At 38.5% G+C, this 144,179-nt stretch overlaps 1 pseudogene; it reads left to right on the forward strand.

The window, feature by feature from the left end:
• Positions 1-38,269: 38,269 nt before the first annotated feature.
• LOC140532278 (non-histone chromosomal protein HMG-14 pseudogene) lies at positions 38,270-97,564 on the forward strand (annotated as a pseudogene).
• The last annotated feature ends 46,615 nt before the right edge of the window (positions 97,565-144,179 follow it).

The raw sequence follows: 144,179 nt of genomic DNA on the forward strand, positions 1-144,179 counted from the left end.
ACTGATGCAAAGTAAAGCAAACAGAACTAGGAGAAGATTGTATACAGTAACAGCAACATTGTGTGATGATCAACTATGAATGACTCAGCTCTTCTCAGCAACACAATGATCCAAGACAGTTACAAGAAAGAACTTATAGAGTCTGAATGAAGATCTAAGCATACTATTTTCACTTTATTTTTTGTATTATTTTTTCTTTTTGTTCTGTTTCTTTTTTCACAATATGACTAATATGGAAATGTTTTACATGATTATACATCTACAACCTAGATCAAATTGCTTACCATTTTAGGGAGGGTGGAGAAAGGAAAAGAAAAAATTTGAAAGTCAGCATTTTATATAAAAATGAATGTTAAAAATTGTTTTCATGTAATTGGAAAAATAAAATACTGTTTAAAATGGGAAAAATAATAACGGATCTAGTTTCGCTTGTTCTCACAAAGTTTAAAGTGTCAATATAGTTAAAGAACTAACAATTCTATGAAATCATAAACGAGGTTGAGGCATGGGAGATTTCCAAAGGGCTACTACTGAATTTCAAGAAGAGAAGAGAAAAAGACATAGTTTCTAACTGGCAAATTCTGGTGCTTGTCACCCTCCTAAAAGTTAGGACTGAGATAGTCAGACAGTTTCGTTCCTGGGGGGAAACTCCCTTAACCACTGCCATGGCTACTACAGAGACAAAGATGCAAATACTGTAGTCACTTGAGAGAGCCAGAGACTGGGATCACCCTATTCCCCTCAGTAGAGACCAACAGAGAGCTCCTCCCTCTTGAGTCATATCAAAGATCTGGACACTGATCTACCACAGAGATTTTACCCTGAGTAAACAGTCCTGGATAAACAGTTTTGCTACCTCCACCAGAAGCTCAGAGGAAATGACCTCTCTGTGTGTGTCTCTGTCTTTGTCTCTCTTCCCCCTATCTCTCTGTCTCTGTATCTCCCCTTTCCTCTGTCTCTGCCTCTCTCTGTCTGTTTCTCTGTATATGTGTGTCTGTCTGTCTATATGTGTCTGTGTGTTTGTATACATGCACATACATGTGTATGGGTATATGTATGTTGGGGATGCAAAGATTAAAAATGATTGGGCAGACTGAAGAATAGGAATGCTATACCCTTCATATTATTTGCTTTTATTCATTTTTAATTGTTTGACTAAAGAGCTATATGTAAATATGCCTCTATAAGAACTTTAAGGGAAACACAACTGAGTTAAGCAATGAAAGTCAGGAATTTATCTTAAAAGAGAAGGAGACCAAGCTAAAGTTTGTCAGAACAATTCATACCAACTCTTAGCACAGTTATAAAAAAGCAACACCACCTGAGGTGGGGATGGAAGGAGCAGTAAGTAGTAGATAGCAGTCACCTTGCTGAGAGCTGGAGGGAAACATCAGAAATTGGCTGATATCCCAGAAACCTTTGGGAGAATAGGCAGTATGCACAGTAGGTAGAGACTGAACTCGAATGATGGTTCCTGCTGCAGTCCTGACTACTGAATAGGACCAAGCATAGCTACATCACTCATCGATGTCGCCATGATATTTACTGAATAGAGTATTTCAGCATTTGCAAGATACTTGGCATCCAATATCTCATTTGAACTTCATGACAACCCTATGAAGTGAGTGCTCTAGGTATCCTATGTTCCACTGCAAGAGTACAACTAAACTACACAACAATACAATCTTTAAAGACACCATAAACAGGCTATGGTCTTAGTTCTGCTACTATCAAGCTATGCAACTGTGGGCAAGTCAATTTACCACTCTTCATTGATTCTTCCCAACAGGAACACCACCACTCCCATTACCAACAGTTAGTGACCCCAAACATGGTACTCTATATACCGTGCCACCTAGATGACCCTCAACTCACGGCTAAAGGAGAAACAAGTCTGTTAATGATATCATCACCCTAGAGACGATGCTTAAGAGAAAAAAGCCAGACAATGAATGACATATTGGGCACCTACATGGTCTAGTAGACAGAGAACTGGACTTGGAAGTAGGAAGACCTGAGTTCTAATCTGGTTTTGTTACTCTGGGCAAGGCAATTATCCTGTCTCTCTATTAGTTTCCTTAAAGCACTATGGTGTGTGTGTGTGTGTGTGTGTGTGTGTGTGTGTGTATGGTTTTATATGCCTTTATTTTTGGAGAATATCATTCAACCCAAAAGTATTTATTAAGCACTATTTGTCAGGCAGTATATTATGTGCCAGGGATATAAAGTAAAAGCAAAAAACAATCTCCTTCCTCAAGAAAATTACTTTCTAATAGGGAAAATGACAACTATATTCACAGGAGATCCTAAATATAATTAATTTCAGGAGAAGGATAAGGGGAAGTTGGCATTTCCCTCCTTACATCAATTGATGCAGTCATGGTAAACACAGAATTTAATCACAAGAGTAAGATAGATGTTAAGGAATTGTCCTACAACTCACATGAATATATGAAAAAGTTCTTCATCAACTTGAAAAGATTACAAAGCCTTGGATTTTCTTCTCCTTCCTACCTCAGCTTCCAATCTTCTGAGACATCACTACCATAGCTCAATTGCTTTCTTACCCTGGATCACCCTTCCCTTAGGCCCACCCCATTATACCAGCCCCCTGGTGCTATGGGCTAGTTTCTTCTGGGAAGACCAGCCCTTACAAGCCACACTTCATGACCCTGCCAGCTATGCTTCTGGCTCTCTGGGTTTCACCACCATGGCCCCACACTGGTACCATCTTGTTTTCAGCCTGCCCCACCAGACTTGGCTCATACAAACTGACACTACTCATGTAGGAGCATGCCACATTTCTCTGCACATTCTCTGTTACCATCCAGTGCCACTATCTTCTGTAAAAAAAAAAAAATTAATCTAATTTGACTGGTTCCTTGTGCATCTATCTCAATAGTCTCAGAAAACTATGATTTTGATCTTTTTTGGATTATTTTCCCCTTGGAGGTCCCCTTTGAGATTCTAGAATTCTGTTCTTATGTATCACCACCCTCTTTTTCTCTATTTTCAGTAACCATTTCTTTAAATGATCCGTATTAGAATTTTTTCAGGATTTAAACTAAGGTTCTCTGGTTTATAGTGTAGAAATTCTGTTTTCCTTTTCTTAAAAATCACATTTAACTTTCTGTAGTCCTGCAAAACCTCTCCATTGTCTATGATCATTCATATGTCATTGAGAGTGGTTCTCATCATTCTGCCATTTTCCCTCCTCCAAGCGATGTAATTCTTCTGGCCTTAGTGATTTAAATTCATCCAGGACTCCATTTTGCACTTTCTCTCTCTCATTACTTATCTTGGCTATCAACTAGCTACTGGACATTTTTGTTTCATCCTTTTCCATGTCAAAGGTTGTTCCCGCTAACAGAAGAATTGGAACCAAAGTAAGAAAGAAGTTATGTTGCCTTCTCTCTTTTGTCAGGTATCTCTGAATAAGGGCCCTGCTATGTCTTCTTTTGTTCTCTTATTTTCCCCAATATAGTTTTTTTTAAATAAACCTAGCTCTTTTTGTTGTCTGTAGCTATTATCATGCTGTGCTTTGGCATCCCTGATGTTATTCTGATTGCATCATCCAGTGTTTTTTGCATTCATCCTCTGCTGTCTTTGCTTTGATCATCTGTAGACAGATTTTAAAAATCTAAGTTGACTGGGAATTGCTCCATGTAGCCACACTGGTCTTTTTAGACAGTTCCCATTTTTCCTCTTCAATGGAATTATTTCTCACTGCATCTTCAGAATTTTGTTATTAGAATTTCCCATCCTTCCTGAATTTCCAGTGGCATCTTACTTATGAGTTAAGGGATAAATTAATCTCAAAAACATCTGTAATTTCATGCATCCCATGAATCCCAATACCAGAACTTAGAGGAAGTCAATCCATGGAATGTCAGAACTTCCTCTCCCTATTCAGGGGTTATATCACATTTCTTTCCTCCAATCAAAACACCTAAATATGGGTTAGACAGGGCCACTGGCTTCTTCTTGGAATAATTTTCTCTGTTTTGTGGTCTATTTTTGGTACTTAATATGATTCTGGGAAATGAAAATCAAATTTCTATGCAAAGTAGCCATAGAAAAGAACTAATACTTCTAAAAGTTTTCCTTCCTCCCTTTCTCCTTTCTTTCCCTCCTTCTCTTCTTTCTTCCTCACTTCTTTCTCTCCCTTTATCCTTCCTTTTCCTTTCTTCTTTACTCCCTTCTTCCCTTTCTTCCTCTTTCCCCTTCCTTCACCCGTTCCTCTTCCTGTCTTATTTCCTTCTTCTCCCTCTCTTCCTTCCTCCCCTATTTCCATTCTTCTCCCTTCCATGTTCTTCCTTTTTCCTTTCCTTCCTTCCTCCTTCCTTCCTTTCATCCCCCTTTTCTCCCTCTTTTACCTTCTTCCTTTCTCCTTTTCACTCTTTTTAGCTATTTTTTCTCCATCCTCTTTCCTCTTTCTTCTTTTCTGTCTGTGAGAATCAAAGGACATGGGGCAGAACCAAGATGGTGAAGTAGAAAGATGGATCTGTAGAAGCTCCTCCACATAGCCCATAAAATACCTGTAAGATGACTCTAAACAAATTCTAGAGCAGCAAGAGTCACAAAACAACAGTGTGAAAGAGATTTCTAGCCCAAGACAGCCTGGAAGGCCAACAGAAAAGATCTATCAAACCAGCAAGGACAGGACCTAGAACAAGCTTCAGGGAGCCACCAGCAAAAGCATTTCCCAGATTGCTCAACCCACAAACGCCACAGACAGTTTCAAAGGTCAGTGAGAAAGCTTTTTCATGTGAGTGAGAAGGGAACTTGGAGTGGCCCTACCAACAGCAGCCACTGTAGCTGCAGCATCCATCTTTGAAGTCCTCTGCCTAAGTCCCTGGGGGAATTGAGCAGCTGATCTGAATCTCAGCCCTTAGCCTAGCCCTGGGGTGAGGAGGAGGACTGCAATTGAACTAGGCAAGAAATTAAAAAACAAAGCCAAAAGAATGAAAAACTAGAAGATAATGTAAAATATCTCATTGGAAAAACAACTGACCTTGAAAATAAATTCAGGAGAGACAATTTTAAAAATATGGGACTACCTGAAAGCCATGATCAAAAAAAAGAGCCTAGACATCATCTTTCATGAAATTATCAAGGAAAACCACCCTGATATTCTAGAATCACAGGGCAAAATAAATATTGAAAGAATCCACTGATCACCTCCTGAAAGAGATCCGAAAAGAGAAACTCCTAGGAATATTGTAGCCAAATTCCAGAGTTCCCAGGTCAAGGAGAAAATATTGTAAGCAGTCAGAAAGAAGCAATTTGAGTATTGTGGAAATACAATCAGGATAGCCCACGATCTAGCAGTTTCTACATTAAGGTATGAAAGGGCTTGGAATATGATATTCCAGAAGTCAAAGGAACTAGGATTAAAACCAAGAATCACCTACCCAGTAAATCTGAGTATAATACTTCAGGGGGAAAATGGTCATTCAGTGAAATAGAGGACTTTCAAGTACTCTTGATGAAAAGACCAGAACTGGATAGAAAATTTGACTTTGAAGCACAAGAATCAAGAGAAGCATGAAAAGGTAAACAGGAAAGAGAAATCATAAGACACTTACTAAAACTGAACTGTTTACATTCCTACACAGAAAGATAATATTTGTAGCTCTTGAGAATTCTCTCAGTATTTGGGTGGTTGAAGGGATTACACACACACACACACACACACACACACATTATATATTATATATGTATGTGTGTATATACACACACACAGAGAGCACAGGGTGACTTGAATAAGAAGGGATGATATCTAAAAAAATAAAATTAAGGGATGAGAGAGGAATATATTGGAGAAGAAAAGGAGAAATGGATTTTATCTCTCATAAAAGAGGCAAGTGAAAGCTTTTTCAATGGAGGAGAAAAGGGAGGAGGTGAGAGGGAAAAAAGCGAAGCTTATTGTCTTCACATTTTATTTAAGGAGGGAATAAGACGCTCACTCAATTTGGTGTGAAAATCTATCTTACATTACAGGAAAGTAGGAGAAAAGGGGACAAATGGAATGGGGGAGGGATGATAGAAGGGAGGGCAAATGTGAGGAGGGAGTAATTAGAAGAAAACACTTTTGAGGAGGGACAAGGTCAAAAGAGAGAATACATGGGGGGCAGGATAAGATGGAGGGAGACATACTTAGTCTTACACAACATGGAAGTTGTGTATTTTAGAAGTCTTTTGCAAAACTACACATATATAGCCTTTATTTAATTGCTTACCTTCTCAGTAGGGAGGAAGGGAGGGAGAGAAGTTGGAACTCAAAGTTTTAAGAATGAATGTTGAGAATTGTTTTTGCATACAACTGGGAAATAAGAAATACAGGTAATGGGGTATAGAAACCAATCTTGCCCTACAAGAAAAGAGAGAAGATGGGAATAAGGGATAGAAGAGGTGTGATAGAAGGGAGGGCAGATTGAGGGAAAGGGTATTCAGAATGGAAGGTGTTATGAGGTAAGGAGAGGGGAGAGATGAGGAGAAAATTTAGAACTCAATTTTGTGGAAATGAATGTTGAAAACCCAAAATAAATAAATATACATTAAAAAAGAATCAAATGACACAATCTTTTAAAAAACAATGAACACATGAATTTTTTTTAAATTAAATTTGGGGATTAATGGGAATTTCCTCAATGGTGCATATATGAATGGACTGGATTGGAAGTGACTGTAATGCTATTTATTCTCTTTACTTCTGAAGGCAGCATCCTGCATATTTAATTGGAGGTCTATGTAAATAAGTAAGAGTAATCTGCCTCAAAGAAGAAATATAACCAATAACCTCAAAGTAAAATTTCCAAAGATTAATTGTACATGAATAATAATTCCCATCATTCCTTAATTCTCTACTATATTTTAAAACCATTTTGTTCTAATCTTCTCTACAATTTATAATTCCTTTCTTCTCTTTCCATACTCACCAAGAACTGGTGGGGCACTGGTGGGTATAAGGAATTAATAGAAATTTTTTTTGTATGGGAAGGATGCTGCCACTATAGAATGTCATTGGGCCAGCATCAAGTGGTGGTCATGAATATATTTTCCATGTGGAATGGGGACCCAAAGGCAAGACCACAGAACTGAGGATGTAGCTTTAATAAGAGATAATGTGACTAATGATTTCTGACTTGGAAATAAAAATTCATTAATTTCAGAATTCCAATATGTTCTGATGTCAGGTCACTCAATCTTTTCAGCCCTATTTAATAATTTGCTTCTGTACATAAGCCAGCTTAGTAAGAAAGAATATCTGATTGGGAGAAAGAAAAAGCCCAGCTGAATCTGAAAGCTAAGGGCAATCTCTGGAGTAGGGCAGCAGGATTTTGATTTCTACTCAACTTAATTCAATGAGAATCAATTAAGCTCACACTATGCAATAGATCTTCTTCCAGGAACTGGGCATATGAAGCTAAGCATTAATTATCCCAGCCCTCAAGAAACTCATGTTCTATTTGGGGAGGAAAAAAAATATACAGATAAGTAAATATAGAATATGTGCAAAGTGATTTTATGGGGGGGTTGATACTAACAATGAGGGAGGTCAGAAAAGGCTTATGAAAAGCTGTCTCTTGAGCTAGGTCTTGAAGGAAGCTAGAGATTCAAAGATATGTAAATGATGAAGGAGGATGCTCAAGGCATGAGAGTTGCCTAATATAGAGAACATGAGGGGCAGTAATGGGAAATTAGCAGAATGGGAAAATAGAAGCTACTGATTGGGTGTACTTCTCTCTCTCATCTCCTCTTCATCTCAAAACCCCTTGACATTATCCCCCCACTCTAGTCTATAATAATGAGGTTGCTCTTTTCAAGATCCATCCCTCTACATGTCAAGTTGATCCATCTCCTCTGTCTTCTTCAGTGATGATGTCAGAAACCATATTGCAAAAGGGTTAAGAAGAGAATTGAGAAGAGGATGAGGAGGCAATGAATATAGAGAACTTTAAGTTTTCTAGGAATTTGACTGATAAAGAGTAAAGAAACACAGTGCAATAACTTGAGAGGATGGTAGCATCTAATGATGTTTTTTAGGATGAAGAAGATTTGGACGTGTGTCAAAGCAACAAGTGTGGAACAATTAGACAGAGAATCCGAAGAAAACAGGGGTTAATGGGGGCATTCTGATGAAAAAGACCGAGGAGATAGATCAACATTACATGTAGAAGGATAGATTGTGAAAAGAGCTACCTCAAAAAGATTCTGTTTGAGCACCACAGTTTTCATGAAGTTTTTCCCAGTTCCCAAGTCATAGTGCCTTCCTTCCCTAAATCCCTTGCATTTATCTATTTATCTGTGTTTACTTATTCATGTTCAAACTTATTCATTCATTCATTCAATTTGTTTATTTGTTCATTTATCAACACATTCATTTATTGATGTTTATTCATCTGTGCTTATGTATCAACTTATTCATGCTATATATACTTATGTGTACATGTCACCCAAACAGACTGTAAGCTCTGTGAGATCAGGGAGCTCTTTTTTTTTTCTCTTTGTACCCTCAGTACCTAGAACAATTCCTGGTACTTAATAGACATATTATGTCTACATATTATGTTTAGCCTGGTACATAATAAATGCTTATTCATTGATTATACTTAATGTTTTATAAACTTCAAATCATTGTGTAATATGTTGCACATACATATTTTTCTTTTGTTTGTGTGTGCGCGCATGTGTGTGTGTGTGTGTGCGTGTGTGTGTGTGTGGGTGTGTGTGCACATTTTGTTTTCATTGATGCAAGGAATAACTGAAGTGGAAACTCCCTCCCCAAAGGTTGGTTACAAGCCATTCTGCAGTTTAATCCTGGGTGACCTTAGCTGAGTCACTTAATCACTTTGTACCTCATTTTCCTCATTTGTAAAATGAGAGGTTGAATTAGATGAATTCTAAGGTCCCTTCCAACCCTAAAGCTATGATCCTGTGCATTACCAAGGGTTGCACATTCACAATGTCTCAGCAGCAGAACATGAATTCAAGTCTTTCCAACTCTGAACAATCTCTCTCTCTCTCTCTCTCTCTCTCTCTCTCTCTCTCTCTCTCTCTCTCTCTCTCTCTCTCTCTCTCTCTCTCTCTCTTTCTCTCTCTCTGTCTCTCTCTGTCTCTGTCTCTTTCTCTCTCTCTTTGTCTCTCTCTCTTTCTCTCTGTCTCTGTCTCTCTGTCTCTCTCTGTCTCTCTCTCATGACACCTGCCTCTCACATACAATGCTAATTTAAAGTTTCCTAAGTATTTTGCATATATCGTCTTATTTGATCCTTATAATAAGCCAGTGAACAGACACTGCAAATATAATTATCTCCATTTTACAAATGAAAGACTCTAAGAGAATAAGTGACTCGATCCTGTGAATGGAGTAATTATCAACTTTTTGTTTTATAATAATTAGCAAGTGTGGCCTTGCCCTGCTCCCTGACTGTCACTGCAACTGACCTAGCTTTTCCAGAATGCTTAATAGCAGATCCAGCAACTATTATGCAATATAGTTGGCACCCCTGGCCAGTCGCCCCAACTGGCCCCGTGGTATTGCCAATAGAATGTGTGACACCAAGTAAATAATTTAAGATTTTAGATATTATCAACTACTCCTGGATGCTTATTTTAAAAAAAAAACCCAGATGGAGAGTAGGCAAGATCTCTCTCAGTGAAAGAGGAATGCATAAGGCTTAGAGAATGTGAAATGGAGGCTTCAGTCACTGGGGAAATAAACCATAATTCAGTTTTTAAAAAATCAAATGACAAACAGAACCTGTGAGTATTGTATACAGTCAAGTACTTAGAGATAGATTCATGAGCTCAGGGACTGCATGTGGGCACTCTCTGGAAGAGTTTCAGGGAAGCAAACCAGATTCATTTTTTTAAACTCAATAAAGTATGTGAGGAAAACTGTGGCTTGCTGTGGAAAGGGCATGATCCTTAGAGTCAGAGGACCTGAGTTCAAATATTGCCTGTACTCCATGTTGCCTTGGGCAAATCACTTCTCCTCTGTAGCCTCAGTTTCTTTCTCTGTAAAAAAAGGGCACTAGATGACCTTAAAGCTTCTTCCATTTCTAAATCCATGACCCAACAAAATGTATTTTAATATGTTAATATATGGGCATAACAAACTAAATACATATGTACACATGGATGAATATGAATATGCGTGTGTGTGTATGTGTGTACAGTATTGTGGCAAAATTACTGGAGACAGCTGATCTCAGAGCCAGGAAGACATGTTTTTCAAATTCTACCTCTGACACATACTGGCTAAGTGACCTTGGCCAAGTCAATTGCCATCTAAGGATTTCAGATAGCTCTCTAAGACTATAAGCTGCAAGATAGATGCTAACCTGTGTTGGCAATGTGAATCCCTGATACTCTAGCAGGTCTAAGTGCCAAAGAGAGATCCCTACCCCATGGTCACATTCAAACTTTCTCATGGTCCTAAGAGTTAACCTTGCTGAGGGTTAATATACATCTCCTACTCATCATTCTTGCTTTTCTGCCCTTATCCAATGTATTTTCTATCAAAACAATCAACTTTGTAAATCATAATGACACTTATAGATTTTAAGCAAAAGACCAAAATTATAGATATTAATATATTAATATAAATATTATATACACACATGTACATATATACATATATTTGTGTATATGTGTATGTATGTATGTATGTATATATGTATACAAAAAGAGAGAGACAGAGATATATATGCCTTATCTTGCCATTTCTACCCCATCTAGGTATCTTATTTTCTATGCTCATAGACTTTGAGCAAGAAGAGACCTCATAGACTAACTCCCTAATTTTTATGTGTAAACACAGTTCACACTCTCCCACCAATGTACTCAATAGTTACGGTGAAAAGTGTGCACACATTTATAGGAACCTAGCATGGAAGCAGGTGAAGGAGGAAGAAGCATGTGCTTTGGGTAACTCATAAGTCTAGATGGTAAGCTTCAAGGCTATTGGTCCATTCAGTAACACCTGTATCATGTATAACTGCTTCTCTGTACCTTGTTTAGCAAACATGAGTTGTCATCTCTCTTTAGGGAAATTTTTCTCTACTTGAAAACAGTCTTTGTAAGTGGTTTTTTCCTCTCAATTAGCCATCCTCTTTAGAAGGAAATTTAGAATGTATTAGCTCATAATATGCATAAATAACAATTCTCTTTAAGCCAGAAGACTGCCAAATTCATCAGTCTATCTCTTGGCTATATGGAGCAATTATTTCCTCATTGGATGCTGTGACATCCAATCAGAATAGCGTTCTCTTTAAGATCCTCAGCAGGATAACAAAGGAGTGCCAAATCCCTCTCTGCTATTCCTTCTTATGCCAGTGGTGGCAGCAGAGAGCTTCACCTTTCTCTAATTCTAGGTGGCCCTGGAAAGCAATAAACTGTCACTGGAACTCTTAGACAATGAAGTTAATTTTTTTCTCTGACCAATTAGGAAACATACAGCTGAAGACTTTTTTCATCTGACTGCTTCTATCTGCCACAGGAGGAATAGGGCAGATTTCCATTCCCCTTTTTTTCCTCCCCACTCTGTTTCTTTACTTCTCAGGTTCCACTTGTCTTGATGCTGGGGCCAGGATGAGACCTACCCTCCTCCTCTCCCTGTGGTTTTCAGTGTCTGATGCTGAATGACTTACTTTTTACTTAAAAAGTCATGACTCCTCAAATTTCTATCAATCAAGGGTTCTTCTAAAATTGTACCTCACTCTCCATATATCAATATAATTTCTCATTTTCTTACTTGAAGCATCTTTAGTCAAATGAGAGAATTATTCATTATATTTCAGCCCTGAAATATCCAAAAAGGCTGTTGTCTGTCTCTTTACTGCTCTTGACACTGTTTCTTCACATTTCTCTAGTTTTAATAAATAGATCTTTCCTTGCCTTTTGGGGGGGAAGGGGTTGAGAAGGGAATAAGCATTTGTTAAGTGTCTACTATGTGCTAAGCACTTTATAAATATCTCTTTTGATCCCTTACAATAGTAAACTGTTCCTACATAAGCAAAGCATTCTTCTACCTGTTTAATAAAGGGATCCAAGGCCTCAAATCTATACTTCAGCTTGCTTTCTCTCCAAAACTATCCAAATACTCTCTGAAAGCTATATTTTTATACACATGTTTATGTCATTTTTTCCATTTGTATTATGCATCAAAATGTTCATCCATAACAATAGCAATATCCTACATCCCTTGACAATTAAAATAAATCTCTTCCTTTATTCAAAAACACTTTTTATTCTCTTTTCATCATTAGCTACTCCTTGTGAAAAGGGTCAAAGAGAGACAATATGCCATTCAAATGCTTTCTTCAAGAGAACATTCTTCCACAGACTTAGTAAATCACTCTGTATATGTGTAGACATACAGAGATGTATGTATATTACATATATACACACACATGTATACTGTCCATATACACACAAATTGTATGTGTCGTGTATGTTATATACATATACATAAGTATATATCTAGACACAGAGTATTCTAAAAGTATTAATATGGTCTAAAGTTATTAAAGATATATATTTATACATACATATTTTATATGTAATATAACATACATATTAAGATATATACATATCTTTATTAATACTTCTACATTAATTTAGATTAATTGATTGATTTAGATTAATACATATATACATATACACATATGTGTGAAAACCTATAAATACTTTCTTCAATAAAATAATTTTCATTGAGTGAATAAATTAGAATATACATATAGAAACACACACGTGTGTGTTTATGTGGTTGTCCTTCACAGGACCAAAATGACATCATTATGTCACAGTCAAGGTACAATGTGTCTGACTATGACTGACCAGATCTGTATAAGCTCAGAAGATCTACCACAAGGCAGGCACAAATAGTCTAGTTGAGCATTTGGAATGGAGATGTCTCTAAATTTGCTCATCTCACATTTCTTTTGAGCTACTGCAATTATTTTATGAATAAAGCACAGTGCCCTCTTTGATGTGAGCAAACTATGATGGGTGATCCTGTGCCAACATCTCCTATATCTCACAACTGATACTAAAGTTCTTCAGAGAGACCTTGAGAGTGTCCTTGTATTGCTTCTTCTGACCACCAAGTAAGTATCTTCCTTATGTGAGATCTTTGTAAAATAATCTTGCAGGAAAACATACATTTAGCATTTGAACAACATGGCCAGTCCATCAGAGTTGCACTCTGTTGTAGCGTTTGAGTACCTGGCAGTCCAGTTCAGGAAAGGACTTCAGTGTTCAGTATCCTGTCTTATCAGGTGGTCTTCAGAATCTTCCTTAGACAGTTCACATGGAAGTGATTCAGTTTCCTGGCTTGGCACTGGTTTACTGTCCAGGTTTCATAGACATGCAACAATGAGGTCAGCACAATGGCTGTGTAGCCCTTCAGTTTGGTAGGCAGCCTAGTATCCCTTCCCCTTCAGAGCTCCCCAAACAGTGAGCTAGCTCTGGAAATGCATGTGTGTAATGTTAATGGGAGTTGAAGATCTTCCCTGCCCATTCATAGGCCTCACTTAGAACCCATTAAGGAAAGCTTGGTTAGGGAGATTTGCTTACTTGAAGGCTTTCAGACCTTTGTGTTAATTAGGCACTGAAGCTTGGGTTATGATGCCTTCTGGCTCTCTCTCTATTCTAAGATTAGCATTTTGCTTCAGGGCTCACTTATTGGAAGAGTGGTCCCATGATTTGCCAGATGAGATTTTGTACCCAGTTAAGGAGCCCCCTCAGCTTGGAAAACTCCGATGTTGGTGCTTCTGTCTCTGGTAACTATGTATGTATGTAAATGGTCAGACAGTTGGGTCTCTCTGTTCATCTGTGATGTATGTATTGCTTATGGTCAGGCACATATGGTGGTCTGTATGCTACTTTCTCTGTAATTTCTGCTTCTAATTTCTGTTTCCATTTTGTGTGTATGTTATATTTTGTATTTCTGTTTGTATTTTCTGTGAAGGTCAGGGTGTTGACTTTTCCCCTGAACTAAGTGAGTGATAAATATGTTTAATTAAAGTGATTACTGACCCCTTTAAAGTTGCTTTCCTTTAAGAAAAACAGATCCAAGAACTTGTACTAGCAGGTCATCCTGGGTATGCCAGGATGCTTGCTGTTACAATGTGTCAATCTCATCATCTATGTGTACATTCCTGGAAAATATATGGCCAAGGTAAGTGAACTGATCCACAACATTCAGAATTTCTCCTTTTGCTGTATATAACCAATGCTTCCACATATGGATGGTGGAGTGCTGGCTAGTAGGGAACCTCTGTTTTTATGGTATTAATTGTCAGACCAAAATTAGCACAAGCAGCTGAGAATCAATCCATGTTGCACCTCTGCTTCAGAGGTTGCATTGAGTGCACAATCATCTGCAAATAAAAAATCGCACACCAACTCTCTCTCCTCTTCAGTCTTGACCTTTTCAAGTTAAATAACTTACTTTCAGTGTGGTAACTGACGTTGAAGCCATTTTTGTCTTTGTTCAAGGCATCTGACAACATTGCTGAAAACATCATGCTAAAAAGCATGGGAGCAAGCACACAGCTGTGCTTCAGTCCTTTGGTGACTGGGAAAGTGCAAGAGCATCATCCATTATCCAGAACTAGTGCATGCATAGCATAATGGATCTAGTACATAATACCGATGAATTTCTCTGAGCAACAAAATTTTGCCATGATCTTCCATTATGTATTTATAAATATATAATATATGTGTATAATCATTTTTATGAAAATCAGTGGGAGCCAAAGTTGAATGGGAAGAAAATGCTATAGTGAATTCCATTGGGTAAGTTAAACAGTTCTTTTAAACTCACCACCAAGCTGTTCTCTAATGGAAAAAATATCATAAATATTTACCTACTAATGACATATGATTATAAATCTTGAAACATACAATTTCTGAAGACTCACAGTTGAGTCTTTTCCAAAAGTCAATGGAGAGACAAAAGATGGGTGCAAACGGAGGACATCATCTTTCTAAAGATGACCTAAATTCAAGCAGTCACATAAGGGATATCACTGAGGAAATATACGATTACACTGGTCACATGGCAAGAATGAAGTATAAAAAATGGATGGTTCCACTTGTCCCCAGGAATTGTATAAAGTACTAAGGAAAGACCTTCACATGTCTTGTGTCCTAGTTCCCCAGCTGCTGGTGGCTTAACCTCCAAGATTACTTTCTATCTGGAAGGTATACATTTATTTACATGAATTACCCTACGGTAAAATGGGAGGTTTTTGAAGACAACATATTTTTGTCCTTTGTTTTGTATGCCTAGTACTTATCAGAGTAGCCAGCAAATAGAAAGTACGTAAAAACTGGTTACTGACTGACTGACTGTTGATTTATCTATGACTGACATGAACAGGTACAACATAGAATGAGAAGGCATGCATAGATGGGTTGAGATATGTACCAAAACAGGACGTAGCCAGTATTGATGAACTTAGCAGAGGAATTAAAACACTATTGCAGGCATCTTTATTGTCCATCTCCTCTCTTATCTCCCTGATTCATGGGACCAGATTGGCAATAGCAACGTATGCCTTTTTCCACCTTCCCCAACCCTCACTGAGGTGTATAGGGTGTTCAGGGAGGATCAGCCCCTCTGATGCGGGAGGTTGCTGAGGCCTTTTCAGAGCTGCTCAACCACCTTTGGTGTCTACCTTCACCCAACTCTCTTCTGTGTCTACAAAATGCACAATGGCCACATCTCAGTAAAATTGTCTCTGCAGATAGGCTAAACCAGGTTGAAGGAAACAGATGGGCCTCAAAACTGTCAGTGAATTAGAAGGATGTCTAACCCAAATACGTGAAGACTTTCCCTAATGGAATGGGTACATGAGAACAATTTGCTTCAGCGGCCTTGAAGATGGCTGAAGTAGGTTCTGTGGAGCGCTTTGAGATTGGTCAGACAATGAAGAAGCCAAGGTCATCTACTGCATCCTAAAATCACCAGTCATCTGGACTTTTGTCTTGCCATTGGACTTAGATGACTCTGGCAGAGAGAATGAGGTTGGTGACTTCATACAATTCTACCTCACTTAAATTCAATTCATGTAAAAGTCAAGACATCACTCCATGATGTCATTGCTTCTCTTTGAAAATGAAGGGTGAACCACAACCCTCACTGAAATTCACTCATGGAAAACATTGGATTTGGAATCCAGAGGACCTGGGTTTAAGTCCTGGGCCTGATATCAATTGACCCTTGGCAGGTTATTTAACCTCTCTATAAGATCTGCATCATCTCTAAGGTAATATAATTAGTACCAAAGGTGATTTTTAACAATGCTTTCACTACATATGAGGGGCTATTGTGGGAAAGGTGCTTTGCAAATTTTAAAACACTAGATGAACATGTTAAACTTATTTACGCTTGAGGCAGGAGAGTACAAGGTGCGTATTACACAGATTTGCATGTGTGTAAAATCTTTCTTTTCAGTTGTATTTAGAGATTTATCTTCTTTATTGCTTGCCAAGCTTAGAATTAAAAGTAAAAAATAAACAGGATATGACTGAATTATTATCATTCCCTTTTCGATCATTTTCATTTCCTCTCCTTTAGTCTACACACTCCTGCTTCTCATGATGAGCAGCAGGGAGAGAGCTAGAGTAGTCAAGGCCACCCCTTCCAGAAAGAAGTTAGCATCTCCTCCTCCCTAACTCACTGGTTACTCAACCAAAATGAGCCAAGCTTTTAAAAGCACCTACTATATGCAGATTATTCTGTTAGACAATGGGAACACAAAGGTAAAAATGAAAGTTTCTGCCTTCAAGGAACTTCTCTTCTACCATCTCTTGTGCTGTATAGGATAGAGGTTTCTAGGTTGCACAGTGGATAGAGTGCCAGGACCTGGAGTCAGAAAGACCCATTTTCCTGAGTTCAAATCTGTTTTCAGACACTTACTAGCTGTATGACCCTGGGCAAGTCACTCCATCCTGTTTGCCTCAGTCTCCTCATGTATAAAATGAGCCAGAGAAGAAAATGGCAAACCATTCCAGTATCTTTGCCAAAAAGGACCTCAGGGGGATCACAAAGAATTAGACACAATTGAAAGACAACACTGCATAGAATGCTTCAGAAAACTGATGTTCTCTAAAAGTTCTTTCTTGATCATGCTTGATTCTCTGCTTCTTGAAAATCTTCACCTGTTGAATTCCCACCCCATCTTTAAAACCCATATTCTCAGTCCTCCATGACCCTTCCTTGTTTTTCTTCCCTCTCATCCCCGCATTCACTGCCCTAGAACTTACCTAACACTTTGTACTCATGCCAAAAATTACTGTGTATTATTTCCCCTTGGGCAGTTGGGTAGCACAGCAGATAGAGCACTGGGCTTGGAATCAGGAAGACTCATCTTCATGAGCTCGAATTTAGCCTCAGACGCTCACTAGCTCTGTGACCTTGGGCAAATCACTTAACTTTGCCTCAGTTTCCTCATCTGTAAAATGGACTGGAGAAGGAAATGGCAAACCACTCTAGTGTCTTTGCCAAAAACAAAACAAAACAAAAAAGCAAAAAATAGAGTCACAAAGAGTTAGACACAATTGAACCAAATCAACAAGAACAAAAAATAGTTGTCACCTGTGTTGTGTGCTTTATTACCCTGAAATTCTACAAGTTTCATCAAGGCCAGGCCACATCTAAACACTGTCTTCCTAGCTCCTAGCAGAATGTTCTGTCCATAGTAGGTGGTTAATAAATTTTCCTTGAACTGACCTGTTCTTCCATTCCACTTTTTATTTCTGAAGTGGAATGTTTTCCCCTAAACTCACACAAATCTTCCTTGCTCTCCAGCAGCTTCTCTTTTGAGATCCATTACCAATAAGACTTTCCTCTTCTTCTTCAAGTCAAAATATCCTTTAAACCCATCTGTGAAGCAACTGGTTCCAATTAAATTTTGAGATAAGTGCAAATGAAGTATAATTGAGAAACGACAAGATAAGCTTGCCATAAGAAAAGAATGATAAGGGATTCTTGGTGACAATGGAACTGTATGCATTCTAAATGGGCATACTATCTGTGACTCAAATGATCCTGTGCCAGTTTTTTAATATTATTGTCACCATGAAGAGGGTGATTTCTCCCATCTCTATGCATGAGCCACTCTTTGGAATAGTTAATGGGACTTTCATATGTTCACTGATTGGAGAAAAGCTTAGGAAGAAATTAAGGAGAAATTCCTAAATGTGTCTCATTAAGAGAATTTGAATAAAATCAAATGTAAGCCAACATGAGCCAAAGACTTCTTTTTTTCCAGAAGCTGATAGAATATCCTCATCACTTAAAGGTCAGTTATAGATCGTCCAGGTTAATGTCAGTCAGTCATCAAGCATTTATTGTTTACTATTTGATAACACAAAGAAAAGCAAAACAGTCTCCATCCTTCAAGTGTCATCTACTTTGTGTTTTGTCCATGGGAATTTTAAAATCCTTGGATGCTTTCTCATTTATGTCCAATACTCTATTAGACTGATGGCATTAAAAACTAGGAAAACAAACTTATGGTTTATGCTAATACTCCAGCAATTCAGTGGACTTTTTTTGGTATTCCTTTAACAAAATATACACCTCACAACCAATCTTGTGTAGCTGTTGTTCATGTCCTCTCAAAAATTCAAACAAGCTGCTCCTCCAATGTTCCTGGGGCCTTCCTCGCATTCTTTTGACCTAGTGTGGCTACCAAGGAAACAGTGTTTAGGCTATGCTAAGCCAAGAAAACCAATTATGCAGTTACATTTCTGCTGAAAAAATAGCCTTGAGCATCACTGAATCTCACAGTTTAAAAGAACCTCAATGATCATATAGCCCAATTTATTCATGCAAAAAGCACAGAGGCCAAAGGGAAATATCAAAAACCTTGGCATCACCTATTACTTGGAATATCAATTACACACATATTCAAGTCAGATATATTCATGATAGCTGATATTTTATGGTTTTTACTTATGTTAAATCATTTGAGACTCATAAGAGCCACGTGAGATAATAGTAGCTAATAGCTAGCACAGAAAGATACTTGTATTATCCCAATTGATAAAGCAACTGGGGCTTAGAAAGGTTAAACAATTTCCCCAGGACCACATAGCTAGTAACTGTCTTAGGGAAGAATCCATGGGTCTTCCTGTATACAAATCAAGGACTCTGTCTACTATATCATCAAGCCACTTCAACTAGGACCTGAGGCTGTATCAAATCTTATCTATTATATTAATTGCCCTCTACATAAAAATTAGGAGTTAGAAATAGGGCATGGGGCAGCTAGGTGGTGCAGTGCTGGACCTGGAATCAGAAAGACTCATCTTCATGAGTTCAATTCCAGCCTCAGACACTTATTACCTATGCAACTCTGAGCAAGGCACTTTACCCTGTTTGCCTTAGTTTCCCCATCTGTAAAATGAGCTGGAGAAGAAAATGGCAAATCACTCCAGTATCTTTGCCAAGAAAACCCCAAAAGGGGTCATGAAAAATAGAACTTGACTGAACAACAATGAATGGGGACCTCAAGAAGGCAACGGGAACTACTTCATTTAATGACTTGAAGAAGTTGCTAATATCCAAGAAATTGAATTTCAGACTTGAATCTGACCTTAGAAATCATTGACTCTAATTTCTTTAATTTATAGAAAAGATAACTGAGATCCAAAGTGGTTATGTGGCTTCCCCATGGTCACAGCTATGAAAAGTAGCAAAGTGAAGACCTAACTCCTGGATCAGAACTTTCTTCATGATACCAGACTAGTCTGCCTGGTTTATGTACCAACCAGCAGAATTGTACAGTAGAAAGAACATTGTGTACAGAATCAGGACACACCTGATTTAAAATTCTACCTCCAACACATATTGGCCTTTTGACCCTGAGCAAATCACTTAACCTCTCTGAACCAGTGTTCTGACCACTAAAGTGGTGATATCTCTGACATCAAAGCATTGTAAGGTTCAAATAAAATCCTGTATGTAAATCTTTGCCGACCTTAATGACCAATTTAAATGGCTCCCACTGCTGCTAGTATTAATGGCATCATAACCTTTATCCATATTTGCAACCTACAACTCAACTCTATTTCAGGAAGAGAAAAACATCCCATGTAAATAACGAATGGACTTTAAAAGATGTTCTTATGTTTTAGGCTATGAATCATCTGCTGTTTAACCTAATGCCTTCCTTGAAGTTTCAGATATTAAAAGAGAAACACCAGTGTACAAACAAACTAAAGAGGGAAACTCAAATAAAATTTTTAGAGATGAAATTTCAGCACTAGCTCTATTTTTAGGCACTTACACTTAAACTACATTAACAAACTCGCAAAAGAGGTGTTATATGTTAATTCTGTAACTGGCCATTCTCATCAAGTAAAAATTGTTAATGGCCAGCAGTACCTTGGGAGCTTCTATTGAGACAAATCTCTAACACAGTTAGGAACAAGTGCTGTTTTACTCATCATTTCTCAAACACGATATGCCACCATCATTGCAAATCTGTACTTTATCTCACTATTTCCTTTGCTTGGCACATGGCTTCCCATATGCAGTATGCTGGTCACACCTTTCATGTGGCTATTTGGAATGAAAATATTAGCAGAAGCAATTTCTTCAATAAAGAAAGAGGATGGAGTGAGGGGTGGAAAGGGTGATTAAACAACGTAGACTATAACAAATAGCAGAGGCTATTTCTGTATCTCCTTGTATCCCTGTATCTTATTATAATATCTGACTCATGGTAGGTATTTAGCAAATGTGGTTGAGTTTTACTTGGCATATACCCTAAGGAAGTTAGAGGCAGAAAGTTTCTATCAATATCAAGTGCCCACAACTGTGATTTTTATGGTAGCAAAGAACTGGATTCAAAGTGGGTACCAATCCATTCAGATGGGGATAGATAAGCAAACTGTGGTAAATGAACACTGTTTGGTTATAAGAAATGATGAATGGGATGAATTTAGAATGAAAAATTCTGTTATGGATGAAGTTAAGAGAGCCAGGAAATATTACATTCGACACAAATAATATTGATGTAAAGAACACAAATAAATTGAACTGAGTAAATGCAATAACAAATCTAGATCTTTGGGAACAGAGAGTGAAATCTGCCTCTCCTGCTAGCTCACACCAGGCATAGAATACTGCATACTTTGCTGGATGCTATGACTGTATTATTTGCTTTTCCTTAACCTTGAGAGTTTCATTTCTCAAATTCAGAAATGACTCTCATGTAAAAACAAAAGGCATTACTGAAATGTTTATTAGATAAATGAGTGAATACGTGATTGAATGAATGAAACAAAACTAAGCAGGGGAAGCCTTCTCCTAGCACAATGTCTGGCTCAAAGTAGATACTTAATAAATGTGAATGAGTTGAGATTTACTGGGTATATACCACAAGGAGGTCAAAGGCAGACAATTTCTATGGGTACCATACACCCATAATGATACTGAAGACAGAGAAAGCATTACAACATAAAGTAATGACTGCCGAGTAATTGACTGCCACTAATGAGATATTTTGATTCTTTTACACATGAGATTAGTGAGGAAGTAGTCCAGTAGAGCAAAGAAGGGATTTTCTTGGTTTTGGCCAACATAAGAAGTAAATGTATCATTTTAATAAGATGAATTATGAAGTCCCATCCTTATTTTGAATAGTATTCACATGATATACCATATATACCATAGGCCCCTGGAGAGTTGGGACCACATCTATATGATTGACTCAGTGAGTGGTTTTGGGAGATCACAGTCCTGGTGATAGGGTGCTTGACTACAAGTGCTTGGGCTCCAATTCTAAAATCACTTTTCTCCCTAGCCTCAAAATACTATCTCAGTTTCTCCCTAAGCCAAGGACACAGCTTGTCCCAACAACAACCATTATCTCCCTTCCTGCTACAGCAGCCAGCTGTACCTATAGAACTTATTAGTCTGAACCAGCTGCATACTGGCTGAACTGGCTGTGCACTAGGTCATAATGACATTTACTACTCACTGACCAATCATATGTACTCTAGACTTAGACATAAGTATACTTCCTTACATTTATCTTGTCTAACAAGACATTGATGAGAGCAACCTGGTATGTCTAAGCCAGCCCTGACCATTGGTTGACTTAGTGACATTTCATTCCTAAAACCACACCTCCAGGTAGCTCCACCTTGGGCTATTTCCAGATGAATTTTGGGTAAAATACCTGTGCAGTAGATACCAAAAGTGTATGTTCTTTCCAGAACTAACCACTTCCTAATCCCACCCTAAAACACCTATTTAGCAAATCTGGCACATGCTTTACTGTGGAATATCCTATATAAACTTTACCTATACCCCTCTAACGTTCAGGTTCCCCAAGAACTCTTGCCCACTGAAAAGCATAGTAAAACTTCACCTTGACCTCAGTTTCAATCCATGAATTCTTCTCCAGATGACCTACCCCTGGTACTCTGGTCCTTGTGGGGTTCTCACACCCACCTTCCAGCCTTCATCACTAGGAGACAGCCTCATTCGCATTTATCAGGTTAAAAGCTACAAGTTTAAGGACAGAAAATCTATGGCCTGTATGCCACCACAAAATGTCAAAATCAGCCCAATTATAATAATAGCAATCATTGGCATCTATACAGCACTTTAGAGTTTACAGAGCATTTGTTATCTATTCTTCCTTTCTACCACAATCTGTGAAAGAAAGTAATAACCTCCATTTGACACAGGGCAAAAATGAGTCTCAAAGAAGTTAAGTAACTTGCCTGTGGTCACACAACTTGTGAGTGTCAAAGTCAGGATGGAAACCCAGAGTTCTCTGGAAACTAAGTACAGTTTCCTTTTCACCACACTAGAGTGTCTCTCTAAAGCAAAGAAAATGCTTGTTTTAGCAGTACTGAAACACTGACCTTATATCATGTGTATGCTCCAATCCAATTGAAACACAGCAATAGAAAATATCAAAGGAAAGCTATGCAGTGACACTTTTTCATCTGAAATTTTCAAGACATTTGTCCTCTGTCCCAGCTGTCTTAAGAGTCTATATTTGTCCATGTTTACAGGTCATGTAAGAGAGACCTGCCATCAAAAGTTCTCCCACCTAGAGATAACCTCAGTGGATCAAAAAATAATCAGCTACATGTCATCAAACAGACAGAACCTTTGAAATTTATCAAGTCTTTGTGACATGGCAATATCCATAACTCCACGCAGTCCATGGTCCAAGAACAGGAAAACAAGGCAAAAGGGAATGCAATAGAAACTAGTCTGAAGTCTATCATAGTCACATCTGGCTTAGGCAGCTTGACCCCTGTGTGCCTAGCTGACCATGCATGCTGATCAATCTCCGTCCCTCCCCCATACTCTGAGAAATCCGCAGATTTATTGAGTACCTATCATATACACACATATATAATATATATACATATTATATGTGTGTGTATAAATATATATATATACATATCCTAGGTACTGTGGTTGAGTATAAGCGAAATATGAGACATTTCGTCTATGACTAAGGATCTTGTGTTCATGCTAGAGAGACATGAAGCAGTAAGAATAAACAAATGCTAAACTGGGTTCAGAGAAGAAAGAGGTCACCAAGGGGTGGAGTAGTATTGCCTACATCTTAATGTTATTTTGAAGAAAATTCTTTGTATGCAGCATTTTAATGAGGGTAAATTAACTGGCACTGTGCTGCAGCAACTCAGGATAAACAACAGAACTAGCTAGCAAGATTTGTTTAAAAAAAGAAAAAGGAAACTGCTTACAAGGTACTCTATGTAATTCCCTCCCTGTCTACCCTGCTTCCCTATGCTTTAACTCCTCAGAAAAATTATTATTTCTTCCTTATATTAATAACCAATTAATATGAGGGTGGGGGAATCCAGATATTTTTTTTCTATATCCTCATTCAAAGACTAGCTTCTCAAGGGCATTTCTGACCTGACCAAAGAATTCACTCTATCCAAACTATCTTATCTAGGTGGAATTCTTACAGCACCATTCTTCATTGACTGGGTAGAGGATAGGACTTTTAGTAACAAGAGTGGTCTGGCTTGAGATGAGTCTCCCTTTGTCCATGAGTCAATTTCCACCCTCAGGTATACCCCCTTTTCCAAGGTTTTGTAAGCATTCAATGTCCCCCAAGTTTCTCTATGGTCACTGAGATTGCTGCCGAACTTTTTAAATTAATTATTCACTAGCCATAATTAATAAAATGATTGTTAATTACCCAGAAATTTTGTCTCTTCAACTTTTCATAGGTGACACTTAAGAGCAGTGGCCACATGTCAAAGTCTTAAGAATTTCCAATCCCCCTCCACTAATGTAATTTCATGCTTTTTATACCAGTAACAATTTAAAGAATCTCCCTGCACCCAAACTCCAAGTTATCATTCTACATGAAGCAATAAAGCATGGCATTGGTATTGCCATGGGGGAGAAGGGGGGAGAGAGATTCTTTCTGAAGTATCTAGCACCAGAGGTGAATTTTGAGGGATGGATGACATTTAGGCCTTCCAATCAGGGAGGAATATATTATCAAAGGTGGTAATGAGCATGGTGTATCAGTAGAAAGTAATGGGCAAATACATTTAACTAGAGCAGAGAGTTGATATTGAAGAAGACAACAGTGGCAAGCCAAGAATGGTCAGTAAAAAAGGTCTTGGTGATTAGTCAGTGTAGCGCTAATGCAATATTCACAGTGCCTACAGAGGTTTTGAACATACCAGCACAGTTCTGAATCACAAAACATAACAGACTCTCCACATGGAAGACAGAACTAAAACATTTATTCAAACACCAGAAAGCCAAATCCATCATAGTAACAAAGAAATCTATACACAATAACAATGCAGAGGGCACCTTCTTCCTTCTATCAGGTTTCCCACAAACTACTCCCTTAAACAAAATCACAGACAAGCTCTCCCACTCATGCTAGATGCTGCCCACTCTCTCTCTATTTCAGTTCTGGCTGCTCTGACCAACTTCCTCCCAGCTCTGCTCCACTCTGCCTGTTCCACTCATTCAGCAAGTTCCTCCCACCACATGTGACTTAGGCTTCTGGGCCTATTAACAGGTGAGAAAGATCTTCAAATTAAAAAAAATACATTAACAATACAGTCAGAGACACTTGGGCTTGATGCCAGGGATACTGGGGACCAATAGGAGTTTTTGAGCAGAGCAGTGACATGAGATGGCATTTTGGAAAGATTGATTTTTCCCAAAGTACCAGAACAGATCAGAACAAGAGAATGGAGGCAGAGAAACTATGTTTATGTTTAATTGGTTTATTGTCAAACACTTTTATCTCTTTGGGACTTAATAGTATAATACTCAAGTGTTCTGTGATAGGGTCTCAATTGCTACCCCAGGAAATATCCCTAGGTTTCAAACACCTCAAAATAATGGTCATGTGTCCTCACTCACTAAATCTACCTTTTTCTACCAGCCAGAATTTATTATATGATCTTGTACCATAGTGAAAACAAGAGCAATTTTCTTCAACATGGTGATATCCAAAGAAATCACAAACACTTGCTGCACACAAATAATCTTCATGATACACATGTCTTTTGGGAAGTTTCAGTCTCATATTCATTGCACCTAGAGCCACTTACAGTAGAATGATGACATCAGAATTGGAGATCCATATAGAGGAGAGCCCTAGGAACAGGACAAAGGGGATGTCAGGGCCAGTTGCCCTTGGCTCCCTTTTCCTCATTTCACTTTATGTCACTCTTTCTTGAGGTTCATATCTTCTTCTTTAGAACCAGACCTTCTGCTCCTTTCTGGAAGGTCCAAGCAAACTTTTACAGCATCAGAACAGCAGAGTTTCCCAAAGTTAAGAGTACAAGTGCATCAGAATCCAAACCCTGGTAAGGTAGAAAACGAGTGAGGAAGCTGACCTTTTGGCACCAAGGCAGAATGACTCCATCATAGCCTCTTTCAAGATCCATTTCCTTCTCCTCATGTCTTCTTACTCTGTTTCTTTAACTTGGAATTTCCAACTTTTGAATGAATTCCTTCAAATTTGTGGCAGCTAAAGTATCCAATCTCATGACAAATGAGGCAATAAAGCAGGGTCAGAAGCATCCCCTAATGGAAACTTTTGGAAAACACAGTTCAAACAAAAGTAAGGCCTTGTCTACTTGAGTAAAGTCCTTACATTTCAATACTTATTTTTATTTGTTTCTTATGTCATAACGGCATTGAATCGTTGCTGCATAGTCTCTCCACCAGCGTAGATTGCAACCAATCTCTGTTTTATAGATGAGTTATTCTAACTGAGAAACAAAATCTCCAGTTAGTGGCCAACTTTCTAGTGCTGATCATCCACAAGACTAGCTAGATTGTTCTTTTGATCACACACACACACACACCAAAAGAATTCCAGGCCCATAATGGAGCCCTTTTTTTCCTCTTTATGCGACCAACCAGAGTCTGTGATCCACTGTCAAAGTTTTTGAAAACCCTAAATCTTATTCATGTTATGGTCAACGTCAGTGTTAGTGAAGGGAAATATTTATCTGAATAAATCACATAAAAAATACTTTGATAAGGAACAAAAAGAAGAGAAGAAGGAGGAGGAGGAAGTAAGATCAGAAGAAGAAAAGAAAGAAACCAAATGTGATCAATTAATACTTATTATTCCATGTACATTCTGACAGGCAACATGGCATAGTGAGAGAAGGCTACACCTGGGTTCAAGTCTTTCTTCTGACATCTACTAGATTTGGGATATTAAAGGACACTCCCAAAATTGCACAACTAGACAACTTTCTAAAACTCTAACAGACAAGTTATTGATTTGCATAGTGGAAGGGACTAGACATGTTGACGAAAGCACTAGACCAGATCCCATGGACATATATCCTTCACTGAAGTCTTCCGGATAGCTCTCTGTGTTGTGGAGTTGAGCCTGAATTCACAAAGGTTGTACCAGTGTAGCACGTGGTCTCCTACCAAACTGCAAAACTTTACAGTAAGGGCTAGTGATGGGTTAAATGTATTTTCTTTGGGTACCATGCTAGCCAAAATCTAATAGGCTCAGCTAAACCAAGAGGTGATGGATTTTCAATCCCAGCCCCCTCCAAAGGTGGACTATATTATCCCTAAAGGTCCCTTTCATCTCTTAGATTCTGATTCTTTTGTATTCAGAATTCAGGCTGATTATACTAATCAAGTCTCCTTGAGTTGATCTGTTCAAACACTGCCTATCCCATCCCCCCAAACACCACCATCACCATCATAAGGCTAACATTTTTTTAATATCCCTTTCCTACTCATGATGTTAGACAGGAAATCTAGGCTCTGGGTCTTTTCATAATCAGGTGAATTACAGCTCACTTGTTTCAGAATGGGGTCTAATGGCTGATTGCAGTCTCTGACAGGTCAGACCACATGAATGCAAAGCCTAAAGTTTTCTCACTAACTGCCTGCTGCTGGAAAAAATGGAAAATCTCACCATTTGTCTCAAAAATTTTGTTTCGGTGGGAAGGAATAGGAAAAAGTGATGGAATAGGGAGAGAGAAAAAGAGACATGCAAATGTCTCATCCGTTCTCCTAGGGAGAAAAATGTTTTTTTTAAAAAGTATCGTTTCCAAAGTCAGTTTCATCTTTATAGGTAACCAGTCATTCTACAACATTCCCAACATTTTCCCCCATCTCAATTTTTTCCCACCTCATCTAGCTTGATTCCCTGTCCCACTATTTTGCAGACAGCCTAGCTTTCTGTAAGGAGTGAACTAAAGTCAAAAGAAAAGTTCACAATTCAGCTATGTGAAGTTTAGGATGTCAGTTAATTTCTCAGATCTTCAGTTTTCTCATCTGCATAATGGGCGAACTAGATGATAACTAATTTCCCTTTCCAGCTAGAAAATCCTTATGATGCTTGGCTCCTTCTGAATCGCTGGATTCAGATTAATTTGAGTATAGTTAATCATTGTGTGGAAAGAACGAAATTGCAGATACTAAATACCTCTGATATGTTGGTAAATGTGTGAAACTGCTCTGGTAGGTGCGAGTGAAAGCATCAATTAAAAATTAGCAAAGCTGCATATTTATAGATAGTGCTGTTGACTTCAGCATTTTATTCTTGTGTATTACAGCAGCTGGTTAACAGGTAAATATCTGTGCCTGATTTGGGGTCAGAAAACAGCTATACCCAGCTTGCAGAGCCTGACCAAACTATTTAATGAAAGGCTTCTATTTAATGAATTCTTCTTCACTTTCAGAAGCCATCATTAAAGCTTCTGATTTTTTTAAACCTATCATTAAAAGCAAAGTAACAATATTGCTTTTTGGCTAATTCTGATTATGAAAACAATAGAACCTGCCTTACTTGAGAGATAAAATTTTGGTCAATTTTGGACAGGTGTCTTCAAACAGCAGTTATAATTTTAGTAATGGAAGGGATCTGGAGTGGGGAGATGGTTTTCCTTTTTTCGTAAGAGTAATGAGCCTCCATTCAGTGTTAACAGAAAGGCATCTCTTCTAAACTCTATGATTTGCTTTTCGCTCCCTCAGATTTTACAAGCCAACCAAAAGGTAGAGTTTGCCTTGTCTGAAATCCTAAGGCCAAAGTGAGACTAACAGATTAGGAAGTCAGAAGACCATTTTACCCATGAAGACCTTCTTTTTCAGGCCAAACCATGGCTTGTAGCTAGAGATGAAACAAAGCTCTTTCATGACTTGAAAACCGAACTATGAGCAGCAGATATTCTTTCTGCAACAGAATCCATCTAGTATAGCCCTCTCATTTTACAAATGAAGAAAGTTAAGGTTCAGAGAGGTTAATTTACCCATGGTCACGCAACTAACATCAGAAGCAGGATTTCAACCAGGTCTTCTTGACTCTAGGACCAGCATTAATCCAACATACCACACTGCCTCTCTTAATAGTCTGGAGCCTTATTTCATTGACCTCCAAAATTGTTGCCACAACCATACACTCTACTTTGTTTCCCCCTGGGGTATACTGAGATTTGTAGCCAGGAGGGAAACATAGCCTAGAATAGAGCCCCTACTCAAAAGTTACTTAGGAATTGTCCCCACTCTTTTTATACAGCCATCTCAAGCCTTCAGGAGAAATGAATCATGTAGTCATAAAATTTCTGAGATTGAAGGTATCGAACCTGCTTTCTTTAAAGAGAGAGAAACTGAGGATCAAAGTGACGGGCCCAAGATCATATAGTTGTTGAGTGACAGAGGTCTAGCTTTATTATTAAAAAAAAAAGTTAGTGTCAGTGACTTAGGGAAAAAAAAACTAGTATTTTTATTCTGGATAGGAACTGATAATATACATTCTATTTTCCTCCTTTAGCAATAAAACCTTCCAATGATCTGACACAAAAAAATGAATACATGACCGTTTACATAGAAGTCATGGAGGCTTACTCAAAACCAGGAAGGTGCTTGGTAATGTCTCTGAGGTTTCGGGAACTGCATATTAACCTCTCAAGGACAAAAATCTTTTAATACAGGATGTGTGGGTCAAAGTTCGACTGTTCTGACGTCAAACAGTTTTTCTTTTCTCAGTAAACTTCAGGATAACTTCTCTTCTTGATGAACTAAAATAGAGTTTCTAGCCTCTGATCAAAATCTGTACACACAGAATCACTCTTATGGAAAGTGAACATCCTATTCACAAAGGCATATAGTTGGTCTGCTGTTTTGTTATTTTGTCCTAATTCTCAATGTATATGACTAGCAGACAGGACAAAGATACTTTGGCATATTACAGTCAGTTCATAATAACCATCCATTTACTTTCTACAGATTTTATAAGTAATTTAAAAGCAATGAGTATAGAAGCACCGTAATATATAAGAGATTATATGTTTTATTATCTGTGGCAAATGTGCAGACCCCATCAGCTTTATCAGCTCCTGTAACATCTCTCCATGGAAGATGCTGAGTATATTTCCAAAAGAATTGTGACGACATGTAAGACAGGTGCCTCAGACAGACTGTTGAACACATATAGACATTGTATAACTAGTTCCAATTGGTTAGTCACATGGTTAAGAGGAGACTTTTTCAAAAAGGGTTATTCCCCTGATTACTTTTTAAAGAGGTTTATTAACTGAATGGGCATTACCTCACTTGAAGTGAGTTCCTGAAAAGGCCTTAGCCAAGGCTAAGCTTAGGCCAAGGTCTCCCTTGCATCCTGAGTCATCTCCAGTCATCCTGATGAATGTCTGGTCACTGGATCCAGACGGCTCTGGAGGAGAAGTGAGGCTGGTGACCTGCACAGCCCTTGCTCACTCAAAGCAAAGCCAAGGGCAGGTCATGTCATCATTTTTCTGATGTCATGTTCCTCTTCAAAAACAAAGGATGAACACAACCCTGTGAGCAGACAGAGCTGCCTAAATGGGGACCCAGCTAGCTAGATAACTCAGATCATCCTCTCTCTCAACCTAGCCCTCCCTGTTCCTTCTCCTCTCAAAAAGAAGGTAAATTTTGATGGCTAGAAGCTGCCCGGTTAAATTGGGGTACATTGGCTAGATTCCTTCCCTTCCCTGCTCTTTCCCTTCCCTTTCCCTGCTCTTCCCTTTCCCTGCTCTTCCCTTCTCTTTCCTTCTTCTCTCCCCTAAAACTTTAGACCCCATACTCTCCGAAGCCCATGGATTAAACAAGGAAGGGTCCCTGCTCAACCTCCACTCAATGGCTGTTTTTGGATACTCCTGGCTTAGAGTGAATGTCAATAGTAACAGTTTCTTTTCTACGCAACAACCCTGAGGCTCCTTCCCCTTCCATTTTATTTTTTTCTTTTCTGTTAAAGGGGCCATCCCCCTGACTGCTTTTTAAAGAGGCCTATTCACTGAATGGGCATTACTTCACTTTAAGAGAGTTTCTGAAAAGGCCTTAGCCTAAAAGGTCAAGGTCTCCCAGTGCATCCTGGGCCTCCTCCAGTCATCCTTATGAATATCTGGTCACTGGATCCAGATGGCTCAGGAGGAGAAAGTGAAGCTGGTGACCTTGCACATCCCTCCCTCACTCAAAACAAAGTCCAGCGCAAGTCATGTCATCATTTCTCTGATGTCATGGTCCTCTTCAAAAATGAAGGATGATCACAAAATATCTAGAAGAAACCATCAATATCTTCAAAAGGATTTGGGTCAGCTTTAGCTATTGCTTTGCTTTCTTCATCTTGGCAAGATCAGTGACCCCCTGCTCTGAGATCACTGAGAAATAAGCTTTGGTCACTGGCCATTTTGTTCATTTGTTTTTCCCAAACCAAGAGGATTGTCAACATGACAGATCCAGAATTGTAATACCTGGGAGAATCATCAAAAAAATGATCATGATGAGTACTCCCAAACTTCAGTAGTGTTCTCTGAGTGGGTGGAAATTTCTTTGGGTTTGAAGACTGTGTGTGTGTTCATTCTTCGATGCAGAAGACCACTCCATCAGAGAAATGATGACATGGCTTGCACTTGACTTTGTTTTGAGTGAGGGAGGGCTGTGTAGGTCACTAGCCTCACTTCTCCTCCAGAGCCATCTGAATCCAGTGACAAGATATTCATCAGAATGACTGGAGATGACCCAGGATGAGGCAACTGGGGTTAAGTGACTTGCCCAAGGTCACACACACAGCTAGTAAGTGTCAAGTGTCTGAGATGAGATTTGAACTCAGGTCCTCCTGACTCCTGCTCTGCTCTATCCACTGCACCACCTAGCTGTCCTGGCTTTGAAGACTACACCAGAACTAAATATGCTTCCCAATAATAAATTGTCCCTTGATTCAGTCTAACATAACACAATATCTTTTCCTCTCTTATCCCATAGCACGTGGATGCTTCCTGTTCCATAGAACATAAGTGCAGTCAGAACAGCATTTGACAAATTGTGTACCCCACAAATTCTTATTTATTTTTATGGAAATTGCTTCAGAGGGGAATGAAGAAGGGAGCTGGGCAGAAAAAGGGAAAGCATGCTATCTATTCTGGGTACATATGTATATTGATTCTACATGAACTGCAACTTAACTGCTCTAAGTGGGACTGCAGTCCTGTGAACCTCATTAGGATATCTCCATGTATAAAACAGTTGAAACTCAGTCCCAGCACAACTTGGGCATCTGAACTGAAAATTTCATCTCTGACTCCACTGAGTCGCAAATTTAGCTTCCACACCCCTCCCCCCTTTTAAAAAAATTTCCAAAACCATAAGAAAATGAGAATGAATAGGATAAATCACCCTTACACACACACTCACATACTCACATACACTCACACCCACACCCACACATACTCACACACACACACTCACATACACACACTCACACACACACACTCACACACACACACACACACACACACTACTTCCTTAATGTGACTTTCTGAAAATTAGGGACTAGCTATTTCATCCTGTCTTCCAACAGGTCTAAGGTCATTTATATGTAGACGACCTCAAGAATGCAAAGTTCTGACACTTTCACTCCTTCTTCACTACACAAATATATAAAACAGTGAGTCAACTTTTGAAGTTTCTCCATATTAGGATAAAGATAATGATGGCTCTTCTATGCTTCTGTGGAAGGGGTAAGCCCTGGGAGATTTCTCCCCGCAATCTTGTCTTCATTTTCACTTTGCTTGAAGCAGAATCTCAAGTCCTTGGGAGAATGGAGTAAGTGAGATGTAGCCTCAACTTCCAACTGGTCCCTGTTCCATCCTATTCTCTGTGCTAGCTCCAATCCCTGAGCCAACCTGGCTGTGTGGTACAGGGCAATTCCTACCTCTTAGTTGGGCCAAGGAGCTGACTTACTATCCCAAGCTATTTTCTTTACAATGGAATCGTACTATTTTATCTCTGTCTGGTGATCTTCTCCCTCAGCAATATCATGACCTATGCCAGGGTCTCCCACAATCCTGCCAACTGTACCAAAGTCTAGGTTTTGAGACTGTAGAGAACACCATAACAATTAGAACCATAGCATGATGTCAATCATCATTTTAAATAATAAAAAAAATTAAGGGAGAATGTATCCTCCTATCCACAAGGAGATGCCCCATAACATCCCTATAGAGTGGACTGGCTAGATGGGGAGTCACCAGCAGTGTGGGATTCCATTTAGTTAGGAGCCTCACTGAAATTGTCGAGAACGATCACTTAATAAACAGTCAATAAACATTTATTAAGCACTTACTAGTGCTTAATGGATGTGGCACTGGGCTAAATGCAAAGGATGGAAAGAAAGAAGAAAACCATTCCTTGACCTGAAGGAGACAACATGTACAACTATATCTATACAAGATGTATTTAGAGAGTAGGTAAAAGTTAATCTGAAAAGGGAGGCCCCAGCAGTGGTTAGAACAGAAACGATCCCATGGAGAAATGAGGCATTCAGTTGAGTCTTGAAGGAAGCCTAGGGAACTAAGAAGCCTGGGTAAGGAGGGGCATTACTCCAGGCATTATAAAAGCACGGAGACAGGACATGGAGTGTTGTGTTCAAGGAACCATAAGTAGGACAACGTAACTAGATTGTAGACAGTTTGTCAGGGAGTATGCTGTGAGAAACTTGGAAAGGTAAGAAAGGGGCAGATTATAAAGAGCTTTGAGTGCCAAACAAGGGAGTCAGGGGTTAGAAAGAACAGTGGTTTGTTTATTTTGTATGAAATTCAGTTCTTTGTGAATCAGCTCAACAACTGTTTCCTGCACAAATGGTATCACAGAATAGTTGAGCACTTGGATGTTCTGGCAAAAAAAAAAAAAAATAAGAGAATGCCAGTGGGCTGAGATCAGGCAGAAATCATTGTATTTCTGTAACTGAAAGAAGCTTAGTGTTTAAGTTGTCTTTATCCAAATCAGCTGTTCAGTAGAATCCATGGTGGGTACGGCCGTTTCTGAAACTGTGTGACTGAATAGGTCATTTATCCTCAGAGAGGCTGAGAAAGAGCTTAAAACTAGATATCTAGAGTACTGAGTTCTGATTTGGCCTCTTCTATTAACTTGTTTGGATTTGAGTAAGACAGATTATCTGGGCCTCAGTTTCCTCATAAGGAGAGAATTGGCCTAGATCAGTGGTTCTTAATTGTGTGTGTGTGTGTCCTGCACATGCAAGGGACACCTTTGGCACTCTGAAAAAGCCTGCAGACCTTACATTAATACAATTTGTTGCCAACATCTATAATTGAAAGAAATGTAAAGTTTAGTGAAAGATCAAGGAAAATAAAGAGATATACATATTTTTCCCTCATCTAGTTCACAAACATCCTTCCTTCTTTAAATCTATACAGTGATCTCAAAGGCCATGATCCTCAAGTTAAGAACCCTGGCCAAGGTTATCTCCAGGAATTCCCACTCCAACATTTTATGCATCTATCTGCTAATATCCTCATTTGCAAAATGAGAAAATTCAACCAAATGATCTGAGTTATATCTAAATTCTCGATTACAAAGATTGGACTATGTATCTATTCCTATATGAATTAAGGAGAGGTATTTCTTTGTTTTCTTTTGATCTGTTTTCTATTTCTGTTTGGTCTTTTGCCAACAATAATGTCATGGCTAAAAGCTGTTGACTGACTCTAAGTAGAATCCAAGTTGGTCGTTCAGGGAATCTGTTATGATTTTATTGAATTCTTAAGTTAATATCTCTTCACTTCCAGATATCTAGAAAAAGTGGTTGATTCTGGCCAGCCCTATAAAGAGGGACTTGGCATTTATGATGCTATTTAGAAATACTCTAGAGTTGGATTACCTTAGAGAGAAAGTATTTGTTTAGATTACCTTAGAGAAAAGGTATTTGTTTAATACCTTGTAGAATAATAATAATTAATATTGCATCTAAGTGCTTTAGAAATATTGTCTCCTTTAATACTCATAGCAATCCTGAGAAGTAGGTGAGATTATTGTTCCCGTGAAACCGAGGCAAGCAAAGATCAAGTAACTTACCGAAGGTCACACAGCTAGTAGGCATCTAGATTGGATGTGAACTCAGGTCTTCCTGACTCCAGGCTCAGCACTCTCTCTAATGTGTCCCTCATCACAATTCTAAAGATTGGACCTGAAGCAGGATTAGCCAGCTCTTGACCTCCATTTCTATTCTTGTCTCTTACCAATGCCCTAGTGCTTTTAGCCTAGCTTTCACCAAGAAGTTCACCTCCAGAAATTCCACCCTATGAAAATTATACCCAGTAGCCTTGCATGGAAGGAATTTACCCTTCCCCCTGGACTGAGATAATCTGCTATGGTACATTGGGAAAGGCAATGGATTTTGAATCAAGAGACTTGCATTCAAACCCCAGTGGCGCCACTCATTATCTCGATGACCATGGGCAAGTTATTTAACCTCTCTGAGCCTCAGTTTTTTCATCTGTAAAATAAAGATACTGGACCCTATGGCCTTCCAGCTTTAGATTCTCTAACTTCTATGTGTCTGAGGCAAAAAACAAAACAAAACAAAACAAAATCTCCATTGAGTAAATCACAGATCCATGAATAAATTTGAATCTGTTGTCTTTATATATATATATATATATATATATATATATATATATATATATATATATATATATATATATATATATATATATATATATATATATATACTCATATATGTGCATGTATTTCAGTCTTCCAATGGATCTGTGCTCTCCTTACTGGGAGTACTTCCTTTAACAGTGTCTATCACATCTGAACCAGGCCTTCTTATCTCTGCTTTCCCATTTTCCAGGAACATCCACTTAATGGGTTGGTGTGTGTGTGTGTGTGTGTGTGTGTAAACAAATTTAGTATTTGTTCTTTCAAGATTAGTTCTCCAGAAGTGTGTGTGGATCAATCAAAATTTCCTGCCCCTGATCTCCCTACATTTCAGGAAGATAAAACCTAGGTCATCTTTAAAACCCTGAATGCAGTCTAATAGCAATTTTGCAGCAATTAACAATACATCTTTTAATGGATTCACAGTCTAAGTCTACTCAATAGATAATTACAACAATTAACTTCCCAAACCCATTTGTAGTTCTGAACCAGGGTCATGTTGCTTTTTATCAGTACCAAGTCCAGAGAGAGAGGAGATCTGGAACAGAGACAGATCTCCAGAGCTCACCAAGTTTCTGATGACAACCTGAAAATTACCATTTGCTAAAACACATCTGTAATTGCTCAAATGAAGGAATGACCCATATTTCCATCCTGTATGGATAAATGACTAAACAGGATTGGATGACATCATTCTATGGTAGATGATACATTGGTAAATTGATAGATAGATAGATAGATAGATAGATAGATAGATAGATAGATAGATAGATAGATAGACAGACAGATTAAGAGATAAAGAGAAAGACAAAACTTACTATGCATACTATGTTACTTACTGTGCTTACTATGTTACAGGAAGGCAGCCACAAGTCACAGCAAATACAGTGCCTGTCCTGGAGTCAGGAAGATTCATCTTCCTGAGTTCAAATCTGGCCTCAGGCACTTACTAGCTGTGAGACTCCAGGCAAATCACTTTACACTGTTTGTCTCAGTTTCCTTATCTGTAAAATGAGCTGGAGAAGGAAATGGCAAACCATTCCAGCATCTTTGCCAAGAAAACCCCAAATGGGGCCATGAAGAGTTGGACACAACTGGAAACAACTGAACCACATTAACAACACTTTCAGGCACTGTGCTGAGTGCTGGCCATGCAAGTACAAGAAAGCAAGATGGCCTCTACTCTCAAGGAGCTTACACTCTAACAGGGGAAGTCAATATATAAACATAGAAATGAGAGGTCCTGTTCTGGCCAGAAACTCTGAGGGTCTTCCCTTCCCAGACTGAATCTTTTATGAAGGCAAACTAGGCCATCTTTGCTTCAATTCTTAACTACTCTTTAATTACTGATTAAGCATTGCCTCAGACAAACGGAGACCTGGGAAAAACCTTAGCTTAAAAAGGTCAAGATCTCTCTCTGTATCCAGTCCTCTTGACCTATGCCTTGCCACTGGACTCCTGATGACTCTGGAAGAGAAGAGTGCAGTTGATGACTTTGCACAGCTCTGCCTCACTTAAATCTACTTCACTTGCAAGTCAAGACATCACTTTCATGAGGTCACTGGTCGCCTTCAAGAAGGAAGGATAAAGGCAAACAAAACAACCACAATAATTCATGTGACAACCCTTAAAATACTTGAAGTTCACTCATGTATTAACCACCTGAGACCCAAACTTTCTCCAGTTTTTCCAGCTAGTTACTATTTGATACGATATCTGGTCCCTACTTGCGATGCCATTGGTCCTCTTCTTAAAGAATGAAGGATATATAACAAAGGAGAAGTAAACAAAAAAAAAGCAGTATGTGAGGTAGGAGGAGGCAGAGGTCAGAAAGGGACAAGGAGGAGGAAATGAAATCTTGAAAACTAAGTCATGAATGAGGGGAGCCATACTGAAATGGTAGTCTGGGCAAAAAGTTGCCAATCAAGAGAGTGGGGCCACAAGAGAGAGGTTATTTCAGGGTGGCAGGGTCCTTGTTGAGGAGAAGAATTCCAGAGTTGATTTGTGAGTGAAGTGAAACATGAGCGAATGCTTTGGATTAGACTAGAGGTCTCTGAGGTCCTTTCTAATATAAGATTCTACAAAGCAGTTTAAAGCAGTACATGAGATGGGGTGAAGTAGTAAAGACAACTAACATTTCTCTCCCACTTCAACGTTTAGAAAGCAATTTACACTTATCTCATTTGATTCTCACAACTACTTGATGAGGTAGCTGCTGTTATCATCCCCAGATGAAGGAGACTGGGACACGTTAATTGGCTTAACTTAACTCAGTGGCATAGTGGATAGAGCTTTGGGTTCAGACTCAGGAAGACCCAAGTTAGAATCCTGCCTTAGACACTTAGTATGTATCTCTGAACCCCTGTTGTCCTCAGCCAGCAAGATGAAGGAGGTAAACTCAAAAGCCTCTGAAATCCCTTCCTTATGAGCTTGTGAACCTCTAACTCACCCAGGATCATGCAGCTAGTAGGTGTTTGAGACAGGATTTGAACTCAGATCAACTTGACTTACAATTCATTGCTCTATCCACTGTATCACCTGGCTGCTTCAGGTTCAATCAGTCTTTGAATGATTGATAAATTGATCAAATATTCATTGATAAAATAAGTGGTAGACAACTTAGACCACGGAAAATTAGTCAGCTGGCAGCCCAGTGGTGGGAGGAGGAGCATTGAGGCCAGGAGCCCTGTTGGAGAAGAAGCTTCTGCCCCTGCGGCCCTTTCCCTCTGACCTGCCAATGCTCACCCATGTGTGGGGAGAGAGAGCCAATCCACCCTCGCAGCTAAGATGCCCAAGAGGAAGGTCAACCCTGCAGAAGGGGAAGAAAAGGAGGAGGCCAAGAGAAGGTCAGCTAGATTGTCAGCTACACCAGACCTTGCAAAAGTTGAACCTAAACCTAAAAAGACAGCTGGAAAGAATAAATCTGAGGACAAAAAAAGTTCACACAAAAGGAATAAAAGGAGAAAAAGGAAAACAAGCAGAAGCTACTAACCATGAAGACAGTAAAGACGACTTGCTTGCAGAAAATGAAGAAACTAAAAATGAAGAGGTTCCAGTCTCTGATTCAGCAGGAGAGAAAGAAACCAAATCCGAACAACATCTTATACCAAGTGTTTTAACAATTTTCCCTACCTCCCTTCTTGTGCAATTCAGAGGAATATTTTTTTCAACTATTTTGTAAATGCCAGTTTTTTAGTAGCTCTAGAAACACATTTTTAAGAAGGAGGCAATCCCATCTCATCACATTAATTTTTTAAAAGATTTAGATAAATGTAAGCTAATCTAAAGTGACTTTATTTAGATTCCTGTTTAAAGAGGTGAAATCATGTGCTGGTTGTGGGTTTGTTGTTTGTTTTAATACAACCAGAAATTATTAGCATGTTGACTAGTATGATTTTGTGTCTTGTGCATAGACTTAACATTCCATAGGCAGTTTTGATACATTAAATGAAGCATAGATAGCAATTTGGAGTTGTGACCATGACTTTTAAAGCTTTTATTTTAATCTGTATCCATCTGGTCTTTTGGAACAATTGTTTCCTAAATAAAACTGCTCCCTGGTATTGGATCTCCCTTTCAAAATTGTGTGCTATCTATGACATATTATCTTTGGTAATGGTGGTACATTCTTTTTCCAGTAACTTCATTAATGTGCTTTAAAAGACTGGAAAAATCTGTATAATGAGTATAGTTTTATCAAATACAGAATTAGTGGAACTTTGCTTTGTTAAAGACCAAATATCTTATCCATATTCAGGACACTGGTATTTGATAACCTCTTTTTAGGGAGAGTTGCCTCCAAACTTAAAGTAAGAAAGTCACTGGAATAATAGTTCAGAAAAGGATTGCAACTACATAATTTTTAGACTTTTCTAGAATTTTTTAAATATATGATTTATTCATAGTGTCTATGTGCTGATTACTAAATGAACTCATAAAATCTTGATTATTAAAGAAAGAAAATTAGTCAAGAAGTATTTATTATTCACTTACTATATGCCAGTCACTGCTCTAAGTGAAAAAACAAAAAAAAGGCAAAAAATATAATCTCTACCCTCAAGGTACACACACATTATGATGGAGGAAACAACACACAAATCACTTGGGTGTGGAATGATCTGAGAAGGCTTCATAGAGGAGGTGGATTTGAGCTGGGTCTTAAGGAGGTAGGACACCAGGGAGGACATTACCTGGATGTACAATGGAATAAGTGGTGGGCACAGGGGACAGAAAGTGACCAGAAACAAACAGGCTGTTTTCATCCCGGAAATTGCCCAGAAGGCACTCTTTTTTGTTTAACAAATACATCATTCCCTTGCAACGGAGTGCAAAGGGATTAAGCCACACTCCAATATTCCTGGCTCACATCAACGCTGTGCCTTCTCTTGGATCTGGATGCCACCTGGGCCCCTTCAAGTAAATTAAATCCAGTCTTGACATTTTCTCATTAAGCACATGAGCAACCTGTTCCCATAAGGGCGGCATGAGGACCACGCTAGAAAGAGCAGGTGATTAACAGTCTTTAGAACAATCAGAGAGACTCACATAGTACATGACTTTTAATTAATACCTGTGATTTGCACTTGCCATCCCTTTTATCTGAGGATCTCCAAGCAGTTTATAAGTATTTATCACAACATAACATCCCAAAGGGAAAGCTAAAAAACACTCCACATTCTCACCACTTTACAAAGGGTAAAATGGAAAGGTTATCCATATTCTCCAAGGATCATTGGCCAGCTGGATGAATTCCCATGATGCCAGTTTCTAGGATAGGAAGCAAAATAGGAAGCAGTTCAGAGAAGCAGAAAGAGTGGAACTTGAAATCAATTGATCTGTGTTTCAATCCCAGCTCTGCCACGTACTATCTATGTGACCTTGGGGAAGTCATTTGACTTTTCTCGGCCTTGGTTTCCTCATTTGTAAAACTAGAGAATTGAACTCCATGACCTTTAAAGTTTGTTGTCACTCTAGATATAGATATAATAGATATAGATATAATTTATAAAATTAGAATTAAGATTTAAATTAGATTTGTAATTAAATTAGAATAAGAATTAGAATTCCATGGAATTTATGTGGTCATTAAGAAAGAAAGAAAACCTTTGTTTAAGAAGTAAAAATGGGGCTGATATGTTGGAGTGGATAGGGTTTAGAGCCAAGAGATGTGGTTTAGCCTATCCCTGCTGAGCACAGGGCAATGAAGGTAGAACATATTGAGGGAACCAGCCTGGAAATTATACGGCTTTTTGATCTCAAGCTGTTTTCTGGTCCTTTTAAAGGCTTCTGGTTTCCTTGCTCCTGCTGGAATATTTGGGTTCTACTGGTTGCCTAGCAACTAAGAGGGGTGGTCTCAGTAGAAGGCTCCTTCACTGTAAGGAAACCTTGACCAGTAATTTGTTTTGTGGTTATTGAATCCTTTCTAAAAATTCAATAATGATGACAGCCAAAGGCATAAGCTTCATTTTGCAGACATCAACTAAATAAGGAACTGGGATTTCTAGAGGGGAAGATTTGGGGTATTCCTTTTAGCTCTGGGATCTCCATGGGCTTTTGGAATAGGGATCATCACTTGAACGCCACAAAAAAGCAATAAAAATTTCTTGTGCAGAAATGTTAAGTTTGTCATGATGTGTCAATAAGCACAGGCTCCTGGTGTGTGGATAGGCAATGTGGTATACTAGAGAGAGTACTTGATTTGGGACCAGGATGGACATTTACTGGTTGTATGACCCTAGGTGAGCCACTGGATCCTTCTGATTCTCAGTTTCTTTATCTGTAAAATGAACTCTTTAAAGTCCTTTCCAACACTAAATTGAGGATGCTATGATACTGAAAGAAAAGAATCTCACACTCAAAGACATTTTGCTCTCCATCACACACACACACACACACACACACACACACACACACACACACACTTATCAAAAAGGAATTGAGAGGCTACTTCTATTATTGTCTGCATCATTGTTATGGCCCTGGTAATGGAGAGGGAAAAATATATTTTTTTTCTTCTCAGTGGTGGGTTTGATCCAAAACTGTTCTTGAATTTCCTTGAATTAGCTTTAAGAGATTGTCAGGTTTTCAGTATATGAATTTACACCACAGAAAACAGCACACCAGGACTTGATTTCATATTTTGTTGACTGTCTAAACTTAAGATAATGCAGTAGAAAATGTTAATAATTCAGATTAATTTGAAAGTGTGTCAAGGGGACCAGGAAGTTGACATTTACCAGCACAACTCTGGTTTACCGTCTTCCTGTTCTCCAAGAAAAATCATTCTATATTTTTGGACAAAGCTTCCAGGATCAATGAAAGTTTTCCATGTTCTCTCTTCCTTCCCCTATCCCAATATCCATCTCTCTCCCTCCTGTTTGAAATTCTACCATGTGCAATTCATCCTTAGATCTACATGGCACTAACTCAATAAGGGACCTTGAGAACATCTAGTCCAGCCCCCTCATTGTTTTTAATTGGTGCAGAAATTCAGACCAGTGAAGGTTTAGATGACTTGCCTCTTAGATTGGTGCTCTTTCTACTTTCCCACACTATCTCCTTTCCTTTGTGTTTGTCATCAAATGAGATATTTATAAATCACTTAGCATGGTGTCTGGCATATGCAGGTACTCAAGAAATGCTTGCCTTCTTTCTACTCTTCCATTACATTCTCCTTGTGCATCTTAGTTTGAATAAATGTGTTTGATTCTTCATCTATCCAAAAAAAATGAGAGGACCTGTGATTTTATTAGCATAGAGACCTTTCAGATGAAGAATTGATTTCCACTAATGAAGTTTGGCACTTTCTCTACAATGCAGAAAATCACCCAGAACACTCAGAGGTGAGTTGACTTGGCCAGGGTCATACAGTCTTCTGGGACCTGTATGCAGGTTTTTTGGATTTGTTGTCAGCTCTCTATTCACTAAGCCATTATACCTCTTGAGAGATGATAGGTGAAAATGGAATGAAGACTGGCAGTAGCATTTTATTGTGTTAGACCAAAAAAGAAAAAATGTGAGTGCCCTTAGGGAAGGGTTGAACAAGTATTACTTTGACAAGGATGTGAATATGATAGAAGATTATTGCACCTTTAAAAAGTAATGATTATCAAGAATTCAGAGAAGTATAGGAAAATTTGAAAGAGCTGATGGACCATAAAGTTAACAGAACCAGGAAGAAAAGATCCACAGTGACTACAGTAATATAAAAGAAAACACTGTAGTGAAGTGAAAGTCCAGAATAAATCAATAACCCTGGCACTAAGGGAGAGAAGAGGAACAAAATGTGCCTTCTTTCTTTCCTTTGAGAGGTGCTGGACTATGAGTGCAGAATGTTGTAAATACCCCTTATTATGGTCACTGTGTTGTTGGTCTTTGCTATTTTTTGTCAGTCAATCAACAAATAAGCAAACAATATGCCTACTATGGCAGCTAGGTAATGCAGCAGCTAGAGTGATGAGGCTGAAATCTGGAAGCCTCATGTTTCTGAGTTCAAATCTTGTTTCAGATTAACTGTGTGACTCTGGGCAAGTCACTTAACTCTGTTTGCCTCAGTTCCTCATCTGTAAAATGAGCTAGAGAAGCAAATGGCAAATCTCTCCTGTATCTTTGCCCAGAAAACCCCAAAAGAGGTCATGAAGAGTCAGACACAACTGAAAACAACTGAACTATAATAATAACACTTTGTGCCAGGCACTGTTAAGCACTGCGTACACAATGCGAGGCAAAAGATGATCCCTGCCCTCAAGGAGCTTATAATCTAATAGAGTAGGTGACATGCAATAAGTGTATACAAAGCAAGTTATATATTATAACAAGGATAAATAGGAGATAATTAACAGAGGAAAGAAAAGCACTAGTTGCAGGGAAAATCTCACTAGGAAAGGAATAATTCCCTGAAGATTAGATAGGTAGAAAGATAGATAGATAGATAGATAGATAGATAGATAGATAGATAGATAGATAGATAGATAGATACACAGACAGACACAGACAGACACAGACAGACACAGACAGACAGACAGATAGATACACAGACAGACACAGACAGACACAGACAGACAGACAGACAGACAGATAGATAGATAGATAGATAGATAGATAGATAGATAGATAGATATTTAGATAAATGAGAGAAAAGACATCAATAAAACTTTAAATTAAAAAAAATAGCAAGGAACATGAAGGAGAGAAGAGTAGGAGCATTGAGAGGAGGTGAAGTAGGAAATTCAGAAAGAGGGAAAGGTAGAAACTGGACCAATCCTTCCATAGAAGTCTTGGGGACCTCCAATGACTTCAAGGAGGTATAGGCAGAGAGAACAGAAATCTGCAGCTCTAACCAGTGGTGAGAGTTCTTCCAACTTGTCAGTCACTGCCATGTTGTCCCATGACTTGGATCCTGAAGTTAGCTTGATCTCTCTCCTCAGCTCAGGCTTTTAGAAGCAGAACAATTAGAAGTGCCTCCTGCTACAGCTCAGTTCCCGTTACTGCTTGGCAGTACTTAAAACCATTTGTCATGCAGCTAAACAGTGTGCTCTAAGACTTAGAACAGTGGTAATTATTATTTTTTAAGTGCATCTTCATTTTCCCCAGTGGAATTCCTTGTTCTTGACAATTTGTGAAATAGCAATGTGTTAAGTAAAAATACCACTGGAATGTTCTTAGCTTATTTGAAAACCCGTTAACTAGAAAATAATGAAGTGAATTCATACACCTAAATGGTGTTGACAGTATCATACAATGACTTATTTTTATCCCTTTACCTCTATCTTGTTGGATTCTCTCTGAAATTCTGCAGGTTTGTGTGATATCTGGGGCTTTCAAACACTCTCCCAGGTCATTAGTACAATCTCTTCAAATGGTATGCAACCAAATCTGCACCCTAATTCCCATATGAACCCCACCTTGCATTTCCAGCAAACTGATCCTTTGTTCTAAACAAGGGACTAAGCATAACTGTGATACGTGGAATTTCTTTAGAGATAAAACACAGACACATCCCAGCTGTATGCTTCACTCCCACCCCCACCCCATTACTGCTTTCCTGGTGATTCAGAACACAGACACCAATAAAAGAAAAGAACTCATATTTCAAGTTATGCAAAAGCTTACTTGGGTTGATTCTCTTTCCTTGTTAAACCAATTCTAACCAAAGAGAAAAGTCACAACCATTCTAAGATCCATGCGCATCAGTTATTACTCTTTCTTATGTGTAAATATCATTGCCCATTACAATGGCAAGACAGTTGCTGACAAAATCCTTTACCTGTTCACTGTCTGTCCACTGGATGCCCCTAGTTAACATATTAACACTGTTGTATCCCTTGCTCCTTCACCCAGCAACCATCCCTCCTATTCTATACATGATCTTTTTTATTTACCTCTGCTAAGATCTCTTAATCAGAGAATGGATATAGGCATTTTCTGTTCATTCTTACATGAAGTCCTTTGAACTGTTGGTCTTCCAATCAATCAGATAGTACCATCCCTTTTGCTTCTGGCCACAGCACAAAATCTTATACTTCACATTCCTCTGGATCCTACCCACACATAGAAATAGTTAATTCCCCATATTATCATGTAAATTAAGAACATATTGATTTAGGGTATAAGAATTATAGGTCACAGAATTCAACAACAAAATGGTGAATCAGTTCAACTCAACTATTAACTAAAACCTATGATCTAACTAACTAAATTCAGATTTCCAGGGGAAGTCAAATAACTGTATGGGGAAATAGATCACTTGCATAACAAACACATTATATAAATCATTAATTTTCCCCTTAGGCATTTTAATCAATCAGAAAATATTTTTTAAGAACCTACTATGTGCCAGGATCTGTGTTAAGCACTAGGGATCGTAACAAAAGTGAATGAAATTATCCCTATTCACAAGAAGTTTCTAATTAACAGGGGAGACAACAAGGAAAAGATATATGTGTATGTATGTATGCTTACACACACATGCTCACATGCACACATATGAATATATATACATATGTACATGTATACATAATATTTACATAATCATACTTTGTGTATTATGTATATGTATGTATATACACCCGTACACAGTGTTTGTATACATTTGTGTATATACTTACAGATATACACATATGTATGTGTGTCTATATACACATACATATTATAGACATGTATGCATCATATGTACATAGATATGTGTGTGTATTATATATGTATTATACACATACATACCCATACACAGTGTGTGTGTGTGTGTGTGTGTGTGTGTGTGTATGCATGTATCCTCCAGAGGAGGATAACTAGAATGATGGTGGGGCTAAAGAAACTGGGCATATGTAGCCTAGAAAAAAAGATCTGAGGAAGATATGTGTGCATATTCTAATACGCTATACATATATATATATATATATGATAAACTAATAGAAGAAATATTAGATTTGTTCTACTTAGCCCCAGGGCAGAACTAGAAACAATTCTAGGAAGTTACAAAGAGACACTTTTCAAGTTAACTAAAAGAAAGCCATCCTACAACCAGAGCTGTGTAAAAGCAGAATTAGCTTTATTTGAAAGGGAATGGTTTCCACCTCACTTGAAGTCTTTCATCAAAAGCTACATGTTCACTTGTCAGATACACTGTAGTGAAGATTCTCCTTCACATACATGATGGACAAGATATTCTTTGGTCTTTTCCATCTCTGAGGCCCTGCGATTCTGCTTGAGCCACCTGGTGCATTTGTGACAATGTGCATTGATCACTGAGAGAGTGAAACAGAATGATAGGCAAAGCAGAGGCAGAATGGAATGTTTATTGAGTATATGAATGAATCCTGGGAAGTGAATGCAAGAAGTAGTCAAATCAAAAGATCTTATAGCCTCATTTGGGTTTTTCTCAGCAAAGATACTGGAGTGGTTTGCCATTTCCTTCTGCAACTCATTTTACAGATGAGGAAAGTGAGGCAGACAGAGTTTTCTTAGAGTCACACAACTAGAAAGTGTCTGAGGCAGAGTTCAAACTCACGTCTACTGGACCCCTGTGATGGCAATTAAAATACGATCTTTTGCTGTTTTTATTTTAGTATAATCAAATGCCTCTGACTGAATCTTGCCTTTATCAATCAAGAGTCTTTATCAGGAGTAAAGTACAAAAACAAGAGTTTCTTTAACTAGAAACAGTATATGTACTTGTATTGTTCATTATTTTAATGTGATTAAAGATCTTCCCCGCCCATTAATGGGCCTGACCATTAAAGGGAGTTTGATTAGGGAAGATTTATGGGAAGGACCAAGACTTTTGTTAATGAGGCACTGGTTTTCAAGAGCTGTGATGGCTTCTGGCTAAAAGAAAAAGGTATAAATACTCTGAATTGAGATTTTATTTTGGAGCTTAGTTTTGTTATAAGGTTTGAGTGCCAGACTAGGACTCTGGGAAGCTGCTAAGGAACCCCCTGGCTTTGAAAACCCAGATGTTATGTTTCCCTTTCTGGTAACTATGATCAGACAACTGTACCTGTCTGATGAATTATGATCGGGTAGAGGAAGGCATGTCTGTTGATTATTTTGGGGCTTACTGACTAAAAGTGATTGTTTGCCTGGATGAGGACTCTGGGAAGCCATTAAGGAGCCCTCCACCCTTGCTTGAGAACCCAGATATTGTGCTTCCCTTTCAGGTAACTATGGTCAGACAGTGGAGGTCCAACTGTCTCTTGAATTCAGGCAAAGGAAGCAATGTCTGTTGACTTTTAATTTCTCCATATTTTCTTTGAAGTTCAGGGTGCTGACTTCCCTGAATTAGGTGAATGATATATGTACTGGGTTAAAGGAATGATACATGTGCTTGATTAAAGTGATTGTTAACACCTTAAAAGTTGCTTTCCTTTTATGAATGTAGGTCTAAGAACCTGTGATAGCAGGTCCCCCTGTATGTTGAGATGCTTACTGATACAACTCCAAGCCCAGGTTTTCCTTTAAATGACTTGCTAAACATTAAATAGATAATAAGCATCAGAGACAGGATTTAAACCCAGGAGTCCTAGCTCCAGAGGCAGGATTCCTTCTCCTACAGGATGCTGCCTCCCTGATCTTGGGTAACCTTTCTTCAATGAAATAAAAATGTCATTCAGACTAAATAAATATAAAATTCTTAACATATATTAAGGAAAAATAATGACTGAAGGCCTCAGTCTGAAATCTAGAGGTCAAGATGAACCAATGGCCAAAAATAATACATGTAAATACCTTGGTTTCCCCTAGGCAAGACAAATAAAACATAAAAAAATCAAGGAGAAAATTGTCGCATAATACATTCAGGGATTTATTGGTATTCTGAAATCAAAGCTAAATGGAAGAACACACTTAAAGCAATTAGAATTTATGTAATACCACTCAGTGTACACTTCCTGAATTATAAAATAGCTTATAACAAATTTGGAAAGTGCCCTAACAAAAACTGTACAATATTAACAAGATATAGGGACTATCTTCCTATGGCCACTTTAGATAGACTAACACTTCCATGACAAAAAGGAAGAAGATTCACAGACATTCTTAGAACACATCACAATTACATAAGAAACCTACAGAAATTAGAATAGGCAGACATCATTTCACTGAGCACTAGTAAAAGTTTTTACTATTTGCCTAACATAACTTCAATGTATTTACTTCTAGATGGAGCCTATACAACAGCTAAGATCCAAAACTGGAATCAAAATGCCCCCAATGGGTGACATCTGATTGAATTCATCCAACAATCTGTAGATAAAAAGCCCTCAGATGTGGATTTGTATGTGTGGAAATGGAGGGGTTTCTGATGCTAATTCAGGCCCAGGTCATTGTCACCAAAGGTTATTATAGAGATATCCCTGAAGATCCCTGATTTGATTAATGTAGATGAGACAAGGAAATGGTAGAGACAATGCAAATAACATCTTTGCAGGCTATAAAAAAAAGCACCTACTAATAGTACCTACCAAGACAGGGCTTTATGGTTGGAGTTATGTATCAGAAACTTTCTATCTACCTTGTAGGATTGTTGTAAAGATCAAATTGAGATAATTCTTGTAAAGTACTTGGCACATAGTAGGCACTTAAAAAAATACTGTTCTTTCCCTTGCCCTTTTCCTTTTCTGTTTTTCATGGAATGAGAGTTGACAAATATCCATACTAGCATACTACAGATTTGGAATTCATAATTTCCTGGAGACCTCAACCAATACTGTACTGAAACTAAACCATTATCACAGATTAAGTCATTGCTAACAATTGCCTTTTGATTCATAAAATCTCAAGAACATTTTTCATAGATATTTAGCTAGATCCTGTAGGTGGTACAGTAGATAGATTACTGGACCTAGAATCAGGAAGACTTGAATTCAAATCCATTATCAGATATTTATTAGCTCTGTGACTCTGGGAAGGTCACTTAACTTCCTCAGTTTCCATCTGTAAAATGGAGATAATAGTAATAGCACCCACCTCTCAGGATTGTTATGAGGATAAATGAGATAACATTTGCACAGTGCTTTGCAAACCCTAAAGTCCTATGCAAATGTTCACTCTTAGTATTATTACATTATTTTGCCATCTCAAATATTCATATGTTCAAGGTACTTAGAATGAAAAGTTCTCAATGTATAGAGACAAGGGTGAGACTGAAATCTGGTATTAACAGGATGAGATGCACATCATCCTGATTGTCTTCTACTGGAGTTTTACCAAAATTGCTCTTTTTGAATCTACAGAAGGTGAGCTTACATCCTAAAACTTCAGCTACAAAATGTAATTGTTTTATTCCCCCATGCAGCAGAACAAGGAATACAAAGGAATAGTAGCAGGATGGTGACATTTCTCTACTGATTCTATTTGAACCCCATCCAAAAAAAATGAGAAAACAGGTAATGATAATAATTGGTAGGTGAACAGTACTTTTGGTCAACAAGTTGCATCTTTTAAATTATGGAATGTCTGCATTGGGAGGGTCCTCAAAGGTCATGTGGTCTAATCTATACCTGAAACAGGAAACCCTTCTACCATTTAAATGGTCATCTATCTTTTATCTGAACATCTTTTATGATGGGAAATTCACTCCTCTCTAAGGCAATCCATTCCATTTTTAAACATTTAGGAAGTTTGCTCACATAGTAATTAAATTATCCTCTTCCAATATCCACTCACTGATTCTCATTCAGCAATCTGAGTATAAGCAAAAGAGATTTTGATAAGAGTCCTCCACTTATAAGGAGGGTTACCATTTATTAAGTCTTCTGTTAGAAAATGCTAAACACTCCCGGAGTAACTAGTTGGCATAGTAGACAGAACAGTAGACTTGAAGTCAAGAAGACACATCTTCCTGAGTTCAATACAAGCTCAAATACTCACTCACTTGGTGAACCTGGGCAAGTCTTTTAACCCTGTTTGTCTCCATTTCTTCATCTGTAAAATGTACCAGAGAAAGAAATGGCAAACTACTCCAGTATCTTTGCCAAGAGAATGCCAAATGGGGTCATAAAGAGTTGAACACAATTAAAAATGACTGAACAATGACAAACACTCCTAGATTTTTCAATTGATCTTCCTTTGGCTTGGTTTCAAGAAACTTCAGCATGATAATCACTTAGTGGGACTCTCTTCTCTCAATTTGGACACTTGGCCTTCTATTAATAGAAGGAAGGAAAGAAGGATGGAAGGAAGGAAGGAAGGAAGGAAGGAAGGAAGGAAGGAAGGAAGGAAGGAAGGAAGGAAGGAAAGAAGAAAACATTTCTTAGGTGCCTACTATGTACCAGTCACTGTTCTAAGTCCTTTACAAATATTATCTCATTTCAATAACATAGCACCTACTTCATAACAACCTTGGGATTGTTATTATCCCCATTATACAAATGATGAAACTGAGGCAAATAGAGGTTAAATGACTTGACCAAAGTATGTGTCTAAGGCCAGATTTGAACTCAGCTTCAAATAATATAAGATATCAGCATCTCTGCCTCTTCACATCAGTTATCCACAAGGATCATATAATTCTTTAAGATTTCTCTATTCTAGATTTAAGCAGTATTTTTTTTGTCATTTTGTCTATTTTAAAATTATTTTTTTTTCTTATCAAGTATTTACTTTTTCTTTGATTTGCCACTCTATTAAAAGAAAAAAAACAAAGCCTTTATCACAAAGAAACATAGTCATGTCCAAAAATAAGTTTCATTCTGCATATTAGTCCGTTACCTCTCTCAGGAGGTGGCTTCATCACAAATCCTCTGCAGTCATGGTTGGTCAGTCATGATTGGTCATTGCTTTGATTAGAGTTCTTAAGTCTTTCAAAAAATGATCTTTTCAACCATGTTGTTATAGTGTAAATAGTTCTCCTGATTTTGCTCACTTCACTCAGTATCGTTTCAAACAAATCTTTCCAGGTTTCTCTTAACCAGCCCTGTCTTCGTTACTTGCAGAACAATAATGTTCCCTTATATTCATATGCTATAATCTGTTCACCCATTCCCCAAATTGTTGATCCATTCTTAGTTTCCAGTGCTTTGTAACTACACATAGATTTGAAATAAATATTTCTGTATATGCAGGACCTTTTCTTCTTTATTTGATATGAGTAAGTTTTTTTTCTAAATTTAATTGTAAGATTTTATATTTCACTTCATTAAACTTCTTTCTTATTGCTCTAGTCTGTCAATTCTGGGTCTCAGGTCTGGCATCCAACCAGTTAACTCACTCTCCTGCCATTCATAAAATTAATTAGCAGGCCATCTATACCTTCATTCAAAAACTTCCATTCCTTAAAGGATCTGTAATCTACCAATGTGGGTGTTCTCTTTGATGGTATCCATTTCAACACAAAAACACCTGCCCAGTCTGTATGACTCATGTCCATGTTGTCCTATAAATCAGCAACAGGGGATCCTCCGAGATGCCATCCTCCAGATCTCTTGACATTGTTTGGGTAACAGGAGAGTACCCAAGTTGACCATCAGTTAAATTACACACTCCCTGTGCCCATTTTTTAAAATTATCTATTTTTAACACAGTTTATAACAGATAAAGCAATTCCAACTTTTGGTCAGGTGATACTTCTTTTTAAAACATTTACAACATGGACCACAAAAAAAAAATTTTTTTAAACATTAACCAACTGAGACACAAATAATATTTATGTTGCTAACTTCACAAGCTCTTGACCTAACTGTCTCCACAGTATTACTAGGAATTAAAGGACCCTAACTTATTGTCAGTGGTCTAAAGTCCTATGCCTAATAGCTTAATTTTAGACAACCTCAGATGTTCCCCTACCCATAATCTATAATTGAATAGATCTGGTATTAAGCTTACAAACCTTTTGACTATAGGAAATTGCCAACAATAGTAAGGACATTGCTGGGATACAGTATCTCCCTAACTTCATGTCAATTCCAGGCAGGATTAGATTATCCACTTGCATTCAGTCAAGCTAAAAGTCTGCCAGGTGTCAGTGGGGAACTTGAGTCAGGAGAATCCCACCTCAACCCATGCTGAACAGCTGCTCTCCCACCCTTCCCTTGAGATCACCTATGCAGTTCATATCAGCATCTCATCACCTTACTGGCATCATGTATTGGAGGCTCAGATCACTTTTCTTGCTACCCATACCCGGAGTTAGACTCAGAAGAACAGTCACTTAATAGTCCCATAGCATCTAAAACTGGCAAGTTCCAATAACCAGGTTTCAGATATGACTATAGTTTCACATTGGCTAAGGAACATGTTTTGAGGCAAGTCTTAAGTGGCTTACATGCCTTTCTATACATGTTCTAGTTCCTGGTTAAATGGCAATCATAAAATCAAATTTACCATTAAAGCCTTGACTTTTCTATCAATGTCAAATTTTACCCAAGGTTACCTTCCTCCAGGAAATTTAGACTGAAATTCTTTTCCCCAAATTAAAGATGTCGTTGACTTATTCTCAGTAATTAATTCAGTCAATTGTTTTAATACTAATTGCTTTTACCTCACTTTGTAACAGGTCCAATTTTTCTCCCCATCACTCCCCTCCCCCTGCTTCCTAATCCCTTGCATTCTGATTACTCCTTCCCTCAATGTACCCTTCTCTCCATCACACCCCACCCCTCTCCTATCCCCATCTTCTCTCTTTTCTTGCAGGGCAAGATAAATTTCCATACCCCTATACCTGTAGTTCTTATTTCCCAATTAAATGCAGTAAAAATTCTCAACATTTGTTTCTAATACTTTGAATTCCAACTTCTCTCCCTCTCCCTCCCCCAGCCCTACTGAGAAGTCCAGAAATTCAATACAGACTAAATATGTGTTGTTTTGCAAAAGACTTCCATAGTAATCATCCCCCTTTATTTCCCCCCTACAATTGACTTTGTCCCTTCTCGAAAGTGTTTATTTCTAGTGACTCCCTTCTCCCATTTGCCCTCCCTTCTAACATTCCCCTCACTCCACTTGTCACCCCCTCCTCTACTTTCCTGCGGTGTATATAAATTTTCATATCAAATGTAGTGAGCATGTTATTCCCTCCTTCAGCCGCACATGGGGAGAGTAGCTTTATTTTTCCCCCTCTCTCCTTCTCCCTTATCTCCTCCATTGAATAAGATTTTTCTTATCTCTTTTATGAGTTATAGCCTGCCCCATTCCATTACTCCTTTTCTCTTCCTGGAATTTTCCTCCTTCACCCCTTAATTTTTTTTTAATTTTATTTTATGTTATTTTATTTTATTTTTTTTGTGTGTGTGGATATCATCTCTTCTGATATAATACATCTATCTATCTATCTATCTATCTATCTATCTCTATCTATCTGTGTATATGTGTGTGTATGTACAATCTCTATCTACCTATGCATATGTATGTGCGTGTATGTACAATCTCTCCAACTACCCAAATATTGAGAAAAGATTCAAGAGTTAAAAATATTTTCTTTCCATGTAGTAATGTAAACAGTTCAACTTTAGAGAGTCTTTTATGATTTTTCTTTTCAGGTTATCTTTTCATGCTTCTCTTGATTCTTGTCTTGGGAAGTCAAATTTTTCTATACAGATCTGGTCTTTTCCTCAACATGAAATCTTGAAATTCGACTATATCACTGAATGACCATTTTTTCCCTTAAAGTATTATATTCAGATTTGCTGGGTAGGTGATTCTTGGCTTCACTCCCAGTTCCTTTCACTTCTTAAATATCCTACTCCGAGGCCTTTGATCCCTTAATGTTGAAGCTGCCAGATCCTGTGTTATCCTGATTGTATTTCCACTCAAATTGTTTCTTTCTAGCTGCTTGCAGTATTTTCTCCTTGATCTGGGAACTCTGAAATTTGACCACAATATTCTTAGGAGTTTCTCTGTTCAAGTTTCTTTTAGGAGGTTATCGATGAATTCTTTCAATATCCATTTTGCCCTCTGATTCTATAACATCGGGGCGGTTTTCCTTGATAATTTCACGGAAGGTAATGTGTAGGCTCTTTTTTTGATCATGGCTTTCAGGTAGTCCAATAATTTTTAAATTATTTCTCCTGGATCTATTTTCCAGGTCAGTTGTTTTTCCAATGAGTTGTTTCACATTATCTTCTATTTTTTTCAAATTTTTGGTTTTGTTTACTAACTTCTTGGTTTAACTCATAGTCATTCATTTCCCTGAACTCTCTTTCAACGATTTATTTTGTTCAGTGAGTTTTTGAACCTTCCTCTCCATTTGACTAATTCCACTTTTTAAACCTCCTTCTCCTCATTGGCTTTTTGGACCTCTTTTTCCAATTGAGTTAGCCTCTTTTGAAAGCTGTTATTTTCCTCAGCATTTTTTTGGTTCTCCTTTTGTAAGCTGCTAACTTGTTTTTTAAGGTCTTCTATTGCCTGAGCCAAGTTTAAGTCCCCTTTGGAGGCAGGGCCCTTGACTTCCTCTGACAGTATGCCTTGTTATTCCTCATCTGAAAGGATGGGGGGAGACACCTGTTCCCCAAGAAAGTAACCTTCTATGATCTTATTTTTTTCCCCTTTTGGGGGCATTTTCCCAGCCAGTTACTTGACTTCTGAGTTTCCTCTCCACACCCATCTCGCCTCCTGTTTCACTCAGCCAGTGCTTGGGGTCTGAGATTCAAATGCGCTGCTCCCAAGCCTTAAGGGTTTTCATCAGGGGAGGGGCTGCTATTCAGTGTGAGATTAAGTTCAGCTGCTCAGGTAGGGGCAGGGTTGCCACACAGGGCTCAGTTCCCTCAGGGGGTTTACAAGGAGACTTTCAACAATGGATGTGGGCTACTGCCTGCTTTGGGAGCCCTTGTCCGCTGCTGCCTCTGCTGCTGCCTCTGCTGCTGCCTCTGCTGCTGCCCCCTGAGGGGGCCTGAGTTATGGGGACACCCTGCTTGGCGCTGCTTAGCCAAGTCAGGGCTGGGCTGTGCTCCAAGTCAGGGGTGCACCAGACCTTTCCCTTCAGTTTTTCAGCTCTCTCTGGAACAAAAATCTCCTCCACTCCATTGTTCTATGGCTTCTGCTGCTCTAGAATTTATTGAGAGTTCTTCTTTACAGGTATTTTAGGGGCTATGGGATAAGAGCTAAGCATATGGGTATCTTTCTACTCTGCCCTCTTGGCTCCTCCCCCCATTTTTAAAAAAATAATCATATAACTCTTTGATGACATCCTTTACAACATATTGCCTATGACAATCTTCAGTGGTAACACATTGCAGATTCCCTATGCCTTCCGTATATCTCTTCACTGCACTTTAGGAAGAACTTCAATTTTAATTCTTCAGCAAATGTAATATCCCATGACTAATAGCCATGCAGCAATCCTGTAAGAATATTAATATTAAAAGAACTGGATTTTGTTACATCAAGAAGCTTTAGGCAATTCAAAAACTTGTGAAATTGCCCAATGGCAATCTTTCCCTTTCTCCTCCCTGGGTCCTCCTGGACCCAGTTCATACATTATAGTATTTTTCCAAGACGTATGTACTGATCATCCATACTTATGAGAGGGTAGTATAGTATAATAGAAAGAACACCAGCTCTTGGCTTAGGTTCAAAATACATCTCTGCTACTTACTTACTTAGGTCAAGTCTTTTTACTTCTTTGGATCTCATTTTCCTCATCTGTAAATGTGTTCATCTTTCATTGCCAAAGAAGACCATGCCATCAGAAATAATGACATGACTTGCATTTGACTTTGTTTTTGAATGAGGGACAGCTGTGCAGGTCACCAACCTCACTTCTCCTCTAGAGCCATCTGAATCCAGTGATCAGATATTCATCAGGATGACTGGAGATGACCCAGGATGAGGCAATTGGGGTTAAGTGACTTGCCCAAGGTCACACAACTAGTGAGTGTCAAGTGTCTGAGGTCAGACTTGGACTCAGGTCCTCCTGACTCCTGCAATGGTGCTCTATCCACTGCAACTACCATCTGGAAAATAAGGAAAATAAGGATAGGGGGAAGAACTTAACCTCTGAGTCCCCATCTGCTTCCTTTTTCTTGTATCAAAAGTTGGGGCAAACTCTAAAGTAATTTTAATATCATTAAGACTTTGCATTGTTTATGGGCTTAATACAATTAGTACAAAGCCACCTTAAAATGGGAGTTTCTGAAGGATTCTAATGTCCACAAAGAACCCTCTTCCATTCAAGTTCATTCATTTCAATTCAATAACTATTTATTAAGTGTTTATTCTGTGTGAGATAGAATATCATGCGCTAGGAATTAAAACAAAAAAAATAAAATTCGAGAATGAAAGAATCTCTGCCCTCAAGGAACATTACCTTAGACTGAGTAGATACAATCTATACATGGACAAGTTAATACAGAATAGTTTAAAGGAGAGAGTGCTTAAGACTAGATGGATAAGAAAAAGCCTACTTTTCTGAAAAGACATTCTGAGTGTGTTTTAAAATATATTAGGGACTCTCTGTGGCAGAGGTGAATGAATGAATGAGAAACAGCATATATTGGGAATTCAGATACAAGGAAACAACATAATCCCTGACCTCAAAGAGCTTCTATTCCAACAGGTAAAAGCAATACACACATTTCAGATTAAAAGAAGGTCCTGGAGGAGATAGAGGAGAAAGAAACTGTAGCTGCAGTTGGCTTAGCATGGAAGTGGTCAGAAAGTAAAGATGATATACAAAGTAATTTATGAAAACGTATTTGTTAAAATGTTGACCAGAGCAGTCAGTCAAGTATAACTCTCTGAGTCATTCCATGAATGGAAACCCTTGTAGATCGATGTGGATTGTTTTAAAAAATCCTCTTTAGACATCATTCCCATCATCAAAAAATAATATGATTATAATAACTCAATTTGAGAAATAGCTAACAGCCACCCAAGAGCATTGAATATAGAATGATGCCTGATAATAAAAATAGGTCATGAATAAACCATAACTGGATAATGTACACATATGGATCATTTCTTGTACAATGGGAATCAGAAGTCACATGACAGTGAGTGGGAATCACCCAGGACTTAACCCTATGCATAGGTGGTTACAGAATATCTGTATAGTTCTCGCACTTTAAAACTTGCAAAGAACTTTACATATATTATCTCATTTGATTCTCATAATTGCCCTATAAGATAAGTGCTATTATTATCCTCATTTTACAGATGAAGAAACTGAGTCTGGAACACATTTTCTTAAGGTCAAGATTTGAACTCTGGGTGTCCTGACTCCAAGTCTAGCACTTTAATCAACTAGTTTTCCTCACATTGCTAAAACTATACTCTGACTTTCACCCTTGGTGGACCTGATTCCAGTTGTCACTGCCCCCAAATAATAATGTGAATGTTGACTGTGAGACTATCGGTTTTCTCTATTTTAAAATTTCCTCTCATTTAAAGTTACCTGGTTTCTCATGAGCTTAACTGTAGCTCATCGGTTCTTAAACAGCTTACTTTTAGAGGTATGCAGTGTTTTTCTCTGATAAGGGAGCTCTGGATTTGGGCTGTGATATTCCTAGAACTTTTCCCTTCTTTTAGGAGGTTTTCCTTGGACTCTTTCTGTCTTCATTTAATTATCTGTTTCTGTTAGACCTGGTGAGTTTTCCTTTATAATTTCTTGAAGTACAGTATCCAGAGACCATTTTTGTCATGGTATTCGAGGAACCCAATCATTCTTAAGTTATCTCTCAGTGGTATGTTTTCCAAATCCTCTATGTTAGGTACCATGTACCTTATCTTCATAAACTAGCCCCCTCCCATGTTTTCAGTCTTCTTACACCATACTCCCCGAACACATAGGCTTCAGTCCAGGGATATTGAACTTCTGACTATTTCACAAACAAGACAGTTCATTTCTGAGGTCTAGGCATTTTCTCTAGCTAACCCTCATACCTTTAATGCTCTCCCTCTTCAGCTCCACTTAGTGATTTCCCTGGCTTCCTTTCAATTCCAAATAAAATCTCATCTTTTACTGGAAGCCTGTCTCAACTCCCATTCATTGTAGTGCCATCCCTCTATTAATATTCATCTTGTTCATAGCTTGCTTAGTTTATAGTTGTTTACACGTTGGATCTCCCATTAGACTGTAAATTCCTTGAAGTCAAGGACCACCTTTAGCCTCTTTTTCTATCCCCAATGCTTAGCACAGTGCTTGGCATGTAGAAACACAACAAATGCTTATTGATTGATTATTTTTGTTTTAAAATTTATTAAATATATAGGGTTACAATGGAAACTAATTATATTGAAATGTAATTATCAAAATATATTTTGAAGACAAATTCATAGACACTAGATTAAGAACTCCTATGAAGTCTAGATCCCTTATAGATATTTTTTTTAATTCCCTTGAAAGGAGGAGGAAATATGTCATTGATAATCTTAAGACAATCACTTTCCCTACTTCTTGTAAGAGAAAGGAAAGAGTATGTAGAACTACGTGAGGAGTATACTAGCAGCATTTTGATATGTGAGACAGATGTTTGCAAGCACATCTGTTCAATGATCTTGTTCTCAAATACCTACATTTTTGGAAGCCTACAGGGTAGTTCAATTAACATTTTCAACCACAGAGGCAATCTTTCTCCAGCAGTTGGTTTGATGAGAAATCCAGGTTGAGTTCCCTTTCTCCTGGTCCTCCTAACTAGCATCAGGTACAAGAACATTCCCTTAGCTGCTGAGAAGGGATTCAGCTGGAAGACAAGTGACGCCAACATAGGTTCTAGGCTGGAGAGCAGATAAAAGGAGGATAAAAAAATAAAGGTTTTTGTTGGACCCTTGTACAGAAAGGAGACCTCCAACAAAAGAAGAGGGGAATGAGCCATTCATCTTCTCCACAGACCAGAGTTGGGAATCCTTCTTGGTGGTTTCTGAAAAACTGCTTATTTGAGGTTCTGGTTTATTTACTCCTGTAATCATAATTTAAGGTTAGTGGTGGGGAGGGAAGAGTTAAAGATCTTCCCTACCCATTAATAGATCTCAATACCTTTTATTAATTTCTATTGAGGCACTGTGTCAGAGGGTCCTGCCCTCTGGCTCTGAAAAGTGTATAAATGCTCTGAGGTGGGGTTTTGTTCTGGGGCTTTAGAAGTGTTTGTTTGGCCAGATGAAACTCTGGATAGCCACTAAGGAGCCCCCTGGCTTTGAAAACCCAGCTGTTGGTGCTTCTCTCTCTGGTAACTATGTATGTATGGTCAGACAGCTGGATCTGTCTGCCTGTCTTTTTGTTTGTCATTTCTGCTTGTAACGTCTGTTTGCATTTTCTTTGAAGTTCATGGTACTGACTTTTTCCCCTGAACTAAGCGAATGATACATGTACTTGATTAAAGTGATTGTTGACCCCTCAAAAGTTGATTTCCTTTTAGAAAAGCAGATCTAAGAACCTGTACAGCAAGACCTCCTGTGTATGTGGGAATTCTTGCTGTTACAACTCCCCATTGAGGAAAAAGACCGCTAGTTTTGGGGTCCTTACTCTTCTTGAGCAAGTACAATTCTTGTTGATGCAAAGTCAGATCAAGTAGGCCTGTGGGGTCTATCACCCACCTTCTGAATGCTTCATATTTAAAAAAGAAAAATGAAAAATGAGCAGTATAACTCTCCCAGGTTAGTAATTACCTCCGTCATTATTAATTTTCCAAAGCAACCCAGTCAAATTAGTCATTATTATCTCCATCCCTCAGCCAAGCCTGATTGATTCCTCTTTCTCATTGTTCATAATTTCATGTAATGTCTGATTACAACACAGGAGCATTCAATACAATTTTTGTGTAGAGCCATTACAAATAAGCCTATCCCTTTGCTGCAGCTATGAATGGATGGAGTGTTTTACATCACTTCATTGAAATAAATGAGCTGCTTGGATTCAAGTGCTTAAATGTTGTGAAAATGGATAGGACTGTTTAATAAATGAACAAATAAGCTACTTACCAAATTATTTTGTTTAAATATGTTTAGAATGCAGATTTATAGCTGGTCTTCATTCAAATCTTCTGAAATTAGCGTAAGACACCCTAAAATCAATTGGTGTAAATGACCAAGTTATTTTTTATTCTCTTGGTCATTGTTGGGGGAGTCTCTAACAGCTTTGTGTGAAACTCTAACCTAACTGAAAATGTTTAAAATCAAAGGCTCTCTGCCCATCTGGGAAATAAGCATTGGCAGGCACAAAGCATTTCAGAAGGAATGAACATTTAGTCTCCCTACTGTTCAGGTCCTTGATATTGTCTGCCACTTTGGGGGCCTTGTTCACTCTTTCAGACCCCAAAGAGAGTCAAAATACCCACTTTTTTTGAACCATGAGAGGAATCAATACATCAAAGTAGGGACCTTAGAGACAGAAGGGTCCAAATTCCCTGATTTTACAGATAAGTAAACTGAAACTTAAAACTGAAGATTAAAGGGATTGTCCACAATCTCCCAGTGTCAGAGATATCTTCTTGATTCCTTGTTCTAGGACTCTGTCCACCGAGGTACAACTATTGGAAGTAGGCATTGTGGAATAATGAGTGGCAGAAAGGAAGCATGCCAGAGGAAGTAAAAGAGCCATTTTCTCCCCTATCTCCTTAGCCCAGATAATGAGTCTCCATTCTGGAAAGGACACCAGAAAGCCTTGGTCTGGAGAGCAACTCTCCCAGAAGGCTAAGACTCCCATATGCATATTTCAGCGAAACACCGGGAATTGTTCTGTCACCATTTAATTGTTTTTACTTTTTCTTTATTTACTCACTCTGAATCTGATTGGGGTTATAATTCTGCTGATGTATTTATTTTTTGTACATTACTGTCATTTATAGAAATATTTCCCCTACCACATGTGTAGACACAAACCACCTAGTAGTCTTCCTTTATGATGAAGAGTGACTGTTGGGCAAAACCAACCAATATGACTACTGCATCTGACAGTAGCATTTGCAATGGTTTAGACACACACACACACACACACACACACACACACACACAGGAGGGACATGAATTTTCTCTGGGAAAGAGACTGATCATTATCTTTACATGGCATTCAATTTCACTTTATTATTCTCTAAATTCACATTATAATTATTGTATCTATCATTCTCTGGATTCTGTTTATTTAATTTCATATCAGTTCATACAAGTCTTCCCATAGTTCTCTGAATTTTTCGTATCTGTTTTTATTTTCTAAAATTTAATTGTGACTGTGATTTCACTCAGAAAACTCTGGTTTCCTCAGTTGCCTCTTAGATATAGGATCAAATGCAACCATGTTTCTCTTCTCTCCAGGGACATCTCACCAATTGCTATGGGGCTTCAGAGTGATAATCAAATGAAGTCTATTGCTGATCTTTGAAAGGCTATTTCAGCTTGCTCCCCTATGGCTCTACTTACCATCCCTGTCATTTTCCAATCCAAAAATATCCTTTCCTTGCCACCACTCCTCTACATTTATTTTCTCTCCTATTACAATGTAAGATTGTTGAGTACAGGGGCTATCTTTTCTTTGTATTTGTATTATATGTGTGAAATCCTTAGGACCTTGCTTTCTCACGCAGTAAGTGCTTAGTAAATGCTATTTGTTCATTCTATCTGCGTGGATTTGCACTTGCTGTACAGCTTATGGTTTTAAAGCATTGTTTCTTATGAAACATATTCCATATTGTTCATTCCAATAATGTACCATTATATTCATACAACACAATTTTTCAGATAATCACAGAATTTTAAAGTTTAAAGAGACCTCAGTAGCTGCCTAGCTGAATTCAAACTTGAAAAGGAATCTCTAATACAACATTCCCAGTAGGTGGTCATTTCACCTCTTCTCAAAGACCTCCGGTGATGAAAAGCCTTCTATTGACCAGTGCAGCCTAGTTTGCTTTTTAATAACTCTAATTACCAGAATAAAGCTTCCCTGGCACTGAGTCTGAGACTGCTTCTTTGCAAGTTCTCCCCACTTTTCCTGGTGCTGCCCTGTGGAAGTATGCAGAAGAATTCATTAGTGAATTAATTGATTAATACCATTTATTATTTACTTACGTACTAAGCTCTCTGCTGAGCTCCAAGGTTTCAAAGCAAAAGTGAAATAATCCTGCCCACAAGGAGCTCATTTCCTAATCACTGGTTGGTTGGTTGTTGTCCTTTGTCTAGAAGAGGACCAAAATAACATTACTATGTTGGGGTCTAAGTACAATGTGTCTGACTGTGGCTGATGAGACCAATACAAGCTCAGGAAGCTCTACCTCAGGTTGGGCACATATCGTCCATATGGATATTTAGAGTGGACATGTCTCTAAAGTGGCACATCTCACATTTCCTCTGGGCTATGGCAATTCTACTTTGCTCATAGTGCATAGTATTTTCTTTGATGTGGGCCCACCATGCTGGGCAGTCCTGTGCAATGTCTCCCTCGTACAGAGGTCAGAAAAAGTGAAATAATCTATCTAATTTATCTATCTATCTAATCTAAATTATCTAATAAGATAAGATAACACGTATTAGAGACTGGTAGCAAGAGGAAAATGTTTTAGTTAGTCTGGGAAAGCATAGTGAGTGAAACAATAGGGCAATCCATCAGTGTGCCCTTTCCAGTGGTAATGGTAGGGTTGATTTAATTATATTGTAAGAATAAGCAATGGAAATAGTGAAAATATGTAAGTGGAAAATGACTGGGGTGATGATGAGCAACCATGATCTAGGAAGTGTAGAACAGAGTGGCTTAGCTCCTCCTCACATGGTCTGTGGTATCTCTACTTCATGTAGGCCAGAGCAGCAGCAGCCTGTTAGGATAAGTCTGATCCTCCTATCTGGAGAAGGAAGTGACAAATTCCTTCAGGATCTTTGCCAAGAAAACCCTGTGACTAGTATTGGCATGCTGCAGTCCACAAGGTCACAAAGAACTGGACATGAGTGAGCAATAACCACAGTGCTCTACTTTGCATAGGCTGCTCTGCTCAGTTTCTACAAGATTCCTCTCACAGGTTAAGGAATCACTTCTAATCTCATTACTCTGATGCTAATTTCAGCCTTTATAAAAGGCAGAAAGGCAGCTAAATGGTGCAGTGGATAGAACATAGGCCCTGAAGTCAGGAAGACTCATCCTTCTGAGTTCAAATCTGGCCTCAGACACTTACTAGCTATGTATAAGTCACCCTGTTTGCCTCATTTTCCTCATCTGTAAAAATGAGCTAGAGAAGAAAATGTCAAACTACTTTAGTACCTTTGCCAAGAAAACCCCAAACAGGTCCAGGAAGAATCCGACACAACAGAACAACAGCAGGGCAGAAACTGACTCAGTTTACCCTACTTTGCATCTCTTGCTGTACCTGGTTTCAACTCCATGGAACAAGACACTCCTTGGTATCCTGTCCCACCTTTCTGGTCTCCTTTTTTGTGCTGTCTTCTCTCCATTAGAATATAAGGTCCTTGAGGGAAGGGAGCCTAGCAAAGTGCTTATCACATAGTAGATGTGATCGTAATAATCCAATATTACATTGTGTGATAATGTAATAATCCAATAAATATTTATTGGATTAATATTATTACTACTGTCATAATTTATGACACATTTTATCTCTCTACCCTTCCCACTTTCCTGAAATAACAAGGCCTTCAGGACAGGCCCAATGTTCATGATGTCAGTTTTTCTAGGACCAGCCTAGCTTACTGTGGAGAAATATATCCCTAGATTGGTCATCAGCAAGGTCAGTCAAAAGAACACCAGAATTGCAATGAGGCAAAAGTTACACTGTCAGGTTATGTATGATCATCGTGTTAGGGTCATTTAGAAACAGAAGGAAACATTGATCTGTATGGTGTAGTGGAATGAAACCAAGGAATTAGAACCAGAGGACCTGAATTTAAATTCTGGAGAGCATCTAGGTGGTGCAGTAGACAGAGTTTCGGGCCTGGAATCAGGAAGACTTGAGTTCAAATCCAGCCTCAGACACTTACTATCTGTGTGACCCTAGGCAAGTCACTTAACTCTGTCTGCCTCAGTTTCTTCATCTGTAAAATGAGCTGGAGAAGGAAATGGCAAACCATTCCATTATCTTTGCCAAGAAAAATCCAAATGGAGTCACCTAGAGTTAGATATGATGAAATAACTGAACAACAAAAAGTTATATGACTTTGATCAAGTTCTTATAACTACATGGTCCTCAGTTTCCTCATCTATAAAAGGAGATGGTGGCTAAGATCTCTTCTAGCTCTGAATAAATGGACCATACAATTAAATTGTTTTGTATTCTCCCACAATGTTTAATTCAATTCTCTTCACCCATGGGGGCTTACAAAGAGTTAATTAGCTATTGTCACCCAACAGCCCAGCAGTTTAGTATCTATGCTTGCAATCCCATTGGCCAGTCTCACTTTGGATCAGATGGCAAAATAAATATTTCTAGCTGAGTAATTTGCTTTCAGGAAGAAATGACTTACATTGGTGTTTTATCATGGCAGATGTGATTCACCCATTTTAAATCCTCTTTATTGGTCAGAGATGCATTTGGGGAGAATTCTAAGAAATCTCTAGTTCATAGCTGCATAGTTTGGCAAATTCTATTGAATGATGCCTCCAAGGTCCATGATGAGTATATTATCAGAGGATAGGGAGAACATTAGGATCATAGGAGCCTACACTCACAGAGAGAGAGAGAGAGAGAGAGAGAGGGAGGGAGGGAGAGAAAGAGGAAGAGAGAATATTATATCTATAATATATATCACGTAATATATTATTTATATTATAAAATAACTGGAAGGATTTTTACGATCATCTAACCTAAATCCTTTCAGTTTACAAATGGACAAACTAAGACCAAGAGTGGGGAAGTGGTCTGCCCAAGGTCACATAAACAATAAACAGCAGGACTTGGTAGAATTAATGGATTCTGTAAAATACTTTCCCAAAGTTTTCCTCTCCAGCTGTCAAGAACAAAGATTCAGTTGGAGATATAATCAAAATGCTATACCTCAACCCCTATGGATTCTTTTTTTAAAAGGAATCAGCTGTTACTGTGGGAGAGTTTTCAAAGAGCCTGGTAGTAGAAGCCAACAACAGGGGATATTTCATACACAAACTGCACTTCCAAATTCTTCAGCCCAAGAAGTTGCCGTTTTTTTAAGTCCCGTATTTCCATGGATCTTTGCAAACTTCTCAACATGCTGCAGAAAACAAGACATAGCTAGTCACATAGAGGGTTAGAGCAGGTGAGATTACCATGGTCCAAAGAGGTCTAAGTGATTTGCTGAAGGTCACACAGAGAGCACCTTTGCACTTCCCACACCACCTGTCATTATTGTTATGGCTGTTGAGATTCTGTTATTGACTCATATTTGCCCTAGCTTTTACATTAGACTCTGCTGACTTTGCTAAACTGTTCATCTGGAGAGTTGGTAAATGAGAAAAGTACCATAGAGACTGGGCATTTCAATACCTTGCTGATTCCCGGTGATCTTTGGCAGGGTCTATTAGAGCACTACACCAATGCCCAGTGACCTGGGTTATAGCTTGGGCTTGCCATATATAGCCTGGGCTTGGTTTATAAGCACATTGAATCTTAGAGCTGGTGGGGAAGCTAGTCCAAAATCCTCATTTTGCAGATGGGAAATCCAAGGGTCACAGAGCTTTGGAGTCCTAGAGTCAAGAGCCTTGTGGTCAAGTCTTGGCTCAGAAATTTGCTAGCTGTGAGAACCTAGACAAACGGCTTCCTTTCTCTAAGCCTCAGTTACCTCTTCTGTAAAATGTGACCAATAACATTTATACCATGTTCAATGTGGTATGAGAAAAGTGCCTTGTAAACATTGAAACACCACAGAAATGTGACATCACCATCTGAAAAGCAATGAAGGGATTTGCCCAAGATCCAATGGGTTGTTAGTGATAACAACTTTCCTTCTTTCTACCAACTGCAGAGTAAAACAAAATGAAATTTCAGATGAAGTATATTTTTTAATCATATACTGTTAAAAGGGGGCATCATACATTGGACAGGGTCCTCCTGCCCCTGGAGTCAGCAAAAACCTAGGTATGAAGCCAACTGCTGACTTTGGCTGTGTGAACATTGTTGCAAGGATTGCATTAGATAATGTGTAAAATATTTATACACTTCAAAATACCATAGAAATGGTAGCTATTATTATCATTATTTCAAACTGTATAAAAGTAAGAGAAGAGGGAGGAGGGAGGGAGGGAGGGGAAGGAAGGAAGGAAGGAAGGAAGGAAGGAAGGAAGGAAGGAAGGAAGGAAGGAAGGAAGGAAGGGAGGGAGGGAGGGAGGGAGGGAGGGAGGGAGGAAGGAAGGAAGGAAGGAAGGAAGGAAGGAAGGAAGGAAGGAAGGAAGGAAGGAAGGAAGGAAGGAAGGAAGGAAGGGAAAGGAAAGGAAGGAAGGAAGGAAGGAAGGAAGGAAGGAAGGAAGGAAGGAAGGAAGGAAGGAAGGAAGGAAGGAAGGAAGGAAGGAAAGGATGACAAGCTAGCAGGAAATGTGAAGTTGGAGTAGATTGGAGTACATTCAGCAGAGCAGGGACTGAGCAGTAGTGAGCAAGACTCAGGATGTCACAAGCAGAACTGGACCAGAATAAGAGGTGAGCTGAGCTCAGATGAGGAGATGAAGCAACCCCCTGCCCCAGGTAGCTTTCATGGCTTCCTTAGTGAGAAGGACCATATACTCCCCAATCCTGTTGTGTTCGCTCCTCCTTGTAGGCTGGAGAAAAACACTTGGGTTGTAGTCATGCAAATGGGTGAATAAAAGTTTATCCTGACCCTCATTGATACCTTCTTATTTTGATTAAATATTTATTCTATCTCCACTTAGAAGCTGAAGTAATTAGGAAGTTTAATGGCATAAAAAGTGGAGAGGTTTTTTCTGAGTAGGATGGGAGCTGGGCAACTCACATTTAAAAATCCTTACCCAGGAGACAAGGTGATATTCCTCAGAAAAGGGCAAAGCTTAGAAAAGGGAGGCAGCCAAGTGCCTGAAAGTCAGAAAGAACCCAGAACACCTTCTCATGGAGGCTCTTAACATATGGTATGTAAAGATGACAGTTGATTGACAATATCTGGTCCTTTCTGCTGAAAAGGGTGAAGTACTCGTCATAAAGACCCCAAATTACTTCAGAAAGATCTACCTACCTTCACATTAAGGGTTGAAATCAAACACACACACACACACACACACAGACACACACAGACACACACACACACACACACACACTTAAAACCCCTCCACAACAAACCAGGAGCATATAGAGCTCATATTTTTATACACCAACTTTGGACTGTGGTCCTAGGTTTTTGGACTAAAGAATTGCCTGGAAACAATAACAATTGGTTTCTAGATATAACATCTATCTTTCCCCAGGTTGTGCTCAGGGTCAGGCTCAAATCTTGATCCCGTTTCTAGTTTCTTTACAATTTCTTTTGCTGCTCTGACATATGAAGTGGTTTTCTTTAACTCTAGTGTGTGAGGAGAATAGATTAGCCTACTCCTATCCTATAATTTTTCTGCCTGTGACAGCCACCAGGAGTACAAAGTCTAATATAGCTGTGTCTACAAGTGCAAGGAATGATTCAGGCCACAAGCAAGTGTAAAGAACACTGACTTTTCCAGTAGTAAATAGACTGAGACTTGGGGTGTCGCTGGAGTGGTGTTCTTCCATATATATGCTGTGTCATTTAGAAGGGTTTCAGAAAGGCTGTTTCTCCTGTCCTCTGTCTTCCAGAGTGGGAAGTGATCTAGGTTATAAGGGAAGCTTTTTATATAAAAGCAAACACATGGGAGTTTGTCTCCTAACAATTTTGTTCAGTCATTCACTTGTATCTGACTCTTCGTGACCCCATTTGGGGTTTTCTTGGCAGAGATACTGGAGTAATTTACCATTTCCTTCTCTGGCTCATTGTACAGATGAGGAAACTGAAGAAAACAAGGTTGAGTGGTTTGCCCAGGGTCACATGGCTAGGACTGGATTTGAATTTAGGAAACAGGTCTACCTGATTCCAGATCCAGTGCTCTCTGCATTGTACAGCTCCCAACAATGACATTCATTCTTTGCCATGAAAGTCATGACCACAGGGGGCATTTTGGAGTCCTTCTCTGATTGAAACACTTTCTTTAGGTGCCAAAGAAAGCCTTCCCTCTAATGAAGTCTGCTGTACAGCAAGCAATATTTACATCAAAATTCCATGCTCACGTTAGTGTAGATATCTGATTGTAGAAAATATCCTCTCTCCAGTTATCAAGTCTGCCAGGCAATGACAGGAACAATTGCTTATGGGGGTCACATCTAGCATCATGCAGCACATTCAGTCCAGCAATTTCACATATATGTGAAGCTAATGGAACAATACAGAAAGTAAAAGGCAAAGAACCAAACTGATTGTACAGTGAAACTCAAGATTTGAAATAAATTCCTATGCTTAAAAAATAAATAAAGGGAACTTTATGGTATTTGTCATATGCTACCTTCAGCTCTTGCTTAAATATACATCATAAAAAATGTCTATAACCCAAAATGTTTTACGTGTTTTAAAATCACAGAAGGCTGACTTACCTTCCATTCATGATTAATTTTTTTTGATGGCTCCCTCTTGATCTTAAAAAATAATTAAAACTAATGAACTATTGACTGTGGTCGTAAAACAATGAACAGATTGTTTCCTGTGTGAGCTCAGGAGCTTGATCAAAGAAAAGTTGAGTCCTAAAGCTAGGACACTGATGTTTTCTGCTGGGCCTCCTAATCACCCACTGAGCCCAAATCATGTTTTCAGGGAAGATGGTAGATTAAGAATTAGAGCTGCTTATGGAAACTAGAAGGTAGCTTGGAGAAATCTAGCCTGGGCAACTCACTGTTCCTTCTGCAGTGGAGGCTGATTATGAAGAGAGGCACTTTTTAAAAAATTCATTTTACTGTTTTCCTCTGTCTTCAAAGACATAATGGTCTCATTAAGCCTGACCTCTCTAAGGCTGATCTAGAACAAAACAAAATCATTGCAAGAAAGACCAGAAAAGCCATTGGTGAATGACTGCTGTATTATATTTTCCAAGTTATCTTTTTAATATTAACTGGATTGAAATAAAGGATGTGACATCTAGGCTACAGCTAAACATGGAAAGAGGAAAATTATGTGAATGATTTGGTCTTTTTACCTGAAAATCGAGATAGAAACTAGACTTGGGATTTCGTTGGCATAAAGAGCTCTCTGGTGAGGAAATTCCTTTTACTGATGCACATTAGCACTATTTTTTCCTGCCACTTACAGTCTTTGGGAGTTGCCTAGAGCACTGTGACTTGCCAGTATATGTCAGAGGCAAGACTTAATACCAGGTCTTCCTGAAATAAAGGCTGGTTCTCTATCTAACACCCTACTTCTAACCATGTAACTGAAGATAAGTAGATTGCCAGGGCTAGAGTGAACAATCAGGTTGGGTTTTTTTGTTTTGTTTTGGTCAAACCGTGAGCAATATGCTATGGTCTGTCTCAGAGATCAGCAAACTATAAAATGAGAGTTAAATTCAAGAAAGACTTTCCTTTCTAAGGCCTATAAACTAAGAATGATTTTTAGATTTTTAACTCTAATAAAACTTTTAAAATGTAAGTTATTCCTACCTCTCCAGCTATACAAAAACAGGGCTGGCCGAGATCTGTGCTTAGCCCTGGGCTTTTTTTTTTTCTTATTTTGAGTTCAATTTAAAATTCCTTCCCTCCCGCTTCTTCCCCAACAACTGACAAGGAAAGGAAGAGGATATCAGTTATTCCTGTGAAATAATGCAAAACATTATTTCCATATTAGCTTTGTCTTAGAGAAAAAGAAAAATAAAGTAAAAAAAATTTACTTTGATTTATACTCAGAGTTCATCAACGTCTCTCAAGTGGATAGCATTTTTTCATCATGAGTCCTTCAGAAGTGTCTTTGATCACTTGATGGAACATAGTGCCTAAGCCTTTCACAGTTGATCATCATTACAATATAACCGTGTGCAATAATCTCCTGACTCTTTTCACTTCACTTCCCATTAGTTCACATAGATCTTCCCATGTCTTGCTTTGTGGTGTTTTTTTTTTCCTGAACTCATCCCCCCTCCTTCATTTCTTAGAGCACAAAGTTACTCCATCACAGGTGGGGCATATGTTGCAACTTGTTCAGCCATTTCCCAATTGATGAGCACCCTCTCAATTTCCAGTTCTTTGCCACCACAAAAAAAGAGCTGCTATAAATATTTTGTACATTAGTTTTTCCTTGATCTTTTTGGAATACAGACTGAGTAGTGATATTGCTGGGTCAATGAATATGCACAGTTTTATACCCCTTTAGACATAGTTCTCCAGGATGGTTAAACCATTTCACAACTCCACCAGCAATTCATAGATGTATATATTTTCTTGCATGCCCTCCTTGCATGCCCTTGGGATAGATATGAGGCAGTACCTCAGAGTTGTTTTTCTTTGCATTTCTCTAATCAATAGTGATTTAGAACATTTTCTCATAAAACTGTAGATAGCTTTAATTTCTTCTGAAATTTATTCATATTCCTTGACCACTTATCGATTAAGGAATGATTCTTATTTTTATAAATTTGACTCAAATTTTTATGAATTTGAACTTTGAGTTCCATATGTATTTGAGAACTTAATCAGATAAATTTACTGTAAAAATGTTTGATATTATTTCATTATCTATGGTACCTCTTTAGCAAAGTATAGTTTCCTTGATTATCTCTTGTACTATTTTGTTTTTACCTTGTCTGAGATCATGATTGCTACCTCTGTCTTTTTTTCTTCAGATGAAACATAATAGATTTTATTTCAGTCCCTTATTTTAACTCTGTGTATGTGTCTTTCTGTTTCAAGTGTGTTTCTTGTAAGCAACAAATTGTTGGATTCTTGTTTCTAATTCATTCTATCTGCTTCCATTTTATGGGTGAGTTCAAACCATTCGTATTCACAGCTATGAATAGTAACTGTATATTTTCCTTCATCCTTTTTTCCCTTTGTTTATCTTTTTCTCTCCCTCCTACTTCCCGCCCCTCCCTCCTTTTCCCTCCCTCTCCTTCTCCTTCTCCTTTTCTTTTGCCTTCCCTCCTGAATAGTCTGACCACTGCCTCCCTCAGTCTGCCCTCCCAAGTTTATCATCCTCCATTTTTCTTATACCCTTCCCCTCCTACTTCCCTATCAGGTGAAGTATGTGTGTGTGTGTGTGTGTGTGTGTGTGTGTGTGTGTGTGTGTGTGTGTACCCAGCCACCCTATTTTCCCTCCACTGTAAAAGCTATTCCTTGTGTTTCTTTTATATGAAATAATTTTCCCCATTCTTCCTGTTCTTTCCTCCTTCTTCCAGAGCATTTCTTTCTTACACCTTCATTTTTTTGAGATTATTATAACTTAATTAATTCACACCCATTCTCTCTACGTAGGCTTCTAATTGCCCTAATAATATTAAAGTTCTTAGAAGTTGCACATATAATCTTCCCATACAGGCATATAAACAGTTTAACCTCATTGAGTTGCTTATGATTTCTCTTTCATGTTTATCTTTTTATGCTTCTCTTGAGCCTTGTGTTTGAATGTCAATTTTTCTATTCAACTAAAGTCTTTTCATCAGGAATGTTTGAAAATCCTCTATTTAATTAAATGTACATTTTTTCCAGAAAGATTTTACTCAGTTTTGCTGGGTAGGTTATTCTTGGTTGCAATTCCAGCTCCTTTGCCTTCCAGAATATCAAATTCAAAATGTTCCACTTCTTTAATGTGAAAGCTTTTAAGTCTTATATGATCTTGACCATGGTTCCATGATATTTGAATTGTTTTATTCTGACTACTTGTAATGCTTTCTCCTTGACCTGGGAGCTCTGGAATTAGACTGTAATATAACTGAGAGTTTTTATTTTGGAATTTCTTTCAGGAGGTGGTCAGTGGATTCTTTCAATTTCTATTTTAACCTTTGAATCTAAGATATTTTTCTTTATAATTTCTTGAAATATGTTATCTAATCTCTTATTTTTGAACATGACTTTCAAATAGTCCAATAATTCTTAAATTATCTCTCTAGATGATTTAATAATTAAATATTTTATTTAGATTAATTTAATCATTAAATAATCTCTCCTGTTGTTTTTCCAATGAGGTTTCACATTTTCTTCTACTTTTTCATTCTTTCTATTTTACTTTATTGTTTCTTGATGTTTCATGGAATCACTAGCTTTCACCTGCCTAATTCTAATTTTTAAGTAATTAATTTCTTCAGGGAACTTTTGTATCTCTTTTTCCATCTGACCAATTGTGCTTTTTTATGGAGTTCTTTTCCTCAGTGAATTTTTGTACCTTGTTTTCCATTTGGTCTGTTCTGCTTTTGAGAGTTTTTTTCCTCTGTGAGTTTTGGTGTCTCTGTCACCATGAGTTCATCTCTGTTTTTTTAAGGTTTTATTTTCATCAGTATGTTTTTGTGTCTCTTTTACCAATTGTCTTTTCATAATTTTCTTGTATCACTCTCATTTTCCAATTTTTCTTCTACCAGTGTTATCTCTTTATTTAATGTTTCTGGGAGTTCTTGTTGGGCTTGTGTTCAATGCAATTTTCTCTGAGGCTTTGCTTGTATCTGTGTTCATGTCATCGTGTCTTGGTCTTCCCTGAAACCATAGTAACTTTTTTATGGTGCAGTTTTGTTGTTGTTGTTTGATGATTTTTCTAACCTATTTCTTGACTTTGAACTTTCTGTTGAAGCTGGGCTCTGCTTACTTTGGGATGGAGAGGAATTGTCTCAAGCTTCAGGCTTTTTCACACTGCCATTTTCTGAGCTAATTCTGGAGATCTGCAAATGTTCGGTGCTTCACTGTTGTGATATGAGGAGAGTTTTTATGCCTGCTGCTATCCCCATGCCATGGAATTCTCTTCCTAACCTCCAAAGTTGTCTAGGTATGGAAAAAATGTCTCACCACAACCTTTTGTTGGCTCTGTCACTCTGTCATTTGCAGATGGTACAAAGCTGAGGGAGATAGTTAACAGACTTTACATGAGAGTCAGAATCCAAAAAGTTCTTATAAAGTGAGAACACTAGGCTGAATCTAATAAAAAAATATAGTAAAGCTTATACTTGGGTTTAAAAGTTATTCTATGAAGACACAGATACATGTTGCAGGTTTTCTTTAAAAAATAGCTGTAGTTTTAAATGTTCTCCAAGCTCAGTATGATTCAATCATAGAATATAGAAGCCAAAAAAAATTAATTTGATCATGAATTGTAGCACAAAAGACATAGTTTCCAGGAATAAGGAAATGATTTTACCTTTCTACTCTGTCCTAGTCAGACCATATCTGGAGTATTATATTTAGTTCTTTGTACCATAGCACAAAAAGCAAATTGATAAACTAGAGAACATAGGGAGAGGGTAATCATAATGATGAAGAGCCTCAGATTCACTTGAAGGAACTGTAGCTCATCAGACCAAAGAAGAGAAAATTCAGAGGACTCATGGTAACTGTTTTCAAGTATCTGCTGGGATGTCATGTGGAGGAATGATACGACTTATTCTATTTAATTCCAGAGAATAAAACTAAGAGCAAAGGACAGAAGTTATATAATGCTGCACACTTGTTATTTCATTTGAGTCTTGCAACAACCTATGAGTTCATTTCTCAGTTGCTATTTGCTCATTTTCAAGATAAGGTAACTGAGACTCAGAGAGTTTGAATGCCTTGCCCATGGGATCAGGGTGTTTTCTTGTTGCCTTTCCAATACATCATGCGCTATTTCACGATGTCTATCCCCTGCAGGAATTGGGAATATTTAACCTCAAGAAGAGGAAACTGAGTAAAGACATAATAGATATCCTCAGGTATTTGTGGAAGAGGAATAAATCTTATTCTACTTGGTCCCAGGGAGAAGAAACAAGGAACAATCCCTCAAAGGGTGGTTAGATCACAATATCATAGAGATAGAGCTAGAAAAGACCTTAGCTATCACCTAGTATTTTGCATATGAGGAAAACGAAGGCTTGAACAGAGGATCAGTAACTTAACAAAGTCACACAGGTAGTAAATGGCAGAAATGTATTTGAGTCCATGTCATTTGACTCCAAGTCTTGCACCCTTTCCACTGCCTCACTCTAGGGATAGAAGGAAATAATGAATGTAAAAAAATTTATAAACTTTAATACTCTGTATAAATGTGATATATTATCAAGAAGATTTAAAACCTTTAGCCCTCTTGGGTTGGGTGGTCTTACAAATGGAAGGATAGTCTTGTGACACTATGTACATACATGCTACCTTGTAAGCATACTCCTGATTGGCTGAGAGATATTTGAGCCTATTTGCTACATACAGCATACATGGGGGAAATGTGATTTCAGACTGTTGGAAGTCACTGTGAGAAGTTTGAGAGAGGAGTTTGACAAGGGAAGCATGAGCTTTTGAATAGCAGGAATATGATTTCCCCAGAGTCACAAACATGGGAAGCCAACATGCCACCATGGAGAGATTGATTCCCAGACTCTAGAGACCACTAAGAATGCACTCCTCCTCACAAAATGTTCCTAACTCTTCTGGGTAAGGTCTTTTCTCATTCTTAGCAAAAGAGTTCATTTTTTTTCTTGTGTATTCATTTCATCTGTTCTTATTTACATATCTTCTCTGATTTCTGTTCACTGGATAATTTGATTAAAGGATTTAGTAGATTATTTAGGAAATTGTGAAGGTTATTGGTGTAATCAAGATTTGATGGGGAAGAGCTACGATGGTGATGGAAAGCTGTATTCTCCCCCCTTGAGAGTTATCAGGAAATGTATCTTTTATTCTAAACCTGTTGTATCCCTGGGCTACAGATATTAGACATGTGGTAGAGAACTATAATTTTAGCCTAATACTCCACTTGGAGATAGGGAAAGAGGGAGAAACCACTCAGGAAAGGTGGTCCTTAATCCTGTCTATCTCTTTCCTTCCAGGCTATTGGTCATTTGAGCATGGCCCTCTTCCTTCTTTATGCAAAAACAGAAATTGCAGTTGCCTTTGGAGATGGAGAGAGTCAGAATCCAGACCAAAGAGCTATTCATACCACACATGGGTCAGTATTGTCTATATTACATGATCCAACTACACATATATCACATAGGTAAATGTAGGGTTGATGTCAGGAGAAAAATATCTCATCATTCACCCTATCCAAAAGTAAGATGGGATGCTTCAGAAATTAACAAATTGACCCTCACTGGCAGTCTTCAAATAAGTCAGATGATCATTTTTCAGCTATAGGAAGGATTGGGGCCCAGGAGGAAGGACAGTGCTGGCATAGATTGCACCAAAAGGCTGCTGAAGCCTCCAACAACTGAAATTCGGTAGTTTTGTGAAAATTAAAGATTTTTACCATTTCTGTGGAGCTTTTTTTAACCTCATTTCACAATTTTTAACTGATTCAAGACACCTAAAATATAGCCAAATTAAGGTATTTTTAACATCTGCCATGAAAAGAGCTTAGATAATGTACCATTAAAAGATACAAAGAATTTGTAATTACTCAGCAGATGACAATGCAGTACTTTAGATTAGTAAAACTCTAGCTTCTCTTCCTTCTTATTCCTCATTCTCTTTACCTTTTGGTTAAATGTTTTGGGTGACTCCACTTGAAATTTTTTTTTAATTTTTTAAGGATTTTCAAATATTTACCTTAAATGTTAAATTTAAAATTAATAACTTAAATATATGTTCTAAGGAGAGAGAAAACACATTTTTTCTTAACACCAATAAGTACTGCCTGAATACCCTCAGTAAGGACTCCCATCCTCTGACCCTTCCAGGGAGATCTCTCTCCTGATGATCCACATTCTTCTGAGTAAAACAGCTTTTTCTTCCTCTGGGGTCCAAGTTTTCCACTCCTCAGAAAAGTGTTGGATCTACTACTTAGCCCTATGTGTTCTGCTCCATCTTCCATCTTTCTTCTCTTTGTGAATTTCTTCTCACCTCTAACCTCCTGACACAGGTCATGGGTCTCCTTTGTGTTCAAGTTCTTTTTCTTCTTTGTTTTCACATTGACTCCCTTCTCCTTTTTTAATTAAAGGAAGACTTCATTCTCCTTGATAAACCCAGGAGCTTCTTTACTTAATATCTTCCAGGAAGGAGAATCTCACTAATTTCAGCAAAGCTAGAAGTTAATGAATCTCAGAATAGACACAAGGTAGCTCTTGCAGAGAGAAAATGGCAATAGCATTCTCAGCAGAAATAGATTTCAACGAACCTTTACAACTTGATGAAGAAACAAAAGCCCAAAGAGGTTATGTGACCTGTTCAAGGTCTCAAAGGTAGAAGGCAGCAGATTCCAGGTTTGAATCTTCTGCTTTTGACATTAAATCCAGTGCTCTTGCACTGCACCAAGCTTCTCAAGGTATAATCCAAGATGTCTAAGGCAATGTTCCACTGAGTTATATGCTTCTTGCTACCAGAAGGTAGAGGGGGAATAATCTAGAATATTTGTAAAATAGTTTCTGTCTTCAGAAATCCCTTAGTACTCTAGTTTCCCCTTTTGCTCCTTCAGTAATGTGCTTACATAAAGCTTTCAGGTTCTTCTTGCACAGTCTCTCTACTCTCTTAATCCTAATTTAAAAGGAAACTACTTTTGGAAAAAGGATTTATGCCTACCATCTACAACTTAGTGCAAACTTTCCTTTACATTTGTTGTCAATGTCAAGGTACCAGTCATTCAAACTTTATATAATTGCTAAGGGTTATTGTTAGTCACATGGATTATTCGTGCCCAAACTGTGGTAGAACATTCTGAGCTCATATTGGTCTGACAAATCATAGTCGGATGCACTGTAACTTAATTCTAACATAGTGATGCCATTTTGGTCCACTTCAAGAAGGAAGGGCAACCAACCAACCATTAGTCACTAGGCTGATGACATTCACCAGAACAACCGGTGGAACCCCAATCCCAAAGCCCATTGGTATAGAATTCTCTCATTTATGGATAAAATGCCCTGCATTTCCATTCAAGGCAGGGCCACCTTGGCAGGAGTGGGAGAGCTCCAGTCTCTTCACTCTCTTCAGATCTCAGTTAACTTTGAGTTGCTTTGTACCCTGCAATCACTTTAGCCACTTTTGGTCTTCAGATTCAAGAGGCAAGTTTGACAATTCTAACACCACTTCAAGTTAGTGGAACTGGTCATCTCCATTATATCCATTATGTTCCCCTCTTGCTCACACTAGGACTTCGAAAAAATTCATCTTGGATGAGATCTAGTATTTTCTATCTTGGTTGAGCTGAGTTATCTATTTCCCAAAGAGAGAATGACTTTACTGTCTATTGTCTGGTGTATATTCTCCTATGAATACTTTCTCTGATTTCTGTTTTTGCCATTGATTTGGATAAATGGGCTTCGTTGACAATGGTTAGGTGTGTATTTATTGTGGAACTGGTATTTGGTGGGAAGGGAGTCAAACCACATCCAGAAAGCTTGTGATCCCACTTCCCTTCAATAAGGAAACGGCAAACAAAAGTTACTTGAATCTAAAAAACATATCCCCTAGACTAATAATAATTAAGGGAGTAGATAAACACACTCTTAGCCTAGTATCCCTCTCTCTGAGGAGAGAGGAGTGACCAGCCTCTGGCTCTAACCCTCTGATTTCCCTCCTGGCAGGAGTTAAAAGGGAAGTAGAAGCTGTTCAGTCATTTAGTTGTGTCCAACTCCTCATGGACCACACCATCCATCGGGTTTTCTTGGCAAAAAAAACTGGAGTGGTTTGCCATTTCTTTCTCCAGTAAATTAAGCAAACAGAAGTTAAGAGACTTGGCACACAACTAGTAAGTTTCTGGGGCCACATTTGAACTCAGGTCTTCCTGAGCCCAGACCCAACACTCTATCTGCTGAACCACCTAACTGTCTTGGAGAAGAGGCTAGAAATGCCTATTCTGCCTCCCTTTGAACCACACAAACACCGAGCCTTGCTAATACTCACTTACCCTGGGAGCTCTGTGCTCTCAGTCCATTAGTTCTGTGAAGATGTCTAATTGTCTATTCTCCCAAAGTCTATCTCCTAGCTCCTTCCTCACTCTATGTGTGTTCACATTCACCTTGTTAGTCTAAAAGGCATGATTAGTTTGGATTTCTCCAAACGCAATTTGCTTTTGAGCCTCCATCTACCAAAAAACCCCACTTATTCCCTATAATGGCTATTTTTTACAATAAATAGTATTTTGTTTTTTCAAATTACATTTCAAGTTAGTTTTCAACATTCAGTTTTATATGATTTTTGAGTTCCAAATTTTTCTCCCGCCCCACCATCTCTCCTCCCCAACATGTCAAGCAATCTGATGTAGGTAATACGTATGCAAGCATGTTAAATGTATTTCTATAGTAGTCATGTCGGGAAAGAAGAAACAGAGCAAAAGGGAAAAGCCAAAAACAAAAACAAAAAAAATGAAAATATTATGCTTAGGTCTACATTCAGACTCCAAAGTTCTTTCTCTGGATGTGGAGAGCATTTTCTATCATGAGTCTTTTGGAATTGTCTTGAATCACTATATTGCTAGAAAGAGTTAAGTCTATCATAGCTGATCATGTGATGACTATTTTTTACTGAGCTAGTCAGGGTCACATGACCTTGGTACAGTGAAATTAGGCTTGCAAGCAAATGGACCAAAATGCATGTATACCATCAATGATGCTTTTGGACAAACTCAATAAAAGAAATTAAGAATTCATAATCCAGCTTCTATAATTTGCTCAGTTTCTTCCAGACTTAAGCATACTTCAACCATTTTACCACCAGAGACCAAATCTATGAGTTTTAGGGCCCAGATGTTTTGCCAGCTGCTTCTCTCCCAGAGAGCAAAAAATACACCTTTCAATGTGTTTAGGTCCTCTGTGACTGCTCCTACTGAGAATGAGCAAAGGAATATCATAAAAAAATCACAACTCCCAACTGACGAATGACTGAAAGCGTTCAGTAGCTAGATTAAGGACTGGGAACTCTAGATCCTTCTTAGGGGACAGAGACATGCACCAGAAAAAGCTTTCAGTGCGGGGATTCTTTTCTGTTTGTTTATTTTGGTGAGCTGTTTTGCTCAAGTCATGCCTCCAAACTGTTCCATGTCACCATTCCTTTCCTCCTCTATCTACAAACCAAAGGCATTTCATAAATAGGAACCAGTATCAGATGCAGAGTAGACCTTTTCTTTCCTTTTCCCCTTTCTCTCTCTCTCTCTCTCTCTCTCTCTCTCTCTCTCTCTCTCTCTCTCTCTCTCTCTCTCTCTCTCTCCCTCTCTCTCTCTCTCTCTCTCCCACTCTTTCTCCCCCTCCTTGAGTTCAGAGAGATGGTACCTGAGAACTTTTTCTTGGTCCCTTCCAGTTGGCATTTGAGCATGGCCAGGAATCAGGTCAGATGCACTGAGCGAGAAATATGCCAAATTTGTCTCTAATTATAGAAAGAAAAGAATTTGAGACTCAGGCAACAGGTCATGGAGATGGGTTTTTCTTGGGAGTGGAGGTGGGAAAAAGGTGGTCACAGAGGTCTTATTCTTCCCCCAAACACATGAATGCTGATGGTAGCCATGTTTTCTTAGGAAAAAAAACTTAAGGAGATCTGATAAGAAGGATTTAAAATCCTTTCAAGAGCCTTGTAATTGTAGAAACAAGAATTATTATATACATTTATTCTCCTTCCCTAATTAGGGACACAGAAAGTGATTAATACTCAGTTACAACAAAAATGAAATGTGGTGTGTCTCATTCACCTACCCAACTATATATTTTCAAAAAGTATCCATATCTTTTGTTTAATACACATTTCAAAGTGAATTAAGCAAGTTTATTTTTTTCTTTTCCCCAAAGTAGTTGGTATTTGCAGATATACTGAGAGGGTCTAGCAAACATTTCCTGAGTCCAAAATTCTGATAACTCTTCCACGTAGTTTCTTATTGAGGGAGCCCATTTTCCTGTAAACTGCTCACATACCTTTAAATAAGATGTTTTGCTTTTCTAGCGTCAATCCCCTCTGGAATTTCCTTGAAATCACCTGCCTGTGATAGCACACTAGAGGCCATATGCATGGCTACTGACAGTGAAAGTGGCATTACCACCAGAAATAGATTTTCAAATGTCCAATTCAGCTCGGCTCCCCAAGAGGATCAAGGGAAATAGAACGAAGCCCAGAGGGACTTGAAAGCTGGCAGTCTCATGTAGTTTTGCAAACTGACCATGGTATACTTTAGAAAAACAAGAGAGAAGTGGACCACTTAGGACCTAATACTTATATCTGTAAATAATAAAACTAAGTAGATGGAGGCTAAGCTGTTTTTGTTTGCAAACTTCAAGTCTTATTTTTATTTGGTGTCCAGCTGTGTATCTGCCTTCAAATGGAACATAACAGGCAGAATCACAATCTCAATGGATAAACTGCGAGAGACAGCATGGAATGTGATTTTATGAGATTTGAAGAACACTGCCTTCTACAATAAAGAAATTGTCTTGTCCTCCACAGCAATAAGTAAGTTCAACAATTCTCAATAATATATGAATCTAATGAGTCATTCATATTAGTCTAAGTCAGTTTAACAAATTAAAGATGTTATTTTTTAGGTATATTTACATTTTAAAGGAAGAAAATTGGGAAATTAACACCTTAACACAAAGAAATGCCATCTTCAGTATTTTCTTGAGCCCTGTTATTAATGTGAGTTTTCCAAAGCTTTGATTCCTTTTCCTCAATTGTGTTTGAATAATTAGGTGATCTCAGATCAGACTATCTCACCTGAAGATTGAAGGAACACAAGCTAACAAATCCAACGACTGCTTGAGCTCATGACAGATAGCCACCTTCAGGAATTGCCTCCTTCTTCTTTGTCTCTGTTAGTACTGCTGGGACAGCCTCCAAATTTGTTCTGGGTAAGACATGGAATACGCAAAGGATCTGTGGTTTCATCAACAAAAGGAACTCTAGGTCTGGGAATTCTCCCCACAGATGAAATAGCGATCCATGTATTAATCAAAAAGTGATGGTCTGCGGTTTAATGATTACATTCTTGATTGCTATATGAGGGTCCCCGTAGGTTTAAGTGGTATGCCTTGGGTTATGTAGATAGTCAACACCTTTGGTGGGATTCAAATCGAAATCTTCCTGACCTCCAAGCCCAGAATCCTATCCCTCACCTGATAATATCTCTGTTTGCCATATATCAGACTACAACACATCAACTTAGTCATAGCATACAAAAAAAAATGACAAACAAAAGAAGGCAGCTTTAATCTTCTCCTTCTGCCCCCACCCCCAATGTGTAAGATTTATCCTGACAGTTTGCAATGAGATGAAATGGATAATGGAAGCCCCTTGTCACAATAACTCAGTTGAAATGTATTGTCAGATTCATAGAGTCAGTTACCCACTTCACCAAAGAGAAAAATGAATCAAATTTTTGAAATCATTTTTTCTCTTTGAACACTCAAGGAGTTAAGAAAAAAGAAGGTGAACTTTGACTTCCAGGTATTGTCCTACCTTCTCCATCTCACCTCCCCCACCTCTTTCAGGGTCCTTTAGGTCACTTGAATATCATTCTAAGATTATTTCTAAGACATCACATATTGGATATATGATAGATGCTCAGTATATATCTTTATTTGTTTAATAAATTACTTAGTGGATAAACAATGAAGGCTTAACGGAAGTAGGGAAGATAGAAAAGGAGATGTTGGGAGGGCAAGAGCAGGGAAGATGATAAATCCTGGTTTTGACATTGAATTTCCCAAACATTAAGAATTATGTGCCAGCACTGTGCTGGATCCTGGAGATACAAGTGCAAAAATCAAAGCATTTCTGCTCTCAAGAAGGTTAGAGCCTAGAGGGAAAGAAAATATGTAAATATATATGCACTATGCATAATATATATGATGCATATATATGCACATATGTACATAATGCATATAGATATACGCATATATGCACATACATGTATATGATGCATAGGGGTATAAATATTTACATGTACATACATATATTATATATGTGTATATGTATTCTGTATATATATTATATACATATTCATAAGTATATAAGGTACTATCTCTTTATGGTCTTTTATTTCAAATAGTTTAATGCCAAAAAGGGCAGAAAAAATTGTTTTGTATAAAGGAAAGAGTTAAATCAGTTCTTAAAGAATGTGAGAAATTTCCTCTGTCATAGATGAACATTTTGATGCTGAAAAGGAATAGTAACAGAATTTAGGCTCTAATAAAAAAAAAATTTTAATAAAATACATATATGAAGAAATAGCTTTCACATATACTTGAGCATTTTTTGAAAACAGTGAACCGTGAAATAAATATAAATACAAATTCTTTATGAATTCATGTAGGATGAAACCTTATTTTATAATAACAATTTGATAATTTTAAGTGGACAGCAAAAAACAATTATTAAAAACTGGAAAAATAGGAATATAAAGAAACACAATTTCAAGGCCACAAAATGAGATGTTGCATCATGGTGAAAACTTAGAGATTCAGAGTCTTATAGTCCCAAAGTTAATTTGCATGTAAATGTTTTACTATTGAAGAAGGTAAAACTCTAAAAAGGAGATATTACACAACTATTTGGAGACCTGGAGGATAACTGACTTAAGGTGTGGTGAATTCATAAAGAAATTGAGTAAGCTGCGTTTTAAGTGAAATGTATGTCACCAAGGGCCAAGAGACTCTGATTTAAGCCACTGAAAGATGGGATCTCAGGTTGATGTGGTGGAGAGAATGAAAAATCTGACAGAAAAAGAGAGATACATCAGGGGCAGGAGATGGAGATCCAACATTGTTAGATCTGTGCATGACACGACTAAGAGGAGGACAGTCAGGGGACAGAAAGTTTAAGGGAGATGATTCCTACATGTTTGTTGATTTGACTTAACTGATTTGTTGGGGAGAGGCTCAATCTCACTGGACAAGGGTTTTTTGTTGTTGTCCAGTCTTTTCAGTTGTGTCCAATACTTTGTGATCCCATTTGGGTTGTGGTTTTTTTTGTTGGTGGTGGTGGTGGTGGTGATGGATTTTTTGTTTTGTTTTGTTTTGGCAAAGGTACTGGAGTGGTTTGTCATTTCCTTCTCCAGATCATTTTACAGATGAGAAACTGAGGTAAATAGAATTAAATGACTTGCCCAGGGTCACACAGCTAGTAAGTGTCTGAAGCTGGATTTGAACTCCCAAAGATGAGCCTTTTTAACTCAAAGTCCAACACCCTGTTCACTCTGGTACTACCTAGATGCCTAGGGTAGAGTGGGGTGGGGCAACTAGACTGGTAAAGAAAATGGAGCAAGATGTGATAAGTGAGTGAACTTGTGGGTACATGTTGAGGATGATAGCAAGGTCAACATCTTGAGACTGGAAGGATAAAGCTGCCCTCCATAGAAATAAGAAAGCTCAACAGTTCACAACAACATGTGAATCTGATGGGTCATTCACTTTAGTCTGAATCAACTTGACAAATTAAGATGCTATTTCTTTCTAGGTATATTTGATTTTAAAGAAAGAAAATTAAGAAACCAAAAAGTGATTCTAACAGTGGGATTTCAGGCTTTGGCAAGGGGTTAGCATTCTCAGGTCCCCTTCCATCCTTTCATATAAGCAACCATTCATTGGGAGACAAGCCCCTAGGTACAGATTTACTCCAACTCCAACTCTGGCCTAAATTAGAGAATCACTCTCATTTTTATCAGTTCCCTGGTCTCAGAAGGAAGAATGAAACTGTATCATTAAACCTAAGAGGAAAAAGTTGGTATGGAAAATGCTAGCCACAGAATGGCAAATAATTGATGTCATCTTGGGGACTTGTCAGAAGTCACAATCTGCCGACACAGAGTAAATATTATGACCTTCAGGCTATAATCTAGCAGGAAGCCCGGAGGGATGAGGATAGCTTAATTATTTCAATGGCCCTGTGATCCTTCATTCCCCTACAACTTGCTAGGAGCAGGAACAATTCCAGCTGTATTCCAGGGATATGCCATATTGTGCTTGATACATTTAAAGTAGATAATAAGGTCTTTTTATGGAGGAATTGTTTCATTTTTTAAATCCTCATCCCTAGCATAATTCCTTAGAATTACAGTGTTTGTCTAATAAATAACCATTGAATTAATTTATATTTCACCCAATGTTGCATAGTAAAGCACTGCTGGCCATAAAACAACATATTAATTTAGACCTGGAAGGACATTAGAGATCATCTTGCTTAATTTTCTCATTTTACAAATGAAAAAACAGAAGTACAGAGAAGTTAAATGACTTGTCAAGTGATGGAGCCAGAATTCTAACTTCAGTCCTTGGATTCTAGGCTACCTTCTATTTTTCCTTTTTTCTAATTGAACTTAAATATTTCAACAATTTCAAACTGCAGATATTTCCTTTTTTTGTTGTTTTTTGTCCCATGAAACTAGGGGTGAGTCTAAGTTTAGAAAAAGAGACAGAAAGTTTCTGACTAGTTTAAATGGCTCTCAGTCAAGATCTTAGAATGTCTCATCCACAAAGCCATCCCTTTGGAGTTCCTGAATAACTGAAAGCACAGTGTTTTGTTTTGTTTTAAATTATAATGGAGAAGATGACATAATTCCCATTAAATGTTTTTCCTAAATTCATTGAAGATCTGCATTTAAATCTCAGCCTTGCTCCTTTCTTACTCTGTGACCTTAGGTTTTACTTCTCTGGGTCTCAGTTTCCTCATTTCTAAAATGAAGAGGTAGAGAATATTTCACAAGTTCTCTTCCATTTTTAATCCTATGGTCCTTTCCCAAACTGTCATTTCATTGGAATTATGCAAGAATTGACTAATTACATTTTCTTGTTAATTAAAGATCAACCAGAAATTAACACAACCCTTTGTTGAATATCTTTTTTTAATGGTCACAGTTTTAGTTGCTTTTTTCCTCCACTTGCAATTGCTGAAGCTGTCTTTGATTACTAAGAGTAGGAGAGGTCGAGCCCATCTTTTTGAGCATTGGTTGTAAACATCTAACGTTGTAAAGACTGAACTAAATCTCCCTTGTCCCTCAAGGTCAGCCTTGGAAGTTGATGCTTTATTACCATATCTTTTTTATAACCCCACTTACTTATTATTTACCCTTTGTTTACCATAGCCAAGGGGAGGAGGAAAGCAGGTGAAAGAAAAGGAAATTTCTAATTGAGTTCCACTTAATTGGGTTCTAGCTCATCATGATTTCAGTCATCAGAAAACAAGATCAAAGAAAGCTTCAGGTATTTATAGGGTATTCATGTAGGATCACAGAATTTCAGAGTTGGAAAACACCTTGATGTCCATGTAGTCCAACCCACACCTGCAAAAGGACCTTCTCTACAACCTACCAGAGAGGTGGATGGTCAGCCTTTGTAGAAGATGTCTAGTGATGGGAAAACCACTACCTCCCAGTGCCACCCATTTCACATTTGGACAACTATCATTTTAAAATGATTTTTCTTTCCACTCAGCCCAAACTTGACTTTTTGTAGCTTTCATCCATTGTTTATAGTTCTGACCTCTGGGACTAAGGAGAAAAAAGTCTAATTTCTCTTTCACATGACAGCCCTTCAAGAGGGATTAGGCTTGTTCTGCTCAACCTGGGAGGATGCACTAGAAGGAAACTGCAAAAACAGAAGACACACACACACACAGAGACAGAGAGTGAGACAGAGAGAGAGAGACAGACAGACAGAAAGACAGACAGAGAGAGAGAGAAAGAAAGAGAAAGAGATTTCATCTAGCTGTAAGATAGAAATAGGAAGAAAAAGTCAAAACTCCCTAACAATTAGCACTATCCTAAAGCAGATTCTGCTGCCACAGGAGAGAGCAGGTTCCGCCTCTCTAGTGATCTCCAAGCAAAGGCTACATGACCACATGTGAAGGATGTTGCACAGGTTAGCCTCAATATCCCCTGAGACGCCTTATGTGTCTGAGATTCTATGATTCCAGGAAAGACCTAAGTCTATGTGAGGATGTATTCATCTGCCACGCACACTATGTGTTTGTATGTGTACATGTATTGTTTACAGAGTATATCCATTAGCACTCCATTATGATTTCTTGGACAGAGCTGCAATCTAGGAGCTTAAACAGTTCTGAATGGTTGAGCTCAGCCATCTCTGGTTTATTGATTTCTGAACTGACATATAGTCATGTGGGGTTACTCAGAGGTTTTCTTTTGTCTCCTCCAGAGACCTTCTACAGTCACGCAGTAGTCCTGTGACACACAGAGGAAATGGCAGAAAGCTTAAAATCACTTGCAACTTGAGAAATTCTCACGTTCCAATCTGAGAATCCATCTACTCTGGCTGGGTTTCTTTGAGTGTTTCATCAATGCCACTGGACACATAATACAAGAGAATGACAAGAAAATCATGTATTAGGAAAGAATTCAAACTACGTTGTTCTTTTACCATGTTTGAAATGCTTGAGTTCAAAACTTTTATTTTTTCCACTGGGTATCATTTATCAGCTGGGAATATGAGGTAGAAGGCAAAGTAGATAGTGTCTGGGGTTCAAATTATGATCCTATGTGACCCTACTTGACCTCTATGGGTGTCAGATCATTCCTTATAACATCTGCCATTAGTAGAGTGAGTTCTCGTTAGAGGGGTCCCCCATGCTTGGGAAATCACTAATCCTTCCCACCTGTATTTGCTTACAAATAAATAGTAAAGAACAGATTTACTCGAGTCTCAAGTTGTAGGTTATGAGACTGTCTAATAAATAGAACTGTATTATAACAAGGGACTTAGGATACTGTGGTAGTGAAACTCCTATGGGGTCTAGCATGTAGCTACCCCATGCTGTACTTTGATCTATAACAAATAATGGAGAGGTACCTCAGAGTATTGGATAGAAGACCAGGCTCCTACGGAGAGAACTGAGTGTTTGAGTCTTTGCTAGGAAATGAACTAGTTGTGTGACCTGTCCAAAGCATCTCTTTAAGCATATAGTTTGCAGGTGAGTTCCTGATCTACATGGTGAATTTCATTTCCAGAAATTCTGTGTGCCAATTAAATAATAGATCTATAACTCTATAAATTCATATTTCCCTCCTTAGCTTCCTTTTGACTGCCCCAAGTTGTTCCAACTAGAAAATTCTAGAGCCAGGATTCAAAACAAGGTTTTTAGACTCCAGGGTGTTTTCCATGATACCAGGAAGCTTCTCTTATTAAAAATTTGGTTTATATTTAATATATTTACCAAGTGGTTAGGGAAAAATTCTAGTGACTGGAAAGAACTACACAAGACTAAAATTGAGCTGGGAAATCCTTGATAGGCTAGAGAATTTGATTGAACCAAGTTAGATTTAATTCAATCAAGATAAATGTAAAATCTCATCTTAAACCCAAAAGTTCAAGTTCACAAGTAGAAGGGGAGAGAATCACAGAGTAGGCTGCATTTTTGTCTGAAAACGATGTTTTAGTGGTTTACAAGGTCATTGTGAGTCAGTCAGCAGAGTGATGTGACAGTCAAAGAAAGCTAAATTGATGGTAGGCTTACCCAGTTTCCAGGAAGAGAAACCTCGCAGTCCTACTTTACTCTGCCTTTTTCAGGTCTCAGTTGGAATAATGTGTTTAGTTCTGGCCACCATAATTAAAAAGGACAGCAACAATCTAGAGTTGTCTAGGAAAAACACAATCAGGATGGAAAGGGTCTTGAGTCCACGTCATATGAAATTCTGTTGAAGGAACTGGGGATGTTACCCTAGAGAAAAGAAGCCTGATGTGGGGGTGAGGGTGGGGTTAATGGGGGGGAAAAGTGGGAGTCATGTCAGCTATAGCTTCTAGTAGTTGAGAGGTTGCCATGTAGAAGAAGGTTCTAATTTGTTCTATTTGTCTCTAGAGGACAGATCTATGATTAATTGGTGAACTCTGCAAAGGAGATTTAGGTTTGATGCTAAGAAGAGCCTTCTAACAATTGGAGCCATCCAGAAGTGACCAGGGCTGCTTGAGGAGGCCATGGGCTCCCCTCATTCGAGATCCTCAATCAGAGACTGGATGACCACTTGGCAAGTGTGTCATAATGGGAATTCCTTTTTTTGGATAAAGATTGTATTAGATGGCCATTCACACCCCTTCCAACTCTGAAATCCTCTAATTCTTTGATTTATTTAAAAGATGGTCTTTTTTTTAGGGCTAACTTCAAAGAAAAGCTTGCTAAAGGAAACAAGGAAAGGGGGTCAAAAGGGAGCAGGGAGTAATGCCACATTACCCTTTAATAACATGTACTAAGAATAACACTACCCTGGGAATCAAAGTAGGGCACTTTTCCTCTCTTGACTTTTCAAATTTGTTCCTGAGATTCCGGGGGGCTTTACTTCAAACACAAGTAAAATCATTCTGAAATCTGAGGAAATTAGGTTCAGAGAGTTAAAGCTAAAAAGCACATTAAAGAGCATTTATTTCAACCTCCTTACTTTATAGATGAGAAAACTAGGGCTCAGAGGAAGGAAGCGACTTACCCTAGGTTATGCAGCTAGTTAATGGCAAAGTTAGGATTTGAGCCCAGGTCTTCTGATTCTCAGACCCAGAGCTCTTCCTACTGTCCTCTTATACCCCTGAAATACCTCTGCTACTATAACTGAAATAAACAGGGAATGGCTACTTACAGTTGTAGGCAGAATATAGTTCACTAAAATAGAAAGCATGGTGGGGTTGGCGGGAGAGCTTCATCTAACAGACGCCATTCTCTGTGGGTCAGTCTTTGCCTAAAGAGGTCTCTCACTGCTTAGGGACCAGAGGGCATGGATCTACAGAAGAGAGTCTACACAGTGATGGATGTCTGCGTGCTAGTGCTAATATTTAAACAAAATGGACTTCTACATAATGGAAAAATTTGGGTTTGACCTCTTTTCTGACTCCTTTGGAAAACCAGCTATGGATGCAAGATGATTTTGACTATCTCTGTAATAAATAAATTCCCTAAAGCTACATTTCAGATGTAATGTGGTGAAAAATATGGCACATAGCTCTCTTAAAAGGGGTGCATAAGGGCATGGATATAGAAATAATGTGGTTCATCCATTTAGTCAATCAGCTACTTAGAATCTGGAGCTAAGTGTTTAATCATTCAAGGATGATGTATTGGGATGATGAAGAGGGGAGGGAAGGGTGAGTTGTGGGCAAGAGAAAGTTTGGACTTTGATATAAGCTAATATTGAAAAGATCTGTGATTTCAGAATCATATACTCTGTGCAAGAACTTCCACTAATTCAAATTGACAGATTTAATTAATCCTCAGGAATTACCTGAAACACACATTAAATGACTAGTCCAAGATCACCCCGCTGGCACGTGCCATTGGCTCATGGATTTAGAGTTGAAAGGAACCTCAGATATAATCTAGCCCAATTTTACAGATGAGAAAACTGTGGCCTAGAGGATAAAATCAGTCACCAAAGGTCACTTGCCAGTGAGTGGCTGATCCAAGAGGCAGATTCAGATCCTTTGCACTAAAACCAATGTTCTTTCTCCTGCTCTATGCTGCCTCCCATAACAATAAGTCACACAGCATTTTATGGTTTGCTGAGTTCTTTACATACATTATCTCATTTGATTCTCACAATAATCCTGTGAGGTATTATTCTGTTATTCTCATTTTACAGATGAGTAAATGAAGGCTAGGAGAGGTTAGGTGACTTGCCTGGAGCCACATAACCAGTGAATATCTGACGTAGGATTTGATTCCAGATCATCTTGGCTCATGACCAGCATTCAATACACTGTGCATGGTGAGATTTGAAACCAAATCATACTGACATGAAGCCAAGCAGTCTGTACCCTATATCATAGGAATAGGGACTGGACAAGTTGTGTCATTGGTATAGGGAATTCCCCGGTAATGAAACCCCTTCTACCAATGTAGTTCTGCACTTTCTGTGAAATTTATAGTCTTAGATGATTAGTTTCCTGGAGCTCTAAGAGGTTAAAAAAGTTATCTCTGTAGTTATTGAGTACGTGTATGGGAGGCATGATTTGAACTCAGGCCTTCTTAAGTCATTTTTTTTAAATCACATTTTTTCTCAAATTTCAGGCTTAAGGAATTTATTTACTACAGAAATGGAGAAAAATCATTGTACAAGTACAGCTGGGTTTACAATGAAGTCTATCCATCACAGTAACCAGCCTCTCATTCCCCATACAAAAATGCCTCTGTACAATGGCCCAATATCATGGACTATGAGACTCCAGCTGAATTTAGTTCATGGATTTGGCATGTTGCCTGCTATGTCAAAGAGTGGGAGAATGTAAGTTCATGGTGCTCTTCCTTCATCTCCACTTGATTTTAGCTTGTTCCCTCTCCTTCCCCTTCTGGAATGACTCTTCCTTGCAAGGGAATGGCTGAGGTTTGATGAACTGCAAAAACAAATAGGAAATGTCATCCATGTTGCCTTTTGAGAATGACTAAATTAGGTATCTCAATACAGCCTATCAAACATTTTAAAAACTATGCAATCAAGTGAGAGGTTTATTGTTCTGAAAACACTAATGGTATGTATATGCTCATTTCAAATTGTTGTTTTATGCATAGGGTGTGCAATGCCAGCTGCTGGATTTTATAAGCTACTCTTTTTATCTTTGACCCAGGTACTTGAATCAGAGATTCATTTTGCTATAAACTCCAATTACATTCAGGCTGCCAAGTTTTGCTGGCCAACCTCAGCAAGTATATGGAAGACAATGAATAATTGCTGACTTCATGTTTCTTTCTGACTTAGAAATGCTACCTGCATGACCTGAGATTACAAAGATTACAATTCACTTATCTCTCTGGTCAAAGCTTTGAGTGAGCTACCACTCTTTGGTCAAATAAGACCAATAGTTTCAGCTACTATTAATTAAAAGTAGGAGCCATTTCACCTTTTTTTTAATGAATTCTTTTTGACTCCCAGTGTCAAAACATCACAAAATTTGTGTTATAGTGGGACAAGGTAATAGATCAAATGTTTATGCAGGGCTTGTTATTCAGTATTGTGTAAGTGTGATCTTCTGCTAGCACATCTCACCAAGACACTTTTGGTTCTACATTCTAAAATTCATAATTGGAAAATATCTTAGAGATCATTTATTCCAAAATCCTTATTTTACTGAAGAGGAAACTGTCAAGAGAAATAAAGTGCCATGTCCAAAGTCACATACCTGGTAAGTAGCAATATAGTTACCACCAGGGGAACAGTAAGATCTGCAACCAGCCACCTAGAGGTATTGAGTAGATGAAGCACTGAGCTGTCCAAATGCTAAAGTACCTGGGAGATGTTTATGATTTTTTTTTTCTTTGCCAACTTTCAATATCACTCTACTGGAGAATCCAGTTGTCTGGGATCCTTAGGAACTGTTTGAAGAGGTCAATCACCATCTTCCATAGGATTGCCTAACAAGCCTGGGTGTTCAAATCTATTAACAGAGTTCAATGAACTCAAGAAATGTTGATCAGTAATGTACAAGAACTGACAGGCTTAGAGATATCAGAAATCAAGAAATCAAAAACTGTCCAAGAACAAATAGGAGATCTCAGAAATAACCAAATACCAGGAGAAACTTAAGAATTGACTGGTGCAAGAATAGAAATGAGGACTTTTCTGGAAGTTTATGTCCTTTCCTACTATAGTGTGTCATCTCTCAGTAAAAATGTTTTTACAGCTTTTGTTCAGATTAGAAGGTAGATCTTCTCCACTAGGGAGTGGGGGGGATGGGTGGAGGACTAATAAACTGAGGTAAATATGAAATTAGAGCCACAGAAATGTAACATGGACCTTCAGTTCATAGTGTGACATGGAGGAAATAGATGTAGATATGCCTATATACATTCATGCATGGATATTAGAGACATGCATATAACTATATCCTGTTTGATAATGCAGATATTCTGTGCCTTCTTTTTTATTTTTTGCTTTGTTAGTGTGTGAAGTCCTTAGTTCTGGGAGACCCCGAAGAATGAATAGTAAAGTATTAAACTTGGTAAAGAGATAAAAGGACAATGGTCTAGCCTACAAGGAATGCCTCAGTCTGTTCACTTCATATGGAGACTAAGAAATTTTCACAAAAAAGAAACACTGGTCAATAATCTTGAGAATAATAGATCCTAATTCTAAACATATTTTAACCACCTGAGGCCCAAAATGAAACACCTGGCAATGGGCAGAAGTAATAAAGAACAGACAATATCAGGAGCTATCAAGGCAGTATGGGGGATAAAGGTGATAAAAGATATGGCTAGGGCTAGAGACATTCAAGGAATCAAGAATGCAGTGAGGGAAGTTATAAAATCAAGGTACTATTAACTTCAGGTCAGAACAAGAGGATGAAGTAGATCAAAGATTGTCCCATGAGAGACCATATTCTGGACTTAATACACCCAGGTCGTGCTAAGCTTTTATCAGTCTACCTGGTTCTATAGATAGATGGCACACATAGGTCCCTGGTTCTTCATATAACTGAGGTAAATATGAACCAGTGATTTTCTAAGAAGGGGCAGGGTCTCTAAAAAGGCATGTCTGATCTGTTTCTTGTCTCTGATATTACAAGAAGAGGTGATGCCAGGTATTGGATAGTGAGGTGTAGTTAAGGATAGTATAAAGACAAAAATTTATAGAAAAATCTTGCTTAGACTAATTTTAACAAAAGACAGGGCATGTATGCGGGAACAAAGAAAGGGGATATCTAGAACAAAGGAGTCCTATCACTTATGAACTTTATGGATCTCAAAAAGATATTAATAAAATAGAACAAGAGTTTGGGGTTTTGGGGGGGCTGCCACAAGGAATTTTGAGTTTGGTTGGAGATTTAGAACTAAGCATGCCATCTTAGGAAGTGGACCAAGTCACCAAGAATTTTTAAAAAAGGATTGTTACAAATAGAGTGAATTTAGTGTCAGGAAGGCCCGAGCTCAAATTTATCCTCAGACATTTACTAGCTGTGTGATCCTGGGCAAGTCCCTTGTCTTCTGTGACACTCAGTTCCTCAGCAATAGAATGAGAGTTTTGCACTAGATGCTCTTTAACTATGTCCCATCCCCACTCCAGCTCTAAATGTATACTATCATCCCTATAAAAATAAATCACACTCTAGAAGGGACTGAGGGGAGACTTTCCATAACATATAAATGCTCAATTAAAAGGGGGGTAAATTCCAGTAGTAGAAAGCTGGAAGCTTTTCTTCCATAACTCCGAACATAAATCTTTAAATAGAGGGATTATGAATGTAAAAATACATTGACTTGATTTGTCTTTTATTTTAAAAAGGATATGAAGGACGGGCGGAGGCAAGATGGCAGAGTAGAAAGACCCACATACACATAGCTCCAAACCCACAACCCACAGAACGGCTAGAGGGGACCAACTCATGGTGAATTCTGCACCCAGAGGCCACGGAATATTGGAGCGAGGTCAGATTTCTGTTCTGGAGAGACCTGCAAACCTCTCGCAGGGAGTCCTTCGCGCTGCGGACTGGGCGCCGGGACTGGGAGCAGAGAGCAGCCCTGCAGAGGCCGCGACACCGTGAGGAAAAGATCCGAGCGGGCTACGGGGACAGGATCTCCAGCAGCCACGCGGGTCCCTCCACCCACAGAGGGACCTGCAAACCTCTCGCAAAAGGTCCGTCGCGCTGCAGACGCGGAGCCCAGCCCAGACCTGCGGCAGCCACGGCTCCGAGAGGTACAGATCCGAGCAGGCTTCAGAGACGGGATCTCCAGGGGCGGCACAAGCCCCTCCACCCACAGGTGATGGGGGTCAGTGAGAGAGTCTCTTTGGCGGGTCGAGAGGGGAGTGGGGTGCCCCCATGGCTCGGGCCCCCCCGGGAGATAGAAGCTGAGAGGTGGCTGCAGACAAGGGCTCCCCAAGCGGGCGGGAGCCTGGATCCATTGTGGAAGGTCTGTACATAAACCCCCTGAGGGAACTGAGCCTGAGAGGTGGCCCTGCCCCGACCTGACTATCTGAACTTAATTCTCACACTGAATAGCAGCCCTGCCCCCACCAAAAGCCCTAAGGTGGGAAGCAGCATTTGAATCTCAGTCCCCAAATGCTGGCTGGGAGGACCAGGAGGCGAGGTGGGTGTGAGGAGAATATTCAGAGGTCAAGTCACTGGCTGGGGAGAATGCCAAGAAAAGGGAAAAGAAATAAAACTATTGATGGTTACTTTCTTGGAGAACAGACATTTCCTCCCTTCCTTTCTGATGAGGAAGAACTATGCTTACCATCAGACAAAGACACAGAAATCAAGGCTTCTGTGTCCCAGCCCACCCAATGGGCTCAGGCCATGGAAGAGCTCAAAAAGAATTTTGAAAATCAAGTTAGAGAGGTGGAGGAAAAACTGGGAAGAGAAATGAGAGGGATGAAAGAGAAGCATGAAAAGCAGATCAGCTCCCTGCTAAAGGAGAACCAAAAAAATGTTGAACAAATTAATACCTTGAAAACTAGCCTAACTCAACTGGCAAAAGAGGTTCAAAAAGCCAATGAGGAGAAGAATGCTTTCAAAAGCAGAATTAGCCAAATGGAAAAGGAGATTCAAAAGCTCACTGAAGAAAATAGTTCTTTCAAAACTAGAATGGCACAGATGGACACTAAGGACTTTATGAGAAAGACAGATATCACAGAACATAGCGAGAAGATTCGAAAAATGGAAGATAATGTGAAATATCTTATTGGAAAAACAACTGATCTGGAAAATAGATTCAGGAGAGACAATGTAAAAATTCTGGGACTACCTGAAAACCATGATCAAAAGAAGAGCCTAGACATCATCTTCCATGAAATTATCAAGGAAAACTGCCCTGAGATTCTAGAACCAGAGGGCAAAATAAATATTCAAGGAATCCACAGAACACCACATGAAAGAGATCCAAAAAGAGAAACTCCTAGGAACATTGTGGCCAAATTCCAGAATTCCCAGGTGAAAGAGAAAATATTGCAAGCAGCTAGAAAGAAACAATTCAAGTATTGTGGAAATACAATCAGGATAACACAAGATCTAGCACCCTCTACATTAAGGGATCGAAGGGAATGGAATAAGATATTCCACAAGTCAAAGGAACTAGGACTAAAACCAAGAATCACCTACCCAGCAAAACTGAGTATAATACTTCAGGAGAAAAAATGGTCTTTCAATGAAATGGAGGATTTTCAGGTTTTCTTGATGAAAAGACCAGAGCTGAAAAGAAAATTTGACTTTCAAACACAAGAATGAAGAGAACCATGAAAAGGTGAACAGCAAAGAGAAGTCATAAGGGACTTACTAAAGTTGAACTGTTTACATTCCTACATGGAAAGACAATATTTGTAACTCTTGAAACATTTCAGTATCTGGGTACTGGATGGGAATACACACACACACACATGCACACACGCACACATACATAGAGACAGAGTGCACAGAGTGAATTGAAGAGGATGGGATCATATCTCAAAAAAAAAAATGAAATCAAGCAGTGAGAGAGAAATATTGGGAGGAGAAAGGGAGAAATTGAATGGGGCAAATTATCTCTCATAAAAGAGGCAAGCAAAAGACTTATTAGTGGAGGGATAAAGAGGGGAGGCGAGAGAAAATCATGAGCTCTACTCTCATCACATTCCACTAAAGGAAAGAACAAAATGCACACTCATTTTGATAGGAAAACCTAACTCACAATACAGGAGAGTGGGGGACAAGGGCACAAGCAGGGTGGGGGGGAGGATAGAGGGGAGGGCATGGGGAGGAGAATGCAATCCGAGGTCAACACTCATGGGGAGGGAAAGGATCATAAGAGAATAGAAGGAATGGGGGACAGGATAGGATGGAGGGAAGTATAGTTAGTCCTATACAACACAACTAGTATGGAAATCATTTGCAAAACTACACAGATTTGGCCTATATTGAATTGCTTGTCCTCCAAAGGGAAGGGGTGGAGAGGGTGGGAGCTAAAGAAGTTCGAACTCAAAGTGTTAGGATCAACTGTAATGTTCTTACCACTACGAAATAAGAAATACAGGTTAAGGGATAAAGAAAGCTATCTGGCTCTACAGGACAAAAGAGAAGACGGAGACAAGGGCAGAGAGGGAGGATAGAAGAGAGAGCAGATTGGTCACAGGGGCAATTAGAATGCTTGGGTTTGGGGGGGGGGGGAGGGGATAAAAGGGGAGAAAATTTGTAACCCAAAACTTTGTGAAAATAAATGTTAAAAGTTAAATAAATAAAAATAAAAATGATATGAAGGCTGAAATTTTGTAATGAATTTTTGTACTGTATTGTGATTATAACATTTAATTTCCTAATTGAACATGCCAATTGTGAGTAATTTAACTATGTAGCATGGAAGTATAATTATGTACTAGCATGGCTTTATGAAACTTTTGTGAAAATGGACTTTGACTGAGAAAGAAGTGTTCAGTACAAATAGCAATGACACCACTTGCGGACCTATGTTGTCATAGCTGACAATGTATGGCCATTAGAACTTGGCTTCCATGCTTGGGTCTTATGCCATTCAAGTTGGGCAGGATCCCTTCTGGAATGGAGGGGGGGGCATAGACAGAGCTACCAGAAGGAAAGCCTGTTTTCTTCCCCAAATAACAAGTTCAAGGTTTCCTACCCTATGAGCCTCATGTATGGGGAGAGAAAAAAAAATTTTTTAAAAATTCATTTAAGAGAGGTTATCCATCCTCAAACATAGGACAAATAAGTATAGTACAGTCTTACATAGATACATATGAATATATATGTCTATATATGAATGTGAGTATAGGTGTCTAAGTATATGTGTGTAAGTGTATGTATGCATGTGCATATGTATATGTGTGTTTGTGTGTATATGTATATATGTATACATATATGCATGTATGTATACACGTGTATTTATGTAAATATATTCATGCTTAATTGTATAACAAAAACCATATATAACATGTATAATACATATACTTATATAATATATATACTATAATAAGCATAATAATGTAATATAATAAGCCTTCTTGGGGGAGGAGCGAGAAAGGGGAGAAACAGCAAAGTAAAAAAGTGCATAGTAGAAAACAAAAGAAAACTTACAAGGAAGCAAAGCTGGACAGCTCTGAACACACGGCGTAGTATTTATTAAATAGACTTTCTTGAAATGGAAGTTTGTTGTTGCATACTTTGAATCCTATCATATTCTCCTGTGCATATTGCAACATTTTTTCTCTTCTTATTTTCTTATTTTAATATTTAAGCTTATAATGTTTATTTTTCTTTTCTTATTTTATATTTAAGTTCAAAATAATTTTTAAATTTATTTATTCTGAATTTAAGAAATAAAGCAAACATTTCCATAACATAGTTGAAAAGAAAAAAAGCTAATTGTACATGAAACTACAAATCTATTATATACAATTTTCCATTCCTTTCAAATATATAATAAAGTTATCATGTGATTTTCTCTTTTTCTTTTCCCCTTTTTCTTCCCCACCTCGACTACCATTAGACACAACTATTTTCTACAGAATGAGACTAGAAAATGACAGATTGCCCAAGCCATCTCCCTTTCTCCTCCCCTTTAACTATACCTTGTTCTTTTCTACCCTCCCCTATATCCCTTCAACCATCTGAAGCTTCTATTTCTTGCCTCTCTAGTTTCCCACATCTCATCCTCTCCCTCAGCCCAGAACAAAAACCGAATCAAGAAACAGCAGAATTTTCGAGTTGGAAAGGATCTCAGTGAGAATGCAGCCCCACAAATCCCCACACCTGGAAAGGAAGCATCACTGCAAAGCACCCAATAGGTGTTCATCCAGCCTCTGTTTGCAGATCTCCAAGGGAAGGTAACCCCCCAAACCAGCCTGAGGAAGCCTTTTGTATGTAGGGTCAGTTCTAACTGCACAGCCCTTTCTGCTGATATACAACCTAAAATGACCTCTGGGATGTTTTTGCCCCTTCCTCCTAGTTCTGACCTCTGCTGCCAAACAGAACAATCTAGTCCCTCTGCTATATCACAGGCCTTCAAATACTTGAAGAAGTCAGTATGTGTCCCCGAAACTTTCCTTCAGTACAAACATTCCCAGCTCCTTGATTTAGCCAGTTCTCATATGGCCTGGACTAGGGCTGGGGAACCTGTGGCCTCGAGGCCACATATGGCCCTCCAGGTCCTCAAGTGCAGCCCTTTGACTGAAGATGTTTGGATTCACAGGTTCTCCACCCCTGGTCCTGGACTCAAGGTTTTTTCCTTCCTACCTGCCCTTCTTTGGATGGTGTCTAGATTATCCACATCCTTAGTCCTTACTAAACTATGGATCCCACAACTGTTCTCATCCATCCTTAACAGCAATTACGAATTTGAATGAGGTTTCATCAAACAATCAGAAAAACTGTAAAATCAGTAAGACTTCTGCTCTCAAACCTTTTAACTTATACCAGCAGAGGTTCAGAGGCTAAAGGAAAACAGACATAAGCATGAGAATAGGGGAACGGGAAGACCCAGATAAACTAATTATAAGCAATCATAACCAGCATAGAGAAAATGGGGTTCTTCTCTAGGGCACTGGTGTGGACTTGGAGATTAGAGAGCCTGCTTTTCCTCTCTACATTCCCTATCCTCACACACCTTGTCTTAAGGTCATCTGAGGGTATGGAATACTAGTGTCTACATGAGACTCTTTGGACATCCCATCCCCATCAGGCACCACTGTTCTCCTTCTCCCAGTAATCAGACTGGCCTCTCTACCATAATATTCATGTCTTCTCACATATTCTCCTCCACCTCCTGAATTTCCCTCAAGTGTAATTTTGTCTGCTTATGACTTCAAGTTTAAGGATATTGTATGAAAATTTCAAAGAGATTATCAAGATAGAGGAGGTATTAGTAAGAAAACAGGGGCATGCCCAGTGTATGGGACAGAAGTAGCCTGCCACAATTCGGTATTATGGGTCTCATTGAGGCCACTCAGTCTTTATTTCCCTTACTATCAACGGTACCACCATCTCTCCAAACTCTCAAGTCTGTAACCTCAGTTATCCTTAACTCTTCATGAATCCTCATTCCCTAAGCCACAAACATAGAATCAGTTGTCAAGACTTCTGGATTCTATCTCCAAGATGCCTTTCATGGTAATCTCCTTCCCACTCAAATGATCACCAGCCTAGTATAGACCCTCCCTACATCTAACTAGGACTATTACAATAGCTTCCTGATGGGTCTTGCTCAAGTGTCTCACCTTTAAAATCCATGCTTCATACAGCTGTCAAGTGATATTCTTTTTTTTTTTTTTTTAGTCCATTTATGACCTTAAAGCAATACTAAATAGACAGGCATCTCCATATACATTTATGTCTATATGTATAATAAAAGCAATATATAACTTTAAAGTTATGCTACTTGTATGATGCTTCCTGGTCTTTGCATCCTCTTCTATGCATTTAAAAAATACTTTAATGATTCTCTTTTCTATCAGACTGATCTTCCTAAAGCAAAGCTAACTATGTCAATTCCTTGCTCAAGAAGTTCTAATGAAATGACTCCCTCTTTAGAATCAGATACAAATTCCTTTAGGAAAAGATCTAAATGTAAAGCCCTTCATAGTCTGGTTGTAGCCTACCTCTGCAGCATTTTTGTATATTACTCCCCTTTAGGAACTCAGTATTCTGACTAAACTGGCTGCCTTGGTGTTCCCATGGCAAGATATTCCAATGTTTTGTTCCACGAATTGAAAAAGAATTTTTAAAAAATATACTATATTGCATTTCCTGTCCCCAGGTTTGTGCTTAAACTGGGTCCCACACCTGGAAGGAACTCCTTCCTCAAATCTCAATTTGTATTTTCTTTCCAGGCTCAACTGAAATGGTATCTCCCAAAGGAGGCCCCATTCCTTTCCTCCTGAACTAGTGCTTCCCCTAAAAGGAAACCAAACTGCAGTCTACCTATTTGCCATATGTTGTATTCACTTCTTTGTTTCTCTCCCGCCCCCAAAAAATGTAAGCTCTTTGAGGACGAGAAATATTTCATTTTTGGTTTCGTATCATCATAGCTTTGTACAAAGTCTGCTGTAAAGCAGTTGCTTAAAAAAATGTTTATTGAATGCATGAATCGGTGAAACAGTGAATGACATCAAACTAACCCATCATCCTTTAGTTGTGTTGATATCCTGGTAAGAGACCCCTAAGGAAGGCAAGATCTTTCCTCACTTGGGTAGCTATGCTTTATCTCTTTTCACAGAAGAGACATCTATCAGGCTGATCTTTATTTTACTAATTAACAAAGCCAAAGTTCAAGGCAAGCAAAATACTTGGGCAGAATCGCATTACAGTAATTGATATGAAGGGCGGTACAATGTCATGTCAAGTGGTGGAGCCAGGGCCAGCCTGACATACAGTAATTGTTCTCAAAGATCATCACTGGGCTACGCTGTATAATTCTCTCATCAAATTGTGCATTTAAAATATTATCTATGAGGGAAAAAATAAGGTTAAATATGATCCAGATTGATTTCCCCATTTAATATTAAGGACATAATTGGATCTATGTACTAGCAGCTAGGAATTAAGTTGTATCAAATTGACATGACAGCCCAGTTGATAGGAAGGCAGCAGAATATGGACTTTGGGGTAGCAGTGTGTCAAGATTTTCCTTCTCATCTTTTCCTCTTATGAGGCAAATGAGCAGCCACAGTTGACATTTCTCATGCAAACTGATGAGATAGTCAGAATCCTCTCATTTATTTTAAAAAGTCATAAGCAACATCACTATTTCCCAAAGATTCTGGTGTTTCCTTAGCTTATTTTTCATCCAAGCCATTAACCATCTGTTGGGGCTGAAATTTAAGGAGTAGGGGAGGGCAAGTGCTTATTTTCTCCTTTTAAAAATGATCATAGATTATTTCTACATGAATAACAGAGAAATTACCAAATGGTCCAATGGATCTATGATCTCATGATAATGCCAATTCATCATGCCAACTGATCATTGAAATCCATGTCTGTATATAGGTACCATGTCTGGGGTCAGAGGACATGAGTTCAAATCTCACCTCAGTCAGTTACTGCCTGTCTGGTTCTTAAGCAAGAGTCCCTCTTTGGGATCCAAGTTCCTGAACTTTAACATGATGGGATAGAACTACATGGCCCAGAAGGGCCCCACTATAGTCATTGATCCATGATTGTTCTTCCCACGAATCTGCAAGAGGGTTCCATCCAATGTGCTTTGTCTTGAGATCATGAGGACAGCAGTGGATAGTACTGACCAGCTGCCTGATCACTGTACTTTATTCTTTTTTTTAAAAAATTCTTAACAAAAACATATAGAATAGAAATTCCTTATACATACTAGGATTTTTAAGAAGAGGGCTGTCTAGCTCTGTTTGTGCATCTTGCTTTTCCTTTTAAGTATATAATAAATTCAAAATATAAATTTTAAGTCCTCTCTTCTTTCCTTCCTTCCTTCTTTCCTTCCTTCCTGCCTTCCTTCCATCTTCCCTTCCTTTTTCTTTCCCTCCCTTCCTTCTTTCCTTCCTTTCTCCTTCCCTCCCTCTGTTTCTTCTTTCTCTTTTTCCTTCTTTTGTCCCTTCTTTTTTCCTTCTTTCTATCCTTCTTCCTTTCTCTCTTCCCCTTTCCTTCCCTATCTTCCTCCCTTCTTTCCTTCTTTCCTCCCTCCCTCCCTCCATTTCTTCCTTCCTCTCCATTCCTTCCTTCCTCCCTCTGTTCCTTCCTTTCTGTCTTCTTTTCTTCCATCCCTCCCTTCCTTCTTTCTTTCCTTCCTTTCCTTCTTCCCTCTTTCCCTCCCTCCCTTATGTCTTTTCCTCCCAAATGGAAAACAAAATAAAACAAAATAAACAGATATACATGATCAAAGTTGGCAAATTCCTACATTGACCCTGTCTGAAAATATACCACTCATTCTCTACCTTGAGTCTCCCTTAGAATGTGCATAGCATACTTCATCATCAATCCCCTCCATGGCTGGTCATTGTGTTGATCTGAGTCCTTAAATCTCTCAAAGCTGTTTTCTTTTTTTATAATAGTATCATTTAAACTGTTCTTTCAGTTCCTTTCCTTTTATCCTGGATCATTCCATACAAATCTTCCCAGTTTTCTCTGAAACTTATCGGGGCAGCTTGATAAACCATGGATAGAGCACTGGAAGACCTAATCAAGAAGACCTAAGTTCAAATCCTGCCTTAGACACTTACTAGCTTTGTGACCATGAGCATGTCAGGGTTTGTTTACTTTAGTTTCCTCTACTATAAAATAAAGGCAACAATAGCACTTACTTTCCATGGTTGTTGTAAAGATAAAATAAGATATTTGTAATAAAGCACCTGGCACATAGTAGGTGTTCAATAAATGCTTGTTTGCTTCCTTCTGTCCATTTCATCATTTCTCATAATTCAATAAAATTCCTCTATATTCATATACCTAATTAGATCAATGATTCCTCAGATGAGTACCACCTTATTTTCCAGTTCTTTGATGCAACAAAAAGAGCTATTATAAATTGGTGATATATGTGGGTCCTTTTCTTATTTCTTTGATATGATTAGTGGTATCACCAGGTCAAGGATGGCCATAGTATAGTGACTTTAGGGGCATAACTGTAGATTATATTCCAGAATGATAAGACCAATTAAGAGATCCACCAGCAGTGCATGGATGTTCTCCAGCATCACGCCTTCCTGTCACCACATAAAGAGACTAACTCCTTTTTCAATCATGCATTTACTTGGCAACCTTTGTTCTAATTTTGATAATACAAAACTTTTCTGGTCCTGAATCCCTAAGAGAAAAGAAAATCCAATTCAATAAAATTTGTTAAGCACCTGTTATGTGCAAGAAACCAACACACTTGACCCTGGAAATATAAAGGGAAATTAGATAGTCCCTGCCCTAAAGCAGATTACATTCTACTTGAAGTAGGTGAACCAGGCTATATGATAATACCTGATGCATTATTGGCCTACGGAGGTTAGATATCAGGTGAAAAAGTAAAAGTCACTGCAGCTAACCAGGAAACTTTCATCTGTTATGCGGATTAAAAATGACTAACAATAAGTTGGCTTTTTTGTAGAATTTTTCTTTAAAAATAACAACGTATATAGAGTTTTGAGGTTTATAGAGCATTGTACATTGTCATCTCATTTGTCCTTCATAAAAACCCTGTGAAGCAGGTGCTACTTATTATCATCCCCATTTTAAAAATAAAGAATCTGAGGCAGACAGAAATTAAGTGACTTGCCCAGGATCACACAGCTACTAAGTGCCTAAGGAAAGATTTGAACTCAGGTCTACCTGACTCCAAGTTCAATGCACTTATGTACTGTGCCACCAAAAACTCCCCTTAATATAACAGAAACAAAAGAAAATGAAAGTTAAAGACAAAAACACAAAAGCTTCAGAGAGCTGATGTCTCCGATACATGGGAGATACATGGGAGAGGTTCTTTCCCTCCCACTTAGAAGCGTAGCCTAAATTACAAACACTCTGGAAGAAAATCTTATCTTTTTTGTGGAGAATGAAGGCAACCTCCCAAGCTCAAAGCTTTTAAAATTCAGTGTTTCAAATATTCATAGGACACAGCTAATTCATAAGCAACAAAAGGGGTAAAATCCTCCCTGGAGACTTCTTTGTCATTCTCCCCTGCCAACACCTTAGTTTGGGGCCTTCACTGTTGGCCCTAATGTCTCTTATTAGCACTTGCAAGGAATTATTCTTGCTCTTACCATTGGTGAAAATCATCCAGAAAAGTGTTGTGTGGCTTTCTTACTGCAAGGACTTTTGTCCTTGTTAATGTAGATGCCCATCCTCTGCCAAGCACATCACCACATTTTGTTGCTTTAAATTCCCCATGATGGAGACAACATGATGATGTACTTTTCTAGTCTCATATGGTCTGGTCATCAGACAAGGGGCATATATTCTCATAGTCAGGGTTTTAGAGAGAAAATGTGGCCAGATGGAGGAAAGGAGCAATGATTGAATTAACATGCCATGACTAAAACTTGTATTACTTCATAAATTACTCCTTGGCTTGAGAGAGGGGAGGGAGGATAGTAACTCAAGAAATTAGTACCTCTTTTGGGGAGATGGGAGGCAGGTAATAGATAAGACGGTATTTGAGACATATTGCTTCTGCCAAGGTTTTTAGAAGCAAGGACAAGTTTCTTCTCCTATCCCTTCTTTTAACCACCATGGATGATGTGGGGAAGTGAGGTATGAGAAATGTAAGGAAATGACTGTTCTCAATAGGATATCTTAAGATTGTAGAAGGCATCTTGGATGTTATCTAGTTCAACTCCATTATTTCTTATAGTTGAGAGAAGTGAGGTCCGATGTGGATCCTTCATCAGTTCAAGGTTATACCAATCATAAGACATAGAGAGGAATTTAAAAGCAGAGGTTAAAAATGCATATACTTTAAATGGATGAATGCTGGGGGCTTATAATGAGTTTCAATGGAGAGAGTTGATTCCCCTGGAGATTTTCTTTGAGCAAATGTGTTTCTTCTCAGATATGGGTCTCCTTCCAATATGGGGGAGATTTAGGTCCCTGTGTGTGTTTGGATGGAGGGAGATAAGGTAGGGAAACAGGATGATAGGGTGATACCATTGTACGGGATGAAAAGTCAATAAATAATACACTACATTTGGGTATGATACTATACTCTATACCACATACATAGTATATGTAGTATATACTTCATTAGGAAACAAAGAATATAAAGGCAGACCAAGACCCTGAGAATTTGGAAACAGACACTCTACCTCCTTAATATCTTAGGGAAGGACAAAAGGCTCTTTTGAAAACAAACTAAACTAAACAAATAGAAAGGCAAACCCTGATTTTGCAAAGCTTTTGTTTCTCTCAAAGCCTCGATTCAATGTAATATAATCCCAAAACATTTCTTATACACTTATTTTATATATCAGGATATAGTTATAGATGGTCCTGCTCACAAATAGCTTACATAAAATGGAGGGAATAAGACTCAGACAGTTTATGTACAAAGTCAATAGAAAACAACATGGGAGGAAGCACTAAAAACTTGGGGGACATCAATAAAGAAAAACTGGGTGTAGGAGATAATGCCTGAGTTAAACCTTTCTGAAGGGAGTTCCAAAAGCAATCAATCAATACACATCAATTAAGAACCTACACTGCGCTGGGCACTGTGCAGAGGTGAAGTGGTAGAGTATTTTACATATGAGGGACAATCTGTGCATTTTGCACATGAAAGCAGGAGTGCGCAGTGATGGGTACAGAATAGACAGAAAATAGGACTGGGAAAGAACTGAAAGAGAGAGAGATAGAAACAGAAAGAGAGTTAGGAGAGAAAAGGGAATTGAAACTGACTTGAAGGGAATTCAAATAATTTGGTATACGGCATAGAGAATATAGAATAGAGAGAGCCCCAGGGACAAGACTGGAATCAAATTAGCATAAGCAAAGATAATCACTGAGACCAAGTACTTAATTAAATGGAGGTGGGATGAGGGGTAGAGGATTCAATTCAATAGAGTTAAATGGAGGAAAACACAAACAGTAATTATAACTTCAAATGTGAATGGATTAAACTCCCCATTAAAGCAAAGGAGAATGAAAGAATCGATAATTTGTCCCATATAGGAAATTCATTTAAAATATAAAGATACAGACAGTGAAATTGAGTTGTTGGAACCAAATTCACTATGTATTAGGGAATTTTTTTTAAAAATCAATTTCAATCTTGATTGGGGAAAAATGCAAATTTGCAATGTCAAGTGGGATTAAATAGGAAAGCCACATTATGCTTAAATGCACTCCAGAAAATGAAACAATATCATTATTATGTACTCATCAAGTGACAGAGTTTAAATTCACAGAAATAAAAGCTAACAAGAGTACAAAAAAAAATAGTTAATAACAATAATTTTAGTAGACTTTACGGGTGGTTTTTTTTCAGAGCTAAGTAAGTTTGACTGAAAGCTAAATTTAAAAACAAAACAAACATAGAACAGGAAAAAGAAACTACTAGAAAAATGTTTTGAAGACTTATGTTGCATTCTGAATGGAAACACTGGGGAATATGTCTACCACTAAGCATTTTACAGTACTTTTATAAAAGTTAATCATAATCAAAAGCATAAAAAAATAAATGTTTATAAAGGCAGAAATATTGAACACATCTTTTATAAACCATAACACAATAAAACTACCAATTAATACAGAAGTGAAAGTTCAAATCTGAATGCACTGTAGCAAGATGTTTAACAATGTATGAGTCAAAGAGCAAATCATAAAAATATTTAATAGTTACATAGGTAAAAGGCAGATAAGCAAAGAATCCCTGGCAGTAGCAGTATACCTAGACTACTAGTCCTGCTTCCAGCTCAAATCCTACAGCCATCATCTGAGGAAGCAACTACAGTGGAGAATGGGTTAGCTGTACCCAGTAACTTCCAACCAACTGCCAAACACAGGAAAGTCTAAATAGCTTAACAAAGATATAAAGGCACCCTGAGGGAAAGATAGGAGGTAGCATGTACCAGGCAAGTTAAACCACCACCACCATTTTGACCACTATCTCCCCTCAAATCCCTATTGAGACGAACCAGAAACTTTAACCCAAGAGTCTAGAGAATTGGAATGCATCCACAACCATCATGCTCAGCCATAGCTCTGGGAGGAAACCTCTGTGGATATACAACCTGTCATCTGCCTCTGTAGGTGCTATAGTCATAGCTACTGAAGACCCACAAAATAAAACTCTTGCCTCCAAAGTCTTGGACACTGTCAAATATTTTGACCTTAGAAACTGACCTAATTTTTATTAGTAAAAATGATTTCATCTGCTTTGGTGTCAAACTCAAAGGACCATGGGACCTTTCCCTCTGACTTGTAGCTTCCATATATGTTTTCTCCCCCATTGGAATGTGAGCTCCTTGAGAGCAGGGACTGTCATTTCCTATTTGTATTCCCAGCACTTAGCAGGCTTTTTTTTTTCAAATACTTATGAACCCTTAATAAGTATTTGCTTCATTCTTTCTCTAATGTATAAGAGAACCATAGCAATAAGTTATTAGCATAGCAAAATTTTGGAAATCAGTCATCAGAGGAGAAAGAAAAAACCAGAAAACATTAACAATATAGGAAAATAGAAGTTTAATGAGTGATTAAAAGGCTGCCAACATATTAAGAAGGATAAGGATAAATAAAAAGGCATGTTGCATTTGGTAATTAAGAAATTATTGGTAACTTTGAAGAAAGCAATTCCAACTGAATGATACATCAGAAGCTAGGCTGCAGAGTTAAGAGGAAGACAAGTGGTGGTGGTTGTAAAGGCCTTCTCAAGGAGTTAAGCTAGTAAAGGGATATATAGGACCACAGCTAATGGGGATGGATAGATCAAATGGGATTTTTTTTTAGGATAGGCATATTTATAGACAGTAGGGAAGCCATCAGGAGAAAAGGAGAGGTTGGAGATATTTGAGAGTGGGGTTGATAGAGGGGGCAATCTACTGGAGAAGACAGGATGGAATGGGATCATTTGTGCATGTAGAGGGGTTTGCTTTGGAAAAGAGAGGGGATACTTTTTCATGTGAGATGAGGTGAAGGGTTGGTCACAGAAAGCATATGAGGTAAAGAGGAAAGAAAAGGATGGTTTCTTTTTTAGTGAAATTTGAGTTCTCAGGTTCTCAGCTGAGAAGAGACTGCAGTGATTAAAAAAGTTTGGGAAAGCTACCGTGGTGAGTGACATCATAAATTATTAGGGAAATACAAAAGAAGAATTTTACTGCAGTACAGGTCCAGTTGGGTATATTTAATATAAATTTGTAATGGGCCTAGTTATCATAGTTTCATGATTTTTCACCAGCTTAATTCAGCCACACGTGAATAGGAGTGAAGTCAGCAGATGGCAAAAATAATCCAAGTCTGGGTTGGGTGGGAAAAGAATGGTGATAGGATAAGGGGATTCAAGGATTCAAGAGAAGACAATAGTGTAGAACTGAAATGAATCACCAAGGTATCAGACTGAGAGGATTTATTGAGTGCAAGATTGGTGACCTAGGAAAGGTTGGTGTGAGAATGAAAAATAGGGCGAGGAATTGTAAGGCAGAGGGAAAGGTGGAATGGTAAAAGACTTCACCAAACACCTGTCTCCTCACTTGATTTCTTCCTGCCTTCAAGGAGTGTGTGTGTGTGTGTGTGTGTGTGTGTGTGTGTGTGTGTGTGTGTGTGTGTGTGTGTGTGTGTGTGTGTGTGTGTGTGTGCAGAGGAATGAGGGGGAGAGAGGGAAGAGAAAAGACTTCCTGACTTCAGAGGACAGAGTGAGACAATATTCAACTGTGCTCCCTCCACCTGTTTCCTTGCCTGTTTCTGCTTATTTAGATGGAAAGAAGCACCACTCCATTATGTATTTTCTGTCAGTCTTCTGGCCTGGCCTCACTTGTGTACACCATCCCATTGGCTCCTCCTTCCAATCCCTTCCTATCTATCCCCTGATAGTACTATTGCCCTGAAAGGATCTCAGCCTGAGGCAAGATCCCTAGGGATACTGACATTCGTATTCCTGAATTTTTTACTCAAGGATTAATAAACTTCCATCTGGTCATACTCTCCCCATCCCAGTGATTCTACATCCCTAGTTATTATTACTTCTTAGACTACACACTCCCTCATTCCCATTCCCCTAATGCTTTTCCCCACCCCAGGGACCCACTCTAAAGCCACTCAACCTCTCCACTGAACCCCCTGGAAAGCCTGTCACATAGCGAACAAACTTGCTTTCCTCTTAAAACTTTACCATATATTCCATTTTCTGACTATCACTGTGACTTGACTTCCTTCCAATGATCCATATTCCCCAGCCACCCTTTACAGCACTGGTCCTACTTTCACTTGTCCTTCCCCCCAACTCACTGTTCAATATGGGAGAGTTAAAATACTCCTGGCTCCCCATTGTCACTTCCAAGTCCTCTCTCTACCACAGTCACTTGATAGCCTTCTCTACTTAGAAGTTCACTCAATCTTTACTTACCACCTCATTCTGGTGGTTGTTGTCTACTAACCTCCAGTAGATTCCCCTTCTTTCTTGAAAGACTTCAGTGTGTGGCTCCCAATCTTACTTCTTTAACTCCTGCCCTTCTACTAGGAGACTTCACGCACGCACACACACACACACACACACACACACACACTCACACACACACTCCCTCTATGACCCTAACTTCTTCAACTTCCTCATTTCTAATGATCTCTACCCCACCTCAACCACATACAAAAGCAGTCATACCCTTGTTTTTGACATGACCCACACATACACCACTTTCATGTTCACATACTTGAAAATTCCCTTATCACAATTTCTTGTCATTCCACCTCTTCTTCTTTCTTGCAACCACAAACCTCTTCATTCTCACTGTGACCTCCAGTCCCTAAACACCTCAGTTCTTTCTCTCCGGCTCTCAACACACATTCCTCCCTTCCCTATCTTGACCCCTAGGTGAACCAACTCTACACTGTTCTCTTGTGTCTTGTGCCCTTATTCTATTGACAAACTTCCCTGCCAAGCTTCAGCTTTGGATCACTCTCACCATCTGCTACTTCATTCCTACTGCTGAATTAAGCTGGAGAAAATCTGTTAACTGGATCATCTATAAAAGTGTGTTGCATAATCTCAACTGAGCCCTCATTGTGGCAAGCTTAACCTTTTACATCTCCCTAAGTGCTTCATTATCCCATTCACCAAAGTGGTTTTTCCAAATCTTTTCATCCCTCCCCAAACCTCCCATAGCTTTCCCAATCCCTCACCCTCTCAGTAGAGAACCTCAAATCATATATTATTGAATAAACTGAGAGTGGGGAGGCAGTTAAATGGTGTTTGTTTCTTCCTGAACTTCACCAAGAACTCCCTCTTACTCATCGGATGTGATGTGATGTGATGTGATCTCATCGCATCCCATCCCATCTCATCTCATCTCATCTCATCTCATCTCATCTCATCTCATCTCATCTCATCTCATCTCATCTCATCTCATCTCATCTCATCTCATCTCATCTCATCTCCTCTCACTTGTACAACTTCAGCATCTACCAACAGCTAGGTTGCACAAAGGATAAAGCACTTGCTGAACCTGGAGTCAGCAAGACCTGAGTTCAATTCCAGCTTCTGACACTTATTAGATATGGGACCCTGGGCAAGCCACATAACCTCTGTCTGTCTCAATTTCCTCATTTGTAAAATGAGGATGATAATAACAGTACTTCCTTTCCAGGGCTGTTGCAAGAAGAAAAGAAAATGCTATTTGTAAAATGCTTTGCAAACCTCTAAGTTTATGTAAATTCTAGCTATTGTTATTATTTACTCCTATCTCACTTGAAAAAGTGGCCCCCTCTCCTTTCCAAGGCAAATCCTTCTACATGAACAAGTGTTCCCATTTCCATCCTATCTTCTCCAGTAGATTGCCCCCTCTGGCATCCCCACTCTCACTTTTCCTCAGTCTATCTCTATCTACTGACTGTTTCCTTGCTTCCTACAGATAGATCCATATCTTCTCCATCCTCATAAAACCCTCACTTGATCCATCCATTTACCCCTGCTAGCTATTGTCTTTTATCTCTCTTCCCTTTTGTGGTCAAACTCCTTGAAAAGGCCTTGAAAATCAGTGTCTCCACTTCCTTTCCTCTTACTCTCTTTTTAACTCTCTCCAGTCCAGCTTCTGACCCCATCATCCAATGAAACTGGTATCTCCAAAGTTACCCACGTTCTCTTTGTTGTCAGATTGAGTGGCCTTCACAATTCTATGTTCATCCTTCATGATCTCTCCACAACAACTAACAGTGTTAATCACTCTCTTCTTGATTCTTCTCTTGGTTTCTATGACACTTCTACTTGACCACTGATGTTCAATCTACTTTGCTGTATCATCATCCAAATCATGCCCACTTAGCATGGGTGATGCTGGCTCTGTCCTGGTCTTCTTCTCTCTCTGTAATATTTTGTTTGATGGTCTCATCAGCTCCCAGGAATTCAGTTATCATCTTTGTACTGATGATTGTCACATCTGCTTATCTAGCCCCAACCTCTCTCCTGACCTTCAGTCTCACATCTAAAATTGGATGTCCCATAGATATCTTAAAACCAGTATCTCCAAAACTGAATTCATTATTTTTTCATGCAAACTGCCTCTTATTCTAAACTTCCATATTACTATAGAGGGTACCACTATCTTCCCAGTCATGAAGATCAGTGCAAATTTGGCAACAGTAAAATGTTTCTGAACACTCAAGGACCAAAAATGAAATCAAAATCAAATATGTAATGACTCCAAAGTGTTTCTGGCAGTACTTGCCCATGTTCCATTGTGCAACTTCACTTCAGCCTTGCTTCTGAACATAAAGTGTGCACTTTGCACTGTACATGCCCATAGGCCCATCAACTGCCAACTAATGCTGCCAAAATTCAAAATAGATTTTTGAGTGGAAAAAGTTTAAGAAGCCCTGATCTAAGTATCATCTTCAATTCCTCATTCTCCCTCATCCTTCACATCCAATTTGTGCCAGATCCATTGCTTTTGTAATGTCAATTATTTACACGCCCTTTTCTCCTCTGATACTACCACCCCATGGGATGGACCTTTATTTATGACCTCATGCTTGACTTAATAACTCAATGAAACTAAATGAACATCTTTCAATGCAATAGCCTTCTGGTTGGACCCCCAAGTCTCTCCCTACTCTAATCCCTCTTCCACTCAGATGTCAAACTGATCTTCCTAAAGAAAAGTTGTGACCATGTCAACTCTTCCACTCAGGAAACTCCAACAGCTTTCTAGAAAATCCAGGATCAAATATAAAATAGCTTTTAAATCTCTACATGTCTGGCCACTTCCTATCTTTCCATTTTCTTATGTCTTAAACTCCCCTTCTTTCCTCATTCTCGCAAATACCCTGTGAGCCAATGACACTGGTCTCCTTGTTGCTCCTTGAACTAGACACTTCATTTCCCAACTCCAAGAATTTTCTTTTTTTTTTTTTTTTTTTTTTTTTTTTTTTTTTTTTTTTTTTTTTTTTTTTTATTAATTTTTTTATTTTTTTTAATGTTTAACAATCACTGCCATACAATTGCGATTTTATCCCTCCCCACCCACCCCCCGCTACCTCCCTCCCTCCCCACGACTGCATACAATTCTGTATAGATTCTACATATACTTTCCTATTGAGTATATTTTCACTATCGTCATGCTATGTAGTCAGACTAAGATAAATGAAAGAATCCGTATAACAAATCAGAACATGATACACAAACAGATACACATACACAAACATGATCTGCTACATTATGTGAGTGACTTCCATATTTCTCTCTCTGAGTGTGGAAGGCTTTTTGCCTTGAGGTCCACCATTGGGATTTTTTTTTTTTTTTTTTTTTTCAGAAATTCTTGTGTTATTACAAAAATCTAAGTCTACCAGAAAAAACTCTCACACACTGTGGTTGTTGCTGTGCATAAAGTTCTCCTGGTTCTGCTCCTTTCACTCAGCATCAGGTCATATAAGTCCTTCCAGGCCTCTCTGAAGTCTTCTTGTTCATCATTTCTTATGGCACAATAGTACTCCATTACATTCATATACCATAATTTATTCAGCCATTCCCCAATTGATGGACATCCCCTTGACTTCCAGTTTTTGGCAACTACATAGAGTGCTGCTATAAATATTTTTGTACATGTGGGACCCTTTCCCATTTTTATGATCTCTTGGGGATATAGTCCTAGTAGCGATATTGCTGGGTCAAAGGGTATGCACATTTTTGTAGCCCTTTGGGCATAGTTCCAAATTGCTCTCCAGAATGGTTGGATGCGCTCGCAGCTCCACCAACAATGAATTAGTGTTCCAACTCTCCCACATCCTCTCCAGCATTTATCATTTTCTTGTTCTGTCATGTTTGCCAATCTTATAGGTGTGATGTGGTACCTCAGAGTTGTTTTGATTTGCATCTCTCTAACCAATAGTGATTTAGAGCATTTTTTCATATGATTATAGATAGCTTTAATTTCTTCCTCTGAAAATTGCCTGTTCATATCCTTTGACCATTTATCAATTGGGGAATGACTTGTATGATTATACATTTGGGTCAGTTCTCTATATATTCTAGAAATGAGGCCTTTATCCCCGAGCTTAGCTGTAAAAATTTTTTCCCAATTTACTACATCCCTCCGGATTTTGGTTGCATTGGGTTTGGTTGTGCAAAAACTTCTCAGTTTAATGTACTCAAAGTTATCCATTTTGCATTTCATAATGCATTCTATCTCTTCTTTAGTAAAGAATTCTTCCCTTCTCCATAGATCTGATAAATACACTATTCCTTGCTTCTCCAGTTTATTCATGGTATCAGTCTTTATACCTAAATCATGTACCCATTTGGACTTTATTCTTGTGTACGGTGTCAGGTATGGGTCTATGCCTAATTTCCGCCACACTGTTATCCAGTTTTCCCAGCAATTTTTGTCAAACAATGAGTTCTTATCCCAGAAGCTGGGGTCCTTGGGTTTATCAAACAGAAGGTTGCTATATTCCTTGCCTACTGCATCTTGAGTGCCAAGTCTATTCCACTTGTCTACCTCTCTGTTTCTTAACCAATACCAAGTGGTTTTGATAATTGCTGCTTTATAGTACAGTTTAAGGTCTGGTAGCGCTAGGCCACCTTCCCAAGCATTTCTTTTCATTAGTCCCTTTGATATTCTGGACCTTTTGTTTTTCCAAATGAATTTTGATATTATTTTATCCAGCTCTAGAAAGTAATTGTCTGATAGTTTAATTGGTATGGCACTAAATAAGTATATTAATTTGGGTAGAATTGTCATTTTTATTATATTAGCACGGCCTACCCATGAGCAACTAATGTTTTTCCACTTACTTAAATCTGACTTTATTTGTGCAAAAAGTGTCCTGTAATTGTGTTCATATAGTCCCTGGGTTTGTTTTGGCAGGTAGACTCCTAAGTATTTTATACTGTCTACCCTAACTTTAAATGGGATTTCTCTTTCTATCTCTTGCTGTTGAACTTTGTTGCTAATATATAGGAATGCAGAGGATTTGTGTGGGTTTATTTTGTACCCTGCAACTTTGCCAAAGTTGTTTATTAATTCAAGTAATTTTTTACTTGAATCTCTGGGATTCTCTAGGTAAATCATCATATCATCTGCAAAGAGTGATAACTTAGTTTCTTCTTTGGCTATTCTAATTCCTTGAATATCTTTATCTTGTCTAATTGCTACAGCTAACATTTCTAGTACCATATTGAATAATAGTGGTGATAATGGACAACCTTGTTTCACCCCTGATCTTATTGGGAATGCATCTAGCTTATCCCCATTGCATATAATGCTTGCTGAAGGTTTTAGATAGATACTGCTTATTATTTTATGGAAAGTTCCCTTTATTCCTACGTTCTCCAATGTTTTTAGTAGGAATGGATGTTGTATTTTGTCAAAAGCTTTTTCTGCATCTATTGAGATAATCATGTGGTTTTTGTTAGCTTTGTTGTTGATGTGGTCGATAATGCTAATAGTTTTCCTAATATTGAACCAGCCCTGTAGTCCTGGTATGAATCCTACCTGATCATAATGTATTAATCTCATGATAAGATGCTGTATTCGTTTTGCTAAAATCTTATTTAAAATTTTTGCATCTATATTCATTAGGGAAATTGGTCTATAATTTTCTTTCTCTGTTTTGTCTCTTCCTGGTTTGGGTATCAAAACCATATTTGTATCATAGAAAGAATTTGGAAGGACTCCTTCTTCCCCAATTTTCAAGAATAGTGTATGTAGTATTGGAATTAACTGTTCTTTAAATGTTTGATAGAATTCACTTGTGAATCCATCTGGCCCTGGAGATTTTTTCCTAGGGAGTTCATTGATGGCTTGTTCAATTTCTTTTTCTGAGATGGGGTTGTTTAAGTATTCAACTTCCTCTTCTGTTAATCTGGGCAATTTGTATTTTTTAAAATATTCATCCATCTCGTTTAGATTATCGAATTTGTGGGCATAAAGTTGGGCAAAGTAGTTTCTAATTATTGTTTTAATTTCCTCCTCATTGGAGGTGAGTTCACCCCTTTCATTTTTAATGTTAGTAATTTGGTTTTCTTCTTTCTTTTTTTTGATCAGATTAACCAAAGGTTTATCAATTTTATTAGTTTTTTCATAAAACCAACTATTGGTTTTATTTATTAATTCAATAGTTTTCTTTATTTCAATTTTATTAATCTCTCCTTTGGTTTTCAGTATTTCTAATTTGGTATTTACTTGGGGATTTTCAATTTGTTCTTTTTCTAGCTTTTTCAACTGCAAGCCTAAGTCATTGATCTCCTCTTTCTCTATTTTATTTATGTAAGCATTCAGAGATATAAAACTTCCCCTAATAACTGCTTTTGCAGTGTCCCATAAGTTTTGGTATGTTGTCTCACTATTGTCATTCTCTTGAATGAAGTTGTTGATTGTTTCTATGATTTCTTCTTTAACCCAATCCTTCTTTAGAATTAGATTATTTAGTTTCCAATTGATTTTTGGTTTCTCTTTCCATGGCCTTTTATTACATGTAATTTTTAATGCATTATGATCTGAAAAGGATGCATTGATTATCTCTACCTTTCTGCACTGGATTGTGAGATTTTTATGTCCTAGTACATGGTCAATTTTTGTAAATGTTCCATGTACCGCTGAGAAAAAGGTATATTCCTTTCTATTCCCATTTAATTTTCTCCAAAGATCTATCATATCTACCTTATCCAGAGTTTTATTTACCTCCTTAACCTCTTTCTTGTTTATTTTAAGGTTGGATTTATCGAGTTCAGAGAGGGGGAGGTTGAGGTCCCCCACTAGTATAGTTTTGCTATCAATTTCTTCCTTCAACTCCCCCAACCTCTCCTCTAAGAATCTGGATGCTATACCACTTGGAGCATACATGTTTAGTAATGATATTGCTTCATTGTCTATGGTGCCTTTTAGTAGGATATAGTTTCCATCCTTATCCCTTTTGATTAGATCTATTTCTGCTTTTGCTTTGTCTGAGATTAGGATTGCTACTCCTGCCTTTCTTACATGAGCTGAAGCACAATATATTCTGCTCCATCCTTTGACCTTTATCCTATGTGTATCCCCCCGTTTCAAATGTGTTTCTTGTAAGCAGCATATTGTTGGATTATGGCTTTTAATCCATTCTGCTATCCGTCTCCGTTTTATGGGAGAGTTCATCCCATTCACATTCACAGTTATGATTACAATCTGTGTATTTCCCTCCACCCTCTTTCCTACCATTTGTGCTTTTAACTCTCCCGTCTCCCTTCCCCTCCTCAATAGTATTCACTTTTCTCCCCCTCCTCCTGCAGCCTTCCCCTCCTTCTTTTAGCCCCCCTCCCTTTTACTCCCCTTTACTCTTATTGCTTCTTTCCTCCCTTTTAGCCACCCTCCCCTTTCTTCCCCCTTCCCCTCCTACTACCTATAGAGCTAGTTAGGATTATCTGCTTAAGGTTATTGTTCCCTCCTTTGAACAAATCAGATGAGAGTACCTCTCAAACAATGCTCATCTCCCTCCCCTCCTTCCCTCTACTATGGTTTTGTACTTCTTCCTGTGATATAATTTACCATTTTCTGCTTCCCCCTTTCCACACCTCCTATTACATTCCCTTCTCATACTTAAATCATATTTTTGCCATGACATCATTTACTTTATGCCCGTTCCCTCTACATATATCCCTTTTATCATAATAGCTGCACAGTTCTTCAGATTAACAGGTAGCATCTTCCCTTACAGGGAGGTAAACAGATTGCCCTAATTGAGTTGCAAGTTTTTGTTTTTGTTTTTTCCCCTCTGTTTACCTTTTTATGATTCTCTGGAGACCTGCATTTGAAGATCAAATTGTCTATTGAGTTCTGGTGTTTTGGTCAGGAAGCTCTGGAAATCCCTTATTTCGTTGAATGACTTTCTCCTTGCCTGAAATGTTATGCTGAACTTTGCTGGGTAGTTGATCCTCGGTTGGAGTCCCAACTCCTTTGCCTTACGGAATATTGGGTTCCAATTCTTTCGATCTTTTAATGTAGAAGCTGCAAGGTCCTGTGTGATCCTGACTGTGTGACCTTGATATTTAAATTGTTTCTTTCTGGCTGCTTGTAGTATTTTCTCCTTCACTTGATAGCTCTGGAATTTGGCAACTATATTTCTTGGGGTTTTGAGTTTGGGATCCCTTTCCGGTGGGGAACGGTGGATTCTTTCGATGACTATTTTGCCCTCTGAGTCTAGTACTTCTGGGCAGTTTTCCTTGATGATTTCCTGGAAGATATTGTCCAGACTCTTTTCTTCATCATGGGTTTCTGGCAGGCCAATAATTCTTAGATTTTCTCTCCTGGATCTATTTTCCAGGTCAGTTGTTTTTCCAATTAAATATTTTAGATTTTCTTCCATCTTTTCATTCTTTAGATTTTGTTTGACTGACTCTTGTTGCCTCATTGAGTCATTAGTTTCTACTTGCCCAATTCTAATCTTGATCGTATTGTTTTCTTCAGTTAGCTTTCGCATCTCCTTTTCCATCTGGCCAATTTTTCCCTTTAAGGAGCTATTTTCTCCATTTAATTTTTGTACTTCTTTTTCCATTCGACCAATTTTCCCAGTTAGGTTTTGGGTTTCCTTTTCCATCTGATCAATTTTCCCTATTAGGTTTTGAGTTTCCTTTTCCGTTTGATTAACTCTTCCTTTTAGGGAATTATTCTCTCCAGTTAATTTTTGAACTTCCTTTTCCATTTCTTCAATTTTCTTTTTCAGATTGATGTTCTCATCAGTGAATTCTTTTTTTATGGTTTTAAAATCATTGGCCAGTTTTTCTTTTATATCCTTCTTCAGACGTTCCAGGTAATGTAGTTGTGCTTGCGAGAAATTCATATTCCCATCTGAGGTTTCAGATGGAAGTACAGTCTCAGCTCTGACCTCTTTGGTGTTTGTGTTTTGGTCCTTATCCCCATAGAAAGATTCTATGGTTTTTTCACTTTTCGTCTGCTTTTTCCGATTCATGATGTTGGCTGAGTGTTGTAGCTTTTGGTTCTTTCAGTCAGAAGATACAGATCTTTTAAGTTGAGTTGATGTTTGTCTAGGCTAAAAGCAGGCTTTTTTTTTTGTTGTTGTTGTTGTTTCCCAGATCAACCCTGGGTTTAGCTTGATAGGTGTGTGGGAGGTGTGGTCTGTTCTCAGGATATCTCCTCAGCTGGCCTGAGGCAAAGGCAAGGTCCAGGGGGATGGTGATCCCAGCTTCCCTATTGTCTTCCCTTTTCCCCTGGAGGGCTGGGGCACGCCTAGAGGCTAATGCGTGTTCCCGCCCCTCCTGGGGCTCGTCTCCCGGGCTGAGGCTTGCTTGGGTCTCAGTGCGAATTTTTCTCTGCCCTGGGTCGTCTGTCCCTCCAGATAGCCTCCACCACGGTAGGAAGAATCCCCCTTTGCCACCTCTCCAGCCTCTGGTGTTATGAGACCACCCGCCCCCTTCTGCTGCTCCCACTGATCCAGGATCAATCTGGGGAAGAATTTTATGGTTCCCTCACGGTCATCGGGGGGGAGGGGAGAGCACTTACTGATCACTCCGGCATCCCAGCTTCTGGATGTTCAAGTAGTGACCCACTGAAGTCCCGTCTTTAGGCTGAAGATTTCAAAGGCTGTTGCGCTGATATCGTTGGCTTGGCCTGGCTTATCTCCTGCTCCTCTGGTCTCGCCCGCCACTCTCGGGCCCCTCGGGTCGCCTCCGCCCTGCCGCGCCGACCGCGCTGCGCTGCGCTGTGCGCCGGGCTCTTACCCCCGCGGAACAGATCCCTCCCGTGGACCTTCCAGTCCAGCCTGGGCTCCGAATCTGTCAAAGTCCGTCTCCCACTGGATTCTACACCTCCAAAGTCTGGTCAGACTCTCCCCCCAGAAATATCCAAAGGAGTTTTTCCAGGAGCTTAGGTGAGTCGTTGCTTTCACTCCGCCATCTTGGCTCCGCCCCCTCACAGCGCTCCGCCCCCTCACAGCCAAGAATTTTCACTAGATACCCTCCATGCCTGGAATTCTCTCCCTCCTTATCTTCCTATACTTTTCAACTGGTTTCTTTCAAGTTCCAGTTTAATCCCATTTTCTACAAGAAGCCTTTCTCAATCTACATTAATTTTAGTGCCTTTATTCTGTTGATTATTTCCAATTATACATAGTTATTTCCATGTTGCATCCCCTATTAGAGTGTGAACTACTTAAAAGCAGGAAATATCTTCTACCTTTCTTTGTCTTCTTAGTCTCAGGTACAATGTCTGGCAAATAAATGATTGTTGATTGACCAACAAATTCATTACGATCAGTTAAAGAAATTTCAGAGCAGCCAAAAAAATTAAGCAAGTCTTGATCTATATTCACAGAGGCATAGATTCCTGGAATAAGTTGGTAATACTCTGCCCTGGTCAGACAACTTACAAAGACTCCTATTTAGTCCTGGGGACAACAGTTAAGAAAGAGCCTTGATAAGCTAGAGAACTGCAAAATGATGAAGGGTCTAGAGGTCATATTGTATGAAATTTGATTAAATAAATAAGAATATTTAAGCTAGGAATGGTAGTTACTTTTAATTCTGAAGGAAAGGACCTAGATTTTTTTTTAATATTTATTCCCAAAGTACAAAGCCAGGAGTAATGAGCAGAAGCTGCAAAAAGGCAAATTTAAATGTTGCACTGGAGAAAACTTCCTCACAATTGTCAATGCTAATAAGTGTAGTAGGCTCCAACAGGGAGTCCTGGATTTCTCTTCCTTGGAGATCTTAAAGAGGAAGGTCTAGATGACCCCATGTCAGGTATAGTGCTGTAGACATATTCCTTTTGAACTAGGTAGACTTGAGGGTTCCTTTCAGCTCTAAAATGCTATGATTCTGTGGTTTTCTGAAAGTTAGGCTTGGGGAACAGCTTCTCAAATAGCAAAATGGAGATTATCCAAAGAAAAGAAAGAAAGATCAAAACATATTTTTCAGCACATTGGCCTTCAAAACCAGGATTAACTGTTAAGATTTCTTCTACCTTTTTTGATTTCCCCTTTTGCTTGATATTATAAATCCTTGTATAGAAATTACCAGTTAAAATTAAAAAAAAAACTTTAATACCCCCAAAAATATTGTGTACTAATTTAACTGACATTCCAGAAAAAATATGACATGTATGGGTAAAGAATATCTCCAACTAAGAAAGGGGGTAGAGGCAAAAGGACTTGATGAGCCTTGGAGTTTGTGGCTTAAAGGTGGGAGGCAGCAGTCTCGGGACAACAGTCTATCCCTACCCTGAACCCCAACATTATAGCAAACTTGTAAAGTTTTATGGTTAAGAAATTTTCACCAATATTTTTTAGGGGGACAGGCACTCAGCATTAAATGACTTGCCCAGGGTCACACATCTAGTAAGTGTAAAGATGTAAAAGTGTAAAATCTGAAGCCAGATTTGAACTCAGGTCCTCTTGACTCTAGAGCTAGTGCTCTATCCAATGTGCCATCTAACTGCCCCTTGACACCTTTTATAGTGTACTCTGGTATTTATAAATGTCTAGATGTATAGGATGCTCTAGAACAGCCCTTAACTTTGGAGTAAGGAACTCTTTGCCCTAATGGAAAGGGATTTCTGTACTTTGTCAAACAATTAGAGAACAACACAACAGCTATTGTCATGTCCACTAATTAATTGCTACCCCATGTTGTTAGTGGAGTTTACATGGAATGGAAAGATAAAGGAAATTTTGTTTGCTTTGTTGTTATGGAAGCAGAAACTTTGATAACATAAAGAGCCTGAAAGAAATAGGATACCCATGGGCATGGATATTTGCATAAGTAGTCATTTTGATGAATATAAACAACAAAATATCTCCCTACAATTCACTTACCATGCTAGTTTGCAGTTAATAACTTCACTCTACCTGCTCCAATCTTTCTCCTAACTGATTTTCCTATATAATTGCACTTATACTGGTTATTTTTTTTTGTTTGAAGGAAAGCCAAGAGTTGATCATCCAGAATTCTTTCCAATTCCCTACTTCTGTGGATCCTTCCATCATCCTTCCAATTTCCCTGGGCATTGTCTTCACCTTCTCCTCCTCCTTCACTCCACATACCTAATCAGCTGCCAATCTTGCCATTTCTACTTTGGCATCTCTTAATTCACATGTACCACCCTACTTAGTTCAGGCCCTTGTCCATAGCCCAATGAATTTCCATACTTTGCATCTCTTCACACTGTATTCTGTTCTGCATTCTGGTGCCAAAGCAAGGCACGGATTTGACAAAATTGCTCTCCTAATCATTCAGCTCCAATGAATGGCGACTTAACAGTCTCTGAATAAAATATAAACACTTTTGTTTAACTTTTAGCACCCTTCACAACCTGTTTCCACCCTGTCTTTCCAGGCTCGTTGGAAATTCCTCTCCCCCCCACATGCATGATCCAAACTGTCATTCTTTCAGTTTCTCACATAGAACACTTCTCTCATTTCCATACCTTTGAACTTATTGTTCTGTATGGCATGAATTCACTCTTTCAGACTTAAGGAATCTTTCATGAACCACTGCATGAAGTTTTTCCTAATCCCCCAATGGCAGGCACCCTCCATTCCAAATTACCTGCATTTACTTTAAATTTATTTGTATTTCTTGGTTTTATTTTTATTATGCATTCACTTCTAGATGTACTTTTTATCTTCCTCTCAAGCAGGCTGCTTTTGAGCAAATATTTTCTTCTTTATACTTTCATCCCCAGCATCTATCTAGCACATCTTAGACATTTAATAAATGCTTGTTACTTACGAGTCTGATCAAAACAGAGAGCTTCAACTGCAATGGTTCAATACACTTATAAACAGCTTTGATAAGTGTAGCTTCCAAGGCCAATTGTCTGTTGTAATGAGCAACAAGGTCCATTAGTGGCCTCACCCTTCTCAGTAGGGCCATAGTTTTCAAAGAAGTATTGTCCTTTGGAAAGCCAAATGACTTATTTATATGTAAGTGTTGGAGGGAGGGAGCATAGTGGACCAATGATCAATTAATTGCTATGCCCTTCCTGGCCCACTTGATAATAACACATGATGTAAAGGGCAGGTAAAAGATTAAAGTGTTAGGGTCTTAAAGTAAGTATACAGAAGTGATTACCCTCTATTAGTTTTTTACTTGAGGTGAAGAAGATTTTGAATTAGACTTGGTGGAATTATAGGGTTGGGAACCCTATTGGCAGACATTCCCCTGATAGTCTTAGAAAGGAATCAGACAAGAGACAGCACAGGTTCTATAAGTCTAGAGTGAGTTAGACCTGGGAGTTGGGGGTTAAACTTCAGAGAGACATAGGTCCAGGGAACCCAGCTGAGCAACCTATCCAGGAGAGACCTTGCACCCAGAAAGCAGCAATGTGAGCATGTCAAAAGAAAAGAGAGGAAGGACATGTGCAGTATGATATCATGTATAGGTCACCAGCTTTGGAGTCAGGTGGATCTAGGTTTAAGTGTCTCCTCAGACACTTGCTAGCTATGTGATGCTGGAATCCCTTGCAGCACTATGATTCTCTGAAATCAGTAGCCTGCAGCATAGAAAACGTGAATTTTCTTGACCACGTGAGTTACTTATATCTTTGCCTTTACCCTTAAGCTATATGTAGCTATGGAAGATCCAGCCCCAATTTTATGCAGGGGAGGGGGGGAGGGGAAAGATGTTTTGTTTGTCATGTTCATGCTTTGAAATTTCAATAAATGCCTTTTCTTTGAGCTAATTGAATCAAGGAAAGTGCTCTAGTAAGGGCTTATGAATTATCATTTTAGAAGCTTGGGCCTATAGCTTACCCTGTACTTTTGGGTTAGTCATTCCATGGGACACCCATCTATGAGGGCAAATATATAGGTGCATCCTAATATATACATATATATATCTGTGTGTGCATGTGTGTGCATATACATATATGCATCTATATATATGCATCTATATATATATATAAAAGTAGATGCATATGCACAGTACATATATCCATAGAATATGCTCAGACAAGACTGGTACTTTCAGCATGAGGTCCATAGAGCCTTTTTCAGAGCTGTTTTCCACCTTTGATGTCCATCTGATTCACCTAATTCTCACCTGGGATTCTAAGAAGCTGTAACTATGCACAGCAGCCACACCCTCATAAACTGTTTCAGCAGATGGGCTAAACCAGGTTGAGGGTAACTGAGGGTTCTCAAACCCATCAGTGAGTTAGGGTTAATGATAAAACATACTATCCACCTCCAGAGAAAGAACAGATACTGTCTGAATACAGACTGAAGGATGCTATTTTTCACTTTCATTTTTTTTGTCTTCTTGACTAGTGGAATTGTTTTACATGATTGCACATGTATAACCTATACCTGATTGCTTACCATCTCAGGGAGGGAAGAGGAGAGGAAAGAAAGAAGGAAAGGATAGAATTCAGAACTCAAAACTTTTTTTTTAAAGAAATTAAATTTTTTTACATGTAATTGGGGGAAAATATTATATATAAGGGGAAGCAGAATTGCAGTAGCTCAAAAAAAAGTGAGATATGCAAATTCAGAGAAATTTCCTCTTCAAATGTTCGTATGAATTATTTGTGCGCAACCTGTGGCAGAGTCTTCTGAGCTCATCATATCAGCCATAGTTGGACACACCATACCTTGACTCTAACATAGTGATGTCATTTTTGGTTGCCTTCAAGTACAAAGGACAGCAGCCAGCCACATATATACATGTATAAACACATACATATGTGTACCCATATTCTATATACATATCTAAGTATGCATCATAATGCATACACTTAAATATATTATTTTTGTAATATACACATGTATTATATAATGTTTTACAATACATGTACATACATGTAAATTTTAGACTAAAATTACAAATTAACACAGATGTATCAATAGACATATGCAGATGGGCATTATTTCATTGGTGTAGGGAATTTTTGATATGAAACTTCCTTCTTGTCAGTAAAGATCAACAACTCCTCTGCAACTACTGGGCAAAACAATTAACCTCTCTGAGTATCAGTACAGTGGAGCTCTAATAATACCTAAATTGCCTATCTCACAGGGCTGTTGAAAGGAATGCATTTTGCAAACCTGAATGTATTATATAAATGTGAGCTGTTATTATTACCCAAGTGTCCTCTGAAGGGCACAAGCCATGAATATTAGAAGAGTTTTGAAAGGGGAAGGAGCTCACTTCAAGCTGAAAAGCCTTTGTTCTTGATGATGGCATTTTAAGTAGGCTAGAACTTGACCAGCAGACACTGTAGTAGAGAAAACAAGGAACATTTTAGAAGGAAAGATAACAAGCAAAGGTGCAGAAAGAAAAGAATGGAAGGAAGTTGGGGGGATGGTGAGTACAACAACTTGGCCGAGGGAGGGGAAAGTAGGGAAATGACTAGAAAAACAGTTGGAATGGTTGTTTATGGTTGGACTAAGGAAAGGTTTTAATGAGAAAGGCTAAGGAGAGTATTTGATCCTGCTGGACATTCGGAGCCTTTGAAAGGTTATAAAGCAAAGGAGAGACCTGATCCCAGTGGTGTTTAAGGAAGATGAATCTGGCTATGGTGTGCTGTTGCATGGTTTCAAGCAGAGCTCATCTAAACTTGCTGTATCCTCCAGGGTGTAGCTTTAGACTTTGCATACACCAGGATGATTTTGTTGTTAATAATTTTTGTTGATTCTGATTGAGAGTCCTGAGCCTGAGAAATTCAGAAGAAGCATATTATAGTATTCCAAGTCCAGGAAATTGGGAAATAAATTTCTGATGCTGGACCAGGTACTTCCTGATCCAAAAATAAGGGAGAGATTTTCATCCCCTTAATTCCCCTCCCATATACAATATAAGAACCTTGAGAGTAGGAATTATTTCATTGTTTGTAGCCTTAGCTCTTGATACAGTGTCTTACATAGAGTAGGAATTTAATAAATGCTTATTAATTAAGTGAATGTCCCTCCAATTCTGGATCAGCAGTCCCAACTCTATCATCCTCAACCTTCCCATCCAAGTGACCCATCTTGTTTTCCCCTCCCACAATGCACCTCCTCTTCTCTAAGGCAGGAGCTATTTTCATGTTTGTCTTTGTGTATCCAGGTACTAGCACATAGTCGGTGTTTAATAAATGATTGGTTGATTGAACTCCAATTGTGATAAAGAATGGTAGAAAGAGTGTAGGAGTATGCTAGAGGAAACTGGAGTCAGTTAATATAACCTTTAAAGTTTGGTGAGTTTTTTTCAATAACTTGTAAGTCTGCATTTTTCATTAGTAAGCATTGCACACATTCTTTATGGAATGTGTTAACTACAATGTGGAAGGAATGAAACGAACACAGCATCTCTATTCTAGTCACAGAATTTAGAGCAATAAGCCAATATATTGTCCACAGCCAAGGATCGGTCACATTCTGTGGTTACAATTTTAACTGAAAGACACAAAGGAATTTGCATTTTATCCTCTGGTGTCCATAAAATGACATAGTGGTACTGTAATTATTAGCATTCTCATTAAAAACAGTTTAGCTAAAAACCACGACACATGAAGACCCAGTGTCTTCATCAAAGCAGCTCAAATCCAGAGAAGGCGAGGTTTCTAATTTGACTTTCCATGCTTTGAAATAAAATCCTCAGAGCATCAATTTCAGAGGCTGCAGTAAAGCAATTACCAGTCAGCTCTGCTGCTTTTTCGCCCCGCATTCTAATTTAATTATAGGCCCAGATTTGAAATGTTGGACTGTACAGAAGGGTGGGGCAGTGAGAAAGGTATTTAAGTGAAATGTTTCTCAAAGGAAAAAAAAAAAGGAATTTCTTTTTTATTTTTCCTCCATCATCATGATCAGGTTGATTCAATTTGAGCATGATCCTTTTCCAGCATAGGAGCTGGGATTAAAAACTCATTAATTCTGGGTGGTCATTACCGCATGGAATTTCAATCTTACTGAATTCATGAGCATTGTAATTGCTGGGTGAAACATATCAGGGCAGAAGCAATTGGGCTTTATCATACTTAGTATCTGCTTTGCCTCCAACTGCTCAATGCCCCTGAGGCAGCCTATTTACAGCCAGCCTCCCCTGCTCCATGTTAAATCAAGTGTACAGATTCCTTTTATCGATTGTGAATATTTAACAATCACATTTGGTCTTCTCCTGTTGATGAAATACCCATTTATAGACCCTGAGAATTCTCTCTGTGCATCTATAATGTCAGAGAACAAAGCAACAAGGACTTCTCTGGCAGAACTCCAAATGATCTCAACTTTTTACAGAAAAAGCCCTTTCCCATCATTCTCACAGCTCATCATGTACCTGACACTGCTAAAGAGCCTCCTGGTCCTGAATCCACAATCTTCACCTACAGCAGATAAAAATTATCAAATTTTAGAGCTCTAAGGGGACTTTTAGATCATCTTGTGCCCAGCACTGGAAAGCATGCAGGAAATCCAACAAATTCAAATCAACAAATGCTGATTTACCAGAGTGATGGGCATGACACGATTTTTTTTTTTAATGGCACCATCCCTACCCTCAAGGAGTTTGCCTTATGCTGGGATGGGAATCCTTAACATTATATGTTTTGTTTGAGTGTGAGATGGACCCCTTTGACTTTCTGGTGAAGCCAATGGATGCCTTCTGAGAGTAATATTTTTAAATGGATAACCAGGTGTAGTAGTGGATAGAACACAAGCCTTGGATCTGAAAGAACCCTGGGCAAGTCACCTTAACCTTTTTGTGCCTCAGTTTCCTCATCTTTAAAAAGAAGACAATAATAAAACCTGCCTCTAGGGTTGTTGCAAGTATCAAACAAATGAACATATGTAAAGTGATTTGCAAACCTTAAAGAGCTCTATAGAAGTTAGCTATTGTGAAATGCATAGAATAAAATACATAATTACAAAGGAAACTAACCATAATATTTTTAAGTTTGTGGATCCAGGTTAAGACCCCCTGACCTAAGGGAATCCATCTTATATATGACATATATATGTATATGTATATATATGTGTGTGTATATGTGTGTATATGTGTATATATGTGAATATATGCATGTATGTATGTATGTGTGTATATATATAATATATAATGTAATATATATTATATATATATATAACATATATAATGTAATATATATTATATATATATATATATGTATTATGTTCCTTGTCTGGCTCTGTATCCTGAAGCCTGATATAGTGCCCGATGCATATGAGGTATTTAACAAATGTTTATGGGTTTTGTTTAAGTATACACGATGGAGGTTGATGGAAGCAAAGCAGAATACCAAACAAAGTGCCCTGGGACGATTTCAGGAGGGAGAGGAGAGAACCCTTTCTATTCATGGAGAGATCAGGAAAAGTTAAACAGGTAAAAGATGCAGCAGCAAAGGGTGGTACAGCAAGGGCTAGGCTTGAAATCAGAAAGATGTGAATTCATTTCCCACTTCCGTCTATAGTCACCTAAAATTCTCTGAGCATCCATTGTTTTCATCTGTAAAATAAGAGTACGGGACTAGATGACTTCTCAAGTCACTTCTTAATCTAAAACTGTGAACTTAAGACTATTTTCTGTGATTGAATAAGAGTATTTGGTGTAAAAACATCTTTTATAGGCCCCTGAAGACATCCATGGGGCAACATCAATCGTAGCCTGGATGTGGGAGATGACATGCCTTTCATCCCATTTCCATACGATTTTGATTTCTCTTATAAATCTGAATTTTGAAAACTTTTCATTCCACAAAGTTTACAGAATATGAATTTTCAGTATGGCCACATCTTTAAAAAACAGGTTCCTAAATTTTTATGGATTAATATTATATGCAAGCCCTTTGGGGTAATTGTATTATCTATGATCATTTTCCATTTCTGGTGTAGTTTCTTTGTTGAATTTGAAAGAAAATTAGAGAATGCCTACTTGGAGTGGGGATTTGGTTTCTGTGAAATCAAGAAAGAAGGCTGGCTTCTGCTATGTAATTCAGGCTACCTCATTGGTTACATTTTTGTAGCCTATAATGAATGATATGCTGCACAGTTTCCTACTATTTCTTTGTGTAATATGCACTAAATTGAAGATTCTTAAAAATAAGGTCTCTATGATGTCTGATGGAAAAGGGCCAATTCTGGATAGCTATGCTAATGCCCTTTTACCATAACTTGATCCACAAAACTCATTCATCTTTTCTCTATTCTGTTGACATATTGTTGGTTGGGTTCATGTGTATGTCATCCAGGAAGGACCTTTGGAATCTATCCTTGGAGCTTAGTCATTTCATAGACTTCATTCAAAGGTGAACTGTTTTTGATTACTTTCAACAAATCCAGTGGCAGATATCAACTTGTTGGTCTTTGTGACTGTGAAGAGGGGAAAGGATTTAAATAGTGGCTATTATGTGTCAGACTCTTTGCTAAGCACTTAAAAAATATTATCCTATCTGACCTTCACAATAATCTTTACAATTGAAGAAACTGAAGCAAACAGAGACTAAGTGACCTGCTCAGGGTCACACAGCTAGTCAGAGTTGACCTCAGGTCTTCCTGATTCCAGACCCAGGGCTCTATCCACTGTGCCACTAACTACCTATCTGTTATTTTTTTCCCCTGGATAAACATGAATTATGCTTAAAGAAACATGACAGTTCTGTCATGATGGCCTGACTCCAGTATAATAAATAAGTTGAATTCTCCAGGATTTCTGAAGGGTTGCTTTTGGATTATGAAGATGATTCTACTGATGATGAAAATTATAGCGTTACATTAGATAAATGTGTCTCACATTATGTCAGACACAAGACAATTTTGTCCTTGACTTGTTTCTTGAGCTTGCTGAAATACCCCAAATTGCTCTCCATTTCCCCAGATACAAGTGCCATATCTACATGTATCAACTCCCAAAAAATTGCTGGGAACTGTTCATTTCATCAATTGAAAATCAATATGATATTTATTACTATCAGTCAAAATATTTCTTAAAACATTTCTTGAAACCCATTTTTATTTAATATTTCATTTTCCCCAATTACACATAAAAACAATTTTGACATTCTTTTTTTTTTCAAATTTTGAGTTCCAAATTTGCTCCTTCCCTTCTCTCCCCCTTCACTGAGAAGGCAAACAATTTGACATAGGTGATACATGTGCAGTCATGCAAAACACATTTTCTTGGTACAATTTTTTAAAAACACTTTCTCATCAATAACTCCCAAGAGAACTATAGTTGGATTTGTTTTAAGTGTGAAAAAATAAATTGAAAAAGTAAGTAGCCATAGCTACCAGAGCTACTATATATGGTTTGGGTGGACTGTTAAACTGCAGTACTAAAGTTTAATCAAATTTTCCTGTGAAGAAAGAGGTTATGAAAAGCTACACAAGTAGTCGATTTTAGCAATGCCTTGCTGAACAAGTGGTTTAACACCTTAACAATTTCACTCACACTGTCTTGGATTGCTGTTTTACTTTTCCCCCGTTTTCTGTCATACAAATAGATATATATATATATATATTAATATATCATCTACCAGGAGGAAATAAATGCAAAGATGGCAGACTGCTGGTTGGAACTGAAAATTCAAATCTAAAATAGAATTTAGACAAAGGGGGTTAACTTTTCAGAATATCCGAGCCTTCCATTGTATACTGTCTGATTCATGAGAGAACATTTGAGATGTACTAGACCCAAGTAATTTGTAACAGCTATTTATTTTGCAAATTTGACACTCAAGTTATTGGTAGAAATTTGCCACTCCCCAGATTTTTTCTTATCTGGACTATTTGATAGAAAATATTATTTCTCCTTTAGCAGGGAGCTGATCTGCTTTTCATGCTTCTCTTTCATCCCTCTCATTTCTCTTCCCAGTTTTTCCTCCACCTCTCTAACTTGATTTTCAAAATTCTTTTTGAGCTCTTCCATGGCCTGAGCCCATTGGGTGGGCTGGGACACAGAATCCTTGATTTCTGTGTCTTTGCCTGATGGTAAGCATTGTTCTTCCTCGTCAGAAAGGAAGGGAGGAAGTGTCTTTTCTCCAAGAAAGTAGCCTTCAATAGTTTTATTTCTTTTCCTTTTTCTGGGCATTCTCCCCAGCCAGTGGCTTGACCTCTGAATATTCTCCTCACACCCACCTCGCCTCCTGGTCCTCCCAGCCAGCATTTGGGGACTGAGATTCAAATGCTGCTTCCCACCTTAGGGCTTTTGGCGGGGGCAGGGCTGCTATTCAGTGTGAGAATTAAGTTCAGGTGGTCAGGTAGGGGCAGGGCCGCCTCTCAGGTTCTGTTCCCTCAGGGGGTTTATGTACAGACCTTCCACAATGGATCCAGGCTCCTGCCCGCTTGGGGAGCCCCTGTCTGCCGCCGCCTCTCAGCTTCTATCTCCCGGGGGGGCCCGAGCCATGGGGGCACCCCACTCCCCTCTCGACCTGCCAAAGAGACTCTCTCACCAACCGTTCTCACCTGTGAGTGGGGGGGCTTGTGCCACCCCTGGAGATTCCGTCTCTAAAGCCTGCTCGGATCTGTACCTCTCGGAGCTGTGGCCACCGCAGGTCCGGGCTGGGCTCCGCGTCTGCAGCACGACGGACCTTTTGCGAGAGGTTTGCAGTTCCCTCTGTGGGTGGAGGGACCTGCGTGGCCACTGGAGATCCCGTCCCCGTAGCCCACTTGGATCTTTTCCTCACGGTGTCGCGGCCGCTGCAGGGCTGCACTCAGCTCCCAGTCCCGGCGCCCAGTCCGCAGCGTGAAGGACCCCCGCGAGAGGTTTGCAGGTCTCTCCGGAACAGAAATCTCCCTCGCTCCAATATTCCGTGGCCTCTGGGTGCAGAATTCGCCATAAGTTACTCCCCTCTAGCCATTCTGTGGGTTGTGGATTCGGAGCTATGTGTATGTGTGTCTTTCTACTCCGCCATCTTGGCTCCTCCCCAGAAAATATTATTTCTAAATTGTTACTATTTTATATCTTAAAGAGTCTCTTCCAACCAAGTGTATCCTAAGAATGTTAAAATGACACATCCCTCTTACATATAACCAGGGTAATTAATTTATTTGATAATTCTTTGATTATCAACACTGAATGAGCTAGGAAAGAAGGAAAGCTGCTTGTCAAAGGTGTCTACCGGTGCTAGAGAAAGGTCTGATGAAGTCCCAAAAGGAGTCCCTTTGCAGTGAGGTCTTTTTTTAAAATCACATTATTATAAGTAAACAGTTTAACATCCAACTCTTTGTGACCCCATTTAAGGGTTTCTTGGCAAAAATGCTGGAGTGGTTTGCCATTTCCTTCTCCAGCTCATTTTATAGATGAGGTAACTGAGGCAAACAAGGTTAAGTGATTTGCCCACGGTCACTCACATCAGAGGCCAGATTTGAATTCAGGAAGATGAGTCTTCCTGACTCCAAGCCCTGCAGTCTATCTACTACAACACCTAGTACCCCTATGTAGTATTCAAAAGGGGAGTCCCTTGGTCATTGCCCTCTTTGTGGATAATGGTGCTCTCATTTTGTCAAGCCCAGGGGTAATGCTCGCTGGATCCCACCATCTCTATTAGCTATTATCCTATATCTACTCCTTGTTTTAGTTAAATGCTCTCTACACTCAACCTTACCATCCTCTCCTCTCCTTCTCTTCTAAACCTTCTGCAATCTCATTACTTAAATGAAACTGCTCTCTCAACAAATTGTTCTTTCAACTAGTGTTCTGTTAATTACCAAATCCAGTAGCCTTTTCTTAATATTCATTCTTTTTGATCTCTCAATGGTATTCTGCACTATTCACCACTTTCTCTTCTTTCTGAATGAGGGAGGGAAGGTAACATTGCTGTTTTTTTGGTTCTCCTCTTACCTGTCTGATGGCTCCTTCTCCTTGGTTGGTTCTTCACCCATATCATATCCCTTAATAGTGAATGAAATTCAAGTTCTATCTGGGGTCCTATTTTCTTTTCTCACTCCATGGTCTAAGTAGGTGATCTCATCAGTTATCATGAGTTCAATAACCTCTATACCAAAACCTATGAGATCTCTATGTGTAGCAATTCATCTTTCTCCTAAATTCTAAGCCCATGGCACCAACTAACTGCCTGCTAAATATTTTGAACACATCAAACTCAACATGTTTAAAACTCATTATCACCCCTTCAAGATTCACCCCTTTCTTAAACTGCCTCCTTACTATTGAAGGTACCATCATCCTCCAAGTCATCCAGGTTCTCCAACTCAGCATCATCCTCTACTCCTCACTCTTATTCCACTTATTTCCTCAGGAGCTTCATCCTGTCATTTCTAGCTCCACAGTATCTCCCATACAGGTCTACTTCTCTCCATTTATATACTCACTAGCCTACTTCCAGCCTTCATCTATCATAATAGCCTCTTAATTGGTCTCCCTGTTTTATGGAAATATGTGTTGTCTCCTTCATTAGGATGTGAGATCCTTTAGAGCAGGGACTGTCTTACATTTTCACTGTTTTGGACTGTGCCTTGTACATGGTAAGCAAATAATAAATGCTTTCTTTCATTCATTCATTCATTCATTCATTCATTCATTCATTATGAGATTCAGTTGGATGGGCAACCTATTGAACCAGTCCATCAGTCCCTATGAGTTAGGTACACTGAATTGGGCTCAGAACGTAATGGAAGGAAAAGAGAAGCTTGAATAACATTTAGGAAGTATACTCACTCAGAAAAACCTCTTGAGGTAGCAGTGGATATACAACCTGCCTACCAGAAATCTCAACAGTCTCTTGAGAAATCCAGTTTATCCCCTATCCCTAACTCTGAATCCAGGCTAACTCCCATGGGAAGATGATAAATTCACTCTCTTTTATGACCATCATGGTAATGCATTCCCAAAAGGCTATGGGAAAGATGAAAGAAAACTTGGACCATTACTCAAACACTAGAATAGCCACTTATTCCATATCTATCTATCTATCTATCTATCTATCTATCTATCTATCTATCTATCTATCTATCTATCTACATGTCTCGGAAAATAGAATGGAAACTTAAATTTGCATCCATTATTTGGATGAAGTAAAAATATCATAGTCTTCTATTACTATGCTTATGGCAGATATGACTTAAATCAATAAATCTTAGCTTTATAAAAAAGAGCATCAAAGTATAATATTTGACTAGAATAAGCTTGGATAAAAGTAAATTCACTTACCAGCCTTTCCATTTAGACTGGAAATATCACATACAGCCTAATATTTTCTCAGGATGCTCCAAACTAAATGTGGTGACTGAATTCTGTTATATAGGCAGTCCAGTGACACACTAATGAAGAAAGAAGTAATTCAATTATAAAAGACCAACATATCCAAATCCACCCCACTGTGGTCCCTACCCATTGATCCTTATTTACCCTCTGAAGTAGAATAGAATAAATCTAGAATAATTCTAGTCCCTCTTCCACATGACAGATATTTTAATATAGCTATCATGTCTCTTCTTTTCCACACTAAACATCTCCATTTCTTTTGATTAATTCCCATTTTCCCAAAACTTGTCAAATTTACATAGAAACTGTGCCTAGAGTTTCCTTAGGAACTCTATCATGAACTGGGAGAGGCATCAGTCAGACTACAGGGCAAGTTTTGTGCAAGCATATGTACATCTCCAATGCCACTTTCTCATAGTCCAGCATGATCTGTTTGGAAGAGATTACTGATGTACAGATTTTCCCTTTTTCCCTCTGAGAATATAGATCTGTACTGCAATATTCTGGTCTATCTTCTCAGACAGGAGAAAAGGGAAAATGGTTGAGAACAATCTATCACTCTTGTAAAATGATATAAGGAGATGCTTCAGCCAATCGGTCAACAAGCCTTATTAAATGCATATTATGTGTCAGACACTGTCCTCCCAAAGAGAATTCATCCTCCTGATTCCTAAACACCTTCTTATCCTACGCACATTTCAGACACTGAAAATCAGTCAGGGGCTGCCAGTCCAGTAGATATTGGTGAGTATGGTATAGGGACTGAGAAAGCAACCTGAATCTTAGAACAAAATCATTGCCTTAGATTAGTGATGTTTCTCTTTGAGAAAGACAGAGTGGCTAGCTTCATGGTCTCTCTCTATCAGTTTCCTCCAGACTAGAATAAAGATCTGGGGTGGGAGAGTCAAGATTCCTGAGATATTGATCAAAGCCTCCCTATAAACCATATTGAGAGAAACCCACATGGACATATTGGTAACCTACATGGGCAACACACACTCTACACATAAAGCATATTATTACTATATATAATCATATGACAATGTTATATAGAAATTACATATCATGTTATGTTGTATTGTTATATCATACTATCTCTTGTATTGCATATCATATTTTATTACGTATATTAAATAATATAATATTGTAATATTGCATAATATATAATGATGTTATTAAAATGGGATAATATAATGTTGATAAGTATTCTGTTATATGATATACAATATATTGGATATTATACAATGTATTATTGCATACATGTGATTATTATTATGCATTAAATTGTGATTACATATTACATATGACATGTATAATATATATCATACATAATTAATTACATAAAATACAATATATATTATATAATGCAATGTGATTTTGGGGGTATGGTAATAAAGGGAAATCAAGGAAGGTGTTTTGAAGGATATAATATTTAAGCTGAGCCTTGAAGTGTGTTATAAGTTCCAGATGTCACAGATGAGGATGGAAAGTATGTGGGGCATGGTAATGAACCTGTTCAGAGAAGCAGAACTAGGAGAGAGAAAAATATGTATATGAAGACTAGTGAGTGGGCCAGTTCTCCTGGATCTTACTGGGTGTGAGTGAAAACACTGTGTATTCAGCCTGGAAAGACAGACTGCGTTTAGAGAGTGAAACATTCTAAATGACAGACTAAAGAATTTGTGTTTTACCCTAAAGGCAATAGGGAGCTGTTGAATGTTCTTAAAAGGGAGAGTGATACAGATGTTTTAGGAAAGTCCCTTTGTCAGCCTTGCAGATTAGAGATGAGAGAGACTAGAAGCCAAAAGACTATTAAAGAAGCTATTGTATAGCCCAGGTAAGAGGCAGTGGAGGGCTAAATTAAGGTTTTGTGATGAGTAGGAAAAAGGACCTAAAGTGAAAGAAGACTAAAGGCTCAGAATTTCAAATTTTGTCCCATACTGGCCTGCTTGGTTCAGTTAAATAAAGAAAAATTCACTCTGATGTGTAAATGAAGCCAAGCCCTTGCCCACCTGCAGGCTTCTCTCTCTCCAGAAGGTGCCCTGAAAATCTGAGGCAGTAATCAAGCTGAAGTAAAAGAGATGCTGAAGAATTTGGAACACGAGTGATGCTAAAGTCAGGACCATGGTTGCCTGAAAGAGAAGGCTACAACAAGAATGTGTAGCAGGCAGCCAAATGAAATAATTCTTGAGACAAGAAGAAATAGATTGCAGGTGCAAACAAGCATGAAATAGAATTCTGCTAATGAGTCTCCATTACCAGCTAAATACATAATCAAATTATTGTGCCCTTGCAAACGGCAGCAAAAAATCAATTTATTCATCATAAGTATGGCAATGGGTATTGACCATCTTGGAATTGTGACTAAACCTAACTCTAGTGAAAGAATGTTTTAATTTTGCTAAGTGTTCACTTCCTGTTGGCATAAACTGCTATCAGAAAACAGACAGGAAAGGCTATAATAAACCAAAAACAACCAAAATGAGCTTTTGTAGGGGTAATAAAAAAATTTAAGAATCAAGCTAGAGAATCGATTTTAGAAAAAGAAAGGTAGATGTTCAAAGTCATAAGATCATAGAGCTAGGTGTAGTCCAGTTAGGGGTCATTTAATGTAAATCTGTCATTCTATTAAAGAGAAAACTGAGAGAAACTGAATGATTTTTCTATGGTCATATAGCTAACAGTTAAAGAGAGAGGATTCGAACTCAAAGAATTTTTATTTGAAATTTAGCACTACTTTCTGGCAAACCAAGGAGCAATTATGTCTACAGGAATTAAATTGAGGAAGTGTATGAATTGGTCTAAGACAGTTGGGTGGTACCACAGTGTACAGAGTGCTGGGCCTAGAATCAGGAAGACTCATCTTCCTGAGATCGAATTTCATGTCAGACCCTTACTAGCTGTGGGAACTTGGGCAAGTCACTTAACCCTGCTTGCTTCCATTTCCTTATCTGTTAAATGAGCTAGAAAAGAAATCCAGTATCCTTGTTAAGAAAACCCCAGATGGGGTCACAACGAATCAGACACAACTGAAATGACTCAGTAACAACGAGTTGGATTGAATGGAGGGCACTGAAGTGCCCCTCTAACGCTCAAACTCTATGATTCTATAAAGTCCATGAGCTGATCTTCATCTTCTTATAGCTGTCACTTAGTAATTTCATAAAAATCAGAGAATTGGGGGAAATGAAAGGTACATTAGAGATCATAATCATCCCTACTTTAGAGATGAGCAATTAAATGGCTTTCCTAAGGGGACTGGTAGGGGAAGGGAGGGAGGTTGAGAATGTGGTGGGTGCTATCATTATATCATTATATTGCAGATAAGGGAACTGAGACAGTCAAAAGTGAAATGACTTGCCCAGGGTCACACTGCAAACAGATCTATCTCTTGTTATGTTCATCCTTTGTTACCAAAGAAGACCATGCCATCTGAGAAATAATGACATGACTTGCACTTGACTTTGTTTTGAGTGAGGGAGGGCTGTGCAGGTCACCAGCCTTACTTCTCCTCCAGAGCCTTCTGAATCCAGTGACCAGATATTCATCAGAATGACTAGAGATGGCCCAGGATGCAAGGGGAGACCTTGGCCCCTTTAGGCCAAGGTCTATTCAGATACTCACTTAGGGTGAGGCAACACCCATTCAGTGAATAGGTCTGTTTAAGAAGTAATCAAGGGAGGACCCCTTTAATGAGGCAAAGAAAAATATCTACATCAGGCTGACTGGATTCAGATGCCTTTGGTGGAGAAGTGAGACTGGTAACCTTTCACAGTCCTCCCTCACTCAAAACAAAGTCAGGGGCAAGTCATGTCATCATTTCTTTGATGGCGTGGTTTTCTTCAGCAATGAAGGATGAACACAACAATCTGTGAGTAGACACAGTTGCCTGAATAGCTGGGTAACTCAGCTCTTCCTCTCCTGTCTGTCTCCCCCTCCCCTCCCCTTCCTTCTCCTCTCCAAAGGAAGGTAAATTTGGATGGCCAGAGGATGCCCAGTTAACTTGGGGTTTACTGCTAGATTTCTTCCTTCCCTTTCCTTCTCTTCCCTTCCCTTCCCTTTCCATTCCCAAAACCTTAAATCTACTGCACTCTGAAGCCCACAGATTGGACAACACTAGGCCCCTGCCCAAGCTCCACTTAAGGGCTGTTTTCTGGACCCTCCTGCCTTAAGAGTGATTGTCAACAGTAACTGTTGCTACTTCCCTCCCAGACTAATGTAGTTATTTTTCTTTGCCTCATAAAAGGTGTCATCCCCTGATTACTTCTTAAACAGGTCTATTCACTGAATGGGTGTTGCCTTACCCTAAGTGAGTATCTGAATAGACTTTGGCCTAATGGGGCCAAAGTGTCCCGTTGCATCCTGGGCATCTCCAGTCATCCTGATCTATCTCTTAAATTACTACTGGAAGATAGAATTGGTTTCCTGCTCAACTGTCTTATTTTTTGAGATAAAGATCATAGTATTTATAGATACTGAGGATGAAGAGATGTTTGCTAGTAAGACAACTTGACTTAAAAAGAAAAGATCCCATATTACCTCCCAAATATAAAATCTCTGAGGGATAGTTTCTAAGGGACATTCTAGATTCGAGAGTTTAAACATGTTACTTACTCTCACTTTTCTTTCTCTATGTTATTTCTATTGGTATTAGCGGTGATGGTTAGGACTTCTGCTTTCATTTGCTGCATGGTGTTGAGAAGAGACCACATGGCATTATGGAGTGGATAGAAAGCTGGCCTCATAGTCAGAGAAGACCTGAGTTTAAGTCCCACTTCTGACCTTGCCACATGACTCTGGACAAGCCCTTTAATCTCTCAGTATTCCATCTAATTCTCTAATGCCGTCAATTTCAAAATACATGCTAATTTATATACATAGAGGGAATTTCTTCTGAAAGGTTCCTTAAGGCAATGAAATCACAAATCTCCACCTTCCCCTCCAAAATAAATAAGCAAACACCAACCAAACATACACAGAAGTTAAGAGATTTATCAGGGTTCACACAGCTAATATTTGTTAGAGGAAAGCTTAGAATTAGTCTTACTGAAAGTAAAGTCAACCTGCTAGCCGCTATCCCACACTGCTTCTCGCTGGTAATAGGAAAACTCCATAGAAAGAAGTATTTCATGAAGTCCCTTATAAACATAAATTACTATTAATTTAAACTGAATTGATTTCTCCAAAGTCTGAAATATTATTTCCCCATACAGAAACCACAACTCATGGGCTGAATCGTATTTTGAAGGGGTACATCAATTTACCCTTGGATTTTACAGGCAATCTTTACCTGAATTTCTCTTCCTATTCTTGAATAAATACTACCAACAGATCGTTTGTCTTTGTCTCTAGAAACATTTATTACATTAAAGTCCTGCATTTCTGTCACTTGCATTGAAAGCTGAAAAGTTAACAGGCAGATGAGATTTTATTGTGATGCTATTGATACTGATGATAAAATATGAGCCACTTAACGGTACAATATGGTAATGTACTAAACACACAGGCATACACACACAGACCTGGAGGAATATAAATTTAATCAAATGTATTTGTAAACTAGACAAGAACAAATAGATTTCTGCATTATATTATTAAAGAGAACAATGACCAGGCTGGGGATTTAAGTAGCATTTAATAAAGGGTGCACACAATGTGCATTCAATTCATTAATATGACTTAGATTTTGTGACTTTTTCTGCCTATGATTACCATCCTATCATCCTACAGACACTTTAAGAATGAATTGATTTCCTAACCCGCTGGGGGAAGTCTAAGTCAAGCCAGGGCTTATTAAGTACCTGCTCTCTACCTAGCATCATGGTAGGTGCTATGTGAGATGTAAAGGAGGTTTCAAGGAGTTTATAAGCTCATTAAAGAGACAAAATAATCTACTCCAACAAGTATTTACTAAGTATTTGTTATGTGAAAGTTATTGAGGATACAAAGACAACACAAAGAAGAGTCTTTGCTCTCAAGAAACTTACAGTCTCTCTATATTTCCTGGGGTGTGGGGGTAGGTAGAAGGAGGCAGGTTATGAAGAACTTTGAACTCTGAAAAATTTTATACTTGATCCTGAAAGCGATAGGGAATGACTGTAGTTTATTGAAGTGAGGGGGGCAACATGATCAGGCCTTCACTTTAGGAAGAGTAATTTGACAAATGAGGGGAGGATGAACTGGATTGGGGAGAGACTTAAGGAAGACAGACAATTAGTGGGTTATTGCCTCCAGCTGCAAGATGGTGAGAGTCTACATCAGAATGGTGGCCGCATTAGAGGAGAGAAGAAGATATATTCAAGAGATGTTACAATTGCAAAATTAACAAGATTTGGCAACATATTGAATATAACAGGGGAAAGGGGAAAGAGGTGATAAAGAATGAGGAGTCAAGGATGACACCTAGATTTCAAACTTGAGTGACTGGGAGGATGGTGGTACCCTCTACAGTATTAAGGAAATTCAGATTTAGAGGCAGGTTTTGGAGGAGAGATAATGAGTTCAGTTTTAGACGTGTTGAGTTTCAGATATCTACAGGACATCTAGTTTTATATGTCCAATATAGAGATTAAAATCTAAAGATGAGGAAAGAGATTAGGGCTAGATAGGTAGATCTGAAAATAATCAGCATACAGGGGATAATTGAATCCATGGTAATTGATGTGATCATCATATAAACTAGTGTAGAGGGAGAAGAGGAGAGAGGCCAGGACAGAGCTCTCTCCAGATACCCACCATGATCAAATGTGACCTGGATGAAGATTCACCAAGCAGATTGAGATAGAGTGGTCAGATAGGTGGGAAGAAGACCAAGATAGTGTAACAGAAATCTGTTATCAAGACAGCTATTAAGGAGGTGAAGGTGATTGACAGTATCAATAGCTATAAAGGTGGTAAGAAGAATTCAGATTGAGAATGGGTCATTAAATTTGCCAATGAAACATCATTCATAACTTTGGAGAAAGCCATTTCAGTTACAGAAAGCAGTCATCAGTTGGATTGTAGAAAGTTAAGAAGAAAGTGAGAAGAAAGTGAAAGCTTCCACAGATAGACTTCACAAGGGAGGAGAGAAAAGGGACAATAACTTGTAGGACTGGGAGAATCAAGTGAAGGATTTTTGAGTAGAAAGAACATATGGGCATATTTTTAGCTAGCAGGGAAGGCTGAAAGAGAGTAAAATAAGGTTTATGTATCACCTACTATGTGTCAGGCACTGTGCTGAGGAGTTTTTGGTTTTTAACAATTATTTTTTTACTTGATCCTCATAGCAACATGATAAAGTAGGTACTGTTAATATCTCCTTTTTACAGTTGAGGAAATTGAGACAAACAAAGTTTAAGTCATTTTCCCAGGGCCAGGTAATAAGTGCTGAGGTTGGATTTGAATTCAAGTTTTCCTGATCCTAGACCCAGTACTCTATCCACTGTATCTCAGCAGGAAGGCAGTCAGTCAGTAGGCAGAGATTGAAGAAAAATAAGAGAGTAGAAAAAATAGAATAGTCAATTTACGGGAGATGTGAGGTAAAGAGATTGCCTACGCATGTAGAGGACTTTGCCTTGGCAAGAAGGGGTAGATCTTCAGGTGAGACAGGGATGAAAGAATAGATAGGGGCAAAAGTATTTGAGTGATGTGAAATGAAGAGGAAGGGAGAAGAAGGAGCCTTTAGTGAGCAATTTTTTCAGTGAATTATGAGGCAGAGGTCTCATCTGAGAGGGTGATGGGAAGGAGATCCATAGGAGGCTTGAGGAGGAGTAAAAAAGTTTGGAAAAACTTCCAGGGTAAGAGAGCTACTGAATAAATTAGGAAGATATGAAGGAATTGTCTTACTGTAGTCAGTGCTCAGTGCAAATTGTGTAACATCAATTTATAATGGACTCACTCCACATGGTTTTATGGTTTTCTCCAACTTTAATCAGCAGCATGTAAATAAGGGTGAAGGTAGTAGATGGTGTAAATATCCAAGTCTGAGGCTTGGCAGGGCAAGATTGGCAATAAGGTATAGGGAATTCCAGAGAAAAACTGAATGTAGGGTTGAACTGGTTCATGAAGGGGTCAATATCGGTTAAGGAGGAGATACTGGTTAACACCAGTGGAAGGGCAATAACCTGGGAAAAAACTAAGTAGTTGAGGAAATGGGAGTCAAGGTGAGAACAAAGAAGAGAATTTGAGGGTGCAAGGAGAGGAAAGTGTTGAATGACAACAGATTATGACAAAATAATGGAATTTCAGAGTTTATGAATATGAAAATGGAGAATTTATAGGTGATGTCAAAAACAAGGGAGTGATGATCTCTGTGTGTAGCTGAAATGGGGTGGAGAAGCAGGTAATGAGAAATTAGTATCATGACTGGAATTTAACAAAAAGGTAAACCAAGGCAAGTTTCTCTCAGCAAGATATCAATTTATTAAATACAGACACACAAGCTGCTAATAAAAGAGTCAGTGGATCTACCGCTGGCCAAAGACCCCCAAGCAAAACTATAGCTCCCCTTTTATAGGTGTTGGGGAGTATAAAACAAAGAACAGGATAGATGAAATCATTGTGTTAAGGAACACAAGAGTAATTACATAACTGAAGAACAGGGTAGAAAGGGCTAGTAATGACCCTCTCCTTTCCTCCTGAGACTAAGAAGTGTTCATTGTTTGAGTTCAGTTGCAAAATGGTAGCCCAGATTTTTGAATAGCAAACCAGACATTCTTGAAAGATAGCTTGGAGGTATAAATATATTAGGCCTGACTACCTTATCCCCCAAGGTTAGCTGAATTCCTTGAGGCAGGAATAGAGCGGTGGTTAGCAGGAGAGCTAGATTTTTAAACTAAACCCATTACAGGTCAGCTAAATTCTGAACTAAATTCGAAGACAGAGAATCATGACTTAAGTAGCTACAGGACAAAATCAACTGACTGTAAATAGGATCAACAAATAAATGACACAGAATCAATGTTAATCATTTCATTAATAAGATGACAAATTGGTAGGTTAGAGTGTTTGAGAAATTATCGATCTATAAATTGAAGTCTCCTATTATGAGAGCAAGAGTTAGGGAGGAGAGAAAAAACTGTGAGCCAGGTACTGATCTTGAGGAAATGGAGTGTACTGGAAGTTAGTAAATTGCTACCAGAATTGTGATTATCTGGTAGATATAGATTGAGTGACCTTCAGTGGAGGAGAGATTACTGAGTGATGGTGGTAGCATAAGGACTAAGGAATATTCCACATCCTCTACCTCAACAAGAATGAATGAGTGAAACCAGCAAGTGCTGAAAAGGATGGCTAGCAAAGATGTGTCATTATGAAGGAGTCAGATCTCCATGAAAGCCAGAAGGTGGAAGTGGAAGAGAAAAAAGACAAAAGCAAGTTTGTTACTTAGGGTGCAGGCATTCCAGAGAGCAGAGTAGAAGGATTGGGTAGATTTAGAGAGAGCAGGGTTGAGGGGGAATGGAATAAAGGAGTAGGCTGTGAAGGGTAGAGAAAAGTATTTGAACAACCACACATAGGGTGATCGTACGTGTGGTCTCATTTGTCTGCCTTGTAAGGTCTTCAGAGAGCATGAACTATTTCACTCGTCTTTGTTCTCCAAGGGCTAACACAGTATGTAACACATATTGGTGTTTAATGAATGCTTGCTGATTGATGGCTCAGATATCTTCAGTGGCTCTCGACTGCTTCTCTGATGAAATGCAAACTCCTCAGCTAGATTTTGAGTCTCATATTTTTGCTCTAACTTCTCTTTCTAGATTTGTTTCATATTATGCACTCTCCCATACTGTAGTTGTGGCCACACTGGTCTACTTTCTTCTGTTTCCTGAATTCACCATTGAGTTCGTTTTTCATTCTTGTGCCCAGGCTATTGCTTATTTCTAAAATTTACTTCCTCTTCACATTTATCTCAATTAAAGATTAAATGTATTTGTTGTTGAGTATCATATGGACAAAATTTAAGTCAGAGTTTGTGGTGTGGCGAGCAAGCATTTACTAAACTCCAGGAATTGTACCAAACATTGATGTGGCGGACGGGGGAGGGAGAAAGCTCTATGCCTGAAGGTTGGCCTTATATCATGGCCCCAGTATTTCCTAGCAAGATGACCTTCAGCAAGTTTCTTAACCTCTCTGAGTCCCAGATTCCTCATCTCTAAAATGAAGGCACTGGGCTAACTAATCTATAATTCCAATATCTTATGATTTGTTTGATTAAATTTTTTTGATATAAATATTTGTTAGATTAAATTATACCAAGTCATTTTCCTGAATTCTTTTTTCAACTCAATTTATTGTATACCTTTAACCAAAGGACATCTATCAACTAACTGTCTGATAGAAGCTCCTCTTCATTCTGCTCATCAGACCCCACTCCTATCTCTAGAACTTTGCTTCTTCACACAAAGCTGTGCTAAGCCCTTTATCAATTTATGTTGTTTTGGCTTTGAAGAAGAACTATTTAAACAAAAAGGCCCAACGTAAAAATTCAACTGTGAAAGCTCTTTGAACCTAAATCACACATACCAGTGAACACACACACCACACACACACATGCACAAATGGAATACCAAAACTAGATCAGAGATTTGTATTTTTAAAGGAACTTATATACTAAATGACAAACCAACAGAGATAATTAAGAACAGAGTCCCCTGAAAAGTGAAATAAACATGAATCCTGTCAAATTGCCAACTAGGTTTTAACATCTCAACCAGCTTCAAGGCAGTTTTCAGTTTGGAGATGGTTGGAAGGCATTGCGGCGCATGATTAGATACCTTACTCAAATATATAAGACTAATGACTATTCTCCAATGGATCAAAGAATATGTGCAAATAGTTTTCAAAACAGGAAAAAAAGAATTTCAAACCATTAACAGTCATTTGAAAGATTATTCCAAGTGAGTAATAATAAGAGAATTTCAGATCAAAATAACTCGGGTTTCACCTCACAGACAGCAAATTGGTGAAGATGACAAGTGGTAATCGATGTTGGACAGGCTGCCAAAAGACAGAAGCATTAATAATACATTGTTAGTGCAACTGTGAAATGGTCCAAACATTCTAAAAAGCAATTTGGAATGATACTAAGAAAGCAACAAAGGTATCTACAGCCAGTGATCCAGAGATTCCACTGCTAGACAGATCTCACTCAAATCAGGGTAAAAGCAGAAAGGTCCCATTTATACTCCAAAGTATTTGTA

Source organism: Notamacropus eugenii, chromosome 3 (genome assembly GCF_028372415.1).
Source record: "Notamacropus eugenii isolate mMacEug1 chromosome 3, mMacEug1.pri_v2, whole genome shotgun sequence".
In the NCBI taxonomy this organism is placed as follows: Eukaryota; Metazoa; Chordata; class Mammalia; order Diprotodontia; family Macropodidae; genus Notamacropus; species Notamacropus eugenii.